This window comes from Schistocerca nitens, chromosome 7 (assembly GCF_023898315.1).
Source record: "Schistocerca nitens isolate TAMUIC-IGC-003100 chromosome 7, iqSchNite1.1, whole genome shotgun sequence".
Lineage (NCBI taxonomy): Eukaryota > Metazoa > Arthropoda > Insecta > Orthoptera > Acrididae > Schistocerca > Schistocerca nitens.
Window position 1 is genome coordinate 359991987 of NC_064620.1, and position 144179 is coordinate 360136165.

Genomic DNA, 144179 nt, shown 5'->3' on the forward strand with positions numbered 1-144179 from the left:
CCTGCCTCGGACATGGATGTGTGTGATGTCCTTATGTTACTTAGGTTTAAGTAGTTCTAAGTCTAGGGGACTGATGACCTCATATGTTAAGTCCCATAGTGCTTAGAGCCATTTTTTTAAAAGCTGAGCGCATTGCACTTATTAGGACCAGTAACTGATCCCACAAGCTATCTCCGGAACTGTGCCTTCAAACAGAAGTACACAGCAACTGCTTTGCTAAAAGAGCGATCCACTCGCGCAACTGATCCAAGGTAGCAGAAGTTGATTGCATACTCACAAGGGGAGGCCGCCAATTGTGAAATTCAGATTCGATTCATACTGCGCATAATAAAAGCTCATGGCCAGAGGTGTAATGTGGCAAAGCACCAAGATGCACTTCTCAGCCGTTGTCGAGAAAATCGGCAGTTAAAAGAAACCGTTGCGGTGAAATACTCTCTACGCTTAACAGTTTTCTGCAGCTTCGTGGCGCAGCGGTATGCGCTCGGGTTCGTAATCCGAAGGTCGCCGGATCGAATCGCGCGCAATGCAACCTTTTTTTATAGTATTTGTTTTTTGTAATTCAAATATATATATATATATATATATATATATATATATATATATATATAATTCCCGGCAATCAGTTGCAACAATTATGCATATAATAAGTTGTTGAAAGTCGTTTGTCATGGAAAAACTGACGACTTCGAACAACATTATGTTTTCCGCAAACAAAGTTGTATTGCACAAATGTTATTAATTGCCTTCATAATGTTAACCACGTATAGTTAACGGAAGACGTAGAAACGATATTCCGAAACGAATACGTATAGCGTAAGTCAAACGTTCGAATTAGAATAGAGACCCCACGAACACAAATTTGCTGTGGCAGGTATGAAATATAAACTCCGTTACTCGCTCGTTACACTTGAAGGACAGATGTTGAATGGGCCGAAACGAGCCGCCGCATAACAGCATAGTTGCCTGCTAACTTCGAAACAAGGTAGATGCGGTCCCTAGCGCAACTTATAACATCGTCGAAAATCAGTGCGGAGAGCTTTAGTACACCCAGTTAAAAAAACGGAAAAATGGAGGCGGTACAATTGGAGAGCGATCCGCCTTCACCAAGATGCATAAGCAATTCATTGATAGTATATATATATATATATATATATATATATATATATATATATATATATATATATATATATTGAATTAAAAAAAAGTAATAATAAAAATTGCATGGAGCGAGATTCGATCCGGCGACCTTCTGATTACGAACCCGAGAGCTTACCGCTGCGCCACGACGCTGTAGAAAATTGTAAGGCGTAGAGAGTATTTCACCACAACGGTTTCTTTTAACTGTCGATATTCTCGACAACGGCTGAGAAGTGCATCTTGGTGCTTTGCCACATTACACCTGTGGCCATAAGCTTTTATTATGTGCAGTATGAATCGAATCTGAATTTCACAATTGGCGGCCTCCCCTTGTCAGTGACGCTACACACTCCACTCAGCTTTACAAGATCCAACCGGCACATATAACCGGACCGTTCACTCGTAGCGAATCTGCTTACAGCTGGTGTTACTTTGCGGCTGCACTCCTTATCCACGTGAGGAAGTACTCACACTGCGGTCTCTCTCTCTCTCTCTCTCTCTCCCCCCCCCCCCCCCCCCCGCTCACTCTTTCTGCCAGTCTGTCCTTGTCTTCTTCCTCTACCTGTCTTCTCTCTAGCGTCACCTTGTGGGCCGGTTTAAGACATACGCACCAGAGTTACTTTAATATCCTAGCTGCGATTTAACGTGAGGTATCGAATCGTGGTCAAGGCTGGAGCAAGGTGGAACGCTCCACGGCTCAATTTCAAACATTTTGAAACTTTTACGTTATCGAACGATTATTCTGGGTCCATAGATCTTGTGAGAGGGTTTTATATTTTTCTGAGTGTTGCTACCATTATCAAGTACAGCATCATAACTGACTCTGATGCCTTTTACGTTCGTAAAAGCAAACATATCATTTTGGAATAGGTTTTCCATTTTCTTTCTCATTCTCCTCTACATTATTCATTTCAGCAACTTGGATGCACTCTAACATTTATTCGTATCATCGGGATATTCGGTTAATATTCTTCCGAAACTTCCACGGTATATCTCCAGTTACATAAATTGTACACAGTAACTCGAATCATTGTTTTATTGCAATTTGCTCCATCATTTTTCAAAAGGACTCGTATCTACCCTTTCGCCTTGTCTGATTGAGACTTTCTAAACTTCGTCAAACAGATACTCAAAAACTGGTTTCCTTTTGTCTTATAAATCGATACCCACTTTCTCTTCTGTCACGTCACCAGATAGTCCTCCTTGTCTTAGGGGGCCTCAGTGCACTCTTTGCACCTAACTGTTAAACAGTGGAATTTATCTTGCAGTAGTATTGTTGATGATGTTTAATTGAACTTGACCGAAAGTTGTTTGCAAGTTATGTTTGTGCCGTATCTGTTTTAAGAACCAGTACGTCTGTGTGTTGTCGAAACAATACGTATTTATCTTTCTATTTACTGTTCCTGCATGTCCTATTGATTTTATTCTTACCATACATGATTAATATTGCAGAACTCGTTTTTTCTTGTTTTTCCTTGCTATTACCTTCTTATTTTGTTTCAGGGAGCAAAATAAAATGAGGTCATAATCGCCTATGTCAGAACCGCAGACCATGAAGGTAAGTGACAGAAGGAAGGGCAGCTAAATACAGGTACTTGGATAAAGAACCATAGAATGCGCCATAGAGAAACGGAGGTGCTGAATTGAAGATTAAATGTCCTTCGCCATATTGTTACGACTGATAAAAAGTAAACCGCGGTCGACAGTCCGCGCGTCGTTCGCTATAACGGCCGATAAGTCAGACGGTAAACATAAATGAGAATGTAAGTGGTTAAAAAAAAGGCATTCCATCAGGAAATGGCGAACCGTCAAATGCTGAGAGGAATGAGCACAAAATGGGCGGGGGTTGAACATCACTTAACAAATCGCGATGGCTAGAAAGACAGTGCCCAATACCCAAACTAGGTGGAATGATTTAGCAGCGAGATGGCCTAGAGGAGGTCGTTAAAGCTGCTGGGGGAAGCTTATTCTCTAGAGATTTTTCTCGTGAAAAAAGGACAAGTGGTGATGTCCAAGTGATACCACCTGATGATAGACTGCAACACGAAGATCATCGGTTGGAATGGACGAACTAGCGGGCCCAGGCACGAGGACTGCAGCCTTGGCATCATCGTCAGCGGCCTCGTTTCCCGTCAGACCGACGTCACCAGCGAGCCTCATAAACGTCATAGTGGCTGCATCAAGAATGAGCACGTGACCGCTTTGCTGGACCAGTTGCACTAAGGGATGGGCAGTGGATAGCATACAGAGGCTTTGAAGGGCACCGAGAGAGTCGTGGCAGATGGCACAATTGCAAAACTTTGGTCACTGATACAGGGCGAAGAGCTCCACTCTCAACACTGAGCAGCGTTCCATAAGCCGATACCGAGAAACGTCGGTGGCAATGATAAAGGCACACCCGACACCACGGTCAGCCCGAGAATCACTGTACACAAAGCTACCGTCGCGAAGTTCCGTGTCAAGGTCGAGAAACCTATGGCGATAGAGCGAGGTGGGAGTAGCGTCCTTAGGAAGCGAATGAAGGCCAAGATGAACACGGGCTGCCACACGAAGCGAAGGTTGTGAAGGTAAACACCCATTGGGAAGGTGGCAGGTAGCGTGAGGTTAAGCTGCTGGAACAATAGTCGAAAGTGAACTCCAGGAGGTAACAGAGAAGAGGTATGCACCAGATACAGCTGATCAAAGCAGTATTCGAAGAAGGAGACATAGGATTGGTGGCCAGATATGGCATACAAACGACATACGTATTTGCTGAGGAGAAAACGTAGGACATTGAGGGACCACGTACAGTAGACAACCAACTAAGACACGTGGGAGGACCAACAAAGTTTCCTATTCAGCATGAGCCCTAGGAATTTCGTAGTTTCCACGAACGGAAGAACAACAGGCCAAAGCTGTAAAGACGGCGGGAAAAACCAACATCGGTGCCAGAAATTCATAGAATGTCCAGCAGAATATAGGCCGCAATAAGGTCAATGGCAAGAGCAAAGAGGACAATGTATACAGTTTTCGCGGATAAAGGTGTCCGACAAGGCTGAATCCACAAGTATGTAGGAAACTCGACCTTATAAAAATTCCTGATGAAAGCTGGACATGCGTCTACGAAAGCTCCACGTGTAGAAATTACGGAAGGTACCAGTCCTCCAGCAGGTGTCACAGGCTTCCTCTAAATTGAAAAACACTGCCACAGTCTGGTACTTCCGCAGAAAGCCATTCATGACATTGGTTTACAAGGTGCCGAAATGGTCAACGTCAGAACAGCGCTCACGAAATCCAGACTGTGCAGCGGCTAGTACATTGCGAGACTCGAGCCACCATATCAGCTAGGCGTGAATCACACATTGCATCATCTGGCAAACACAGCTGGTGAGAGAAATGGGCATTAACTAGAAGTAAGGAGTTTGTCCTTACCGGCCTTAGGTATGGATACGACAGTGGTTTCACGCCAGCATTTGGGAAACATGCCCTCTGCCCCAAGGCGATTGTATGTATGAAGGAGAAAGTACTTGTCCAAAAGAGAAAGGTTCTGCGACATCTGAATATGAACATCGTCTAAACCTGGGCCAGAGGATCGGGATGCAGAGAGAGCATGACCTAGCTCCCGCAGGGTAACGGCGGTATTATAGCACTCACACCTGTGAGAACAGAAGGGTATCGGCCGAGCCTCCTCCACTCGTTTCTGATGAAGAAAAAAGTAGCTTGAAATATGCACAAACAGCGGCCCAAAGCATTGCAGACAATTATGGTGAGGCTGGAAATTAGGAGATGCACGTTGGTCGCAGAGGCCAGGCTAAGACTGGTCCACAAGAAGAGGGAGTGGAACTATGAGAACAACCAGTAAATGAAATACAGCTAGCCTTTTGCTAGCCCGAAGATCGCGGCGACTCTGTGCACCCAACTTTTAATAACGAAAATAGCATGCCGTCGTAGAATGACAGTTAAAAACGCGGAGAGCAAGTGTCTGGGAGCGAATTGCGCCAATTGACCGTGACAAGGCGCGGTAAGGAGGAAGTACGAGGTCTGGAACATTATGTATTCTACCTGACCATCACGACTGGGGAAATGTAGTTCGTTATAGGTCGCCAGGGAGTAGTGAAGCCTTTCGAAAGCTGCCATATGGGTGTGCACATAGGTGGGGTAGGTGTTAGCAAACTGATACCACATGGGAAATGGTTGCTCGAGTATGTGTTAGAGATGATGCTTCAAATGGCTCTGAGCACTGTGGGACTCAACAGCTGAGGTCATCAGTCCCCTAGACGTAGAAATACTTAAACGTACCTAAGCTAAGGAGATCACACACATCCATGCCCGAGGCAGGATTCGAACCTGCGAATGTAGCAGCAGCGCGCTTCCGGACTGAAGATTCTAGAACCGCTCGGCCACAACGGCTAGCAGAGGATGTATGACTCGAGATGACGAACAAGCTGGGCAGTTCAGAAGGAAAGGTCCAAATGTAAATGTGCACTGTATCTGAAAGGAACGTGGGTGCTCCCGTGTTAAGACGGATGAGGTGAAGTTGATTGAGAAGGTGAGCCTCTTGGGCACCTCTCTGGCACGTTCTGGAAGAGCCCCAAAGGGGATGGCCCGCATTAAAGTCACGGAGCAGCAGAAATAAACTGGCAGCAGCCTGCCCTGGTGATACCGTATGACGGAGGCTCCTAAACGGTACAAAGGGAATTGGTGAAGTGAGGAAGAAAACGCAGACCGCCACAGCTTGATGCTGGGTTTGTCAGGGAGATGATTTGACCAAGAATGTCATTCCAGATGAGCAGCATGATTCCCCCATGAGATGGACCTCCATCCTCAGGGGCAAGGTCAAGGCAGACTGGAAAGAAATGTGAGAGCTCAAAGCGGTCATGAGGATGCTATTTTGTTTACTGAAGGAAAAGAATATGTGGATGCTCTGATTACAAGAGCAGGCGTAATTCCTCATCCAGACAGCGAATGTTTCATTGGAGAAGAGTCATGACAAAGAAAGGGGAGTAGGGAAAAATGGAAGTGTGTCGCCTCAGTGGCTGCCAAGTGCCAACCTTGGAAGACTCACAGTACAAGACGCAGAGGATCCTGTTTCATGAGATCTACAGGGGTGTCAGTATTCTACTTCTGTCGATCTACAGAGTTCAGGACAGTAAGGACATAAGAAGTCTTCGCGGAAGTATTCCCTCAGTCCTTTCCAGCGCGCCGGCTGTGTAGCAGGTGATTTCGTCGCATGAGGCGAAAGTTTGGTGGCTTGTTGCATAGCTGTAGGAGGAGATATCAATGCTACCATGACACTGGGCGATTTTACAACTACGACGCAGAATTTGAGGTGGCACTGCTGTGTGTCCATGTCGTTCATGGAGCGAGATGTAGCAAGAAGAGTAATGTAAAACCGAATGGTAGAACACAGTGTTTCCGACTAGCCAACAAATTGCGAACGACTGGGAAAGGCACTTTCTCTTTCACCCTACGATGGTTTTGGGCACTACCTACTGTAATTGAATAGTTTGGCTCGAGCCCCCACGTGGTATGGCACGAAAATATATATATTTGTTATACTCAACACTCAGCGTAATTGAGCGACCCAGGAATGTGGCTGGTCTCAATGTATGGATACGTTTTTCGTCATAGGGTGCCAGCTCACACCTGTCGTAAACTCAGTTTTCAAGTTGAAATATAAAACACAATGCAGGCAGGTATTGCGGTGAAATTTGAGTAATATTGAGTCACTGAGGATGATTTATTATTTGAACAAGTAGTTTAGTTCTATTTTTCCACGAAAGTCTTCAATATATTAACACCTAAAATGCAGTCTGAGGGGCTTTTACGTAAGGGCGGCCGTTAATAACTGATGCAATAACAGTTCACTATAAAATTAATTTGACACGATCACGGCACTCGACAGTCCGTTCACATTTCACAAAAGACATTCTTCTCTCCTGTCCTAATCCACTATGTTGCGCTCAGCTTGGTCGTTTTCTAACGTCGCTACATACATACTTCTTCCCGTATGTGGCTACCAACCCTCAACTACTCCCAGATGTGCGGTTCGTCCGGCTCTGAGCGTCGCTCAAACCTAACTTCCTGTCATCAAAGATGGCCGCCCTATCCACCCTCGAAAGGACGGCCTAACTCAGAACAACGTTTGTCGGGGCAATAACAATTTAAGATCCAATTATCTGTCTCTGAAGCCGTTTTTTCACAAATGATGTTCTTGTGGTGTGATATTGGTTTTCCAGAATTTTTGTTACTAAAAGTAAATAAATAAAGATACATACTTAATTACTAATCTACCTTTTTAAACTTTAGAATCTGCCGCTAGTTTCGTCTCTTTAAATTTATTTATCACCAAAAACAAAATTTCTTTCGGTCGTATCCCATATTCCGACCTCTCATTCTAAAATGCTACACATTCTGCTAAATCGGCTATGATTTCTCGATGCAGCTCTACTAGCCGCAACCGTAGACACTTTGTTTATATTATTCGGCCAAAGCATTGCTGAGATTTTAGCTTTTGAACATTAATAAATGTAGAATTTTTAAGACGACAATAACTTTTAAACTATTTTATATTTATGTTCTGCGTCTAGATAATTTAGCTTTACATATTTTTCTGTCCATGAGTGCCAACTCGCACCTCCGTGTCACTCTTAGTTCTGTTTTTATCAATTTTTCTCTGGCATATAAATTTCTCCAAGCGCGCAAACACGGCCGTATTCGACCCTGCTAAGCGTCCGTTCGGTTTTTTCCAAGGCCGCGTAAACGCTAACCGCTCGCCACGGCTACGTAGCAACCACCAGCCACGTGCTCTGCGGCGCAAAAATTGCCGCTGTAAGGTCCTGTCACAGCTTGTACGCACATAACCCAGATCTCGTGGATGGCCGGCTCGTGGCCATTGCAATTGAAATATCAGGGAGAAGGAGGTGGTCAATCGTCCTCATGAGCATTTTTGTCCATTCTGTATTTTCCACTGAAATTATGTAGGAGTAAAATGTAATTTATATTGTGTGCCTATATTATTTATTAATTCTAATAACCCTTTTACAGTTTAGTTTCCGTGATGATACGTGGCTTCTGCATGCTTTATAAAATAACAGGTGACCCCTAGTAGGCTGTAGTGTAAACGCTTGTTATTTAAATCATATGATCACCTACTTTCGACCATAAATCATTATCAAGCACATGCACGATGTTATATATTACACATTGCAACTATCAGATTCACTTACTTTACGTATTACAAAGCCGGACGTCATAATCCATAATTACATTAGGACTCAAGCCACACCAAAAACGGCCTGATATCATATGTCGTATACCTGTGCTCTTAAAGTACAGTTAGCAATATGTGGCATGTAACGTTCTTAATGTGGATTCAGTCATAAAGCAATTATGGAATATGACGTAGGCTTTGTATCTGTAAAGAAAAGGCTCTAATAATTACAATATGTAACATCACATCTGTGCTTCAGAATGACTTATCGTTGAAATTAGCTAATCGTATGATTTAAATAAAGAGCCTTATATTACAGCCTAGAGCGGATCACGTTTTCTTCTATAAACCCTTTTAGAGGTTACGATACATAGCTTCGGCTGTGATTCTTTATGTTCATCTTTCTTTGCGTGTGTTACATTTCATTTAAACAGTACGTAATGAAGGTGTATTTCTTTTTGGTTAATAGGGACGCACGAGCAGCACAGAATTGAGACTGCAGTTCACCCTCTGCCTCCACTGTACAAACTGCCGCACAACAACCAACTGCTAACTTCAAAGCTTATAACTATCAATTATTAAATCAGTTATTTTTTAATGATACTATGTATCTTTTCAGATATCAGTAGAAAAAGCTGTTGGAGAGGTGTTTAACGGTACAAAATATTCTGAGTTGGATCAATTAGTAACGAAATAACAGCGCCGCAAACTACTGTCCCCTCTTAAGAAGATACGTAACTCGGCAGAAGTACACGCAATATACGTTAGAAAATACTCTGCACTGCTCCTTACAACATACTGGAAACCGCAGCTACAAAAGTGAGACTTGAGTTAAACGTATCATTCGTCAGAAAATATTTCGCATTGCTCTTACAACTTACCTAAAACCGCAGCTAGGCATGTGAAACTTGAGTTTCTGTCCGCTGTTAAATTATTCAAATAACTTACGAGAATGCAACTTGGTGACGTCTTTTACCATCCGCTGATATATTGTCACATGTACAGACTGTTAAATTCAAGGCACATCACAAACACTAGCGCCAAGATAAGATCAAAGACGGTCACTATCAGAAGTTACTGATAGAGAATTCACCGTAAGTAATGGTGCAGTATGTCGTAGTGGCTATCTTCGTTTGCTGGCGTGCTGTGAGTCGCAGCTCAAAGCCGACAATCAGTAACTATTTGTCATTTAGTGATTATCATTTCTGTAAAGTTTGTTTATTCTGAATTTTTTGATGTTTGTATAAGTAGTAGAGCCATGGAATATTCGACATGAAACCTACAATTATGGATAAAGTGACGTAAGGCGAGGGGTTAGGGCCCCATGTTCCGTCCATCAGTCATTTCCTGTTACTACCTTATTGAGATAAATACTTCGGAAACAGGTAGGCCTCTGGCAATCAAAATTTAAGATTAAGTAAGATATCAGGGAACAGGCAGACCTTCAATACTAAACAGCTTGAGTTAAGTAAAATTATCAAATAGACAAAAAGGCAGACCTTCAATGACAACTGCTTCAGTTAAGTAAGATTACAAAATATATAACAGGAAAGCCTTCAGTAATAACAGCTTCAATTAAGTAAAAATACGAAAATAGAAAACACACAGGCCCTCTTTAATAGCAGCTTTAGTTACGAAAAACTACCAAATAGAAAACTGGAAGGCCTTCAATAATAACACATTCAGTTAAGTAAGATTACCAAATAGAAAAAAGCAGGCCTTTAATGAAAACAGGTTCACGTAAGTAAGCCGGCCGCGGTGGCCGAGCGGCTCTAGGCGCTACAGTCTGGAACCACGCGACCGCTGCGGTCGTAGGTTCGAATCCTGTCTCGATCATGGATGTGTGTGATGTCCTTAGGTTAGTTAGGTTTGAGAAGTTCTAAGTTCTAGGGGACTGATGACCTCAGAAGTTAAGTCCCATAGTGCTGAGAGCCATTTTTTTCAGATAAGTACAATTACTAAAATAGAACATTGGTAGGTCTTCTTTAACAACAGTTTCACTTAAGTAAAACCGAGCGAGGTGGCGCAGTGGTTAGACACTGGACTCGCATTCGGGAGGACGACGGTTCAATCCCGCGTCCGGCCATCCTGATTTAGGTTTTCCGTGATTTCCCTAAATCGCTCCAGGCAAATGCCGGGATGGTTCCTTTCAAAGGGTACGGCCGACTTCCTTCCCCATCCTTCCCTAATCCGATGAGACCGATGACCTCGCTGTCTGGTCTCCTTCCCCAAACCAACCAACCAACTTAAGTAAAGTCAGCAAAATGGAAAATAGGCCTTCTTTCATATAAGCTTCATTTAAGTAAATTTACCAAAATAGAACACTGGCAGGCCTTCTGTAATAACAACTTCATTTAAGTAACATTACCACATAGAAAACTGCCAGGCTTTCCTTAATAACAACTTAAGTAAAATTACCAAACAGAAAACACAGGTTTTCAATGTATGTTTTCTTTAATGAGGAAGGCCGATAGCTGCATGTGTAAGTCTTTTCATTGTGCTTGCCTGAAACTCAGTGAGTCATCTTTGTGGTGAGCAGCATTCTATCCTATTCCTCATTTTGTTGTTACTCCAAATAAATATACAGCCACACACTTCATCATTCCAATTAATAGTGTTTGTAAGGCGGGGTGCGAATACCTTCCCCATTGATTCACTGTTTGTCATCAGGATGCAACAACTTTCACCTAAGATGGTTGTTGTTGTTGTGGTCTTCAGTCCTGAGACTGGTTTGATGCAGCTCTCCATGCTACTCTATCCTGTGCAAGCTTCTTCATCTCCCAGTACCTACTGCAGCCTACATCCTTCTGAATCTGCTTAGTGTATTCATCTCTTGGTATCCCTGTACGATTTTTACACTCCACGTTGCCCACCAGTACTAAATTGGTGATCCCTTAATGCCTCATAACATGTCCTACCAACCGATCCCTTCTTCTAGTCAAGTTGTGCCACAAACTCCCCTTCTCCCCAATTCTATTCAATACCTCCTCATTAGTTATGTGATCTACCCATCTAATCTTCAGCATTCTTCTGTAGCGCCACATTTCAAAAGCTTCTATTCTCTTCTTGTCGTCCATGTTTCACTTGCATACATGCCTACACTCCATACAAATACTTTGAGAAACGACTTCTTGACACTTAAATCAATACTCGATGTTAACAGATATATCTTCTTCTGAAACGCTTTCCTTGCTATTGACAGTCTACATTTTTATCGTCTCTACTTCGTCCATCATCAGTTATTTTGCTTCGCAAATAGCAAAACTCCTTCACTACTTTAAGTGTCTCATTTCCGAATCTAATCCCCTCAGAATCACCCGACTTAATTCGTCTACATTCCATTATCCTCGTTTTGCTTTTGTTGATGTTCATCTTATGTCCTCCCTTCAAGACACTGTCCATTCCGTTCAACTGGTCTTACAAGTCCTTTGCTGTCTCTGCCAGAATTACAATGTAATCGGCGAACGTCAAATTTTTTATTTCATCTCCATGGATTTTGATACCTACTCCGAACTTTTCTTTCGTTCCCTTTACTGCTTGCTCAATATACAGATTGAATAGCATCGGGGAAAGGCTACAACACTGTCTCACTCCCTTCCCAACCACTGCTTCCCTTTCATGCCCCTCGACTCTTATAACTGCCATCTGGTTTCTGTACAAACTGTATATAGCCTTTCGCTCCCTATATTTTACCCCTGCCACCTTCAGAATTTGAAAGAGAGTATTCCAGTCAACATTGTCAAAAGCTTTCTCTAAGTCTACAAATGCTAGAAACGTAAGTTTTCCTTTCCTTAATCTTTCTTCTAAGATAAGTCGTAAGGTCAGTATTGCCTCACGTGTTCCAACATTTCTACGAAATCGAAACTGATCTTCCCCGAGGTCGGCTTCTACCAGTTTTTCCATTCGTCTGTAAAGAATTCGCGTTAGTATTTTGCAGCCGTGACTTATTAAACTGAGAGTTTGGTAATTTTCACATCTGTCAACACCTGCTTTCTTTGGGATTGTAATTATTATATTCTTCTTGAAGGCTGACGGAATTCGCCTGTAGTTCTAATGGAATATTGTCTACTCCCGGGACCTTGTTTCGACTTAGGTCTTTCATTGCTCTGTCAAACTCTTCACGCACTATCAATTCTCCCATTTCATCTTCATCTACATCCTCTTCCATTTCCATAATATTGTCCTCAAGAACATCGCGCCTGTATAGACCCTCTATGTACTCCTTCCACCTTTCTGCTTTCCCTTCTTTGCTTAGAACTGGGTTTCCATCTGAGCTCTTGATATTCATACAAGAGGTACTCTTTTCTCCAAAGGTATCTTTAATTTTCCTGTAGGCAGTATCGATCTTACTCCTAGTGAGATAAGCCTCTACATCCTTACATTTGTCCTCTTGCCATCCCTGCTTAGCCATTTTGCACTTCATGTCGATCTCATTTTTGAGACGTTTGTATTCCTATTTGCCTGCTTCAGTTACTGCATTTTTGTATTTTCTCCTTTAATCAATTACATTCAGTATCTCTTCCGTTACCCAAGGATTTCTACTAGCCCTCGTCTTTGTACCTACTTGATCCTCTGCTGCCATCACTAATTCATTCCTCAAAGCTACCCAAGATTCTTGTAATGTATTTCTTTCCCCCATTCCTGTCAATTGTTCCCTTATGCTGTCCCTGAAACTCTGTACAGCCTCTGGTTCTTTAATTTTATCCAGGTCCCATTTTCTTAAATTCCCACCCTTTTGCAGTTTCTTCAGTAAAAATCTACAGTTGATAACCAATAGATTGTGGTCAGAGTCCACATCTGCCCCTGGAAATATCTTACTATTTAAAACCAGGTTCCTAAATCTCTGTCTTATAATTATATAATCTATCTGAAACCTGTCAGTATCTGCAGGCTTCTTCCATGTATACAACCTTCTTTCACGATTCTTGAACCAAGTTTTAACTATGATTAAGTATTGCTCTGTGCAAAATTCTACCAGGCGTCTTCCTCTTTCATTTCTTAGCTCCGATCCATATTCACCTACTACGTTTCCTTCTCTTCCTTTGCCTACTGTCGAATTCCAGTCTCCCATGACTATTAAATTTTCGTCTCCCTTCACTACCTGAATAATTTCTTTTATCTCATCATCCATTTCATCAATTTCTTCATCATCTGCAGAGCTAGTTGGCATATAAACTTGTACTACTGTAGTAGGCGTGGGCTTCGTGTCTATCTTGGCTACAATAATGCGTTCACTATGCTGTTTGTAGTAGCTTACTCGCACTACTATTTTTTTATTCATTATTAAACCTACTCCGGCATTACCCCGATTTGGTTTTGTATTTATAACCCTGTATTCACCTGACCAAAAGTCTTGTTCCTCCTGACACCGAACTTCACTAATTCCCACTATATCTAACTTCAACCTATCCATCTCCCTTTTTAAATGTTCTAGCCTACCTGCCCGATTAAGGGATCTGACATTCCACGCTCCGATCCGTAGAACGCCAGTTTTCTTTCTCCTGATAACGACGTCCTCCTGAGTAGTCCCCGCCCGGAGATCCGAATGGGGGACTATTTTACCTCCGGAATATTTTACCCAAGAGGACGCCATCATCGTACAGTAAAGCTGCATGCCCTCGGGAAAAATTAAGGCTGTAGTTTCCCCTTGCTTTCAGCCGTTCGCAGTACCACAACAGCAAGGCCGTTTTGGTTAGTCTTACAGGGCCAGATGAGTCAATCATCCAGACTGTTGCCCCTGCAACTGCTGAAAAGGCTGCTGCCCCTCTTCAGGAACCACACATTTGACTTCTCAACAGATACCCCTCCGTTGTGGTTGCACCTACGGTACGGCTATCTGTGTCGTTGAGGCACGCAAGCCTCCGCACCGACGGCAAGGTCCATGGTTCATGGGGGGTCAGCTAAGGTGTAGTATGCAAATTGTGACCTCTCGATCGAAAGATGCCGCATCACATGTGGAGCAGCGCTAGCACCCTCCAGTAGGCACCTCCAGTAATCTTTAATTGCGAGAGACTTTGTTACAGCACTATACACATAATTAGCACGCCTCTGGATGACACCTGTACCCTTCCAGTATATCTGCTTTTTCTATCTGATCCATACAAACTCCACAATCTGCGACTCGTTCGCCTCATCATTCATCAGACTGATGACTTTGTTTTGAATGTTATTCAAAAGGATTATCGGCCGCATGTCCACTCGTGTCGAATGTTTCGGGATTGTACGTAATCCGCTCATACAGATCACAACCTGTCATCTACAAGATGAGACTATATGTATGTATTTAAAGAAACATAGGTTTGACGACGTTCAGCTTCACAAAATCATAGTGGAAGCAGCACATGTGCAGTTTGGTGGGGTCCAGAACATACAAATCGATACAAAAAGACAGAACTACTCCGACACCTTAGCCATCTTACCATAACGGACCGCTCACCAGTAAACTTAATTTTTTGGTAATCTCTAAAATGTTAGTGTTTTACGAAAACTGAACTGTTCATTTATTCTGTAAAAAATGTTTTTTTTATCACACTTGGCGAGAGTTCTCAGTTCAGTGTTTATATCAGTGTACTCCTTCGACGAACAATGTTGATCGAATGAGATACCACTCTCTTCATTGCCAGCTTGAGGCACTTCTGGATATTTCTGTTCCTGGCCGTCAGAGAGAAGAGTGTTGTTTGATTTTCTCTTTTGAAATCGAGTCTTAATAGTAAGCATGATGAACTCCAACACTTTTTCATTTTGGAAAAATCTTTCATGCATTTTTCTAATAATATTTGAAAATTGCATCAGAGTGGTTCAGCTAATAAAACCTTAGGAAGTGGATTGTTTGATGAGCTGATAATCGCTCGACACCAGCGCACTGTGAAATGTACACTTGGACGTTCCAACAGTCGAACCTGCTGGCTAATTTTCTGCTGACGAGGTTAGATTTATTATTATTTTGCATTATTATTGATTTTTCCATGTAAATCAATTACTTCATGGCAATTTACTGTAATCATGATTCTGTATTACTAAGCTGCTCTACTCTCTAATGAAGATTTCAGCACCTGACTTTCAGCAAATAGGAGAATTCCGTTAATCATATGTACTCAACGTGGCTGGAAGTTTATTTTAATAATTAAGATCAAGTTAATACTCTGAGTTGTTCCTGTACCATGCCTGCTGCCAGCAAAGTGGTGTGTCCCACCTCTCGGACTGTTAACATTCAAAATTTCACTTATATTGCACGATACATTACATCATGTCCTAATGCATCATTTCAGTAAGTTTCCAAAGGGAGTGCAGGAATTGCAACATAAGTATTTCTGTTGTTATCTTGGAAAAACAAATGTGCTTGTCTGCCATGAGACCCTATCACCCTTTCAGACCGAAATCATGTAAGTCTTGAATTAAAAAAGGAGCATCATACACACTAAAATGGTGAAAGAAGATGTGTGTATGCTGTGACAGTTCATACTTCAAGCTGCAAGCGTTGTGAGCTGCACAGCGGAACTTCCCTCTTAAATGACAATGGTCATCTTGGAGTTTTCACTTCCCTATCCAACGGCAAGCCACAAATGACCATTATCTGCTCGTATATGGCATCATTCTCCTCCGGATCGGTTATTGCAACATTGTTACTATAAATTACAGAAAGTTTCTACGCTAGTTTTTTGGGATCACTGAACTACCATCTCGGCGGATTATCGTTGATATAGCCCGCCTGCTTAGCTGAGTAGTTACGTGCTTGCTTCCTACGAAGCAGGCCCGATTTCGAGTCCCGGCCGTGCTGGAGATTTTCTCCTTCTCGTGGTCTGGGTGTTCTGTTGTCCTCATCATCATTTCATCCTCATCACCGGCGTGCAAGTTGCCAAATGTGGCGTCGACTGAAATAAGACTTGCACTCGGAGGCCGAACTTCCTCGGATGGGGCCTCCTGGCCAACAATGCCAAACGCCAATTTCATTTTATCGTTGATACAAAAATGGAATTTTTTCGAATGGAGTCACATGGATATCGAACTTGATATAATACTATATATGGTAAATCCATTCTGTGAAGGTAGTGTGCGAGGGAGAGGGGTCATCTTCGCAGCGTTCCCAGGAACTACACTCCTGGAAATGGAAAAAAGAACACATTGACACCGGTGTGTCAGACCCACCATACTTGCTCCGGACACTGCGAGAGGGCTGTACAAGCAATGATCACACGCACGGCACAGCGGACACACCAGGAACCGCGGTGTTGGCCGTCGAATGGCGCTAGCTGCGCAGCATTTGTGCACCGCCGCCGTCAGTGTCAGCCAGTTTGCCGTGGCATACGGAGCTCCATCGCAGTCTTTAACACTGGTAGCATGCCGCGACAGCGTGGACGTGAACCGTATGTGCAGTTGACGGACTTTGAGCGAGGGCGTATAGTGGGCATGCGGGAGGCCGGGTGGACGTACCGCCGAATTGCTCAACACGTGGGGCGTGAGGTCTCCACAGTACATCGATGTTGTCGCCAGTGGTCGGCGGAAGGTGCACGTGCCCGTCGACCTGGGACCGGACCGCAGCGACGCACGGATGCACGCCAAGACCGTAGGATCCTACGCAGTGCCGTAGGGGACCGCACCGCCACTTCCCAGCAAATTAGGGACACTGTTGCTCCTGGGGTATCGGCGAGGACCATTCGCAACCGTCTCCATGAAGCTGGGCTACGGTCCCGCACACCGTTAGGCCGTCTTCCGCTCACGCCCCAACATCGTGCAGCCCGCCTCCAGTGGTGTCGCGACAGGCGTGAATGGAGGGACGAATGGAGACGTGTCGTCTTCAGCGATGAGAGTCGCTTCTGCCTTGGTGCCAATGATGGTCGTATGCGTGTTTGGCGCCGTGCAGGTGAGCGCCACAATCAGGACTGCATACGACCGAGGCACACAGGGCCAACACCCGGCATCATGGTGTGGGGAGCGATCTCCTACACTGGCCGTACACCACTGGTGATCGTCGAGGGGACACTGAATAGTGCACGGTACGTCCAAACCGTCATCTAACCCATCGTTCTACCATTCCTAGACCGGCAAGGGAGCTTGCTGTTCCAACAGGACAATGCACGTCCGCATGTATCCCGTGCCACCCAACGTGCTCTAGAAGGTGTAAGTCAACTACCCTGGCCAGCAAGATCTCCGGATCTGTCCCCCATTGAGCATGTTTGGGACTGGATGAAGCGTCGTCTCACGCGGTCTGCACGTCCAGCACGAACGCTGGTCCAACTGAGGCGCCAGGTGGAAATGGCATGGCAAGCCGTTCCACAGGACTACATCCAGCATCTCTACGATCGTCTCCATGGGAGAATAGCAGCCTGCATTGCTGCGAAAGGTGGATATACACTGTACTAGTGCCGACATTGTGCATGCTCTGTTGCCTGTGTCTATGTGCCTGTGGTTCTGTCAGTGTGATCATGTGATGTATCTGACCCCAGGAATGTGTCAATAAAGTTTCCCCTTCCTGGGACAATGAATTCACGGTGTTCTTATTTCAATTTCCAGGAGTGTATAAGGCACTCAAAGTCAGCGTAAATGAGAAAGGAACATCGCTGCTGGTTGTGGGCGTTCTTACACTTCAAGGACGTTTTATCCTCGGTAAGTATTTCCAGGCATACAGGTACCTGGCTCAAGCAGTCAAACAGGTGCCTGTCTAGAAACTCACACATACTCAAAGAGCTGAGGTATCTGCTGTAAAGATACGTTGCACATTTTGTGTTCAGTTGGACAGAAAGTACGCTGGGGCATACTTTGGTTCAACAAGTAATGTTGCTTCGTACCCTCAGAGAATAAGGAGTCAGCATCAGAATGCTGATGGACGTTGACACGTGGCACTTCTTCAAACATGGGATTTGTCGCAGACTTTCCCAGTGCATGCACAAGTACACCAAGGCGAGTAATCCACAACTGAGTGACGAGTACAGGCCATCTGACTATTTAAGCTACATCCTTTACTTGGTTATAAACTATCTCCACAGGTATGCCACACAACGAAGTTCACCATTTGCATGATTCCAGTTGGTGTCCAAAGAGGAAATAGCTAGACTGAGAAACAAACAGTCTGTGATGTGGCTACGGATTCTAGAGAGGTATTTTTTCTGGATATAGAACTGGCATATCTCACACATTTACGTGACGAGCACTGCGACTTATCACTGTGCCAGAGCGCCCGGTCACGTGTAAAGGTTGCACCCCAAGCTATTGACAGTGCTTGGTAACGGGCACCGATATATTCTGCAAACCAGAAATCTCCAGCAATATCTTACTTTGCGGTGTAACATATTAGTATTACCAGCAACGCTGCTTAAAAGAGTAGATTAAGGTAAACGACGACCACACTGTTCTCGAGACGTGTGACACTGAGAAAGATATTTACAAATTAATGTACAGTTCAGTATTCGGAAAAACTATGGAAAACATAACAGAGTACCTCAAAATTCGCGTAGTTTACCGGCAGGATGGGCGTTTTGGCGCAAGAGATTATATTGCCCGACGGAATTTCAAGAAGGTTACCATCTTCAATGGAAAATAATTTTTTGTGGAGTGGCTGATGTTTAAGTGTAGTTTCCAAAGCTTGTCTATACCGGCATACGTGTTCAGGACCTTTCCAAACACAGCGTGCACAAATTTCACTATCAGTTTGCAAAGTAAATTTCACTAATCACACATTACTTTATGTGGATTTCATCTACTGTGTGAAAGGCTGTGATCTATAGAAAGAAATTAGGTACAATTCTGAGACATTCAACATCTCTCGATATGTGACCAATAATCTTATTGGAATAACACCTCAAAACAGGAAGTTTAACAGTGTGATGGAAGGCGAGACAAATGGATTATGGATTGTGGAGTCTATGGGAATGAGTTCGAAAATGTACGCATGCTTAATAGGTGCAGGAGCCCCCCAGAGGCGGACTAAAGGTGTGGATCATGCTGCCTCAGAGGCTCTTACGATGAAACACTGCAACAGTTGCCTGCTCGAGGTCGTTGGTGCTGTTCCAGAAGTGGTGTGTCTGGTAAGCTTTCGATCGAGAGACCATGCGGTACATACTGCATTGCAGCTGAAAGTAGGACTGTTACATCATCAGAACAAATGTTTCATCTGTGGGGATGAGATCGACACCCTAATATACTCACACTGTTCAGCGGAGCGATTGAGGGTGTGGCTGAGTATTTACTTGTAAACAGCTGAGCAATTGTGTATGGATCAGGTGGGTGAACTGCTTGTTGTAGCTGTATGTGAGATGAAGCCTGATTGCACATTACGTATACAGTTACTGTACCGGTATATCATGTATATGACTGCACACATTGTGTCATAAAAAGTACATAAATAGATACAAAAGTTGTAAAAAGTAAGCTTTGCAATAATTTTACAGTAGAAGGAAATATCAGTAAAAAATATGCTATGAGATGTGCCATCAGAATGAGATATTATGTAAATAAGAGATTATAAGTTTTAAAGGAAACAAACTTTATATCAAGAAAGATATTGTTAACAATGAAAAATAACGTTAATTATTACAAACCCATCATTATAGAATTAATGTTTGCAACAAACCTGCACTTCTCCGTGTGATACATTAACCTGCAGATACTTTTACAGCTGAGAAGTTATAAATGATAATAAAAGGGAGATGGATCTGAAATCTTATAGGCCCACTGGGTTTATGTCGTTTTATTGTGGTCACAATGGCTGAAAGAGGTAGAGAAATAGGAGGTGTTTCCCATGGCCTTTACATCACATAAAGACTAGTGACTTGAATATATATTACATAATTTCCTATGTCGCCACATACATTTCTCCTGTGTGACCTTGATCAGTTACGTGTGGTTCTCTGGGGGTGGGGATGGAGCTATGGGGTAGGTGTGGCCTTCAAAATAATTCGACCATGTTAGTAACTAGATACGAGATATGTAATTTGATACCCCCTCATTTTACCAGTGAGAAGAAGGTACCCATCCTCTTCTTGTTATGCTTCTGCTTATTACTTACAGTGTTTTCATATCACCAGAATTGATGCATCGTCCTATGCTCACCTGCGCCTGAACTCATGCTTCATAACTGCATTTATTAACAAACATGCTATCCCTTTTGCAATAATGTATTACCCGATTATGGCTGCCTTTGGGTGAAGCTCTATATTAATGTAGTTCATGCCTCTATACGGCTGCTACAGTCAAACACGTGTGTCCAATATAAATCTACCACTATTGTGCCACAGTGAGAGAACAACTCAATATGGCTGTCATAGTCAAACATGAGTGCCCAATATATTTCAAAAACTATGATGTCAGAGTGTACATAACACAGAAACTTCTAGGTGACTTGATTGTTATAATAATTACTGACGTTTTAGTGCATTATAACATTTTACTGCTGTTAATCATGAAACAGCAGCTTTCCTATATACATACTGCAGGCATTTCGAGCTTGTGCCCTAGCATCAAACAAAATTACGAAGACTAATTTTTCAAAACTGTCATCCAAAGACACATGCAGATTATCATAAATTTCAGTCTTTTAATGTTAAACCATTTACTACTGTATTGTAGGATAGAATGGGACAGAAAAGTTTATTTATTTAATCAAATACTACTCTTAATCAATATCACTTTACTTGCCAAGCGCCTACAGACCACTTTGTGCAGCGTTCAGTACCATCAGTATAAGCTTAGCTACTCAACAACACTTCAAGTGTGCTGTGCAACTACAGGAAACATGGGCCATTCACCACTTCCGCCTGACTCGGAGGTCTGAAGTGAAGTGATTCTAGTAGCACAGATGTTGGCAGCTGATCATTAATCCAACAAGTTGCTCATAATGGATCCCACCCTTGCATCCTATTTCCTATTATGTGAACACATGCACCTCTTGTGCTGAGCCTGGTAGCAGGTACAGGGTCATCGTTGACAGACGCTGTGCAGCTGGTAGCCAAGACACAGCTCTGCACTGTGCTACAATGCTCTGACCCCATGGAGCCCATCCAGTTGTCAACAGACCCTGACCCCACCAGGGATCTGAGATAGAGCTTTCACATGTGCTACGAAGACTTCGCCATTTTGCACTTAAATACGCTCTCATTCAGAATTGGACAGCTGCGATCTCTTAGTAATCGGGGATAATTTTATGATTGAGTTATTAGTATTCCGTGACGCTGACTTACTATCCTTAGCATGGTTCTGCTGTTTAAACCGCCACACATTTTCATCGCAAAATAAGGAAGAAATCCCTGCATAGCAGCAACATAAGAGGGACAATGACCACATACCTTCTTGATCTATAACCGATCTCTGCAATGTACTGAATGTTCCAAGAAACACAGATAAGCTTCAGGAATGGGTTCCATATACAGTAACAAGAAAAAAGTGTCAAGTAAACATGGGCTGTAAAATTCTTACTTTAAGACCTATGAGCACTTGCTCAATAGAAGAGATGTGTTTCATACTAGTGGAGATGAAAAAGTAGTCATAGCACTCAAAGTTTGAATTTTAGACCTCATGTTTGCTGAACTTTCTTTCTTGGTTGAATCCATACTATCTCCTCATAAAAATGGAAAGCAAAGTCCTCGCAGAAGAAGAGATTTCTTTCGTAGTGTCAAAGATGAACAAATGGTTGTACCTCTTACAACTCACGTGCACTAGACATTTCTTTTCTTGGTCTGGTATGAGGAACCTGCCCCTAAATCTTTTTGGTATTTTTTTGCAACCCCTTAATATATTATAACGATACTAGAATGTTTAGTTATTCCTCTATAAAAGTGTAGATATTTAGTGGCATCTCTCTGTTATATTGTAGAGTAATTTTCAAAGAATGTGCTCATAACGTTTATTCGATCCATGTGCAGACAGAGTGTATGCCTCCTGATACTTGGCTAGTGCATACGTGCGGACTTCCTTCTCTTTTATTTTAGATTCTTATGCTGCGCTTTGTCTTCCATTGTGCATAACTCTCTGATAAAAAGTATGTGGATATCTACTAGTGGATGTTAATATGGAGTATTTTTATGCATCGACACAAATGGCCCATTTAAAAAGAAAATTACAAGTATTGCAGACGGTTGTAGTGTATCATTTTGTCATGCATTTGCCATTGTACGTGGACCATATTTCAAGAGGAAAATCATTGCTGGCTATAGAAAATATGTTATTGTGCAAGCGGTTGTATAATATTATGAGTGGTTGATTTTTAGTGACTTGTGGTACAGAGTTGAGAATGTATGAGTACTCTGATCAGAGACTGTCAAGTTGATGAGGAATTTAAGCATTTGTCCCCGTTTGCATTTTGGTTGAAGCAGAAACAGACATAGTTAAGCTGTGTCTTATAATGATACAAAATTTTACCTACTCTGGTTTTAACAGTCCTGCACGATTCTTTGAAGACATGTCATTGAAAAATCAATGCTTAAATAATTCTTACAGCCATGCTGAGTTTATTTGCACTTGTCTCATGAAACTTCCTTCCACTTATATCAAATTATTTTTGCTGGTAGAGTGAAAGGTGACTTGGATGGCTTTCAAACCTTTCTACAAGAATTAGACTGCAACAGGAATGATGAAAATGATCAAGGTAGGAGTAGTAATTCGTTTGTTTATCCGTATCTGAGCCACAACGAAGTAGAATTCATGACTGAGAATGATTCTATTGGCGACATGGCAGTTATGGGAATGACTCGCGATGATATCCGGTTTAAAGGCCTGATCGCAATGAGAACGGTACTTCTAGAAGAGGTAATGAGAATTGTGCTTCCAGAGGAGGCAGAGATCCTTTTGGTAATTACAGAAGGAGCAGAGGTAATGGGCAGAGATGGTCACTGGAATGATGGAGATTAAGTTCTATACATTATGGACGTACCATCAGCTGATCCATAGAATAAAGCACGTGTGGAGGGCTCACCACCACGTGACCCTCTACTGCAGTGTTAAACCAATTCAGGTGCTGGTTATATGAGACAGACAGCTACTACGAAAAGACACATATGTTGATTTTGAAGCTGTAAGTAATTTTAGTTGATGAGAAACAAATGAGTCGTAGTTTACCGAGTGATACTAGTGTGTCTTACATTCCAAGCTTCTAAAAAAAGCCATGTAATCACAAACAGTGCTGTACCAGAAACTCGTTCCTTGCCCCACTATGTGTTGTTGTTGTTGTTGTTGTTGTGGTCTTCAGTCCTGAGACTGGTTTGATGCAGCTCTCCATGCTACTCTATCCTGTGCAAGCTTCTTCATCTCCCAGTACCTACTGCAACCTACATCCTTCTGAATATGCTTGGTGTATTCAGCTCTTGGTCTCCCTGTACGATTTTTACCCTCCACGCTGCCCTCCAATACTAAATTGGTGATCCCTTGATGCCTCAGAATATGTCCTACCAACCGATCCCTTCTCCTAGTCAAGTTGTGCCACAAACTTCTCCACAATCCTATTCAACACCTTCTCATAAGTTATGTGATCTACCCATCTAATCTTCAGCATTCTTCTGTAGCACCACATTTCGGAAGCTTCTATTCTCTTCTTGTCTAAACTATTTATCGTCCATGTTTCACTTCCATACATGGCTACACTCCATACAAATACTTTCAGAAACTACTTCCTGACATTTAAATCTATATTCGATGACAACAAATTTCTCTTCTACAGAAACGCTTTCCTTGCCATTGCCAGTCTACATTTTATATCCTCTCTACTTCGACCATCATCAGTTATTTTGCTCCCCAAACAGCAAAACTCCTTCACTACTTCAAGTGTCTCATTTCCTAATCTAATTCCCTCAGCATCAGCCGACTTAATTCGACTACATTCCATTATCCTCGTTTTGCTTATGTTGATGTTCATCTTATATCCTTCTTTCAAGTCACGATCCATTCCGTTCAACTGCTCTTCCAAGTCCTTTGCTGTCTCTGACAGAATTAATATGTCATCGGCGAACTTCAACGTTTTTATTTCTTCTCCATGGATTTTAATAGCTACTCCGAACTTTTCTTTTCTTTCCTTCACTGCTTGCTCAATATACAGATTGAATAACATTGGGGAGAGGCTACAACCCTGTCTCAGTCCCTTCCCAACCACTGCTTCCCTTTCATGCCCCTCAACTCTTACAACTGCCATTTGGTTTCTGTAGAAATAGTAAATAGCCTTTCGCTCCCTATATTTTACCCCTGCCACCTTCAGAATTTGAAAGAGAGTATTCCAGTCATCATTGTCAAAAGCTTTCTCTAAGTCTACAAATGATAGAAAGGTAGGTTTGCCTTTCCTTTATCTAGCTTCTAAAATAAGTCCTAGGGTCAGTATTGCCTCACGTGTTCCAATATTTCTACGGAATCCAAACTGATCGTCCCCAAGGTCGGCTTCTACTAGTTTTTCCATTCGTCTGTAAAGAATTCGCTTTAGTATTTTGCAGCTGTGACTTATTAAACTGATAGTTCGGTAATTTTTCACATCTGTCAACACCTGCTTTCTTTGGGATTGGAATTATTATGTTCTTCTTGAAGTGTGTGGGTATTTCACCTGTAGAGTTTTGCCAGGACTGGCTCTCCCAAGGCTGTCAGTAGATCTAATGGAATGTTGTCTACTCCCGGGGCCTTGTTTCGACTCAGGTCTTTTAGTGCTCTGTAAAACTCTTCACGCAGTATCATATCTCCCATTTCATCTTCATCTACATCCTCTTCCATTTCCATAATATTGTCCTCAAGTACATCGCCCTTGTATAGACGCTCTATATACTCCTTCCATCTTTCTGCTTTCCCTTCTTTGCTTAGAACTGGGTTTCCATCTGAGCTCTTGATATTCATACATGTGGTTCTCTTTCCTTTAAAGGTCTCTTTAATTTTCCTATAGGCAGTATCTATCTTACTCCTCGTGAGATAAGCCTCTACATCCTTACATTTGTCCTCTTGCCATCCCTGCTTAGCCATTTTGCACTTCATGTCGATCTCATTTCTGAGAGGTTTGTATTCCTTTTTGCCTGCTTCAGTTACTGCATTTTTATATTTTCTCCTTTCTTCAATTAAAATCAATATTTCTTCTGTTACCCAAGGATTTCTACTAGCCCTCGTCTTTTACCTACTTGATCCTCTGCTGCCTTCACTACTTCATCCCTCAAAGCTACCCATTCTTCTTCTACCGTATTTCTTTCCCCCATTCCTGCCATTTGTTCCCTTACGTTCTCCTTGAAACTCTGTACAACCTCTGGATTAGTCAGTTTATCCAGGTCCCATCTCCTTAAATTCCCACCTTTTTGCAGTTTCTTCAGTTTTGATCTACAGTTGATAACCAATAGATTGTGGTCAGAGTCCACATATGCCCCTGGAAATGTCTTACAATTTAAAACCTGGGTCCTAAATCTCTCTTACCATTATACAATCTATCTGAAACCTGTCAGTATCTGCAGGCTTCTTCCATGTATACAGCCTTCTTTTATGATTCTTGAACCAAGTTTCAGCTATGATTAAGTTGTGCTCTGTGCAAAATTCTACCAGGCGTCTTCCTCTTTCATTTCTTAGCCCCGATCCATATTCACCTACTACGCTTCCTTCTCTTCCTTTTCCTACTACCGAATTCCAGTCACCAATGACTATTAAATTTTCGTCTCCCTTCACCATCTGAATAATTTCTTTTATTTCATCACAGATTTCTTCAATTTCTTGGTCATCTGCAGAGCTAGTTGGCATATAAACTTGTACTACTGTAGTAGGCGTGGGCTTCGTGTCTATCTTGGCCACAATAATGCGTTCACTATGCTGTTTGTAGTAACTTACCCGTATTCCTACTTTTTTATTCATTATTAAACCTACTCCGGCATTACCCCTATTTCACTTTGTATATATAATCCTGTATTCGCCTGACCAAAAGTCTTGTTCCTCCTGCCACCGAACTTCACTAATTCCCACTATATCTAACTTTAACCTATCCATTTCCCTTTTTAAATTTTCTAACCTACCTGCCCGATTAAGCGATCTGACATTCCACGCTCCGATCCGTAGAACGCCAGTTTTCTTTCTCCTGATAACGACGTCCTCTTGAGTAGTCCCCGCCCGGAGATGCGAATGGGGGACTATTTTACCTCTGGAGTATTTTACCCAAGAGTACGCCATCATAATTAGCCATACAGTAAAGCTGCATGCCCTCGGGAAAAATTAAGGCTGTAGTTTCCCCTTGCTTTCAACTGTTCGCAGTACCAGCACAGCAAGGCCGTTTTGGTTAGTGTTACAAGGCCAGATCAGTCAATCATCCAGACTGTTGCCCCTGCAACTACTGAAAAGGCTGCTGCCCCTCTTCAGGAAACACGCGTTTGTCTGGCCTCTCAACAGATACCCCTCCGTTGTGGTTGCACCTACGGTACGGCTATCTGTGTCGTTGAGGCACGCAAGCGTCCCTACCAACGGCAAGGTCCGCGGTTCACGGGGGGGGGGGGGGGCGTTTGTGTCGTTACAGAACTATAATGAAACTTTATAGAGAACATGAAAATCAAGATTTACATCCCATCATTGAGTAGACAGTGAGCTAATACTCAGTCGTAATTATTTAACAATATCTCATGTAAACTTTTATTTCTCACACATATTGTCTATGAATAGTCTATCACCTCATGCATAGAATAGCCATACTTTCTACATTTTTCTACATTTTCATTTTACTGATTTTATGTAGATTATTTATGTACTTTGAGGATGTTTACTCTCAGTGCAGAAATCATGGCCACACAGAGCCCATACCTTGAATTTATTTCGTACGTTTCCATTTTAACAGTTTCTGTGTATATTACTCTACATGTTGTGGATATTCACACCCTCTGGCAAAATTATAGCCACAGAGAGGCCCTACTTTGAATTTGTTCCCTGCATATGACTTTTTACGTAAACTATTCCCGGTCTTTGAGCATGTACGCATCCACTTGTGTGATTGCAGGCATGGGAAGCACTAAGTTTGACTTAGTTTTCTATATTTTCGTTTTGAGAATTTGCATCTGTTTTGAATACTACTATTAAATCAGCCCAAACAACACCAGTAGCAGGAAAGAGTTTGACTGCTGTAGTTTCTTGAAGGTATCCATTTCCAAACATGATTATTAAAACCGTGTCTCACAGGGCTTACTGTAACAGATATTGTGGTAACACGATAAGAAAAAATAATTGATATTTATTATACGTTACAAAATGGCGCTAAACTTTGGTACAGCTTCTTCTGTCTTGATGTCCTCTACCCGGTAGAAAGATATCTAAGATAGTTTTCCTGCCTGTTGGCAGTTTGTCATATTGTCATTATAGCTGAATGTAATACAGCAGATATGCTGTTAATGATCGCATTTCTCTGTTAATAGCGACTGCTAAGGTGGAAGGTAGAACTGTCTGAGTTGACTGCAGGCAGTGAAGTGAACGGAGAGTCTATAGATGTGTGAGAGTCTGCTGAGCATCATGTTTTGATGCCTCTCGGTGTAAGGGTTTGTATGTCTGCCAGAAGAAGGCAGTAGCCCATGGTTGGCAGTGCTTCGTATGGCAGCTGCCCAGACTTTTTCGATTCGTTGAAGGATGTACTGAGGAAGCAGGAAGGGCTCTGCTTTTGGGAGTGCCATCTGGTGGCTGCTGTTGGCTATTACACTGAACTGAGAGGTAACAGTAGAGACGTTGTGCCTGTGTGCTGGCCTTTTTTGTGATATTTGTTGTGTACATGTTGCATGTTACATAGTACTGCGTAACTTATTCATACAATTTGAGGATATTCACATTAGTTTGTGACATCACGACCATGTTATTGGGGTATTTTAGATTATGGTCTGCACTTTTCAATTAATTAACTTATGTACGTCTTACTTGTATGACTATTTTCAATTTAACAGTTTGTGCACAACTTTATTTACATTTAATTAAGACCTGTTCTGGGTACGAATTGCATTCCTGCGCGAATATTCAGAGTAATTCTGGCATTATTTTCTGCCTAATGATTCTACATACATTTTATATTAATAAAGCAACATACAGACTACCTTAAGGTAACATATTCGACATAAATGACAGTCTACATTCATTATTTAAAATGTAGTCAACATTTCTAATACGATAGTTCGTGTGGATGTTTTGTACTTGTGTCGACATTCAGACCATGACAGGTCATTGTTCTGTTCCAAGCATTCGAAAGAAATAGCGTACGTAAAAGTTTTGCCTTCTCGAGGTCATATGTTTGTTTGAACATCTGATGAAACTGCAAATATGTCAGTTCTTGTTCTACTTTGTGAATGAAAAGCAGTGCTTAGGTTGATAAGACTGTTTTACTGATCAGCTTGGAATCTGTTCTGCAAATTACTTTGAAGAACAACTTCATGTCTTCTTCCAATTTATGGAAAGTTTAATGAAAATTATCAGTGTATTTGCCAACTTTCAGATAGTCAAACTATTACGATTACGATCACGATTAACTCCTCGAGGGCAATTTTTGCTGTTATCTCTGGACCCATTGGTGGACTGAAATACATCTGCTATAGCCTCTGCTAAGACAGTTTACTTAGGAGATGTTTTTTTCACGCGAGTGCATCATCACCAGATGACGACACAGGGCCACTCAGGTCATAAACATGATTTCCAAGTTTTGATTGAGTATAAAACGCTCATGGTCGTGTTCTACTGCTCATCAAATCAAATCTCTTCAACAGGATTTCCACATGCGTCTGACTTTTTGAAGTTGTAGTATACCTATGCTGTTTCTTTCAGCGGTAGCCGAATTCCACATTAAAGTTGTTCCTTTTTAAAACTGAAAAATACCCAACGAATATAATATTGCACAATATAAATATTCTGGATTACGATTCGTCACAGACACACACATTTAGACGTTACAGATACACCTAACGAGACTGCAACACGAGATTATTTTTTGCGACACCTGTACTCCAGTCTGACAACAACAGTAGACATGATTACTCTGCCGGCACTCATTTTTAGTCGCTTTGGCTGTTACACAGCTGATTTGGTTTGTTTTGCTCTGTTGTATTGCGGGATGTGTTAAGCAGATATGGTTCAACAAATAGTACTTTGTACTCTTACGGATGAAAGTAATAATTTTCATTATTTCGTAGTTTATTTAGGAGATATAGACTCCCAATTAGTTACACCTGTTTTTCCATTTTTCTGCACATTTGACCGAAATATATAGTCTGAGCACAAAAAATTTTGTGAATGTAGATGGGATTAAATGGAACAAAATCTAATGTGCACACTACCTGAGCTGTGTTGCTTCTTAAGTCTTCCTTGTTTCCTAAGTCATCTGCTGTTCGTGGTCCCTAGTTTTGATAAATTTACTGATAATCCCTTTGCCGTTACTGCTCACCACATTGGTTTCTCTTCAGTTCACCCTCATTCCACAGGGTGCACTCATTAGATTTTTCATTCCATTCCACAAGTCCTGCAGTTACTCGTCACTTTCAGTAAGAATAGCATTGTCATCAACAAATCCTGTTCTTCATATCCTTCAACGCTGTTTGAATTCCGCTCCTGAAACTTTCTATCACATCCGTCATTCATTCTTCTATGTACAGGGGTGAAAGGGTCTATTCAGTACTATCAGTTTGTCCTTGGACTGGCATTTGTTCTTTTCCCCTGTTGGCTCATCTATATATTGTATGCTACCCAAGTTTCGTTGCAGAATTTCGCACCATTTTATACAGTCGAACGCTTTTTCTACCTCAACAATATACAGGTGTCTTGAGTTTTCTTAAATATTTCTCTAATTATCAAGGGCGATGTCAGCACTGCCTCTCTGGTGCCTTTAACTCAACTGAAGCCCAAAAGATGGTCACAGCAGTATTTTGTGTTATAGTGAGGTTCGGTATATGCTCTGGGAATAGCCAGAAAGGTGGATACGTAGAAAAAATAGTAATGAACAGTTTGAATGTTGTAAAACGCTCAGTACGTTATACACATCACCATTGTTCATTTCACCCTCGGTTAGGAGAGAGCAGAAACTATGTGTTTTATATTTGATTCGTGAATATGGTTTACTGTACTTGTGGTAGAAAATTTTTTAGCCTGGTTTTTGTACAGCTCTATTTTTGTAATTAATCTACATTTTGTATTTTTCTGTATTTAATTTTAGGTTTTGTTTTCTACTGAATGCTCATTCTGGGGTATTTTAACGATTGATGTCTAAGGTTTATTGTTGTATGAAGATCAGTTTTTATATTCTTTTGGTATATGTGACTACTTTTAAGAGCTTCTTCTATTTAATAGTCCTAGGAGGTGGTTGCTCTGCACTTGCATGGGATTCTAATTTTTTTTTAACTAGAGTTATTAGTAGTAATCTATCTTACGGTACGTACGACGGAGGTTGCGTTTGGTACCACAAAATCTTCCCCTCTTCACTGCTCCATTCACGAATGTCAAAAAGACTGTCGAGATGTATGTGGTAGGAAGTATCATGCTGCCACAGTCTTCTTGGAACATACGCTCACGGTATTTCAATAACAAATCTCTCAGTGATGGAATTTTACCTTTCTTGTAGCTCTGTCTCTCTAGCATCTTAAGTAAGTCCCGAGAACAAATTATACGATCTCGTCAGAAACGTGCGGTATTGCTTTTGATCTTCTCTATCTCTTTCAAATCAATGAAGGTAAGGGTCACAAACTGATGAACACGTGTATCGGAAGCCACTTCGTTCGACATGAATTATGTTTTCTGAAGATTCCCCTGCTGAATCTGAGCCTTAGGTCATCCTCGATGGATACTCCTTGCTATTTTACAGCCGTTTCCATGTTCAATGTTTTGCGCCAAAATAGCGTAATCGAACAGTATTGGATCTCTTCGCCTATTTATGTGTAACTAGCTTATAAACCAGGCATTGCCCAATTATTCATTTTGCCAGTTTTCTTTTACAAACGAAAAAACGAACTGTTTTTGTACCATAATATCGAAAAAATTTCATTTCTATGTTCTCGTGAAAAAGCTTTAGAAATTATGAAACAGTTTCTGTGGGCGAAATTATAAATGTCTGTTTGGCAACGCCCCTTCATAGCTCTATATACAGCTATTGTTTCCGATTAATGCTGTTAACGATTTGCAAATGAAATTTGTTGAAATCGCTGTCAGGTCTCAGAGACTTCCTTAAGTAGACTGTAGGGGTGTCTTAGTAGTAAAGAGCAAATGCATTATAGCTTCATGCATAATGTGGCAATTTGTCAGGTGTCTCGGTGTTTGTGACGTCATATCCCTTAAAATACGTATTGTAGAAAGACATATTGTTGTAGGTACATTCATCGGCACATATGGGTACCGTCTTCGAAAAATTTGGCGAATAGAGCTGGAAACAAAGAAGAAATAAATTTAAATGTCATGCATGATTTGGTAATTTTTCAGGCATTTCAGTATTTGTGATGTCATATGTGCTAATCTATGAGACATAAAACGATTTAATTTTGTAGGTACTTTCAGCAGGCATTTTTCGATACTTTATGCAAAATGTATTGCGAATACACATAATAGCAAAGAAGTAATAAACTTAAATGTCGTGTCCAATGCAGCAGTTTTCCAAGCTTCTCAGTGTTTATGACGTAGTATCCTATGAACAGCGTGTGGTATCACGATATAATTTTGTAGGTGTATTTAGTGGCGTAAGTGAATACTGTCTACGAAATTTGTTACTAATTGAGTCACCAGTACAGAAGTAATAAGTTTGAACATGATGCGTTACGAGGCGTTTTTTACGCATCTCATTGTTTACGACGTTATATCTTCGTAACTATGACAAGTAGGTATTTCTTACCCACTCAGCGATGTTGCCTGGCAATAAAGGGTACGTGTACCTAGTTTGGTTGAAATCGGTCCAATGGCGTAGGAGGAGAGCTGAAAAATACACACTTAAACACATACATACATCCATTTATATAATTGTATGGATACCTTACATACAGTTACATTAGGGATCAACAGCCTCTGCATGTTCTCCTGCCCACTGGCATTGTAAACTTCCTATAGGCAACAGAATTATTGTTGCATTGCTTCTGTTCGTGTGCCTTTGATGAATTTGATAACGCCGCCCGACGTTAAATCGTATTTTCCTGAAAAAAAAAAACAAAAAATCGTCACTCGGTCTCTGTTGAAAGCTAAGAATAACAAGGTTCGATGTTCGTTTTATTTCGCTCGTCATCGGAAGTACTACAAAGTCCTAGCCGTTTCCAAATTAAACAGGTATATTCCAAGTTTGTTACTGAAGATATATTCTCTCTATTCTATCTTAGTTGTGAACTACAACTTGAAATCCTAGAACATCTTCTCAGCACGTCGATCAGAAAAAAATTGTGCTTTATTTCTGGTATAAAGCTGGTGATCAATAAATGAGACGGACATGGTTTCTGTGCCTCATGTCTCAGGTTATTCTTGTATCGAGCCAACTGTCTTCAGTGTGATATTCGTAAGTATATTTACAGATATACTGTACAATGTGGTGACGACAATCAGTTTGGTGCCTGTTGTTTACGCAGTTTTTCTATTCCGTTCTTTGGAAAATTATTTTTGGAACACATCCGAACAAGCCAAAGTTTCTCTAATTTCAGTATAGAGGGAAATGTATAAGTTGAGGTGGTAAAAATAATGTCAATAGCCACATGCGACGTATCCTCTTCAGTCCCGACGTACACATATGTGCACATCAGGTCTTTGTAGTGTCATCCTGCCAAATAACGTTTTCCTGAATTGAGACCTGATGTACACGACTGTGCACATCATGCGGTTTCTGTTTCTGCCGCTAGGTCGTGCGCAAGTCAGTTTTGGCGAGTTTTCTTACATCCTGAAACTTCCGATCTGAAGGATGGCGTCATCTGCGAACGCGAGAAAGGTAAACTCAGTTTCAATAATCCTTTTTGAATTGTATTACTGTTTTTATCGTGTCTTACCCCAAACAAGACATCAAGAAAGTGATATGTGTATGCAATGGAAACAATAGTTTCGTAGTTTTACAAACATAGACTGTGGAATTTGAAGTACACATTTGTGTACATCAGGTCTTAGCTCACAGAATGTAGAGGTACTAACGCTAAGACTGATCTCATTGCGAAATCGTAATTTAAAACGTAATCTAAATTAAAGTCGAAAGTGTTGTGTCTAGACAAGACAGCCTAGACACAATGAGAGGAAGCCGAAAGGCACGTGCTTAAACTCACGCTGGCTGGCGTGAGGTCTGAAACAGGATACGTAATGAATGCTATAAAGAAAAGTACGTAGCTTCTGGAATACTTAACTTTAATCCACATTTGTAGAACATCGCTCTTGATGATACATTAATAGAATCTCAATATCAATTGAATACGGCGCCTTGCTAGGTCGTAGCAAATGTAGCTGAAGGCTATGCTAACTATCGTCTCGGCAAATGAGAGCGTATTTGTCAGTGAACCATTGCTATGAACGTCGGCTGTACAACTGGGGCGAGTGCCAGGACTTCTCCCTAGACCTGCCGTGTGGTGGCGCTCGGTCTGCTATCACTGACAGTGGCGGCACGCGGGTCCGACGTATACTAGCGGACCGCGGCCGATTTAAAGGCTACCACCTAGCAAGTGTGGTGTCTGGCGGTGACACCACACTCCTCCCTCGCAAATCGGCGAACGGTTGTACTATAAGGCTTCCGCCCGCCGTGGGGAGGACCCCATGTTGACGTATGCGACGAGGTGTGGAGCCTAACAACAGGCGAGGCTGTGCCACCCTCACACTGCCATTCGGTACGAGGGGAGCTAGGAAACGCCTGAAAACCTAGTCCAGGGGCACGCCAATATGCGGTGTATGCGCCCGTAAAGAGACAGGAGGGGCCGAAGATTCGACCTCCATCGCGTCGGGGTACCCGACGGGCGAAGACGACATCGGGTCCGGAGCGGGCAAGAGTTCCAAGGCGGAGGACAGCTGGTCACGGGAAGCGATCGGCGGCGCGTGACCCAGTGAGGCGCCCGGCGGCTGCAGCGAAGCCTCCACTGCGGGCGGCGCCGGCGGGAGGACCGGCGGCGGCGGCGGCGGCGGCGCGTCGCCATGGGGCAAAATGGAAGGCAGCGTCGCTAACACCTGGGGATGAGGCGAGCCAGTAGAAGGGTCCCCAGGGCGCTGATCGGACGGCACCGTCGCTGAAAGCAGACGGGGAGCGGCAGAACCCGTGCGACGACAGAGGCGCAGCTGATTGAGATGCTGACGCACCTCACCAGAGGCCCCCAAAACCAGATACATAGCGCGGCCGAGGCAGCGAAGAATGCGCCCTGCGAGCCAACGCCGTGAACCTCGATAGTTGCGATAATATACAACGTCGCCTGGAGCAAAAGCAGGTGGCTGCCGCTGCACAGGAACCTGATGCGGCGGATGCAGCAAAGACATCAAGGTTCGATGAGGACGACCGTGCAACAACTCAGCTGGTGAGTGACCATCTCGGGGCTGAGAGCGATACGAAGACAAAAAGAGCAACAACGCGTCCTCCCGAGAATGCGACTCTTTCAACTTCAACATCTGCGACTTGAAAGTCCGGACCAATCGTTCAGCGGCACCGTTTGACTGAGGCGAAAACGGCGCGGATGTCAGATGTTGAATGCCATTGGCCTTACAGTATGACTGAAATTCTGCGGACATGAATTGTTGGCCATTGTCGGAAACAATAGTCTGTGGAAGACCTTCAATGCAAAAGATAGCAGATAACGCTTGGATGGTGGCAGATGACGTCGTGGAAGACATCCGGACAACAAAAGGAAAATTACTGCAAGAATCGACCACAACCAACCATCGAGCATTCCAGAATGGACCAGCAAAATCGATGTGCAAGCGTTGCCAAGGGGAAGTGGCTTTTGGCCATGCAAAGAATTTCCACAGTGGGGCGGATTGTTGTTCAGCACACGCCATGCAAGAAGAGCACATATTCGTAATCGCAGCATCGATTCTGAACCAAGTACAATGCTGACGAGCAAGTTGTTTCGTTCTCACTATACCCCAATGTCCTTGGTGGAGAAGCCGTAAGACAGAGGACTGTAACGAACTTGGGACCACGACCCTTGACTGATCATTATCAGAACGCAACAGCAAAACAGCACGTCGTACAAAAAGTCTCTCCTTGAGAGCAAAAAATCGGCGAACTAACGGATCCTCGATCCATGATTTCGACAAGGGCCATTGCGTAGCAACAAAACGCAAAACGGTAGCAAGGACAGGGTCAGCAGCAGTGGCGGTAGCTACACGACGAAAATCAATCGGAAACGATTCGACCATGTCATCTGTTTCCGAATCAATGAACATGCAAGCAAGTTCGGAGGAATCGAATGCTCTATCCTCAGCAACAGGTAAACGGGACAACGCATCAGCGTTGCTGTGCTTAGCAGTGGACCGATACAAGATCGTAGTGGTACTGCGAGAGGAAAATAGACCAGCGAATGAATTTCTGCGCTGTACGTGGAGGTACAGGCTTGTTTGGATGAAAAAGCGATGTCAAAGGTTTGTGGTCTGTGATGATGGTAAAGTGACGACCATACAAGAAATCGTGAAACTTAGTAACACCAAAGACGAGAGCCAAAGCTTCTTTCTCTATCTGTGAATAATTTCTTTGCACAGACGAGAGCAATTTGGACGCAAAGGCAATAGGGCGATCATGCGATCCATCTTTGTGCGCAAGCACAGCACCGATCCCGAAATCCGATGCATCTACCATCAACAAAAGGGGTTTCTGGGGATCGAATGGCGTCAGGCAAGTATTTGAAAGCAACGCCGATTTCAACTGGAGAAAGGCGCGTTCGCATTCCGTCGTCCAGACGTACGGAACACCTTTACAGCGTAAGCGATGAAGTGGAGCTGAAATGGAAGAGGCATGCGGGATATATCTATGATAATAGTTAATTTTTCCCAACACACTCTGTAGCTGCTTCAAATTCTGCAGCGAAGGCAAGTTCTGTATGGCACGGAGGTGCTCTGGACTCGGACGTATGCCTTGTGCATTGATTACATGTCCGAAATACGGTAAGTCACGAGCAAAAAACACACATTTGTCCTTCCGCAAGCGAAGACCATTTTGTTGCAAGACCTGAAATAATGTTCTGAGATTGGCTAAATGTTCTTCTTCCGTCTTTCCGGAGATCACAATATCGTCCAGATAGTTTGCTTCAGTAGGGACCGACGCACAAACAGTTTGCAGATATTGCTGAAACAATGCAGGGGCGGATGCACACCCGAATGGCAGTCTTTTGAATCCGTACAAACCAAGATGCGTGTTAACCACCAAAACGCGGTGGGATTCTTCGTCCACTGGTATTTGCAAGTACGCATCTGCTAGGTCCAACTTCGAAAAATATTTACCCGGGCACAGTTTGTCAAAAAGGTCTTCCGGGCGGGGTAAAGGAAAAGTTGCAATCACCAGTTGTTGATTCACTGTTGCCTTGAAGTCCACACAAAGTCTCAATTTTCCGGAAGGTTTTGGCAAAATTACTAAGGGTGAGGCCCAGAGAGAAGCCTGCACACGTTCAATCACACCTTGTGATTCCATATCATTTAATGTTCTTGCGACCTCATCACGCAATGCATGGGGAACATTGCGCGCTCTGAAAAATTTCGGTTGCGCGTTTACTTTCAGTTCCAAATGTGCTTTATAGTGCGTAGCGCAACCAAGGCCCGGTGCAAAAATGTCTGCAAATTCTTCACATAGACCAGAAACACTGGCTGAAGGCACAGTCTGGTTCACTGATAGGACCTGATTGACTATAGACAAGTTAAACAACTGAAATAAATCTAAACCAAACAAGTTCACTGCAGAAGAAGGACGAAGTACGTAAAATGACACAAGTTTTGTTTGTCCCTTGTATGTTGCAAGAAGGCTGCACTGTCCTAACACAGGGATATTCTGACCTGAATAACTATTTAACGTAACATTTGCGGCACGCAACGGAGGAGTGCCCAGTTGTTTGTACATGTCTTTATTGATCAATGAAACTGCACCTCCGGTATCGAGCTGGAATGGGATCACGTTGCCATTAATGTCCAAGTCTACAAAAAGTTTATTGTCCTGCTGACGACAAGAGCGACTGTCTCGTGCAATTTGAACAGACACTGGTACAGAATCACTGGCGACTTGACGGGATTTCCGTCGATGTCGACGCACACTATTTGTGGGACGCACACAGTCACTTTTAGAGAGAGTGGCACTGGGCGGAGTGGAATTAACTACATGAACGTCCATGGGCGAAGGTTCACGAGCCTGAGTATGCTTGGTTCGATTCCGATTCCGGCGTGAAGCAAAGGGCCTGGAATGGTTGTTAGTGTCCGATCTGAGCTTTTTCTGGCAAACACTCTGAACATGTCCTATTTTATTACAGAAAAAGCAAATAGCGTGGCATGACGGGCAATTTTCACGCGAATGTCTAGTAGCACACCGCGGGCATGATTTCACTGCATTTGCTTGCTGCCGCAGGACACTTGGTTGATAGCTGGGCGGCAGCTGCGCGGACGAGCGCGAGGGCTGTTTACAGTTCCGTGCAGCTCGCCCGGCGGGCCGGTTAATGTGACACACAGCTGGCGAAGTTGCAAATGATTCCTGAGCAAAGTCAAGTGTGTCTTGCCTATCCAATATGTCTATCACCTGTTGAAGGGAGGGATTGACTAGTTCCAAAATCTGTTCCCTTATACGTTCTGTGCAATTGCATCACGTACCATAGGATCTGAATAAGGAAGTCCACATTCACATTCAAAAGCACAATCCCTAGTAAGGCCTTGCAAAGTTGCAACCCACTCCCGATTAGTTTGACCGGCCGTACGTTTTGTACGAAAGAAAGTATACCTTTTCGCAACTACATTGACTGATTCCTTGAAATATGCATCTAATGCCGACAAAATTTCTTCGTAGGACAGAGTTGCCACGTCGCGGCGGGGAAATAATTTCACTATCACACGGTACGTCTGCACCCCTACACACGCCAATAAGTGAGGCTGCCGCTCGTTACCTTGAATTCTGTAGGCGGCGAGATGGAATCCAAATTGGCGTGACCACTCCGTCCAGCTTTCCAGTTCCGCGTCAAATGGACGAAAAGGTGGTGTAACTGCGTGTTGTGGCTGCGGTAGCGGTGGAGCGGCGGCTGCCGCATCGGTTTGCATTGCACGTTGACCCAGGACGAGCTGTCCAAGGGCATCCAATAACGCCTGCGTCTGCTGATTCTGCAAGCGATAAAATTCGGACAGTACATCTGGAGATTGCGGCGAAGCCATGACACAAGTAAATTAGTTATATATAAAGGAGACCGTTTGTAATCGAGTCGCCAAATTTGTTGTGTCTAGACAAGACAGCCTAGACACAATGAGAGGAAGCCGAAAGGCACGCGCTTAAACTCACGCGGGCTGGCGTGAGGTCTGAAACAGGATACGTAATGAATGCTATAAAGAAAAGTACGTAGCTTCTGGAATACTTAACTTTAATCCACATTTGTAGAACATCGCTCTTGATGATACATTAATAGAATCTCAATATCAATTGAATACGGCGCCTTGCTAGGTCGTAGCAAACGTAGCTGAAGGCTATGCTAACTATCGTCTCGGCAAATGAGAGCGTATTTGTCAGTGAACCATTGCTATGAACGTCGGCTGTACAACTGGGGCGAGTGCCAGGACGTCTCTCTAGACCTGCCGTGTGGTGGCGCTCGGTCTGCTATCACTGACAGTGGCGACACGCGGGTCCGACGTATACTAGTGGACCGCGGCCGATTTAAAGGCTACCACCTAGCAAGTGTGGTGTCTGGCGGTGACACCACAGAAAGTTTAGCTACTAATACTCTAGAAGAGCATCCAAGTTATTCAGGCTATTGTGGTGTAATGGGTAGCGTGTTGGATTCGGACCACATAGGTACTTGGTTCTAATCGTGGTGAAAACTCAAAAATTCTTAGTTTTGTTATAAGGTTCAGTTTCATTTCTTTATTCCATTACATCAACAGTTACTTTCACTTTATTTCATTTTCGCTTCTCAGCTCTAACAGACAATGAAATTACAAAACTGCTCGAGACGAGTGACTTGAGTTCCTTGTCAGTCGAATATGATCCTGTTGATGAACCTCCAACTCCACCTGAACGAATTGGTGTGCTTGAAGTTGAAGGATGCAATGTGGATGTTACTCTTGAGGCACCTGCATCAGCTTCATCTTCTCACTGTCGTCCACTAAGATGGAGGCAATCTAAGTAAGCAATACATTGGTGTAGTTGTGTGTGTCATCTGACACGATTTAGATCAGTATTTTTCAGTGGTACTATTTGTTTGCAGGATGTGTAATCGACAGCCTTCTGACGACAACTTTGAAGAACAGACTGATGGTGAACTGAGAAACCCTTCACAGTTTTTGTTCGAGTACTTCGACAAAAATTTCTGGAAAAATGTTGCAGGACAAACTAATTTATATCATTGCCAAAAGAACTCAAAAAGTCTGGATACAAATACTTATGAAATTTTGTTCCTTGTTGGAATTGAGATATTGATGGGTACATTGAAATTGCCCCAGGCAAGACTTTACTAGAATATGCAACTGGATATTCCACTTGTATCATCAACCATGACAAGAGATAGATATTACAAATCACGAAATTATCTGCATTTTGTAAATAATTTGGAAGATCATGACGTAAATGACAAACTTTGGAAGGTTAGACCTTTAATTGATGCTTTTAGAAATAAATGTATTAGTTTACCCAGGTTTCAACACCTTTCTGTGGATGAACAGATGATTCCATTCACGGGGAGGTGTAAGATGCGAACATATGTACCTTCCACACCTAATCCACTTGGCCTCAAAAAATTTATTTTAGCATCATCAGATGGACTTGTCTTTGGTTTTTCTATATACACTGTCAAAAGGAACAATTCCTGACAGCGATCATAAAGAACATGGCCTGGGAGCGGGTATACTCAAACTACTGGCTAGAACTATACCCAATGATTACAATCATGTAATTTACAGCGACAGATTTTTCACCAGTTCAAAATCTGTTCAGCTTTTACTAGACAGGAATATATTTCAGACAGGAACTGTGATGGCCAATAGAATAAAAGAAGTAGCTTCGAAGTTCAAGAGAGATCAGGAGCTGCAGCGGGGGCAATGTGATGAGTACGTATGGGAGGACCAGGAAATTTGTGCCCTCAAATGGAAAGACAATAAATCCGTCACTTTATTATCCTCGTGCGTAGGGAGCGAACCAGAGGGTACCTGCAAATGATGGTGTAATACAGAAAAAGCAAAGGTTAGTGTCAAACAACCAGCCATCATCAAAAGCTATAATTGCAATTTGGGTGGCATTGATCTTTGTGGTAGATACATGGCATACTATAGGTCAAACAGAACAAAAAAGTGGACTGTCAGAGAATTCAACCACTTCACTGATTTAGCCACAATTAATTCATGGATTATGTACAAAAGATGTTGTCAAAAAGAAGGGATACCAAAACAAAAGTGGATGTCTCTCATAAACTTCAGAATTCACTTGTCCCACGACTTGGTAAAGTCTTCAAAAATTGTAGACTCACTGGAACTGTCGAAAGAAATTTCTCCGAGTGTGACACAGGAGTATGTCAGCAGTTCTGATGAAGATGAGCAGCATCAGCCCACAAAACGAAGACGAATTGTACCAAAGCCAACTAGAGAAAGCAAATGTGACAGGGTTGACCACCTTCCTGAATATATTGAGAGTAGTTTTGCCTCAAGGTGTCGGTTACCAGGGTGCAAGTCACGTTCTCGCATAATGTGTAAAAAGTGCAAAGTTCATTTGTGCGTATTAAAAACAATTGTTTTGCTAACTTCCATAAACATGAGAAGTAAGGTGTTCATAAAATGTAACGTGTACATAAAAATGAGAAGTAATGTGTACATTTTTCATTGGTAATAAAAATATGAAAATACTATGAGATCGGCATTTTTTTCTCTGTTGAGACCCAATGTACACACATGTGTACATTCAATTACTCAAACATTATATAAAATAAAATTTCAAAATTAGTTTTTTTGTGTTACTTTGACATCAGATGCACCAAAAAAAGCAACTGAAACATTTTTCCATTCTTTGTTTATCTTTGGGACTGAAGAGGGTATAGTCACATAAGTTTAAAATCAGTTCCTACAAGATGGAAATTGTTCCGAAATTCCTTACATTTTATTTGAGAACTCTATTTAATTACTTGTGAATCACTTTCTTTTAAGTGAATGTTGAGACTTCTGAGCAATAAAGAGCAAAAATGTGGTGTTCACAAGTATCACTGTTTTCAAACATTTTAGACAAAACAACGAACAATAACACTGATGTCTGATTACAATTAATCTGAGTACAATTATCTAAGTAGTATCATTTTACAATCTTACTCATTGACCACCAAGAATTAAGAGATAGGAATAGTCTCTGATGGGTTACAGTTCTGTAACCTACATCATTAGTTGAAACGCGTAACACTGATCATTTCATTGTACTGTGACTGCGCGTTATAATCTGTTTGTTCAGAATTCAAATATTACTGCTAATAAGCTCTATGTGTACACTTTTTCGCCATTCTGGATTCTCCAGCGTGGAAATTAGTTTATGTTACGCTTTAGTAAATTGGGAGATCCGCAATTTGGTTTCTGGAAAGGCAGTTTTTTATTTCGGTCTGACCAAATGTTCCTTCCTGGAATGACATTTTGTATGACTCCGATAAGGTGTTTGGATACGTCCACTATGAAGTATTATTAGAATTTTCTATTACTTAAGAAGACTTTTATGTAGACTATGGTATATTATAGCCGACCATATAACAATCTTACTGTATGTAATTCATATAGTTATATTCAATCTTGTCTTGGAATTAGGAATCTAAAGATTCTTTTACACACTGACATTTGGGAATTAACTAATATTCAGTTCCGGTACTGTAATATCAATGTTCAATAGGCTTCCATACTAGGGACGTATTTATTCTGTGCTATGCACTGTATAACATAACTCTGCTAACTGAAAACAGTATAAGCGTTGCGGTTGCTATGTCGCAATTAGTGGTGTGCAAAGAAGTAGATCTTTGTTGACAGCTATAAGACGAGCTTTTCACACCTATGAAATGCAGTAGACCCAGTTTCATACAAACAAAACTGTAGATTTAATTTTGTCGAAAGAATATACTTTCGTTTTATTCTTAGAAACGATTTAATTTTGTAATTTAAGAACATTTATAATCTGTTATGATGAATAAATACACCAAGGAATACATAAATCATGTCACATATGGGACGTCCTTGATGGTTATAAGTTTATTTCTAATATAGTCAACGTGTAACACCCTTGGAAATAACGACGTTGGAATAAAAAATTATATTGTTCAGTGTTACCAGGTATTTTCTCTTTCAAATGAATGAAATTGTAGTACTTCTATGTTTTTCAGTTGGAAAAAGAGTTGATAAACAGAAATTGCTCATCTCACGCATAATCGGTCATTGCTGAATCCATAGTTGTTTGTCACAAAATTGCTCTGCAAAGTAAGCGCTGTATGTTTGCAGCACCAACTGATGGTCATGTTTGTCCTTCGCCACTAGTAGAGGAATTTCGTACATCAATAATGGATGGATCTTCTTTCCTAGACTTCAAAATTACGCTATATCAGTTAAGTAATTACATACCGACTGCCCATTATATAGTTCTGTCGCTGTAGTGTGTTCCTGGTGTGATCTCGGTTACTGGACATGTGTCAGATAACTGGTGGAAGTTATGTGGGCTGACATTCTCTTCTGCATTTGCTCGTTTTTGAAGGAATTCTCAAACACTATTGTGTGGTATACTTACCCCTATTACGTGACGTAGTTCATTGAGGATCTAGTTTTTGTTTCTTCCGAACGCTGTATGATTAATTGATTTTCGTCGTTTTGAGGTGAACTATGTACCAGGATGTTTGGAATCAATTTCTGTATTTTCATCTCCTTATCTTATGTGGACTGACTCAGCATTTTCTATTCCAACAGTGTAACTTAAAGTGGCTCTGAGTGTCAACAATATTGCCTTGATATGTAGATTGAACTTATGGCGGCCTTGATAAGTTTCTGAGAAACATTCTCCTGTACCATCCCACTTTGCCTCGGATGTAGGTCCTGGACAGAGTCAAGTGAGTACTAGCTGGAATAGCACAGAATAATTTTGACTCATGTAGTGAATATTAAAGAATTTTGATTTGAAGGTATCTGATTTCTTCCTGTGGATGATATTTTTGGATCATGAGCACTGAGTCTGTAAGTTGTTCACTCTTGATATTGCGTGTGATACATGCTGGTGCCGGCCGCGGTGGCCGTGCGGTTCTAGGCGCTGCAGTCCGGAACCGCGGGACTGCTACGGTCGCAGGTTCGGATCCTGCCTCGGGCATGGATGTGTGTGATGTCCTTCGGTTAGTTAGGTTTAAGTAGTTCTAAGTCTAGGGGACTGATGACCTAAGATGTTAAATCCCATAGTGCTCAGAGCCATTTGAACCATAAATGCTGGTCAGAATTATAAGGGAAATATACTTAAAGACAACAAATAAATGCTCCAGTACTATGAAATTGTGAAATTATAATTATACATAAAAAAGCACAAATACATGAAACATTGGCTGGCAAAGAGGATCTAACTGCAAGGTCATGTATGCAGTAAGGAAGCGAACAGAGGAATAGAACCAAGGAACCTAGAAGTTGAAAACACTGGTGATGGAAGATATTATGTTGGGAAAACCGGTAGGGGGCGGGGGCATTGGTAATCAAAATTGGAGGAAATGACACAATGCCTAAATTCCAATAGACTGTTTTCGGTGTAGTCCGGAATTTTTATTTAAGGAGTGCAAGATCTGGACTTCCTGCGAAATGATGAGATATTGCTGTTGCCATTGCATGAAATCTTTAAAGTTGTTGTTGGGTAGGAAACAGAGAATCCAGTATCACGTAAATGGGTAACAAGAGCAAATATCCGTAACATTTGGAGGAAGAACAGATCTTGCACTACTTAAAACAGTTTAGTGACCACAAGCTGAACTGTCAGTTGAAAATTAGGCACCATACCTTCGTTTTGCATACTCCCCGCCCCATCTCTACCGACGTTCTCATTACAGTTTCTTTCACCACGGGTATTTTGACTTTTAGATTTCTTGTTTATTCGCTTTCTTTTTGCATTGCATACCGACTCTAGCAATTCTGTTCCCTTCCGGCAGTCAGTATTTCTACATATGTGTACTTCTTATGTCTAATATTATTTTATACTGTTGGACCATTTGTTTGTCCCTTTTCAATATATTTCCCTTATAATGCTGACCAGAATTTTAAATAATTTCTACTATCTATAATGATTTTTTGATAACTGTAACCAAACTTATTTTTAAGCCTTTTTTGGTGTAGACGTTATTTAGCATTTCATTAAAATGATTTTTAAATACCTTTAGCTTAGCAGTTACTACAGTATTACCGTAATATCTTCATTTTATACACAATGGTTTTGTTGCTATATTATCTATGCTCTATTTCTCTACCTACACTTTAATGTTTACGTAATGGCTCAAAACTGTGCTATTAAAAAAGCTACAGTCTTACTTCCTGGGCACTTTCACGCACTCTGTCGACGTGCTCCACCACTTGTCAGTTGCCTTTCCTCGGCACACTGCCCAACATTACTTTTCTTCGACACTTGGTCATGCCCTAACTTTTATTCAGTGATACGACCTTTCTGCTGCCACTATCTGCTACCACTAGGTGTAGCTTTTCTCTGCTTAGAACGGTTTCACTGAACTAATGTGGCACCAGTTCTTTACTTTAGCTTAAGTTAGTTTTCCCGTAGTTTTTCGCGTTTTTTACGCCATGTCCCCTATTCCGTGGCGGCTCTAATATTGGTGGGTTGGCTTTCCACTGGCACCATTAACTGCTTAGCTTGACAATGTGGAGTCCATCGTGTGGGGTTGGCTTTCCACTGGCACCAATAGCTGATAAGCTTGCCAATGTGGAGTCCAACGTGTGTCATCAGCGAAAGTCTTTGGTCGAGGTGTATGATTTGCTGGTTTTATTGGGGCCTGTGGAGGTCAGTTGGCTGAGGGGCATGTGGCAGGCAGGTTGTGGCTTTTCGGAGACTCCGGCTGTCCGGCGCGGATCTCGAGGAATGGCGTAACTGTAAATCCGTCGGCGGCAAGACTGGCCGGCTCGCTTAAGAGCTGGTAGCGGCGGCTCTGCGAGGAGAGATGGACGTAGCACGCAACCTGGTCGGCAAGTTCCTGGCCTATTCCGTAAACTTAAGGTTTACGCCATCCCGCAGTTCGTCTTTCTGGGTTGGAAGCAATAATGCCCTGGCTGGAATGCTGCAAGTTGTGGCTCCTTCTCATCTAAATTGAGATAAGTGTTATTTTCTAGGTTTAACCACCTGATATTGTAAGGCCATCCCTTTGTTCTATCAAATGGGATCTGGAAACGCAACTACCAGTTTCTGAATGCGTGACCCTCGGCCAGCGTTACTAATTGCAGATTCTAGGCCATATTTCGTGCAAATGTAAGAGTAGTGACAGGTTTCGTGAAGGTAATTCTTTGTGACACGATCTGTGTGGGAGGCAAGATTGTATGTGCGTATGCTTCTGGTATTGAATCAGTGGGTGCTGACATGATTGGTAGTAAATATTAGTAGTTTTAAGGACTGTTAACTTTAACCTGTTGGTACCCGCTTGCCATTAATCTATATGTTTCCTTTTTACTGCCCGGTCATTCTTGTGTGAAGTTTTATTCCCAAAGATTACTGTTAACTTTTGATCTGTGTTGGCAGGGCAGCTTTGGCGGCAAACGGCGTGTACCTGTTTAAGGGAACCGTAGCAGAGGCTTGTTTCTTTGTTGGCGCGGTGGCACTCCGATCGTCGCACGGCGTCTGGGTTGACCGGCAGTCGACAGCCCCGACGAGCCGCAGTCAGAGTGGCTCAGGTTAAGTAAAGTCGATCCTTTCATGCGTACCATGGCGGTGTGGCCCCGTTCGTGCGGGCACCAGTAGTGAGAGCTGTTTGGTGAATTTTAAGAGCTCAGGAGGTTGAAGTGCCTTTGCCAAGCCTCAGTTTTTTCCTCATTTTTTCTCCGTGAGTGTTCTTTAAAGTTGGCGCCCTTATCACTACTTCTCTGCGTGTGCAGTTTAAGATCTGTTACTTATCAAGATAAACTGGCCAGCTTTACCTTGATCCACAGACATTAGAGTAATTTGGCTGCTCGTTTCTTGTTTGCTGTCATAACCGTCTGCTGTAGCTCTCAGGTTACTTTGAATTTTGGGCTAATGTTTGGTTATTAAGGATGGCGTCAAAGTTACTGCTGGTCTGTTCCAAGTCCAAGTACATTGCATGTACTTCAACTTTTCTTCATATATGGTCAATTGTATATTTATTAAGCCTTGCTGTTAATGTATGGTTGGTATTAATGTGTGGCCATTTATGTTTAAATTTTATATCTTTCTAGTTGTTCTGTTTGAGGGACTGTGCAGTTTATTGTTTAGGGGATTTTTTACTAAGGGTTATGCATGGCTAAGGGCCTTCCAACAGCTTCAACCAGTGGCGTGTCTTATGAAGAAACCGGGATTTGGATGAATGCTGTTTGTCTGTGTAATGGTCAGCTAGGCCTGAAATTTTGTTAGTAGATTTAATAGCTATTATTGTAAATTATTTTGTTGCAAATTTGTGTGTTAAACCCTCTTACAGCCACGCTTAGTTTATATAACGGTTTTGTTTTCATGAACTCTGTCCTGGTTTTAATGGTATAATTGTTTAAACTATTTTTTAAGATTTACTCAGATTTCTGTTGCCTTTAATAAGTTTTTAGATTGGGATGTTAATATTGTCATTAAGTAATATAGTGTATACAAAAACAACAAATGACAAATGTTTGGGCCCACCTTCGATTTTTTCCCCTTAAGCCATCCCATGCTTAGTTGTCAGGTGTCACCCTTCTTTAGGCTTACAAAACGAGACTTGTGGGTACAGTTAATTCTTGGGTTTCTTTCTCGCGATCACTCAACATCCATTTCAATTGGCAGTGTTAATGACAAGTGCCAAAGTGTAGTACTAAATTAGCTTTTATATTGTTAATTGCCTTTGTACACAATTCACCTGATGATGCCATTATAGTGTTAAGAAGCCAGCCATGAATAACCTTGCAATTAAGTATTATCAACAGCTAAAGCGATTTCTATAAGTTAATATTAATAAGAAATTTTGAAAGAAGTATTTTAACGTGTACCAGCTAAGCTGTGGATGCCCATGTCGTAAAATCTCACGATAAAAGACACTGGATGTATTTCATATTTGTCTCAAACTTTCATTAATTAGTAGAACTTAGAAAGCCTCGTGTAGGTATAAACAGTTTCATGTAGTTTTGTTCATCATTACTGTTACTATCACTTTTATTTGTCTGAGTGCAATAATCAAACGGATTATGGTAAAATCATTTTGTTAAGTAGTTGTACGAGTTCTGTTAGTGTTACAATACTTTTATACACTTATTTATTATTATCCTGGCTTTATCTCTGAAGTTTGAAGTATTACAATGATTCTAGAACCTTTTATTATTACATTATAGTGTCAATACCGTAAGTATGTATGTAGTCCATTGCTACATTCATAGTTCGTTTCAGAATAATACCTAGAAAAATGTTAGCTTCCTTTTTTGTGCTAAGCTATAGAGTACTCGGTCCAGAATGTTTTTCAGTATTCATATAACTTGGGAAGCAGTCTGAAACAAAATTTTACGTTTGCGGACGAATGATATGTTTGTACAGTTGGACTATTCAATACGGAAAAAGTGAGGATGGAATGGTGTGGCACATAGGGAATTAAGAAAGGAAAGTTAAGAATAGGAATATAAGATAAAATAAAAGATATAACAACATAGGGATGGAAGAAGACAGACCAGAAAAACAAATAAACACCTACTGCCAACCAGGTGTGTGTGTGTGTGGGGGGGGGGGGGGGTGGCAAGTTTTACTAGTGGGTTACAGGATAGGGACCTTCGCCAATCGTTCAGAAAGCACATTACCAACTTCACCACCACAGACCCGAAAAGCTAATTCAAATACCCTACTACAGAAAGCCTAAAGAGAGAGTAGCAAGGAAAAGTACTTCTACTAAGAACCAGATGCTTTTACTGAACACTGTAATCTTACAAGATTTTGAGGGGCCCCTTGAGCGATCCATGGTGTCGTTGGCTCCGTGCTGACCTTAATGTTGTGTTAAGACAAATAATGCACGGCAAAAAATATTTCCACCAACACATAACAAAGTATGACGTTTCAAAATACGCACCTGACTACTGTTTAAAAGGATAACATTTCCCATATTCACCGGTCGAGGCGGCCGAGCGGTTCTAGGCGCTACAGTGTGGAACCGCGCGACCGCTACGGTCGCAGGTCCGAATCCTGCCTCGGGCATGGATGTGTGTGATGTCCTTAGATTAGTTAGGTTTAAGTAGTTCTAAGTTCTAGGGGACTGATGACCTCAGAAGTTAAGTCCCGTGGTGCACAGTGCCTTGCCCACATTTACCAACATGTTTGCCAGTTTATGTACGATAAAAGTACTGAAATGTTCGCATTTCTAACTGTGAAATATCCCGAATTTAATGACGCAAGCTGCATGCCAGTATCTGAGTTTTTCTGATTTACTGGTGTGGGGAAGCTGTAGCAAATTCGCTACTGAAATAGGAAGGCACTGTCAACCGTTTACAGATAAACAAATACACTGTTTTCCTGCTGTACGTGATGACATTCTCATCTTATATGACCATTTGAAAACAAGATCATTAATAGAAGTCTTATTTCCAGAAAATTAGAGGCATGATTATTATTGTTATGGTTGAGCAGTATTAATTAGAGGCTATAGCTGAAGGAAATAATAAGCACCGAGTATATTACGATTAAAATATTAGTTTGAAGACAAGAAAACAGCTGAAACTAGAACTACAAATATTCCCTCCTCGCTGAAGTTTTGCGACTGACAGATCAACGATAATTACTGGTTTTAAACTAGCATATAGAGAAGAAATAGTGGACTAAGAGTGTGTTGATGGCAACTATACCGTTCTGATTTGATGGAGACGCTTGTGTGGTTTTGATGAATGATTGCCATGTTGTATGACATTAACGAGAGGAAGTACATGATTTCTTTGTATTCTCCTTCAGAAACGCTCTGGATTGTACTTTGAGTCAAATTATTGACTGTTAATTATATGTGTTCCTGTTTTTCGTAGCATTTTCCCCTCACATTGGCGATGCAGAAGGTACTACGCTTTCTAGCGAATCTGGTTGTAAAATATGTCCGATTGTATTCTCACAATTACATTTGTTTGAACTTTACTATTAATGAAGTGGAAATAGGTAAACGAAAATATGAGAATTTGTATACTTAGGCCAGAGTAATAATACTTTCCATTTATTTTAAGGAGACTTCCTGTGTGTTATGGTTGGAATACCGTGGAGAAAACGTGTTAATTATATGTAATGATCGTATGTCATGACTGGACCACCCACGCCAAGAAAGTGATTTCCATAAACAACCAATTGTATATGGTGCTCCAGAAATACCTAGTATGTGTAGCTAGAGAAGAGTAAAGGTACTGTGAGTGGTGCCTACTCTATGGCCTTAAGGTAAGATGGTATCCTGCAAATGTATCCTAAAGTAAGGCTCAGTTGTCTTCTGTTTTCTTTTTTTTTTTTAATCGGTCTTATGTTAGAAATTTTTATTGTAATTTCAAGAATGCCCGCTGCAAAGCGTCTGTAATAGTTTGCTGTTACATGTTGCCATAATGCATCTGTAGTCTATTAACTTCTTGTACAATGAAGGACTGTTTCACATGCTAGGTATTTAATTTATTTCTTTAGATTGTCTCTGATTTGCATATGGTTGAGAATGAAGAAGGGCCACTCAAGAAACGTAGAGGTAAATGTCACTAAACAGTATGTCGACCACGGAAGGACGGATTTGGGGAAGTGCAGCCACTCCTTACCAAAGTTCATATATACACAAAGAATAGCGCCACAAAAACTGGCTACTGTCGGGGCAACACACCACTGGTCTACCATAAAACTATGCTATTACGACGTAACCTGGTAGAACTGCAACACATATTCAAACGACGGTGGAATAACTAATCTACAGTGAGTGGCGCACTAGCTCACGTGAGTACTGGCGTCAGTTGCCTGGGAGGACAGATTTGTGGAAACTGGCTTCCACTGGTTGGAGGGGGATGATGATTTTCTCCTGATCGACAGGCGAGCACTGCCATTGCAGATCGTCGAATGAGGGCAACAACCCCTCCGTCGCGAGCACCGTCGTATCTGCCATCCTGCTTACGGTTGGACGCTGCTTTGGAGTTTCAGCCGAGCATGATCTCTTCCGGTGACCTACCTGTATTCATGAACAAGTCTCTCAACTGCCCATCGCACACCTTTTTTCCCGATTTCTCACAGTAAACCATCCAGTTTACTCCTTGTTGTTGTTGTCGTTGTTGTTGTTGTTGTTGTTGTTGTGTGTCTGTGTGTGTGTTTGTGTGTGAGTGTGTGTGTGTGCCTGTGGATGAGTTTAAGACTGAAAAAATGCATCCAGCAGAAATTACAAGTGCCTTACGTCTCTGTTTGTGAGCAAAAGATTTCGGTACAGTGCCAATAGTTATTATCCGCTATTTGTATGTAATATTGATTTATGTTAGAAGCATTGAGAGGTGCAAGTGGGTCCAGTTTGTCACCTTCGGAGATAAAAGTGGTTTTTTATACAATTATTTTTCTTATTATTTAGGTTTACAAGAGCTGACAGAAGCAGGTTGCTCCCCTCATCTTCTTTGTAGGCCCTACGTTGTAACACTTCATGCCTACGTTTCTTATCTTAGAAAGAGGATACTTGAAACTGATTTGAGTTTTGTTTGTTTGCCTGGACCTTAGATTACTATTTACATAAAACATGTTTTTCTGTGTGTGGGCTTACAACATACTGCTGGAATGTCATCCATCATGTAAAGACAGAAAACGTTCCGTACAGTTGGTTTAAGACAAGAGAAGATGTTATGAAAAAGTCAGCTATTTGCTATACTCACAACTCTTCTGTAATTTTTTATCCGAAGCATCATATTTTCACCAGGCTGCACTGTAGGCTGGATTCTGCATTAAGCCGTCTCTCTTAGAGTCCCAAGTTTGTCTTGTGAGCGACAGTCGGAAGTTTTAGCGAGAATTTCAGTTAGAGTGACAACAGTCTGCCTGAAGGGACACTGTTCTGCCGTAGGTTTTGGTACTGAACGAATACTGGTTTTCCACTTTCTCATGAGGCTGCATTTACGTGGGTGGGATAGCTACTTGATCTTTGTGTAAAATGCGCTATCCACAGGTATTTCACTTACGTTTCTTACTGGTCCTATTGATCATACTACATATGCTGTAATTTTTGGCGTCGATGATTTATTTAAATTGCAACTATACGCTGTATTCCTCTGTAATCAGATACATGGGCCTACAGCTAGTTATGTTTCGCATAGCCATGACCCCTCGTTCAAGTTAGTCTCTCTCTCTCAGCTATTGGTAAGCATATCACGTTGATCAGGCAAAGTATTTGAATAATAGATAACCTGTAACATAAGTAAACACAGATATTACCGCATATTTTATTAATATGTTGATGAGTACAATTCTTTATATGTAAATGAATATTTAAATTTTCCACTGAAATCAGGCCCTTTATGATGTAGTTTTTGGTTATTAAAGTTCTCTTCTCTACCGATTACGTGAAAAGCACACCTTTTTTTCTTGCTGGAAAACCATACGTGCCGCTCACGTGATCACGAGACCGCAGGTAGAGGCACCTAGCTGAATGGATGCCGCCTTAGTATGAGTTGTTGCAGTGAGAGGACAGAGTTGTGTGTGGATGTCGTGTAAGTGTAAGGGAAGAACTGAAATATTAAAATTTGGGATATGCTGTCGAGGATACAAGAAAAACGCGAGTATTACAAGTCAAATAATGCAACAAGTGGAGAAACTGTCGCAGATATTGCATGTTTATTCTTTCACTCTTTTTACTTTTCAAGTTACAGTAGACCATCTAAAAATAAAACTATTGGGCAAATAAAAAGTAAAAATGGCATTTGTAGGGCCACAAACATTAATAGACAGTTGTTGTAGATAGACCAAACATTCGAAAATGATAAAATTAATTGATCATTCAATTCTGTTGTAACAACTTCACAACTCAGAACTGCCGTCGTTCTATGCAGATGTTAAGTATATGCTTTCCATAGTAGATTGTTTTTAGAAGTATTTTATGATCTGTTGTGACGTATTTTTACCATGAGTTTCGTTTTCGTTTGTTGTGAATTCCTTAGTCTGCTGTTTCGCACTTGTGTAACAGCAGTGCGATTTAACAGTTGTTTCATTCTGTCTGCTTAGTGTACACGTGCGACCTCTAGCAACTAGTTTGCTGCTCGCCGACTGGTGGGTGTCATGTATCCTGGTTCAAGTGCTCTAGTGTACATTTAGCTTTACTTCTTTTTCCCCAACTAAATTTCATCTAATAGCTTGTTTTATATTGTGTATATTTTTTGTCCTGTGTTTGTCATTTAAATGTCAACTAGTTTATGCTGTTACATAATTAACTGTAGTCTTCAGTTCCAACAGTGACAGTACAGCTATGTTTTGAATGTGTGCACATCTCCAGTACTGTATAATTAATGTGTTACAAGGCCACATATTCAAGTATGTAGAGCTGTGTATTTCAAGAGCTTTTGTTCATGGTGTGCGGTGGTAAGGTGTGGGGCCATGAAAGACAGACAGGTGATCGATACTGACAGCCATAATCTAGTTAACTGCACATGTCTTTATACTTTCAGTGATAGATTTAGGCACGAGGTCAAAGCCCTGGTTGTCTACAGAGGCCACGAGAATGACAGTCCACAGTGTGTACCTCACAGCATGTGACACTATAGTCTTAATGAGTGCCAGAAGCTGACTCCGGCAGGGATTGAGTAACTATTTCATACGAGTTTAATAATTCATAACTGTGCCTTTAAATGCATGCAAGCTCTCGACAGCGCATGAAAAAGTTAAGACCGTTAGCGAGTACCTTGCGTGGAGGCGATATTTCACGAAGTAAGGCGAGTGTGATGTCAGAAGCTCGTTGTAGAGTCCGTATTTCTCGAGGGCCTCGATGTCTACCGACAGCCGTCGCAGACGCCACTGGCGGCGGCAACAACACGATGGTCAGCCAGCGCCCTCGCCTGGAGTCAGCTGACACAGCAGTGCGCCGACTGTCCACTCCAAGACGAATCCTCCAAAACCTGCTTCCGCGTGACTCTTGAGGGATTTAAGTTATTTTGGTTTTTAACGTAGTTTCCTGGCGTTTTACTATTCCAGCAAATCATTTCATGAGAATTTAGTAACAAGTCAGAAACGATAACATATCATTTGAGGGACACGAAGCTGACATATGTATAATGATAAATGTGAATATGTTTCATTAATTACGATAAATTTAAAATACACAAATGACCTGTTGATTATCGTGAATAGCACTCAAGGTTTTGACGCAATAGCGGAATACATAAAAGTCGTTCTTGCCGGGATCTTGCTCTCTCTCCCCAACTAACTGCATAGAAGATTGTATCATGTACCTCATGTGCTAGGTCTTACACGATATTAAGCTTACAATTACATTACTTTATTGACATTTTCTCTTCCTTATAAGCAATTCAGAAAACTCGTAGAGTGTTTCGCATATTTCAGATGCCATGAGATACTTGACATATAGCAACTGCCTAAATACGGAAAATGATTAACGTACCTTTATCTACGTAGTTAGTATGATTCAGAGTGTAGATACTAACCTTCCTTGAGGTTAAATTACTCATCGCACTTGAATATCTTGCTTTTAAATTTTCCACTACAGTTGCAGTGACAAGCAAACTGAAAATACCAGCCAACATATGTGCAGGTTTTGCAACTTCCCTAAGAAATCTGGAGACGCGTCCAGTGACAAAATGTGCTACCTTGACGTGTTTCTCACTTGTATAAAAAGTTCAGACACCGTTTTTTTGCATGTCTACTTTCTTAGTAAAAAACATTCACCAAACAAAGTTTTCCTACCTGAATAACTCAGTTTAGCTTCACGGACGTAACAAGTGTTGTATTTAGTGAAACCTCTGTCCTGATTATTGGCTCCTATAAAACAATAATGCAGTGTTGATAGTGATGGTACGCTATGCTCGTTTTCTCGTGTTTTCTTTCATTCCTCTTGAGTAACGCTTCGTCACAGGTACATGTAGCACTCCAGTTACGGCACGGGATTCAAGTTCTAGAGCACTGGTTTCAAATCCCCTTTCGACCACCCACATCTAAATTTAATGTTTCCCTAAGTCCTGTAGCTGGTTGATTGCACTGACAATGACAAGGCTGAGTTCCGTATTCACCACTGCATTAGCTTAGATTGTGCCCTGTCTCAGAATAATCTCTACTCCACGAGACGTTAAACACCAAAGTTTCATTCTTCCTTCCGCCGAAATGTGGACTAATTTCGCATCAATCTAGTGTTATTCCATAAGGTGAAGGTGTGATTTAGTCAAAAAGACAGCACAGAAACTTATTCCAAGCGGGAAACAGTCTGTGCTACAGGTAATATCTCATATCGGGAATGTTTAGGTGCGGCCTCAGTCATTGATAGATTCTGCACGTGAGTTTCTTAGACTACAACATTCCACAGAATATTCGGATGTTTAGTAAGACACTGCGACAAATACCATTCGCAGATTGTATTTCAGTACTTCGGTAATCTCTGGCCAATCCCAGACTGTGCTTAACTTCCTTGATGACTTCTCCTTGGATAGATGGCCTACCCTCTGAGCTTCATCATACGAACTATGTGAAGGAACCTGTCGAGATTCATTCCTACGAAAGCCTCCTCCTGTGAACAGTTTCCTAGAACTGCTACCGAGTGCCGTCGGGGCTGATCAGTAATTTTGGTGCTGTCAACGTTATTTTTGTAATCCATTTGACAATCGCTACACCTGTGTCGTAAAGCACTGTTCCTTTACCTCTGATTCAAATACATACTTCAGGATGGAAAGCTACCGTTTGTACATTTTCAAATATTTATTAGATATCCTTTCCACCTGGGCCTTATAATATTAGAGATTATATTTTGGCCTTACGTGTTTATTTTTAAGAAAGTATGTCGTTTATTTCGATGTGATGTGATGTGATGTGATGTGATGTGTGTGTGTGTGTGTGTGTGTGTGTGTGTGTGTGTGTGTGTGTGTGTGCGCGCGCTTGTTTGAGTGCACGCCTGTTAATCTACAGGGAATGATTAACTTAATCTAATATTATGAAGCATTTCCAGTACCACTTTATTGATCATTTTGGGTAAACAAGGTCGGAATTAGCAAAGCAAACTGAAGTCAGGTATTTCTATTCATCACTGAAATTACGAAGAATAGTGAAGAATGAATACGACACATTCAAAACCTGTAAGAAAATGAGAACGTGTTAGAAACAATGTATTTTGTAATTTAAATTAATTACAAAAAGCTTATCTACTTAACTCTGTATGTAGACCTCAAATGTTAAGCAATTAAACACTGTTGGGTGTAAAAGCAGGAATACCGGACAGCCAGCAAATTGCACAAAGTGGTGGATTTCAAATAAGCTTGACTGCGATTTCGACAGATCTAAACCCGTCTCTTCCAGAAGGACAGACAACTTCATATTAACTATTCACTCAGTGAAAGCTGCTTCCACATTACATTTATCGGCAACGGTCTGTATGTCCATATGTAAAACTTAAGAACCCTAGAATCAAGTGCTTATCACATCAGTAAATAATATACATTAGAAGAAAAATGGCTCTGAGAACTATGGAACTCAACGGCTATGGTCATCAGTCCATTAGAAGAAAAGACCATGTTAGTAGCTACATACTTGAGTCGGCATGTAGCAAAAGCATTGCACTAGGTAGACGTATTTTTGCACGACAGTCGAGGAGCTGCCAGGAATATCGAGAACTACATTGCAAAGGACATGGGCAAAAGAAAAGCCTGTGTGCTGATTGTACCGCACGCACATTTAGGTGATGAAGAACACGGCAGGGTCCAAGACGGCAAAGGACAGGCACGCCCACCCAAAAGTGATACTGTTCTCAAGAAATCATTTCTCGAATTTCACCATAATGCCGAGTGGTAGGTTCCTGGTAGCCCCTCAACGACACTCTAGCCGAGAAGGCAACTATCATGCTCAAGTTTAGCGCCAACAGATGGCTCACAGTCTTGGATCTCCCTCCGTATTTGGGCCCAGCCGACTTCTGGTTTTTCCCCAAATTGAAGTTGGGAGTGAGAGAACATCATTACGAGGCAGTGAAGGACAACTAGAAAAACTGTACTGCAGTAATAAATGCAATATCAAAAAAGGACTACAGCGACTGTTACAGAATACTTTTACAACGATTTCAGCTGCGTATTGATTCAGGGGGAGACTATTTTGAAGAAATACGGTGATATGGTAAACATAATCCATGATTTTTATTTGTCATAGCCACAGTCTGAACAGAAGTGGGACGTATTACATACATTAAATTCCAGTTTTTGTCTGGATAACATTGTCCGAGAAGTAACTGAAAATATTCCAAGTCAACCGGTCTCTAAGAAGTTTTCGGGAGGTCTCCCTTGGTCATGAGGAGAAAATCGTAGCTGTAAGTTCACTGCAAAAACATCCCCAGACTGGCATTCTGTGTGCACCATGCCCAGAATGTTGGGACATTTCAATGGAAAAGCCAACCAATCTTCAATGGACTGGATCTCAAACTGCTAGCTCTCCTCCTTGGAGCAGGGAATAAAAAATAAAATAAAATAAAATGAAATAAAATAAACAAAGAGTGACTGGTCCGCTCTCGGAACGTTGGTACGTAGGGTTTGTGGTGGAAGTCACCTACTTTATTGCGCATACTCCATCTCTGGAGCAAGCTAACCTGCGTTCTGTGCATAATTATGTGCCCAGCAGCTTTTATGAAGAAGCACTTTCCCCTGTCTCCCAATAAGAGTTACTCAACATTAACGTGCGTTGCCAGATTTCAGGCTCTCAAACGCTACAACAAATTTTCCCATCACCTTTAACTTATGCTTCTTGCTCTTTCCGTTTCTCAATCAGTTACGTCACTTTCTTTTCCTCTTTCTTCATAATATTTTGATTTACCAATTTCCTTTTTCTGTCTCTTCCATGCCTTTTCTCATTCTCTCATATTGATATCCATTGCTGCTAGTGCTCACAGCTTAAAATTACCTCCGAGTAACTTGTCTCTGCTGGTTGAGTCATGAGGGAGGGGTAAGCTTGTCTCTTTTCCTCCGACTCCTTTGTGTTTATGTCAGTAGTTATCTTCAGATTATCAATAACACCACACAAAAGAGTGCAAATTCCGAAACTCGCTAGGTAAAATGGAATAGTATTTTCTGCAACTTCCGATGGGAGTCTTAAATCATCGAACTAGAATGAAAACAGACAACACGGCAGCTGGTCTCCTCTGATCAGCCATTGTTTTTTTATTACTCAGACTGGTGTACACATTAAAAAAGACTGAGAGAAATTAGTTTAACTTGTAGGAATGACAAATAATTACAGAAACATCAAAACGATATTTACTCTCTACGCTGAAGAGCTGACAATGGTCCCAAATTATGACATCCTATGCTTGCTTATACCGACTAGAAAGGTGGGTGGGTGGACACTGAGAGTAATAAACATTAATATTAACGTGTTTTGGCGACAATTTGTCAACTGGAATGAAGTTTTCTAAGAAGAAATTCGAGAACGTATACAACAGAATTTGCCGGATATCTCCGCCCTACTGACACACGGTTAAGCATCACGGAAAAGGACTGATATACTAAATTGAGACCGGCCACCCTAGTGTGGAATTCACTACGTTGATCAAAGAGTGCATGCGATTAAAACTAAAATGCAAATGTAATACTTGGCTGTCGAAGTTTATAAAAGCCAGGTGAACAAAATCTTGCAATAATATTATTTATCTGCACAACTAAGAGAAAGTGCAAGTTGACGGCAGTTATAAAATTGATTATCTGTTAAAATGGCGTCCAGAAGCCTCTGCGCACAGCTGAAATTGTGGCAAACAGTTATTTGTAACAGTTTCGAACAAAACTGGTAGGTATTGTTCGAAGAGTGTCACAGACAGCGAAGATTTTTGACTGTGAAAGCTCATCAATCTCGACATTTGTCACATATTCGCCCATGACCAAACTAGATGTCATGCAGTGATGTATCATTAAGTAAAGTACCTGTATCCATCCCCAGTCTTGATCAATTTTCCGATTTCTACACAATTCTTCACAAAAAAGAGCTGTTTCTAACTTCTTACATACAACGTTTCATAGGTTTTTGTATCCCACAACGGAAACTGCACTACGAATTTGTCTTCATAGTTTTAGACTCCTGACTTTCTGGAGCATGGGCCTTATCTGAAATTGATACCTTTGGCTTTCTCTGTCATTCCTGAAAAGTTGATCATTGTCACTGAAACACCTGATACAACCAGTGCTGTTCCCCTGGAAAGGAACTCGGTCCATCACGAAATATCTAAACAATGAGAAACGCCAGACGCGTAGCACTAAAATGCATGATGTGTAAAAAATATAGGCTCAAAAATATATAATCGAAAGGAAAATGCACGTCCCATAGTGAGTGTCCAGAACTGAGATGTCAAATATCGAAATGTTCTTAATACTGTTCATTCCCTATCGCTACCTGCTTATGAGTGTAGAGAGAGGATTTTCACATTCTCTTCGCGCGAAAGACTTTCATCTTCGTTAGTGTTCTATCACAGTAGGGTTGTGAATGTGGCAAGAGGAATCTGAAAAATCGGCATGTCATTTTTATTTAATTCAATAACTTTACTCCCTAACCTTACAGGCAAATGTAAAGCGGGATTTTCGAATAATGACCCACAGCAGTCATTAATGTATTTATGCAATGAGGCGTGCACATACACACACACACACACACACACACACATCCCAGCAAAGACCAAAAATAACCGACTTAGTGGGTGATAAATATGAAACTATTAACCCCAGCAGTAGCAACGCCTTTTAAATAATTTATGCTATTAGTTCCATGCCCACTACTAAAATGATAAAGGATACAAATTTAATTGCTTTTCAGTTTTGTTAACAACATATTTTTAAAGAACTACTGGTGTGTAAGTAGTGGCAGAGATTTAAAGTAGCTTTTGGTATTGCCTTAGCAACACCAACACATTTTCAACAACGTCTGCTACCAATGGGGAGAGAGGGAGGGGGGAGGGAGAGAATGTGTGGTCATCACTAAAAATACTAAAAATGCAGATTTTGTTGTGTTATGTTAACTTTCGTTATCAACATACTTCTTGGATGGATGCTGATGTCTAAGTAGGTTTGAGAACCTGAAAGTATTGAAAATGTCATTCCTTGTGAAAAAGTTACATCTAATGTTAGGCATTAATTAGGCTTCAAGTTTCGGATTAAATGTAACTGAAAAATTAAAACAGTTAAAAGAAGTGGTAGAAGACTTCATTGTGAACAATAAATACGGTCTTCAACATTTTCCAGTATAAAATACAGTACCAAGTTACAATATTTACAAAAGACGGGAATAACGTACCATCCTGTTGCTCTTTCTGGGTTTAATGATGGTGCATGTATTGCAAGAAAATGAAATCGTTGAAGTGACGACTTTGATGAGTCAGATACAAATAATTCAGCAAGATTAATCGCTCTTGCCTTCATAGTCCCTACCAGCTTAGTCAATAATTGTTGACGTCTTTGCGTGTGTAGTGATACAATTTAACATTTCATTATTTCAACAATTCTGAATATTTGTGGCTTGCAGTAGTACTTAGTCTCCAAATTAGTATTTTTGCAATCTCTCATATATCACTGACTATATGAATACGCATGTGAGCTCTTCCCACACAAAATGATACTTAAAACAAAAAGTTATCTCTTGTCTGTACAGAAATTTCATATTTCAATAATTCTAGAAGTTCTAGAAACGTTGTAGCTTGAGAATGTTTTATCAGCGTGTTCAGGCTTGCTGATGCCTAATCTACACGTGTGCGTGTGTCCCTTCCTGGTGTTCGAATACTATTTTAGACCTAGTAGCTGCACATACAGTGCCAGCTCCTGGTTATACTATAATGCCTAAGATTTTGACAGTGGTGGGAGCCATCATACGGCGAGAGTTGATGCACACAGGAGCATTGTTGAACATGGTCAGTTTGGTGATCCAGGTAATATTGAGTGGGGATACATCACGTTCCATGGCTTTACTGATCAAATGCTAGAACACAGTACACACGTTGGCCAATGTTATTGTGACAGAATGCTCCTTCCTCATGTCTGTTTCTTAGGGCTGTAAATGACTCTGAATTCTCTTTGATGGATGAAAATATGTGACCTCATCGAACAGCGCCGGTTGAGGATATCTTGAAGCGAGATATTCGGCGAATAGACTGATCTGCCGATTGCCCCTAGATAAATCCCATCGGGCTCGAGTTTGATGTTTTGGAGAGACGTATTTCAGAACGTCTACTTACACCAACTATAACACTGCAGTTGTAAACAACGCTAGTGGAGAGATGGGACGCCCTACCATAAGAACACTTTCGAACCTCCTGTTCAGAATAGGAGTTTGTCGCACAACATGTTTTGCTTTCCGTCGTGATCACACAACCCATTAAAAACCATCTCCCATAATTTTTGCTGTCCAGGGAACCATCATGGTGGTAATTTCAGTGCAATTACTGTTTTTGAAAGAAAGTGTCATTTCTGTTCGTCTCAGTGCGTATTTGTTTCAGTTACCTGTTGTAGCAGATGTTTCGACGTTTTGTCCAAGTTTCATCGAGCTATGTAACTTGGTGATGACATATGCAAAATTTCCTCTGATCCAAAAGCTTATCAGACCACTGTACATATCCTGTAAATTCTGTGTTGGCTTAGTACTGAAAATTCTTTCAATGGACGAGTCCATAGAAGTGTCACGACCATAGGGCACTTAGCAAACTTAATTTTCACCCTTAATTCTACAGGAGATGGTGATGACTACTTGCAAAGCCTAAGCGTGACTCAGTCACAATAAAGTAATGGCGAAAAATTGTGCTGGGTATGGGGTCGTTCTGCTGTTGGGATGTTTACTGCATCTGTGATAGGCCAATAGACCTTTTTAACTCTCGGAAGCAATCAGCCTGTAGTCAGATTATGACCTGAGATTCAGTTTCAAAGTACAATGTAGAAACTCTACAATTTACATCATGTAGGATGAAGGTTAGTTATTTAGTTACATATTCCATAGATCATTCGAGAGACTCTTACATCGAAATGATGTGAAACGAAACTGTTTAAAGGTTGTATACATGATTAGTGTTAACATTGATGAACACTTTTTCTTTTTATTGCTACCAGTTGTTAAGCAGAAATTCGCCAGTGGAATACAAGAAACTGTCCAGGAGAAATAATTTTAAATTAGATTTAAAACTTGCTTTATTAGCAAGATTTAAAACGGTGTAGTTAGATTGCATGGCTCCTTGAGGAGTTACCTACATGACCTCCATGGGTGAACACCATGTATTATACTTAGTGTTCGCTTTTATGCACTCAGTACTTTGTTTCTAAGTTGTGAGGTACTCAAGAAAGTTATTCTGTAAGATATTTTTAAGTAGAAAAATTCAAAAAGTTTCAGCACGTTGAAACGTTTATACGAAGAGCAAAAGTAGCAGAAATTCATTCTTTGAGAAGCTCAGTAATATACTTCTTCCACTTGAAGTTTTCATCACTATGTACACCTGAGAAGTTGAAGTAGCCCCACCTACTAACTGACACCTGCTCACATGCTAGATCAATTGTTCATATTATTCTATTTTTTGTATACCGTTGAATGTAGTGTATCTTTTCAAAATTTAGGGAGAATCTATTTTCAGAGAACCACTCAATAATTATCAGAAAAATATCGTTTACAAAGTCTTCTCTTGCTTCCTCTCTAATGGGATTTATTATAACACTAATATCATCTGCAAATGTATATAAGAAGTAACAGTGGACACCAAAATTGAACGCTTTATGATTTCACCTCAGCCATTAAAATGTTCTTCTTTTAAAATATTGTCTAAATCATTCAAGACAAACTTTTTCATTATCTTTCTCAAGTATGATTCAAACCAGCTGTGTAAAAAGCCATCAATTTCACGAAATTTGACTTTCTCTAAGAGAGTATCATAATATATACAATTGAAGGCCTTAGACGGATCATAAGGCTTAACAGGTGGAGATAGATTATTATTTAAGACTAGCACTATTCGAAGGGTGAATGGATAAATAGCACTCTCAGTTGAGAAACATTTCAGGGATTCTCTCTGTGATATGCTAAGTACTTTATTTCCACGTAAGTGTGTGACTACTGTCGAGTACATTACCTTTTCAAATATTTCGGGAAAAAATGTCAGTAATGCAATGGGACGATAATTGTTTAAGTCTGTATTGTCACCTTCCTTATGAAGTGGTTTAAGGATTGCACATTTTAACTTGTCTGGAAAAATTCCTTGTGCCAGTAAAGCATTGATTATATAACTAAGGACATTGGTTGTTAACTTGGAATATTTTTCAAAATTCTGCCTGCAGTTGCATCAACCCCACAAGAGCTTTTGTTTCTTACACTTTCTGTAACTGCATTCTGTGAAGGATGTTGATGCTACTTCTATTTGCTTCAAGTTTTTGTTGAATAAGGTCATAATATATTTTCTTGCTTCTTCAGCTGAACCATCTATTCCTGTGCATGCTGCTTCATTTGGAAAGTGTTGTTAAAAGCATTTTCAACTTGTGAACTATCAATCACAACATGGTCATAAAGTTTAATTTTTGTGGAAACTTGTACAGTCTCCTGCCCTATTTCCCATTTGAGAATGTCTCATACGGTTTTAATCTTATTATCTCCATTATTTATTTCAGTTAGGACACGCATACCTCTGGACTGTTTAATGGCTTTACTTAAAATACTACAGTATATGTTGTAGTTTGCAAGTAATGACTGGTCTTCACTTACTGTGGCCCTTACATAAATTTCCGTGTTCCTCCTACATGAGATTTTAATTCAATTGGTTATCTGTGACTGACTTGTCTTTTTACTGGATCATTTAGATAACTCTTTAGGAAAGCAACTCTGAAATAATAACACAAATTTACTTAGGAACGAATTTAATTAGATATTAGCATGTCCTTTTACATATATGTCGTCCCACATCACACATTTTAGTTTAATCTTAAGACACAGAACGTAGCAATAAGGGTAGCAGTGTACTGGACGCTGCATGAAAAGAACATAATATTGCATTAATAAGCCTCACTGCTTGGTAGAAACCTGCCTCTGGGTTGCCAAATTTCAATTAATTTTGGATCACAATCAGATAGTCCATTAGCATTTGCGTAAAAATGAACTGTTTTAGCGTGGTGAAACAGCACTGTTTTAGCGTGGTGAAACAGCAGGTACCTTTTACGTAGAAGAATTACAGATATTCAGTCAACCAGATGTGTTTATCATTGAGCATGTCGGAAAATGGTGGCGGAATAAGGTCTTTGTTAAACGACTTGGCTGCCTTTCATCGCACAGCAGCTGGACTTATAAGGCACTGACACCCTCGAATAGTGCAGGAGCAAAGAGTGTCTTGTGGAAGGCGCAGTTTAGATAATGGCAGTATTCTCGACATGCTACTGGTAAAATTATATGTTTATTCATATCACTATAGTGGGATAGGAGCAAAGCTGGAGAACGAAATAGTATGTAGCGGTAAGGGGAGTAATGTACCGGATGAGGGCAATTCATTGCAGCATTTTCAGCTGATAAAGAAATGCATATCAAACTTAAAATGGTGTAGCGATAAAACTCTGAGAAGTAATAACGAATGGCTACTTGTAGCACATATTGGTAAAGGTCTTAGCGTTTTAGGCAATGATAGCAAACGAGGAGGCATATTAATCCACGGTACTGGTTAACTGAAGTTTAAAAAAAAATTAACAGCTATGTAACCCAGATTTTCATTCAATCAGAAGAAATAACTAAGTTGAAACAAACGAGTGAAGATATGCCTGACTTAAATGTGGACATACATAAGAAGGAGTACATATTTGCAAGCTGAAAGTGCCTTTTCCAATAGAGCCTATTGCAATAGAGACGATGTCAAGGTAACACGACATATACTTAGTGAAACTGATGAGGAAATAGCACTACAGACTTTCCCTTCTTACCCTATTCTTTTGCTGTCTGCATTGGAGTTTTATTTCTTGTATTTTTTGTGTTCTGTTTATGTAAATACTGTGCTATTTAGGCTGTTTTAGATTTCTTTTGAGGCACATGGCAGACAACTATTGTGACAAAAACACACTGGTGTAAAAAATAAAAGTAACAAACGTAAATTCTGCAATGTTGTGTTTGCTCTGCCACAAAACGGTATAAACAGGTGATAGTAAAGTAGAAACAGTGTAAAGAATACATCTGCAATATGCTTCACGGCAGACAAGAATGTTCTTAACAGATTTGCATACACATTCCTACAACTAGTTAGCGTGCTCAGTGTGGAGTGTGGCTACCTGTGGCAGCAATTCAGCCCTGACAGTGATGAGTCATACTGTGGATGATATCGCCAGTCTCATGTTGAGACAACAACGCCCTTTCTTGCTGGAGAGTTGCTCGCAGGTCTTGGAGAGTGCTTGGTGAATGCTGACATGATCCAACCTGTCTCCCTAGTGCGCCCCCGACGTGCTCTATGGGATTCAAATCGGGAGAGCAAACAGGTCACGCCTTGCGTGTAATATCTTCCGTTTCCGTGAAAACATCAATCGCTCTCGCTCTGAGGTTGAACATTGTCATACGAAGTCTGGGCCCGCACGATCTCGCACATGAGGTCCCAAGAATCTGTCACGATACCTGATAGTAGTTAAACCTGGCAGATTCTCCCATACAGTTCCATGAGGAACAGTTCATGTGGTCAACATCGTCCTTGCCAACAACAGAAGGGATTCTCCTCGATACATGTCTCTTTCCATAAAGTTTAAGGTTCCGAAATCATATTCCACGTTCCCTCCAGATCCAAATGCGTCGAGAATCACTCTCGAGACGAAACTAGGATTCATATGAGAAATAAACGTCGGCTCACTGTTCGACCACCCAGGTGGTATGTTCCTTCTGCGAAGACATCAGAAATACACACCCAGCAGGTCACTCTGCCGAAGCCTTCTGTAGACCGATGGTGACAATGCAGCAAGTCCAGTGGATGCTGCGAGGTCAGATGCCTAATACCGTGCAGTACTAAGGCGGTGCTGTCTTGCCCTTACATCCAAATAACGGTCTTCTCTCTCCGATATCACATGGTCTTTGGGGTATTGCTTCGGTCTCTATAAATTGTTGCCACATGCGAGAAACAATAGAACGATTCACGTTAAGCCATCAGGCCTCATCAGTTTGCGGTAGTCCTACTTCCATTCTTATTATCGCCCTCCACCTCAGAGAGTCTGGTCTGTGTCTTCTTTGTTCCATACTGCGCGTTCGATGACTGTATACACTGCGATTGTGCATGTGAAACTACCCGGCAAACACTATCCCATTTGATAGATGCCCAGACGTCGTCATTATGTGGTTACCCGCTGATCGGAGAGCTCACGATTGTACGGAAATCCGTTGACAGTTTGTATGAATATACGGTTAATTAGACACAAGACGGGAAAATAGCGGTTCGTTGCTTTAATTTTGGACACCAGTGTTTGTATTGAGACCACTATAGTGAAAAATGCAGAAACTACGAGAGGACATGTATTCAGTATAGGTGATCTTATGTACAAAATCACATGAGAGCGAGGCACCCCATCCCCCTCAAAATCAAATAATCAGATACGAGTGATCCTGTACGTGCTTGTAGAGGAGAAAGTGGTCTGGAACTAAAGTCAGCCACTAAAAGAGAGAGAAGAAAAAATACAATAAAAATTGAAGTAAACCTATAATTAAGGACTCCCTTTAACAATAAGAAATAGAAGGAGAAAATACAGTAATCTGGACTCCACATATATATGCATTAGGAGTTTGTGTGCGTCTATTTTTGATTAATACGTAGCTATTTAAATAGAGTGCTTAATTAACTGTTATTATAGTCTCTACACATACTCAGACACATTAACATTGTCATTTAATAAAGTGATCTTGAAATCTAAGAAAGTAAAGAGGAAGAGGGATAGGAGACAAAGAAAAATAGGTGCAACGAACAATAAAAGGCTTTTACCTGAAGTGTAAGTAGTAAATGTATTTTTGGCAAGTACAAAACAAAAATGGTTCAAATGACTCTGAGCACTATGGGACTCAACTTCTCAGGTCATTAGTCCCCTAGAACTTAGAACTAGTTAAACCTAACTAACCTAAGGACATCACACACATCCATGCCCGAGACAGGATTCGAACCTGCGACCGTAGCGGTCTCGCGGTTCCAGACTGCAACGCCTAGAACCGCACGGCCACTTCGGCTGGCTGGCAAGTACAGAATGCCAGTTTTGTCACTCTTGTAACAATGAATGACGAGTTGTACCCTTTCACCACAAAAACTTTGATAATCAACATTATTATAAAACAATGTTTTATGAAACAAATATATATATATATATATATATATATATATATATATATATATATATATATATATATATATATATATATACTTCTTTCTCCCCAAGTGGGAAATGTGACCTACAGGAACTCCGTGTGTTAACGCAGGAGAAACTAAGGGGCGAAATAAGAAGCAGTAGTTGACGCTGGGTATATGCAGACAGAGGGTACAGTTTCCTCCTTAGAACTGACTGTGTTTTTCATCCCGCCAGAACCACTGTAGACAGCAGTTACCCTACCTGGGGCACCTCTGATGGTCACCTTTAGGTATATCGTAACATTCCTATCAGGCCTGTTTTAACCACGTTGTTGCTAATTCAACCTCGTGCAGAATCTTAGCTCAGCATGTATCCTATGCATGATTATACCGAAGGAGGGCCGTTGAGCCTAGGGGCACCCCTGCTCCAGCAATTCAGAAGCAGCAACGCTCACCCCAACCCCAGCCAACTACGCAACTACGTGAAGGCGACAACTGTTACTGTTATTTACACCAGAGAAGGCAGAGAAGCCACGCTCGCGACGACACAGGAAGAGAGACGACCACACTTTAGGTACTTCAGCGATACTTCCGCAAGTCTGTCTCGTGGGAGTGGCCAACCGTTCTCACCATCATTGGAGGAGATGGACATCAGATATCCTAGCCAATAAAACCCCATGGTTTCTCGAAGATGTCTCGCCTGTGACGGGCGATCTTCGATGTAGGAGTTTACCTTCTCGCGTCTCGTCTCCCCACTGTTTGTACTGATAGCAACTTTACCTCCAGTATAGCTTGAAACATTTATGCATTTTCTCTGCACTTTCTACGTATTTCTTGTATGGTTGTTAAAGAACAGTAATGGATTCCTTGGATGTATTTTCCCTGAAATTTCCTTAATGGCTGAGACTAATGCACGTGTCCCTGCCATAGGACATTTAGCCATCTCAATTTTCAACGGTAACCTTACATGAGGTAGGTGATGACCACTCTCAATGGGTAAAGGTGATGCACAGTAAATATTTATTCATTCGACTAATTTGCTGATATACTTAACCGCGCAAGATTAGGGACATCAGGCTCTTCCTCACAATTATCCAGGCACTATACATATTCTGATTTATATTAATGATGATAAGGGTAAGTTACGTCAAGAATGCAGCATTATAAAACGTTTCCTAGTAGCTGTAGCGCAGAGAAAGGAAATTTAAGTACACTTTATTATAGTCGTACCTGACTGAACCAACAGAGACAAGTTACAGGGAGGTAGTTTTAAAATATGATGGCCAGCAGCAATGGACGTGAGAGAATCGATGGAAGGGAGAGAAAGATGATAAAACAAAATATTAAGAAGAAAGAAAAAAAGAAAGTGACGTGCCTGGTTGGGAAATGAAGAAAGCATTAAGCATAACTGCGAGAATGCGAGAACATGAGCTATAGCGCCTACAGTATAAAAACTGGGAAAACTGGCCTCACGCGTTATTTTCTGGGGACCGTTATGAGGGTGACAAAGGGTAGTGTTTCAGTTTCTTCTTAAAAGAAACAGATCATTCAACTGTGCGCATAGCTCAGGGTAGCTTTTCGAAAGTTACCCATAGTCCACAATTTTTAGGCTATGGAACACCGAAATCTAAAGGCAGTACTTGTCATCTCACTACATCCAGTGCTTGAAAGACGGCGGCTTTCTCAGATCACGCAGTCGTGCTACGTGACTAGTCATATACCGACTAATAAAAGACAATCCGACTCCAGCCGAGTTTTTGGGCCTCCAAAAGATAGTGAGAATGCGTTATTAACTGGCCATGTTGAGGGTCTGGGTGTGCATTTCAGTGCAGAAAAGAGCTTCAAATCTCATATGAACACTCAACAGTTGTTTCAAGAGAAGTGTATACTTCAACAAGATACTACAGATATATTAACCTGTCACTTAATATTCTGAACACTGATTTCATATCTTATGTACAAAATGAATAAATCAGAAACGCTAAGGCAAGAAATAGATTGGAACGTTCAGGGCCATCTTCTCTCATCATCTGTGCGACGAAATATGAAGCTCATGTTTTATAGGATTATAAGCTACAGTTACTAGTTAAATTATAATTCCATTCAATCCATCGATTTAGAGTTAGTCACTAGACAGTTTTATTTCAAGAAATCTGCATTAAACAGTTACGGGATAAGTTTGCTTTTCGTGGTGGTGGTACCTCAACCATCTAACATAAACAAGACAAAGTGAAGGGGATAAACTAAGCGTAAACTAGCACATCAGAAGTTCGATAGCTGCAATAGCAGCGAAGGATGGACCCAAGACGTATTGCCATCATGGAGTCGTTTCTCCCTGTATCATGTTTATTACTGACGGAATAGGTGTCAGCGGAGGAACCAGCCAGCCGTGCATTTGCTACATCAGTGTACAGTTGGACCGTTGCTCACTTCTGGCCATTCAGCTAACACCTTCAATGATGACTATAAGACCTTATGAAATTACATTGAAATCCAGACGATTAGCGGCTTATATGCGTTGATATACATCAACGCGAGCAGTTGAAAATGTGTTCCCCGACCGGGACTCGAACCTGGTATCTCCTGTTTACATTGCAGACGCTCTGTCCGACTGAGCCATCGAGGACACTGAGGACATTGCGACTGCAGGGACTTATCTCTGGCACGCTCCCCGTGAGATCCACACTTGCAACTTACTGTCTGCACACTACAATTGTAGAGCCCCTGCCCACTATACTCATTACTCGCGGCAGTCAATCTACCGATTCCCGTAAGAGTTTTACCAATGTGAGTGCCTCCGCACTGAAGAAGATGATTGGCCTGTAAGCCTTATCTGTATGAAGATGATTTCTGTCCTTTCGGACATGTCCGAAAGAACAGATGTCATCTTTATATATATTCATGTAAGATCTAATGGCTGCCCCTGAGGAAATACTTACTGATACGAAGGACTCTCTGGAGAGAGAGAAGAAGCCACCAGCAGTGATTCGTAGCGCCCGTTGAGCTCTGAGCATCAGAAGCAACAGCGACCGTTTGGTGGACGTCGGGCATTCCTGCAGTGAAGTCACCGCGTCGTAAGCCGAGAGTGCCACTTTTTCGCTCTGAAAGAAATGAAAAGTAACACCAGTAGATCAACAGATAACACCTTTTTTCCGACACTATAACTTTTTTGCCTGCTACTAATGGCTATGAAATTACTGTTTTAAACAAAATGCTGCTTCTGTATTAAACGACAGGTGAAATTATAGATGAACGATGAAAAGTTCACTGACGACAGTTTAATGTTACCGTCTACCAAAAGGTAACCTATTGCTCCGTTTCAGAACAGCACTTGTTTTAGCATGGTGGACTCCTGAAACAACTTCTCAACAAAATAAGCATTCCGTCCTATTACATTCACAAAGGAAGCGAAGATGGAATGTGTCCCTTGGTATGAACCGTAAATTCTAACTTTCTATTACCCAACATACTATAATGTTTATAAAGTTGCCACGTCGTCATCCTCGAACACATGTTTACTAGGTTTACTCAACAGGATATCAGAAGAACAAAGTTGCCTTTCATTTATCAGAGATTTCCATTGAAGTTCCTTAATGTCTGTGTAATACTTTAGGATAGACTACAGTCATCCATGAATCCTATCATTGGGTCTGTTTCTTCGTTCGAAATCTGTTCTATTTGCTACTTCATTAGTGTTTCAGTGTTGGCGCAGTACTTTAGGCTTGGTCGTGCTAGATGCCTGCGTGCAGTTTGCTTTACAGACAGTCTACACTTTCCTAAATTACTTCTCGTACCTTGTGCTGTTGAACTGTAAATGTAATCATTTCATACATTCCAAATGCACTACTGTGTCAATAAATCTTGTGTCAATTCATATTCCCTAAAAAGGTGTACTAAGTATTTTTTGGCATTGTATATGTTAATTCTTATGATGTTATATAATTCTTCAACCTGTGTACGGGTAAAGGAATCATTATCGATAATTGTCAAACAATTGATGTATCGCCCCAGAAAATAAAAATCAAATTTCGGATAAATTTTCCAAATTGGGAGTCATAATTTCACAGACAAGCAATGCTAATAGTCTTAAATGTGTCAACTAGGATTGGAAAAAAGTGGACTTCGAAAGTCGGCAACAGATTGTCACGAGACAAAGTTGTAGCAAACTGCATGTTGTTGGCTCACTAGCCTATTTCACGACTTAGATGACACCGGTAAACAGCCTTTTTTTTTTTTTTTTTTTTTTGAAACAGCACTGAAATTATTTTTGAGGATCCCCTGTTACCAGTGTAATGTAGAAGTTCCTGGCAGCTAATAAGCCTCACCATCGTTTTCTTTGATTCCTGTTGAGAAGGTGCTTAACAGAAATGTGTTTGTCAATAGAAACATTAAGCCGATTGCCCCACTTGGTGGCGTTCCCCGAAAATGGATCATATGACGATAAAAGGAATCAATTTATCCCTTTTCGTAAAGGTAAACCAACTTCATAGAGTGTATATTTCGCTAGACAAGTACTAGTCTATATCGCCACACATCTGGCCCAATCATCAAAAAGTGGCTGAAGGAATTATGCCAGATTATGAACAAAAACAAAAGTAATGTGTAATACTAAACAGAAAGTATTTCTGCTTCATTAATCCGCTTCCGTCTTTATCACTGATCATAACTTGTACGTACCTCCGAAATGAGATCGTCCCCGTACCAGCAGTATACGAAGAGTACTGAGAGTTCGAAGACCAGGTAGCTGCCGCTCTTACCGACATCTTGCACATCATTAGACCTCTGAAAGAAAGAAAGCTCATCACTAACCGCTCGATTCTATTCATCTACAACAACACAAACACAACCTCACTCTCCACAGGCATTAATCAGTCAACCGTATGACACGTACATACTTGTTTCTTTGGTACAGCTCGGAACATTTTTTAGTGTAGGATCTCTGCAGCAATACCCAATGTCCGTCTCTTGAGTACGGAATCAACAACAATGTCAGATATTAATGTCGTACCATGAGATGAAAATGAGACCTAAAGCTTCGTTACTTTTATTCTTGTAAAGAGCAAACGTCAACAAATACTCTTCTAATGAGTTGTTATTAATGAAAAATCGTTTACTGTTACAGCGCAGGTTGTGCTATCTTAATTAATTGAATCATGAACAGTTGAGCTCAACGAGTTTAAATGTAACAGAGTTGTGTTTCCGGTCACTGTTTTACCTCAGTGTTATTTTATGGTGATTACTTAAAATTTAAGTATGTGAGATTAAAAATATATATTTAGGAGAAAACTGTACAGCATCTGTTGGAGTTGGTGTATTGGAAATGATGGACACTCTGAGAAAAAAATTTGTGAATTTCTTTTAGACATATAAAATTTTGCCGGGAAACAACAATTTATGTCTGGCACAAGTCACAGCTCGTACTAAAAGTGTTTGTGCAGTAAGCAGGAGTAACCTTGCGAAAAGCCTACATATCTCGGAGTAAATATATAAAGAAGAGATTCGCAATGTATGAATCCATAAAAAAATCCCAAACCCCAGCAGATGTCATTTACACTGGTCTATGCAGAAAAGTGAAATTCGGGCTCAGTGGTAGCAGCAGGAAGCAGTAAAGCAGGTTAGCTTATGTTCAGTTGTACAGGTTTCCCCAAGTAAAAAGATGAAGAGGAATATCACATACGCAGTTAAAGATGTATATCTACCACCTCGCCCGTTTCCTTGACACTAGCAGTGTCATCTCTCAAAACTATGTATGTTCATATAGCCTACTAGCGGAAACAACATATGGTACTTACATCATTACGGTACAAAATAAAGTAGAAAAGTTCTCACGTTTATTTTAAGTTTTAATTAAATTTGCAAATATTCTCCTGCAAATTTCTCAAATTACAATCACCAATGTGCTACAACCTCCTACAAACAATTTTTCAATGATTTTGACATCATAATGAAAGGATTTCGATAATCAACTGAACCTTGGGTGATGTAATTCTGGTCCAAAATGTACAATGGCGAATCAAATATTTCGTTCAAATGGACTTAGACGGACTCTGGTTATGTAAGTAAATCAGTTTTTCTCTGTTTCCCGCCTTCCATTCCCTTTTCCAAGGAGGCAGAATAGGTACATGGAGGGTGTAGGATCGTTTCGTGCCTTGTTCTACCTATCCTGAGTCATTTTTTGACCATTTCACACAGCCGTATTTGAAAATGCCATCAACCGCCCAATTGTGTCTTCAGAAATGCAACAAACAAATAATTAAGCTACAAAAATTTAATTCAAAATACAGCACACAAACAATTAAGCTACAAAAATATACATATCAAATTATACGCAATTTGCAGACAAAGACATTCACGAATTTTCTTCCCATATTTGGTATGCAGGTGTAGCAGTGATAACACCACGACTCGGCTAGATACACAAGATAGGGTTAAAGACAGAATAGGTCAGCACGAATTCAATACGGATCCCAAGAAATCATAGTACAGGAGAGCGAAAGAATACGCTCACATGGTACCTTCCATCCATTTTTTCTATATCACTCTACAGTCAAACTCTTAATTTCCTTAAAAATCTAGTACTTTCTATATAATATGCCCGCTAACCTTCTACAAATGTGTAAGATAGTGTATTTAAATTTGAAACTCTTTCCCGACAATGCTTATGCAGTACGTGCTGGGACGCTTCTATACTCTCAACATTGATAGTCTGGATATGTCATAACATTTCTCGTTATCCAGGTGGTTGGGTTATTATGAGCGGTTAAGTATCATTGTATACAAAAGCAGCAACAAAGTCTACAAATATCATATGAGGATCTAGTTCGCCAAAGATGATTGCATGTGAAGTCACAGTATGTGATGCAAATCACCTGCATACAGCCCCGATTCAATGCAAGAAGAAACTCGGTTTCTTCGGCCCCATTCGACCAGTTGAATACGCCATTTGATAAAGGACAGAAGTTCTCGGTCGCGAAAAGGAAGCTTAGGCTCGCTGATCCCTCGATAACGAAATTGTCAAAGTACATAAAAGGCGTTAATGGAAAATGGATGACTCCAGACGATGGAATTCTCTATCAACTGAACTGTTAGGTTCTTAATTTACCTTGGCAGTCTGAAAAAGCTGAAGGCAAAAGCACACCCCGACGGAGAGGCTTTGTCCCAGTAACATCCCGCCTAAACACTGCTCCAGCAGCTCAACGTTCCTGCCAACATATGAAGAACAACGATTCATCCTACAGGCATATTCTCATTAATAAAGACTGTACAAGACATCAACACAAACTTAATCTTTAACAGAAAATGACTAAGAAACCATACGTCGTGTAGGCATTGACAGTGAATAAACATGTTCTAAAGAAACTGATATTCTGGATAAAATACATTTCTTCCATTGAGAGTACAAAATCATAGCTCAAAATCACCACACGAGAACACCGAAAATAAATAAATTGTTCAAAAACCTTGCGAATAAAGACGCCTGTTTCCGCCTTATGCTTTTACACTAAAAAGACAGATGGGACTACTTGTAACAAGACTATTAAACTGATGGACCTCACATAGAACGTCAGGCCGATGAAAGTTCAAAATTTTTTTCCTACGTCGCAGCGTGTCTCCAGTGAATGAAAATCGCTGCTTGCAGACGAATGCGATATACGGCGACAGGCATCTAGCAACAAGTATCTCAAAACAAAGGACCCGATAGTGATAACCAGGGGAAAGTCAAGCACCTACTACGGCATCAGCAAGTGTTGCAGTAGTACATAAGTTCTGTAAAACAGTGTGTGTGTGTGTGTGTGTGTGTGTGTGTGTGTGTGTGCTAGATAGTTAATTGCTTTCTCTTGATACGATGCGGAACAAATCAGTTAGCTTTCGTGAGTACTTTTTAAAGAAAAACTAAACTATTTTTTTTAACATGCGTTTCATGTTTCTCTACATACTCTCTTTCTCTCTCCATCTCCCTCTCTCTTTCTGTATTCTCGCTCTCTCATACATACAAGGAAATTATAGGACCATATAATCAGAAATTACTCAATGCAGCAGAAGGTATTACCAAGTAGGTATAGTTTTGGTTTCTATTTGAACTTCATCGTCCATTAGATTCCTCACATCTCTGAGTCAACGGCTTTTATGATTTATTGCATTGTGTATTTCTGTGTCATGTTAAGGCTGAATTGTGCGCTGTTTAAGTGCAACTTCTTCATGTTTTAATCTCCAAATTCTGATATTTTCCGTAATACAACAGTTGCAGAACTAGAAAGTGTAAGACCACGTATAACGTTTAACATGCATTTCAGTTCCTTATTGAAGCCAACGAGAAAGAATTTATATTTTGTTTCATTCATTCTAGTTCCCTCCTGCGTTATTTCTAATCGTTTGCTCAGACTTTGTGCCGTAAAGATATGCATAGACTGTGTGAGTTTGTTCACTTGCAAAAACTTTTAATAATTTTCAAGGAAACATCATTTACATAAACCAGTTTCAAGATGAAGTGAGCTTGAATTCAACACTTCCATTTTCCTCTTGGCTCTGCGATGGTCGATTATCTATCTATATGCTAAGAACAAGAGAGGAAGCAAATTCACCCCTGAGATACACCTGTAGAGCACATTAGCAGTTCAGATGAAACTTTTTCGTTTACTACATTCCTTGGCTGGCTTAAACTGATACTATATTCTTTTAGTTAGATCAGCTGATAATTAGCGACAAACAAGAGTATCTGATAAAATATCTGAAATTTTGTAGGGAGATACAGTGTACTTCACAGTCATATGCTTCTGACAAGAACTGTCTATCCCACGACGCCAAAAGTGGTCTCAGAGCATGCGGACGATGGGGTAGTGGAAGCCGTGTCGTGCTGAAACCTACAGAGACATTGGTGACTCAGTTACAAAGGTTGGCGCTCAGAGGCGTATCTTTTGTTATTTAGGTTTGCTGTGTAAACAATAATAAGCGTCCGCAAATATGCAGCTAACGTTGCTGCACTGAAAAGTTTAACAATAATTTCGAGAATGGGAAATTCAGAATCAGAAAGCAATGGCAAATTTCAGTTGATACTGATATCACTGGTGGACAGAATCAACCAATGAGAAGTAAGACGTGAGCGGGCAGGCGCCAATCAGTTAAGAGAACTCACTAGGCGTCTACCATTGGTTTCCGAAGCGATAAAGCGTGAATCCGTGTGTGATGTGTAATTTCGCATAAGAAGGAAACACATTATTGAAAGTACAAGTGCGATCATACGTTAATTTTAAGATCGTGTGGAGCATTTTCTGTGACTTTTAAGGGTAATCGAAAAATGTTCGTTAATAGTCGAGAACTTTGCTATGAACATTGTTTCACTGGCTCTAGATATCGATTTGCTCGTTTGGGATTATATGAATCCAAGAAAATCAGGCGACTTACTATTATTCTACGATTCTGATTTTAGTAACCATGAGACTTCCCCATTAGCCATTTCGTTGTGCACTGTTTATTGGATGAACGTTAGAGTCTGCGGAGAAAGAGCGGAAGGAACCATTCGGAACAAAGACAACGCGTCATCTTTACAACAGGTAGTCAAATTGCGTCCAGGTATGCCAGAACTAGGCATGCATATTACATTGAGAATACAGTGTGTATTTTGAATATGGAATCTCTTTTTGGTGGATAGTTTTACATTTAGAAAACCACTGTGTATTACACGAGGTTTACTTTTCGCATCCCTTGTATAAGAACATTACATTTTGCGCCCCTAATTGGGGAAACTGCCAGTAATCTGTGTGTAATCAGTATAGCAGGAAATGTTCTGGAAATGAACATTGCGTAAGGGAAATTACCGGTAAATTCTGAAAGATAGTTATTCGACAGTGATTATTTAAGGTGGGAGGAATCTTTTACAGGTCTCTGAGCCATTTAAATCGATTTATTGTGTTAGACTAAATCAAACAATGCATGATTGGATATATCTGTGAATTTTGTATTTTGTTGTGCACTGCTGTATATTGATACTGATTATAAAGATTCCGACGCGACTACTGTTATTGTTATTTGCAAGTAACAGCGAATATTATGAGGGAAAATTACATTTGAACTGTAGTTCTCAAACCGATTTCATGAAAATGAATATAAGCTATATTTACGAAGGAAAGGTTAAGATAATTTTTTGAGATTGGTGTGACGGTTAGTAAGGAAACAATTCAAAGAAAATATTTGAAGAAACAAAGTGTTATGTCTGTAGAAAGTATATGTGCTCGCACCATATCAATGGAAGATTGAGAGACTTTATGAACCATGAGCTGAATCAAGTTGCCAAGCTGTCGATCTAGTGATGGCATGTGCCGTGAAGCGTGACGTGTGGGGGCGGCTTCTGCATCGGACAACTTACGGGTCCCTACACGTGCAGCGACGGATTAGCGGCTCGTGGAAGTTGTCTGGTCGGCAGATCTACAGTAGATCGGCGGGAGCGGCTCCAACACAGCGGCGGCGTGAGGGCGGCCGTGTGCGAGACTTCATGTGCTGCAGCCGGAGATGGCACTCAATCCACAGCTGTAAAGGGATCCCGCCCGTAAAACGAGTCAGAGCACGTCTCTACACATTCGTGAAAACACGGGGGAAGGAATTTTCTGTGATTAAGATCAAATGAGGCAGAAGGGATAGATAACATTCCATCAGTATGTCTAAAACTATTGGGGAAAGTGGCAACGAAACGACTGTTCAAGTTGCTGTGTAGGATGTATAAGTCTGGCGACATACCATCTGACTTTCGGAAAAGCATCGTCCACACAATTCCGAAGACTGCAAGAGCTAACAAGTGCGAGAATTATCGTACAATCAGCTTAACATCTCATGCATCCAAGTTGCTCACAAGAATAATATACACAACAATGGAAAAGAAAAATGAGGCTGCGCTAGATGATGATCAGTGTAGCTTTAGGAAAGGTAAAGGCACGAGAGAGACAATTCTGACGTTGCGGTTAATAATGCAAGCAAGACTAATGAAAAATGAAGACATGTTCATAGGATTTGTCGATCTTGAAAAAGCTTTCGGAAATGTAAAATGGTGCAAGATGTTTGAAATTCTGAAAAAAAGTAGGGGTAAGCTATAGGGAGAGACGGGTCATATATAATATGGACTACAGCCAAGAGGGAATAATAAGAGCGGACGACTATAGAACGAAGTGCTCGTATTGAAATGGGTGTAAGACAAGGATATAGCCTTTCGCCCTTACTCTTCAATCTGTACATCGAGGACGCAATGATGGAAACAAAAGAAAGGTTCAGAAATTGAATTAAAATTCAAGGTGAAAGGGTATCAGTGATTGCTATCTTGAGTGAACGTGAAGGAGAATTACATGATCTGCTGACCGGAATTAACAGTCTAATGAGTACAGAGTATGGACTGAGAGTAAATCGAAGAAAGACGAAGTTAATGAGAAGTAGTAGAAATGAGAAAAGCGATAAACTTAACATCAGGATTGATGGTCACAAAGTAGATGAATTTGAGGAATTCTACTACCTAGGCAGCAAAATAACCAATGACGGACGAACCAAGGAGGACATCAAAAGCAGACTAGCAATGGCAAGAAGGGCCTTCCTGGCCAAGAGAAATTTACTAATATAAAAAATCGGCCTTAATTTGAGGAAGAAAATTCTGAGAATGTACGTTTGGAGTACAGCATTGTATGGTAGTGAAACATGAGCTGTGGGAAAACGGGAACAGAAGAGAACTGAAGCATTTGATATGTGGTGCTACAGACGGATAATGAAAATTAGGTGGACTGATAAAGTAAGGAATGGAGAGGTTCTGTGCGGAATCGGAGAAGACAGGAACATGTGGAAAACATCAATAAGGAGAAGGAACAGGATGATAGGACGTCTGTTAAGACATGAGGGAATGATTTCCGTGGTACTAGAGGGAGCTGTAAAGGGCAAAAACTGTAGAGCAAGACAGAGACTGCATTCAGCAAATAATTGAGGACGTAGGTTGCAAGTGCTACTCTGAGATGTTAGCACAGGAGACGAATTCGTGGCGGGTCGTACCAAATCAGTCAGAAGACTGATGACCAAAAAATAAAAATAAAAAGTAAGTTGTGATTACATTCTTGTTAGAGGAAACAATTTTTATCGCAATGTTAACTGAAGCCACCTTGCAATTTTATGATATAGAGTGTGTGTGTAAATTCCCAAACAAACATCTGCGACTTGTAGAGGGGAGTGATTAAATATTATTTTCAGTAAGAAACCATGTCCAGAGAAGTACTGTTCCCATCCGATGACGGTTTAAAATCAGAACTTGAACTGATCCACTTCTGCTCGAGGAATTGAATCAGGTGTGACACAGTGCAGTTATTAGGTAACAATTCGAAGGGAAATGTATCGAAATATCGATTGTGTGTTTACTTATTTCAAAACAAACAAAACAAACCAGCGCATTGGTCATAGCGACCACCAACGTTGTTAAAAACGTCATCTTGTGTACGTTATTGCACTCCAGGACAAGCAACTCTTTCCTTCAGCACATGCGAATGCGTTACACATCATGAATTAAACCCTCGTAGAACGGATACAGTATGTTTCCGGGCATGGGTTCCTATTCAAAATATTATGCACTCACAACCCTCTTACAAGTCGTAGAAGTTTGCAACGGGATTTTCCGAACAGCTCGTATAACTATGTTTTGTGCGTTATTGCCATAGCGGACATGGCCTTACGAGTTCTATTAACAACAGAATTGGTAATAAGGTCACCACCCAAGCAGATGTTTGTATTACGAAATCAGTATTAATGATTTAATTTGCAGTGAAGATGGAAATTTATTTCGATGAATTATCGTTTGTGTGTAGAGTATGGCGACTTTGTTTTGGCAAATAACTCTCTGTTATTTTGCACAGGGCAATGCATTTTTGATGGAAGATGTTATGTTCAGAAACCCACAATTTAGTATGTGAGGGGTACATTTCGTACGCCTTGTGTAACGATATCACAAGGATTCAGTAAAATAGTTGAATGGTGTCTCATTTTACACTCGTAATATGTCACGTAACAATCGTCTGCCAAAATATTCACTGCTAGTAGTGTATTAAGCACGTGCACGTAAGGTGACACGTTTCATATATATATATATATATATATATATATATATATATATATATATATATATATATATATAATCTCGATATATTCCCGGGGCGGGCCACGGACGTGACCTTTAAGAGCCGCATGCGGCCCGCGAGCTGTGAATTTGACATTTTCGGTCTAGAGCACCATGCGCAATGCTTATTCGTCGATTACACGCAAAAGAGATCGCAAAAAAGTCGACCCCTTTCTGTGGACTCCCTCTTGTCAGCTGTAATACGTCAAACTCCGAAATCACGTTAACAGAGAGGAAGTTTATTGTTTTTTGCTCGTGTAGCTTAGTGTTTCATCATGGTAATATTATTCAGTGAAAGCAGCGAATGTGATCACTAACGAAATGCCTGAAATTGTGCCTGTGACCACAGTTGCTGCTCCTATTGTTATGAATTGGGACACCAACGAACAGCGATATTGTTCAAGACGTAACATAAAGGATGGACCCCGTATCCACAGACAAATTTTCAGGGGTTGTTCAGGGATACCTTCAGAGTATTTTGGTGTGTGAATACAGTGGAAGAGCCACATAAAAACGCTATTCTTATCTGTCCTCGCAGCGACGGCAACATCATCGCAGTGCAAAGTTTCGTCTGAAGGTTGCTGCGTTACTCTGTGTTATGCGGTGTGTGGTATACATATTGGTTACTGCATATTACACGCTTTTTCTTTTATGTGATCTCATTTTCAAAGAAACCAAGGCGACTGAGGTAAAAAAAATAATTACATTACTACACTGGAATTAGACAGTGGGTCGCTTGTACTGAAATACTCATGAGGTATCCCTTCAACAAGCTCGTACAGACTTCGAGTAGATTTGAAAAACGAAATAGTATCCAACCTGTTTTTGTCTTCAGATACGTGAAGGAGGGAATTAAATTAGGAAATGAGACACTTAAATAAGTAGATGAGTTTTGCTATTTGGGGAGCAAAATAACTTGTGATGGCCGAAGTAGAAAGGATATAAAATGTACACTGCCAACGGAAAGGAAAGCGTTTCTGAAGAAGAGAAACATCAAGTATATATTTAAGTGTCAGAAAGTCGTTTTTGAAAGTTTTTGTATGGAGTGTAGCCATGTACGGATGTGAAACATATACGATAACTAGTTTAGACAAGAAGAGAACAGAAGATTTTAAAACGTGGTTCTACAGAACAATGCTGAAGATTAGATGGGAGGATCACGTAACTAATGAGGAGGTACTGAATAGAACTGGGGAGAAGAGGAATTTCTGGTACAACTTGACTAGAAGAAGGGATCGGTTGGTAGGACATGTTCTGAGGTATCAAGGGATCACCAATTTTGTGTTGGAGGGGGGGGGGGAGGGCAGCGTAGAGGGTAAAAATCGTAGAGGGAGATTGAAGAGATGAATACACTAAGCAGATTCAGAAGGATGTAGGTTGTAGTAGTTACTTGGAGATGAAGAAGCTTGCGCATGATAGGGTAGCATGGAGGGCTGCATCAAACCATTCTCTGGAGTGAAGACCACAATAACAACAGCACCTGAATGCTTCTTAAAGGTAAAGAACCTGCTGTCGAACAAATGTACCAATGGGCGCTAGTCGAAATTTTTAGACGCAATACATTTTAAATATACTAAACCCTTATCTCGGATTACTGACGACTTGACGCATACAAAGTAAGTACTTTGTTAAAACAAAGTAGTTTTACATATTATTGTAGAATGTTCTCAAATTGTTTATCATCGACTGCAAGACACATTTGCAATCGCCGCTGGGGAGATAGAAGAATAGATGAAAGTATATTTGATGGTATTCCGTTGCATGCTGTGGCGTTCGACGGCGCATATCGTCTGCCGTAAATGTGGGCTTCATGATAGATTTCGTATTTTAGAATTCCCCATAAAAAGAAAACAAGACGAGTTAAATCAGGGGATCTGCCTGCCCATTACACTGCAGCATTGCAATGTATCCAACGATCAGTAAACTTTTCGTTCAATATTTGCGCTGCAACATGCAAAGAGTGAGCCGGACAGCCGTCATTCGGGAATCACATACACTGCCGATTATCCAGTTGTACCTCTTCTAGAAGAACAGTTCAATATTCCCATTGAATACTCCTGGGATGAAGTAGACTCAAAATGGGTCTGAGCACTATGGGACTTAACTTCTGAGGTCATCAGTCCCTTAGAACTTAGAACTACTTAAACCTAACTAACCTAAGGACATCACATACACCCATAAGCGAGGCAGGATTCGAACCTGCGACCACAGCGGTCGCGCTGTTCCAGACTGTAGCGCCTAGAACCGCTCGGCCACTCTGGCCGCGATGAATTAGGGACTCTCAATGAAAATTCCTATGGTCCGCGCCATATGTCTACGCACCACCACCGTCGGTGTATTACTTGACGACGCCATTGTGGATTTTCAGCACAGTACTGCCCGTTACATAAATTTACATTACCGTAGTTCGTCAACGGTGCTTCGTACGTTAAGAACAGACGTTCAAAAAACAGTTCAGTCTCCCAGGCGCTAAGTGACAAACAGACGGAACACTATTTGACGTTGAGAATCACGTCATCCGAGTGGCGGGGCAGATGTAAATTTCGAATTTATGTCGACGCAAGATGCGCAAGACACTTATCTGTGTGATCACACATTCCTTGGCAGTACTTCTCATGCTACCGTGTGGATTGAAATGTGTCGTAGTCAGAACAACTTCTTCAGTCTCGATTCTTGTCCGCTTGCGGAAATGGAAAGTGCTCTTCATGTGCGGTTTTCACTGAATGAATTAGAGGCTCCTACTCCCTCCAATAAAGAGATTGTAATAATACAAATTACGTGTATTTTTTGTGCAAACATCCAAATTTAAGTGCCTCAATGTCTGCTGACTCTGACAAACTAAAAGTAGGGTAAATTAGAATGTCATTGTTGTTTGCTGCAGGATTCTAGTGCGAGTCGTTTACAAGATATCGCAATTTGAAAAGTTTCGACACCAACACTTTATTGTGCCACTCATCCTGTGTAGTTCCTAGGTACTATATTGTTATGTTTGCTTACAGATTGCACTGCGACTGCTAATTAGTTAGTGTGTGTGACAGTCCAAGCAGTAGGTCGTGAGTGGATGATGCTATTTATTTTCCAGTGTTGAGAAAACCGACATGCTGATTGTGTATGGCGAATGTAGAAAGAATGCAGTGCGTTCTCGTACGGTATATGCAGCAAGGTATCCCAATAGACATCAACATTGTCTGCACTTATTTATCAGCCTCTTCGTCCAGTGAAGTTAAAGTGGTAGTGTAGCACCTAGACAACGTAACAGAAAAAAGAAGTGACAAGGGGACAGGGAGAAATAATAATGTTCTTGAAACTTCCTGGTAGATTAAAACTGTGTGCCTGCCCGAGACTCGAACTCGGGACCTTTGCCTTTCGCGGGGAAGTGCTCTACAAACTGAGCTACCCAAGCACTACTTACGTCCCGTCCTCACAGCTTTAATTCCGCCAGTACTTCGTCTCCTACCTTCCAAACTTCACAGAAGCTCTCCTGTGAACGTTGCAGAACTAGCACTCCTCGAAGAAAGGATATTGCGGAGACATGGCTTAGCCACAGCCTATAATAATTCTAATAATGTTCTTGCTCCTGGCACAGTTGATCCACACGTTAAATCCCGAGCAATCGTACGAGGAAGTGGTATGAATCAAGCAAGGGTCCTAAGTATTCTTCATTGACATGGGGTACCTCCCTATACATCTCTTTTAAGAGCTGCATGGAAACTATTATGAGACTCGTGTTAACCTATATACGTGGCCATTAAGACAGAATACTCGAGATATATGAGGTATGTTGTTCAGTGATGAGGCCTCATTCACCAGTCATGGGCAGGTAAACCGCCGAAACATGCACTATTGGTCTGCTGACAATGCCCCTTGCCATCGGCAAGTGGAATGTCAGCGTCCATGGAGTGCAAACTCGTGGTATGAGATAGTGATTTATCGGCTCATATTCCCGTTTTTAATAGACGGAACACTGTATGTGCCCAAGTATCGCAGCTTTCTAACAGATCCTCTTCTACAGGTGCTAGAAGACGTTTCTCTGCAGACTTGGAGGAACCTGTGGTACCATCATGGTGGCTGTAAGGCATGTCTTCACGAATTGTTTCCAAATCTCTGGATTGGGTGCAGGGGTCGTGAACCTTGGCCTGGATGTTCCCCAGATTTGACGCCTGTAGGCTTTTTTTCCGCAGGGAAAGCTGAAAGCCACTGTCTACAAGCACATACCAACTACACTCTATGATATGCAACGACGTATTACAGCAGCCTGTACCGAAATCTCCGCTGAAATGCTAACACCTGTGCGGCAGTCGTTCCATACCAGACTGGATGCGTGGACTGCCGCTGCCGGTGGTCATTTTGAACACACCCTGTGATGGTCAATTGTCTCGTTACTGGGCAGAATCCATATAACTACTGTATGCACCTGTGTTGTTCCGTATTGTGTGCTACCACAGGTACTGTACAAGTGTAGGTGTAGCAAATTTTCGTAAAAGACTAGCACCAGAATCCTTCAACAACCACCACCACATCCTAATTTATCCTACTGTTAGTTTGTTAATGCCAATAAGCGTTGTTACACTTAAAACTGTGTATGTTTGCAAAAAAATCTTTCTACGTTTGTTACAATCTGTTCAAAAATGGTTCAAATGGCTCTGAGCACTATGGGACATAACTTCTGCGGTCATCAGTCCTCTAGAACATAGAACTACTTAAACCTAACTAACCTAAGGACATCACAAACATCCATGCCCGAGGCAGGATTCCAACCAGCGACCGTAGCTGTCTGGCGGTTCCAGACTGTAGCTCCTAGAACCGCTCGGCCACTGCGGCCGGCTTACAATCTGTTGATTAGCTACCAATACATTCTGTGAAAACCGCACTTCAATATCACTTTCCATTTCTGCAATATTTGCAATGCAAGTTTTAGGTGATTCACCCTATGCCGTAACAAAAAATCGAACAGTCATGGTAGTAATGACGATACGCCGAAATTGCAGAATAAAAACTATTTGTCAAAAACTAAACCCATAATCTGTATGTGTTCTCAACACACCTTGCGGTTTGCTGTGTTAAATATTTATATATACATACCTTATGATTGCTTGATGATGAAGGACGCTCTTTCGCAACCGATAGTGTATGTCGTGGCTTAAATCTTCTGAACTGTGTGTATTTTGGATAGAGTGTGTTTCGAACGAAGAAGATTTCGTATGTGAGACACTGTCGTTTAGGCTCCGAAGGTTTCTGCTCAGCAAATCGAGTTGGTTGCGCAGCTGAACCATCAGGCTGATGTTGAAGGAGTCGGCAGCCGTGGTCTCGATACACACGCTGAAGGCAATGTAGGCGCAGTAGAGCCACGTGGCCGCGAAGGCGAGCGGCTGCGTCGCATCGTACGGCAGCGCCAGGATATACGGCAGCCCTTCAGCGCTGATGGGTGTAGCGATGTACACGATGGATATGAAGACGCCCGACAACAGGTAGGCGGAAACGACCCGCCGTATGGAGCGGCGTCTAAGGTGAAGCAGCCGCAAGTCGTCGGCGCTGAGGAACTCGCCGAAGTCGCAGCGCTCCTGCAAACGTACACGCTATGGGCGAGATGCTACAGTACTGGTTAATGAAACCTGCTCAGTGTCAATTGAAACTACAGCTTACAATAACAGTCACAATTTATTTCAGTTTGTTCACTGCACCATGTCGTCTTAGTTACAGCTGAGTGTTTACGCTAATACAGCAGAGCACCGTTTCTACGTTTAGCCAACAATGATAGATACATTACTGTGAATAAAACTCTGTTGTGTGTCCTTCACCTCAGTCTATGGCCGCGCCTCGCCTGTTGATGGTAGACAGCGAGAGGCTGCGCTTGGAATCGCAAGAAGTTCGGCTGTGCTCAAAAACCATATCGGATCTGGAACTGTATTCTTCCTGCCGTAGGTCTACTATGTCTACTATGGGGGAAATGAATAGCGATCCGATTTTCATCCACAGTTTTGCTAGTTATGAAGGTAACATAGGATATCATGGTGCTAACTTCATGAAATATGCAAAACAATTTAGCCTTGAGCCGCGCTGGGAAGATGGGCGATCTTGGGCGCCTTGGCATGGGTGGTGTATGTTGTCCTTGGCGTAAGTTGGTAAAAGCTTTAGTATAAGCCATATTAAGTAGTATGTAAGCCTTGGGACCAATGACCTCAGCGTCAAAAGTCTTGAGATGTGGCAATGAGGAGTTAATTTAATTTTTCGACAGATGGAGGCTCATTTGAAACCCTGGTATCATTAGTGGTATGATATGTTACGAAGCTTATTTATTTTTAGTATATTATGTCATTATCATTGTGGTGTCACCGCTAGACACCACACTTGCTAGGTGGTAACTTAAATCGGCCGCGGTCCTGTAGTACATGTCGGACCCGCGTGTCGCCACTGTGTAATCGCAAACCTAGCGCCACCACATGGCAGGTCACAAGACACGGACTAGACCTCGCCCCAGTTGTACGGACGACATAGCTTGCGACTAGAACTACCAAGTCTTCCTCTCATTTGCCGAGAGACAGATAGAATAGCCTTCAGCTTAGGCCATAGCTACGACCTAGCAAGGCGCCATTTGTATCAGTGCTTATAGCTTACTACTATTCAAGAGATGTATTCCAACAAGAGAATAAAAGTTAAGTAACATCTACGTACTTTTCTTCTTATTCGTTAATAAGTCTCATGTTCCAGAACTTCAAGCCCGTCTGCGTTAGTTTAGCGTGCACCTAGCTACCTCATTGTGTCTATGCTGTATGAGCTAGACACAACAATCATTTCTTTCATTTCTGACATCGGTCGGCTAAGAGTTTCATCATACTTCAGTGACCCACTTTCATTCGTATCAATTACACTAATTCCTCTAGAGTGGGGAAATAACTTTTCATTACTTAGTTAAAGAATGTAGCAATGTTGAATAAATGCTTCTCGCTGTTCTGGCCGCATCTGATTCAGATGCAATATCTAGCTTTCAACGCCTTCCCTCTCGGCCTCCGTAGGCGTGGTCAGCATATATGACTGCCCTGTAATGGCCCCCAAGTTCGATTCCCTGCCCCATCTGAGACTTTCTCCGCTCGGGAACTGCGTGCCGTGCTGTCCTAATCTTTTCATCATCATCGACACTCAAGTTGCCGAATGTGGATCAACTAAAGTCATTTCCAACTCGACGGCCGATCTTCCCCGCTATGTTACACTATTTATTGGCTGAAAAGTATCACGGAGACTTCAAGAAGTCACGTAACTACAATTATGGGCCAAAGATTATATCATTATCAATGCTGGAAGAACGTTGGCAGTCATGATGGTTTCCTCAGATGTTCGATGTCTCAGCTTATTTCTCTGTTCCCTTTGAATGTCAAACTACCACTTCGATATTCTACTGAGGCTGGTTAAAGTTGTAGCTATATGTCCTGATCTCAGTTAATGCACGACGTAATATGTCCTCTTCATCAAACGTAATTGTATCTTTATTTCTGAGACCGTGTTCCATAACGGCTTGGTTTTTAGTGTGCTCTCGATATTCGATGTAGGCGCTCCGAAATAGTTTTAGTGGAGTGACCAATGTAGCCTCTTTCACAGTCACAAGGAAATTTACAAATTTCATGAACACTGAGACCAAGGCTGTCTTCTGCTGGACACACCATATCTATAATGCTCTTGGATGATCGGAAAATGTTTTCAGTATTGTTTCTGCCCATGATTGTCTATTTCAATTGTTGCAATTCCGAGAAAGAAAAAAACGCTGTTTGCTGAAAATCGTCTTATGATTGAACATCTCTGTTTTTTTTGTTTCTTAGAGCTGGCTAATGTAATATTTGGTTCACTACGTCTTTCATCGAACAGATGTACACTGATCAACCAAACATTATGACTATTACCCACCGTGACCTGGTGGCGTTGAGGGCACGTGGTGCGGCAAAAAAAAAAGTACATAACCTCAGCAGACAAGGATGGGGATCACCCTAGAGAAGATATGTGCTACAAATGGGGAAGTCCATCGTGGTAAGCGACTTTGACAGAGGGCTGATTGTTATTATACAGAGACTGTGAACGAGCGTCTCGAAAACGGGGAAACTGGTCGAATGTTCATGTGATACTGTAGTGAGCATCTACCGAAAGAGGTAGACGGACAATGAAACTAGCACTAGGCGGTAAATGGTTATAAGTCCGCGACTCTTCACAGAAAGAGCGGTTTCTGTGCTTCTCTGCTCTGTAAAGTAGGATGAATAGTGATGTGTTGCATATCTGCAGAAAGAGCACAACGCTGGTGCACGCACAAGTGTTTTGAGCACACCGTTCATCGTACACTGTTGAACATGGAGCTCCACAGCATACCAACGACATCGTCAGTTACGATTGCTGTGGGTAGGGGATCATGAGGATTGGACCGTCAGTCAATGGAAACGTGTCGGCTCTTCGGCTGAATCAGTTTTGCGCTACACTAGGTCGCTGGTCGTCTCCACAACCGCCGTCAGTGAGTTGAACGGCGCTAGAAACCTGCAGCACGCTGATAGCCGCGAACCGACTGCATCCCTTCATACTAAATGTCATCCCAACAGCGATGTCATCTTTCAGTAGTATAGCTGTCTGTGTCTCATAGGCAGAACCGTGCCATTGCGTTTGAGGATCATTTTATTGAACTCACGTTGATGTTTCGGCGGCCAAACTCTTCTTATGTAAATCCAATGGAAACCATATTTAGTACCATCAGCGCGTACCCTGTTCAGCGGCCGGCTATTTACGCGAATTACATGACATGTGGAAAGATATCTAATGCCGCATACCTCCACAAACTCACCAAGAAACTGTGGGATCCCTGATACATAGCCGGCCGCTGTGACCGAGCGATTCTAGGCGCTTCAGTCCGGAACCTCGCTGCTGCCACGGTCACAGGTTCGAAACCTCTTTCGGTCATGGATTTGTGTGATGTCCTTAAGTTAGTTAGGGTTAAATAGTTCTAAGTCAGGGGATTGATGACCTCAGATGTTAAGTCCCACAGTGCTTAGAGCCGTTTGAATTTGAACCTGATACGCAGAACCAGTGATGTATTTCATTCCAAAGACGGGCGAATATACTATTAAGCAATTGGCAATTATGTTTTGGCTCATTGGCCATGCATCTACCTTCTAAGATTGTGTTATCACAGAAGCCCAACGGAAGCTTAGTTCTGAAAGGCAACTGAAGCGTAAAGTGAATCTTCCACCTTCTGTCGAAAGCAACGTCGCTAATTAAATGAAACAACAATTTAACTGTTATCAGTCAATGTTTATTTATCTCCACGACGCGTTTCAAGGTTTTAAACCTCTATCATCAGGTAGATTTACATTTGTTAATATGACATGTGTGTCTTGTTACGATGTTTAGAAGGAACTTGTGGCACTGTCTCCAGTGGTCACAGGCTCCTTTCACTGTCGTAACACATCACATGTCTACTGTCATATATTGTAAACAAAATGTCAATAACAGTCACGGTAAAGCCTAAACTAAAATGTTAACGTTTAAAGTTAACTTCGCTAACTTTGTTCTTCCATTACAGAGATCTATATCGACTTTTGTAGCATATGGAAATTAGGTGCCTTCTTGAAGTTTCCATTGTCTACTTCAGCCAACTAAATAAGATACCCCATGACCAGCAGATAATTCCTGACAACGACGTTGGAGGAAGTCCTTGAATTGTTGAGACTGCATACAAATCTGAAATGGCAAGCGTTCAGTGAAACGCTGATTCAAGAATTTCATGGCGAAAAAGTGAGTAGGAATATTGTACACCGCAGTCTTTCTGGATATATTTCTATGTATCGAGGCGACTGAAGAGCAGTTGACAAATACGCCCTACCGAAGCTGCTTACCTGCATAACAAGCCTGTGGAAATCTGCCTCCCGTGCTGCTATGTGCCTGAGGCGGATCATTACGATGCTCGCCGTATTCAGGACACTCAGTGAGAGGGTGAACCCCTCGAGGTCTGTCGCTCCGTCGCGCCAAAGGAGAACAGCCTGCGAGCAAATGAAGAGCAGCAGCGCCACCGTCGAGAACGCGTTGATCGTGTAGTGGACGCGGCTGGCCCAGGGACCAGCGTGCGGGTGGCGCATCGTGCCCGACCAGTGCAGAATCTTCAGCAGGTAGTCCAGGTCGCTGACCTCGTCTGCAGCTGCAGCTGACGGCTTCCACGATGAAGTCAGCAGCATCACGACGTCAGTGTTTTCACTCTGTGCATCAGATGTAGTGATTTAGGTGTTCCAAGATACAGTAGAACCCCTCTAATCCGTCACCTTCGGGACTGGGACCATGGTCGGGACGAGAAAAAGGTCGGATTATCCGAAAAATCTAATAGTTACTGCAAAAAATATAAAAAGACATTTAGTACCAAAAATTAAACGATTTAAGAACTAAAAGACGTCTACAGTAATAAGAAAAGATTACAAATAACTTCCGGGAATTCAGCCAGGTTACACTTTCACCGACCGCCGATATTTCGGCGGGAGAACACCCCGCCATTTTCTAGGCAAACTGCAACGGACAGGCGGCGTACATGCAAATTTAATACCTCGGCGGTCGCTGAAAGTGTAACCTGGCTGAATTCCCGGAAGTTATTTGAAACTTGTATACGCCAGGAGAAACTCAGGTCTCACATTGTTTACCTCTACGGGGAGGAAATGTATCGGTGTTTACGTAAGTTGGATAAACTTCGTCGCTGTCGAGTTAGACTGCAATGTGCTTTGTCGTTTTTATTGAGGTGTCGTGATGAAAATCATGTCCCAACAATTGATAAGGTTGTGCACCATATTAATTCTCCTGCCGCCAATCGTATCAAGCAACGTGCTGGCTTGGCTCTTGTTCGCGAAAGGATTCGTTTTACTCGTCGACGTTTGGATTCTGTTTCCAAAGAATTGTATCGTTTTCATTTAATGGTGGCATCTGAAGTGTCTGATTTCACTTGGGATTGGTTGGACGGTGCCTCATGGACCCAAGCTGACTGGGAGTACAACTCCGTTACTGCCCGGCATTTGGCGAAGTTTGAACGTTTTCATCGCGCGGAGTCGGATGTTATATCTCGACGTTCTGTGATAAATCTCACAGAGAAATCTTTTGACGACGCAACCTTATCCGTGCTAGGGAAGGGTTTAAATTTTGCACCCACTCCGAAGAATGTGCCGGTAGTTGATTTTATTAGTTCAATTGAACAGACAGTTTGCAAACAACCTCCCGACGCTGCAGAGGAAGTTAGGAGGGAGGCATGCCGTGTTTTGACTAGGGCTCGTCCACCCAAGAGTAATGTAACAGTAGCAGAGCGGGCTGCTTTACGCTCTCTCAAAGTTGATCCCAGTATTGTTATTTTACCTGCTGACAAGGGCAATGCCACCGTTGTTTTAAATAAACATGATTATGTACAAAAGATGCAACGTTTACTATCTGATTCAGCGTATCGCAGAATCGATGCCGACCCCACGAAAAGTGTTGAGAGAAAGACCAACAGCCTCCTGAAGAAAAGTGGTTTGTCGCAGGACACAATCAAGGGGCTTAACACCTATAGTGCGGTTCCCCCTAGGTTCTATGGCCTTCCAAAGGTTCATATGGAAGGGGTTCCTTTCCGTCCTATAGTGAGTAACATCGGCGCAGCGACGTATCGTGTATCCAAGCATCTTGCTTCTCTGTTGAGTCCACAAGTAGGACGGTGTGAACATCATATCAGGAACTCAGCTGATTTTTTACGTCGTTTGGAGGGACTGAGGCTGAATGACTCTGATACTTTAGTGAGTTTCGATGTGGTCTCTCTCTTCACTCGTGTTCCTCTGTCTGATTCGTTGCGGTTAATTGAAGCCAGGTTTGGTGCTGATTTAACTAATCTCTTTAGGCATGTGTTGACATCCACTTACTTTTTATTTAATGACCAGTATTACGAGCAGACAGGTGGAGTTGCGATGGGTAGTCCGTTGTCTCCCGTGATCGCAAATTTGTTTATGGAAGACTTCGAGGAACGTGCATTGGAGTCGGCGCCTTTAAAACCCGCCTGTTTCTTTAGATACGTTGACGATACCTTCGTTGTTTGGCCTCACGGTAGGGAGAATTTGAATGTCTTTCTAGAGCATCTGAACTCGATCCACCCGAACATTCGTTTTACGATGGAGGTGGAAGAGGATGGTTGCCTTCCCTTTCTCGACGTGTTGGTTAGGAGGAAGGATGATGGATCATTGGGACATGCAGTCTACAGGAAACGTACTCACACCGACTTGTACTTACAAGCTAATAGTTGTCACCATCCGGCTCAGCGTGAAGGGGTACTTCCTACCTTGGTACACAGGGCACATGTCGTTTCTGACGCTGAGACTATGCCAGCTGAGCTGTCCCATCTTGAAGTTACATTTCGTCAAAATGGTTAGAGTGATAGACAGATTGAACGTGCGTTGCGCTATCGAGCAACTGTACATCGGATGATTGATGATAATTCTGAGTCAACACCTAAGTCTACTGCCTTTTTGCCTTACGTAGGAAACACGTCCAATAAGATCGGTCGTATTTTACGGAAATACGACGTGAAATGTGTTTTCCGACCTCCATCTAAAATTAGAGCACTTTTGAGTTCCGTTAAGGATGATCTTGGACTGCGTAAGGCGGCTGTATATCGTATTCCTTGTAGCTGCGGCATGGCATATATTGGTCAAACTATCAGGACCGTGGAGGACAGATGTACTAAGCATAAACGGCACACACGATTACAGCAGCCAAATAGATCAGCTATTGCCGAACATTGCTTGGATACTGGCCACCCCATGTTATATAATAACACCGAGATATTGGCATGCACGTCCAGCTATTGGGACAGTGTCATTAGGGAGGCAGTTGAGATTAAATTAGCGAGTAACCTCGTTAACAGGGATGGAGGTTTCAGTTTAAACTCTGTTTGGAATCCGGCTCTCTCCCTTATCAAAAAACAGAGGAACAGAGTCAAAGCTGCCTCACCTGCGAATTCATAGTCTCACTATCGATAGCTCTGACTTTGGTCATCTTTGGTGGCACTAGTGTTCAGTGTGTGTGTGTGTTATCTTTCCTGCTTCTGTCCGAGAACCGAGGTATTAAATTTGCATGTACGCCGCCTGTCCGTTGCAGTTTGCCTTGAAAATGGCGGGGTGTTCTCCCGCCGAAATATCGGCGGTCGCTGAAAGTGTAACCTGGCTGAATTCCCGGAAGTTATTTGAAAGTTGTATACGCCAGGAGAAACTCAGGTCTCACAATAAGAAAAGATGTTTTTTAGGCAGTGTTAAACAATATGTTAACTAAAAATCTTCTACGCACACTATAATATGTATTTGTTTTAAAAGGAAACAACGTATAAGGAAAGGAAACAACGTATAAACGATGTATACTGTAAACTAAAAAAATATTTATAGCACTGTATATAAAAATAAATTTTTTACAAAGAAATAAACTACTGTATGTATAAACTAAGAAATGATTATACTGTACGCATTGTTTTTACAGTAAAAACGAAAAGAAATTACTTGAAAAGAAGTCAGTGATACATTTTTGTTTAGCAGATGTTATTCTAGATTTAGCTACAGTGTCCCTCCATTTTTCATCCACAAAACGTCCATTGGAGTTGAAGTTGGATTCTGCTCGATGTATTGAAGGGCGATGTCAAAAGCGATTTTTGCATCGTTGTGTGAAATCCGGATGGGGGGTTCGTCTTCGCCGTCCGATTCCTCACATTCACAATTTCCTGGCCAACAGTGGGAACAATCTGGTCGTCATTGAGCTCTTCAAAAGTGTCAGTCTTAGTCACATTCGTTGATCCACTCTTCAACTTCATTGGAAGGGACGTTCGGCTCCAGAGTTTGTAGATCTTTAACGATTTCAGGTGCGTCGTTGTTTTGCTCATCTTCGGTATGCTCATTTTCAGCCATAACTTGTGGCCAAAGCTTACGCCACGATTTCCGCTGTGTGTCAGGTTTCAGTTCATCCCATGCTGCAGCGATTGTGTAGATAGCATCTTTGATGATAAGGGATTCCATTGCCTCAAACAGGTTATGGCTTCCTTCAGATTTTTCCAAGATTGAACTGATATAATTTCTGCGGTATCGCCTTTTTAACCATTCGATAACGCCCTGATCCATTGGTTGGATGAGTGAGGTCACATCAGGTGGCACAAAGAGAGCTTTTATGTCCCTTTTCACCAAATCTTCCTCAGATGGATGTGATGGAGCGTTATCCAACAGCAGTAGAGCACGAACAGGCAGATTTTTTTGCTTCAAGTCTTTTTTCGACCGATGGCACAAACTCGTCGAAAAACCAGGATTTAAAAAGGTTGCAGTCCATCCAAGCAGATTTTTGATTGCGGTAAGAAACCGGTAAGGAAGACAGGTTTATATTTTTGAATGCCATTGGCTTCTTAGATTTGCCAGTGACGAACAAGGAGTGCTTGCTACAAGGAATGACTGTTATTCTATCTTTTATAAGTTTCGTTCCTACCACGGATTCATTTGAAGCTGCGAGCGTTTTTGTTGGAACATTTTAAAGTTCAGCCCTGTCTCGTCGATGTTATACAGTTGGCAGAGTAACAGTTCATTTTCTTCTACAATTTTGTGAAACTTAACAGAAAACCCCTTAGCAGCTGCGGCGTCGGCAGATAGTTTTTCACCGGAAATAGAAACAAATCGGACACAATGACGAGTTTTCCAACGATCAATCGAGTCTTCCCTGGCAGCAAATTTACTTTCGGCTTCCAGTTTTTTGTGCAAAACTTCCGCTATTTCTTTGAGAATTGGCCCGGATATTGGAGTTCCTTTCCTTCTTTCCTGACAAAACCACTTCCACAATGAGTTATCAAGTTTAGGCTTTTTTGATGTTTTGCAACTCTTCAGAGTGTTTTCACCACCAGTTGTAACTGTATAGGATTCAATGTCTTTCCGATTCTTCTTCCAATCCTTCATTGTCGTAACACCTACATTCAATTCCTTTGCAATTTTTTGGAGCGATTCTCCTTCGTCCAGTCTTTGTAGCACTGCTAACTTTCATTTAGTGAAAGAGTTACGTATTTACGTTTGAATCCAGACATGTTGAAAAATAGACAACTGTACACACAATGAATCTACATTAATAAGTACTGTAGAGAACACGGAATAAAGCAAACAACGACGTTTTTTAATCCCAACAAAGGATAAAACTGCACAATAACGTACAGTATAACAATATGCACAGTGATAGACACCTCAACAATGGCCCGACAGGCGTTCAGTCAGTGACAAGTCGGCACAGGCTCGTGAGCCTCAGCATGGTCGGACTAACCGGAGTGACGGACCACCCAAGGTCGGATTAGAGGGGTTCTACGGTATATGAATTTCACATGGTTCCAGTTGGCTGAGTTCTTCGAAATGCAGCGATGTTTTGACGAACTCATCCATCTGGAAACTCGAGAAAATTATAATAGTTCAACGCTCTGATAACAATAATATATCGTATGTTTCCTAGTGTTCGAAGTTTTAATTTTTTCTAATCCCCCAGTGTGAATCAGGTGACGTTGTTTACAACAATGGCACTGCAGAAAAAGGCTTTGGTTTCCTTACATGGTCTACATGATTTGGAGACAATTATAAATCATAATCCAAAAGCCGGCCGCGCTGGTGTAGCGGTTCTAGGCGCTCAGTCCGGAACCGCGCGACTGCTACGGTCGCAGTTTCGAATCCTGCCTCGGGTATGGGTGTGTGTGTGTGATGTCCTTAGGTTAGTTAGGTTTAAGTAGTTCTAAGTTCTAGGGGACTGATGACCACAGATGTCAAGTCCCATAGTGCTCAGAGGCATTTGAACCATTTGAACCGTAACCCGAAAGTGCCATCCTTAAATTTCATAAGCAGCGTCTTACATCAGTTGTGAATTTAATCTATATCTATATCTACTGAAACCGATAATAGTGGCTAACGGGTAAAAATTCTAACAATTAAGGAAGTAAGAAGCCACCAGGATCGGGCGAGGAAGCAGGGCCAAGTGCTGGTAGAAGTAACAACACCTTACTTCTAATGCATTTATTAAAACTAGCTGAAATACAATATACAATCTGTCAAGATAATGAATATAGGGAGAATCAAACCTTAAGAAACTAGTTCATCAACAATAGTACTGCGTACGCCTTAAGGGCTGCAATCGCAAAGAAAGCCTGAAGGGCCAATTTAGCAAGAATACATATAACGTGTTCAGCCTGAAGGGCTGTGCAACTTCCAAGTAAGGGGCCTGAAGGGCAGAATTTACAAGAAAAGAAAATCTTAAAAATATCAACTGGAAAATAAGAGCTTATTACCAACTCGACCTTAAGGGCAAGGTAATAAATGAAATTAGTCACATTCTGCAATAAGTAAGTAATGGCCAGGAATTTATCAGTAAGCCGGCCTTAAGTGCCCCAGTACAATAACAAGGGAGGTTAAGTATTAAAACCGGATTTCAAAGCCTTAAGGGCTGTAGAGCTTCCAAAAGGGGGGCCTGAAGGGCCAATTGATCAAGGTACTTAATAAACAGCTCAGCCTGGAGGGCTGGCCGATGGTTGCGGTTAGGCAATTTCTCAAAAATAGAAGACAAATCAACAAATTTATCAGTAGTCGAACCTTAAGGGCCACAGTACATTTAGAATCCACATTAAGCATTAAGAACTATCATACAGCGAACCAATTCCCTAAAACTTAGCAATCTTAAATAAATCAATTGATACTATCCAGCTTAAATCCTAGGAACAATAATACATGCATATACTTCTAAAAGGTAAACTTGCATAAAATCTCAACTTAAAAATGCAAACAATCGCACACCAACATGGCCAGCAAATTACAAAAGTTTAACCACAGTTGCTGAGTATGAAGTGCAAGCAGCTGCAAGGCTACCAATCAGTCATCGTGCCCCAATATCATGATTTACAATCTTCAGGTAGTACGAAACAGGAAAAATACAAGGCGAGCCCGAAAGAGGAATTAAATGATGTCCTTCAATTACAAATCATTAGACCGCAGCGTAAAGCTGCCACATTTCACAAACTGGCGTAAAAGCCACCAGCTCAATCGACTCGGTTCATATAGGCAAACATAAAAATTAAATTCTGTAATACTGTAAAATTTTCAGTCTAAAAGGGGGCTGATAATAATATACGGTATTAAAACAATCTTTAAGATAAACACATGCACCAACAACTTTTAATGTGTGCACAGCCACGTACTTGGCAAATTTCTTTTCTTTCTCTCACATACATAGAACACGTAGGCTTGGAACTGACAACCAAATTGGTCACAAGAATCAATAGATAGCCACCGATGCATCAGTGCCTAGTTAGACAGTCTCCTAGTGTGACATGACAGAGCAACAGTTCACATTCACACCCTTTGACTCAACATGTTCTACTATTCTGGTTGTACAGCATCGACCATGCCCGGAGTGCCTACTGCAAATTTTAACCAAACAATTCACGCTCACGTCGACGCCTAACCGAGGAACCACCCCAGCAGTACAAGGACAACCTACACACTGAAAGCCAAACTCCGCAAAGGCAGTGCAGAACTAACATTCAACCTTTTCCTTCATATGTTCAGAACCGGCGAGCTAAACCGGAGGACGGAAAACACACAATGTCGGCGGCAGCAGCATAAAGGAAGTCGCAAACCCCACCCTAATACAAGGCAATAGCAAGTGAAACGCACAACGGCAATAGCGGCATATACTCAACTTCAGTCCCGGAGGAAAACCTGCCGCCCTTAGTGCTCAAAACATTCCCGGAGCAATCGTCCTCGGCGACTCCCACTATTCTCCGGAACAGCAACATCACAGCTCCTTATTTCAATTCTCTTCCGACAAGAACAAGAATAATCGGAGCTAAAGGCTTCTCCAAGTCAGGCACGCTATGCCGTAGATCTTCACGATGGAATGAGCCGGCCGACACCACACAAACCACCGCAAGTAATACAAAAAAGCACTACCGGAGTCGATGGCGTACTGCCACGCTTCACGACTCAGTCACTCCACTCCACCGACCTAGAGGGCGGGGCTCGAGACGAGGAGAACAGACGGCGCCGCCACACGGAAAAGCGCCGGCGGGAAGCCAAGGCGTAACTAGGGCGCGTGTTTAGACGAACAGAAGCACGTCTCGTCTACATCAGCTCAACGCCAGCCACATTAAGGTGTATTTCCCCCTCCTCTTTGAGTAGGGAAACGTCTCGTGGAGGAACGATTGCTGGTAAGTCTCCTGTGTGAGGTCGAACCTGGACTTTCCACGAATTGTACGTGGGAGGAAACAATGTACTGCTTAACTCTTCTAGGAACGTGCGCATTTGGAATTTTAACAGTAAACCTCATAGTGAAGCACCATACCTCACTTCTAGCGTGTGCTACTGGAGCTGGGTGAGCATCTCTTTCGCAGTTACTAAACGAATCTGTAAACGCACTGCTCTTTTTTGGATCTTCTCTCTCAGTCCTGTCTAGTAAGGGTCCCAATCAGACGAGACATACTCAGTTGTCAATTTAACGAATATTTCGCAAGACATTTGCTTCTTAGTCGGACTACATTTTCTCATTATTGTTCCAATAAATCACTGTTGTCATCTGTTTTGCCAATAATTGGTTTTTTATGGTTTCTCAGCTTTAAGTCGGTCCATACGCCACTCCCCAGGTATGTCATGCATCTGATTGGTTTCAGCGACCGTTAGCAAATCGTGTAATCATACAATAACAGGTCTATCTACTTATCTATGCGCAGCACATTACATTTGAGCTTACAATCAACAACCAATCGCTGCACCAAATATCGGCAAACCTTCCAGCATTTACTTTCAATTCTCCGAGTTTCTTCTTCCCTATAAACAACAGCATCATCGACGAACAGGCTCATGGGGCTTCCGACGTCATCTATCGGATCATCTATAAATTGAAAAAGTTATAAAATTGTCTGCAATACCTTAAAATTTGTTAACTAGTCTCGGTTATTCATGCTGTCATCTTGAGTACGATATCGCAGTGTGTGTGTTGTTCACAAGTACAATGTAATGTTCCTTTGAACATACGTGCACCTCCGAAGGTATATTGCATCGTACTTCGTTACAACACGGGTATGTATCAGCTGATAGTGTACAAACGAGTTTCAATTAAGACTTTCTCCCCTCTACATAATAGATATAACAGTACAAATTGTAGATACCTGACTGACGACATATGGAAGTTTGGATCTGACAATGAAACGTGCACACTTAGCCTAATGGTAAGGCAATCGCTCGAGACAAGCGAAAAATCTGGTTTCGAGTCCTAATCCGGCACAAATTTTGATTGTCGTCATTCTATTCCGCAGCTGATAGTTTTCCATACTCGGAACTGTGAATACCTTCACGTCTGTTGCACCTATACCTCCTCCTCTTGTGATTCTTGAACAAAATTTCTAGCTGAAATTTATTACGGAACTCAATTAGTCTTTCTCCTGTCGTTCCTATTACCAATACTTCACTCTAAAGTAAACCTTCTTTCCGCTCCTTCCCCTACAACTTTATTCTTATTTTCTATGATTACGAGACTATCATCTCTCATTACCTACTGAATTACACTTTCGTTATCATCTTATGTTCATCTCTTCGATTTATGCTTGCTACATCGGCACGTATATCTGGACTATTGCTGTCGACGTTGGTTTGAAATCGAATCTGATGGCAGCAATTCATCGCTAAACTCTTTAAAATTATTCACTTTCTGACCTAACATCGTAACAGTCATAAGAGCCAAACAAACTGGTAGACCTGCCTAATATAGTGTAGGACCCTCTCAAGAACGCAGAGGTGCCGCAACACGATGTGGCATAGACTCGGCTAATGTCTGAAGTAGTGCTGGAGTGAATTGACACCATGAATCCTGCAAGGCTGTCCATACATCCTGAAGAGTACGAGGGGGTGGAGATCTCTTCTGAACAGCACGTTACAAGGCAGCCCAGATGCGCACAATAATGTTCACGTCTGTTCAATCTGGTGGCCAGCGGAAGTATTTAAAGTAAGAAGACTGTTCCTGGAGACACTGTGTGGCAATTCTTGAGTGTGAGGTGTCGCATTGTCCTGTTGATATTGCCCAAGTCCATGGGAAAGCACGTTGGACATGACTGGATTCAGGTGATCAGAAAGGATGCCTACGTACGTGCCACCTATCAGAGTCGTATCTAGACGTATCAGGGTTCCCATACCACTCCAACTGCACACGCTCTACACCATTACAGAGCCTTCACAGCTTGAACAGTCCCTGCTGACATGCAGGGTCCATGAATTCATGAGGTTGTCTCCATACCCGTACACGTCCTTTCGCTCGATACAATTTCAAACGAGACTCGTCCTGCCAGACACCATGTTTCCAGTCATCAACAACCCAATGTTGGTGTTGGGAGGCCTAGACGAGGCCTAAAGCTTTATGTCATGCAGTCATCAAGGGTACACAATTGGGACTTTGGCTCTGAAAGATCATATCAATGATGTTTTATTGAATGGTTCGCATTCTGAGACTTGTTGATGGCCCAGCATTGAAGTGTGCAGCAGTTTGGGGAAGGGTTGCACTTCTGGCACGTTGAAAGATTCTCTTCAGTCGTCGTTGAACCCGTTCTTGCAGAATCTGTTTCTGGCCGCAGAAATGTCGGAGATTTGATGTTTTACCGGGTTCCTGATTTTCAAGCTACAGTCGTGAAATGATCTTACAGGAAGATCCCGATTTCATCGCTACCTCGGCGATGCAGTGTTCCATGGTTCGCGGGCCGACTATAACAACACGTGCATAATCCCTGAAATCTTGCTAACCCGCCATTGTAGCAATAGTAACAACTGCGCCAGACACTTGTTGTCTTATGCAGGCGTTGCCGACCACAGCGCGGTATTCTGCTTTTCTTTACATATCTCCGTATTTGAATATGCGTGCCTATATCAGTTTGTTTAGCGGTTCAGTGTGCTATAACAAATGCCATTTTCTACTGCTGTTGATATTAGCATATATTTTTCGAATCAGAAATCCTTCTCTGCTTTTGATTTCACTTCACTGACTCCTGCAACGGAGTACCAAACTTCACGCGTTCAGCGTGTGCGAGTCGCTTGTAGGGCAAGGAAGGTCCTCACGCTGGGCATTGCTCGGTGATTCTCGGTGGTACCCGGAACACCGCGGCATTTCATTTAACACTACATTGCCGCATTTTGCTGTCGGCTCAACCCAGTTTAGCAGAATTGTGTTGTCAGCGACTTTTAGCCTGTGCCTTTTGTTAGTGGTATGAAGGATGTTTACAGGTCCAGTGTCTGTTTGCGGAAAAAGAGACAGTCTAGCGATCTATCGTCATAATCCTTTAAAATGAATGGGAACGACAAATGAGAAGAATAAGAATTCTCAATTCGTGTTAGCGATAGGTACCGCTTAGTTGCTACGAAACGACCCTACAGTGCCATGCAGAAGGTAGGGTTGTTTGGGGGTAGAGACCAAGCTGCGAGGTCATGGTCTCGTCGGATTAGGGAAGGACGGGGAAGAAAGCCGGCCGTGCCATTTCAAAGGAACCATCCCGGCATTTGCCTGGAGTGAATTAGGGAAGTTACGGTGAACCTAAACCAGGATGACCGGACGCGGGATTGCACGCAGAAGGAATTTAAACCTTTGGATGACAACGAAAGAGCAGAAAATTACAATGATCGACAGATGGGATTCATTGTACTGCTCATCAAGAAGCACCTTATGCTAAATTTGCAGGTTTGGAGCACTTGAAGATGTTGATGATACGAGTAGCAAAATTTTTGAAGTGTAGCCCCTAATTCCATTATCAGTTGCAGTAGTTTTCGATAGCAATGAACGAAGAGTATGGATATTTCATATATTACTGCAAAGTACGTTCGTTAATTCAAAGTGCTTGCCAGGACCGATTTTTAGATTAACATCTCGCTGTTGTTGAATTTATGAAGGAAAAATGGGTTCAGGAATGAAAATTAGAACAACTAGAATGGATTGTAGACTTGATATTTTTAGTGGACTTGACTGCACACTGCCCACTGGAAGACATTACAAGATGAGTTCTTTCAGATTTGACGGGGTTGTATTTAAAACTAAAATCGCACTTCTGACAAACACAAAACAGATCCCTAAGACCATTGGAATTAAAGAAAGCTTGAGGTCTGAATAATTCATTGTAGGCTTGCAAGAATTACAACAATTGGTTTATAAAGATTTTGAGGACATTGCCAATCTTGCATTTGTTTTCGAGCTATTTTCGGAATGTTTGCCATTTTAGTTGAAAGCGCCCCTGTTCATGTTCAGATGCAACTGATTGACCTGCAAGATAATTCCACTTTTAGTTACAAATCGTTTTACATTAGTACTACACAGGATGTCTACATTGATTTTCTCAGGTAGCTTTTACAAGTATCCATACCATAGATTGAAGTCAGCTGATAGGTATACCTGCTTAAAAGAAGTCCGTTTAACTAAGGGCTCACCATCAGAGGACATGATTCCAAGTAGAGAAGGAATCAGTATATTTCATCAAAATATAAGAGGTGTTAGAGATAAAGTTAGTGAACTACTTATAGAGGTTGATTCTTAAATTATTGGTGTATCAGAATAAGAGTAAGTTACCTGACAATTCATAGGCTTCCTTTACCGGGATACAGATTACATGGCTGTTTTTCATGGAGTTCCTTGCGCGGTGGGGGAGTGGCAATGTACATAAAAAACAGTATTCCCTTTGAGTCCACAGAAGTATCATGCCACTGCACTGAACAGATATTTGAATGTTGTGCAGGGGCAGTTGAATTTAATGAAACTAAACTTCTAATTGTTGTTCTTTATAGACCCCCTAATTCTGACTTCAGAGCATTTCTGCTCAAGCTAGAGAGGATTGTTAATTCGCTTTGTAGGAAGTAGCAGAAATCGATTACATGTGGTGACTTCAATATAAGAAGTTTTTTATATGATGGTGCAAGAAAAAGGATGTTGGTAGATCACCTAAATTCATATGATCTGATGCAGACAGTTTTTTTTTTTAAGTAGGATGCAGTAGCACAGCCATAGACAATATTTTTATTCATTCTTCATTACTTGATGGGCACTCTATTAGTGAAAGGGTGAATGACCTTTCAGATCATGATGCATAAATTTTGACACTAAAAGGCTTTCGTACTTAAAGAAATGTCACATATAATTACAAACTTACTCAATCTCGCAAAGACATTTGCCAAGAGAGTTACATGATTTCCTGTAGAAACTGAATTTTTATTTAATTCACCAACGATCCTCAGAAAATGATAATTAAATACTGTACATATATCTGATTTATCAGTAACAGAAATAATTTACTACGAACTGACTTTATATCGTCGACCTTGTGCTACTGACCAGACACTTCCTTCACAATTGACCATATGATTTTCATTTTATCCTGTGACTTAGCTATTCTGTTTGCATACCACATGCTCTTTGCCTCCTTAATAACATTTTTAAGCACCTTACAGTACTGTTTGTAAAGGGCTACTGTAGCTTGATTATGACTACTTCTAACATTCTGATATAATTCCCAATTTTTTCTGCTTGATATCCTTATCTCACTAGTCAGCCACCCAGGCTGCCTTTTACTGATAGTATCCCGTTTGAGCGTTCTAATGGAAAGCAACTCTCAAAGAGCATAATGGATGTATCAAGGAAAGCACTATATTTTTCATCTATGTTATTGCCACTATAAACGTCCTGCCACTCTTGTTCCTTGACAACGTTTAAAAAAATCTATTGCTGTTAGGTTAACTTTCCCTCATAAACTTACATCAGCCACCCAATAAATTTGAAAAACTGACTGCAATATTACAGAAAGCTCTGTGAGGTCAGTGAGGAGAGCATGGAACTGGCTGCTAGGGAAGCAGTGGAAGAAAATGATCGATGTTCGGATATTGCAGTTGGAGTTGTTGGAAGTTGCCAGAAAAGAGGACATACTTCTCTGAATGGAGTAGTGACTGCCATTAGTGTAGACACCGGTGGAGTGTTAAATGTGGAGATAATGTCTAAATATTGCAAATGTTCTAAAGTTAATGAACAGAAAGAACACAACTATGTGGCTAATTTTAGAGGAACAAGTGGTGGTATGGAATTTCATGGAGTACAACAAATATATCATGGCTCCGTAGAAACAAGAGGCGTCTGGTACAATAAATATTTGGGCGATGGTGACGGTAAGGCATACAGCAATGTGGTGAACTCTAAGCCATATGGAGGTGCCATTATTAACGAAATAGAATGTGTAGGGCATGTTCAAAAACATTTGGGAACAAGGCTGCGAAAACTAACTGTTAATAAGAAGGGAAAAAAGTTATAAGAAGGAAAATTGTTCATCAGACAGGGCAATTAGGAGAAATAAAGAAAATCTAGAGGCAATGAAGGAAGATGTTTTGGCCATATTCTTCCATAAGTCCTCTACTGATGATAAGCCATGTTATGGATTGTGTCCATCACGAGAAAATTCGTGTTGCAAATACAATAGGACTCAGGCAACTGGAAAATATTATTCTCACCAGCATTGTCTGCCTGCTGCTGGAATTACAGCAATTAAAACTATTTTCAGAGGCTTGGCTCATACTGAGCTTCTAAGGAAATGTCTGCATGGGCAGACACAGAACCCAAATGAACATTTCAACAGCATAATTTTGAACCGCCTTCCTAAAACTGTATTCGTAAGCATGCATACAATGAAACTAGGAGTTAATGATGCTATTATTACATTCAATTGTGGTAATATTGGAAAATGTAGGGTACTGAAAAAGCTGGGAATTAATCCTGGTGAAAATATGATCACTGGGCTGCAACATTGCGATGAAATTAAGATAGCCGATGCAGACAGGTCTGCATCTAATATGTCCAAGAAAGCGAGACAAACATCCCAGAAAGTGAAAAAGTAGCTAGAAGACCTGCTAGAGGCCAAAGAAGGCCCTGCATATGCTGCAGTTTAGTTTTAATTAACTGTAAGTAACAAATTCCAAAAGTTTTTTCTTTAAAGTCAATTTCCTGCAAACTAAAATTTTCAGTACATATGCCCCATTATAACAGAAACTATCACAGATAGATAAATGAAATTTTCAGAGACTCTGCATAACATACAAAGCCACCTCTGGTACTACATTAATTAATATTCCCCCATTATAAAGTTCACAAAAAATATTTTCTGCAGAATAAACCTAATATTTTTTGTTAGTAAATTTAAAGAAGTATTTCTTAAAAACTATAAAATGGATAAAGTAGGTTTTAGCACAGCTGACTCTATTAGCATCATGTTACACACAGTAAAAATATTAAGGTCATGAATCAAATAGTTTTCTCCAGAAATGAGTGCCTAATTTAACATGGATTAGATAGGCAGGGTTCGGTCCCCTTAAAGGGGGATTAATGAGGACTCGTTTGCCACTCGAGAGATCATAGTGATACTTTCTCGATTAGAGACCACATGACTTGTGGAAACACCTGATGTGTCATTAATGCGGTAGTTCCCATTGTATACTGCTTCTTCATAATGTTGATCATTGTCTTTCATCCGCCTTTTATGGGTAGCTTCCCACACCAAGATCAAGATAGTACAACGAGCCTTTGTCGGCTCCTCCACTCTGTGTCTTACACCAGGTGTCTTTGGCCGCCACTGCCATGCTTTACAGAGCTGAAGTACTGTTGCCAGTTTGCATCTTTAGTGTTTTCAAATGTTGATAACGCGAAAAGTTAGAGAGAAGAAAGTGAATAATAGGTGTGTTGGTCAGATTTTGGGATCCCTGAAAGCGAGTACAGATATGCAAAACTTGACCACTATGAATTGTGAGAAATAGGTATATGTGTAGCAAACTACTCTAGATCTAAAGACTAACCTGGATGCATTTATAGTGTAGCACGTGGGTACTATGGAAGATATTAGAAGTGAAGTAACTGAGGTTATGACAGGCCTAGAACCAGTCAGTGGAGCGAAGGGATACCAACAAGAAGGTGACGGGGGTGACAGGGAAACAGTTTTTAAGTAACTAAAGAGCCCAATGATCACACTGAAAAATGAAGTAGTGAACTGCATTGAAGTAGTTTAGTAGATCACGCAAAGTATCGAAAGTCCTCTCGGAAATCACTACATAGTGTAAGCCATAATGTGTCGTGGCATGATCAGATACTGAAATAGCGAGATTAAGAGTGAGTACACTCACGAACAGACTGGAGGTCTTGGTGTCACCATGGAACAGTTGTCACTATGAATGAGATGGTCTCAACGCTAACCTGTCTGAAATGGCGACCTGAGCCGAAAATGAGGTCTCCGATTTAAGCAGACTTCAATTGAAATAAATCATAGGAGTCAATGAGCACTAAACTAACACCATAAGATGGCAATTCGCGCCAAAGTAAAGCTGTAGAAGGTTTTAGCCATGAGCTATGGTAACAATATTGAGCATAAACTATGTGAGCGGATTGAGAGGAATTATGAGAATTGGAGAAGAGACTACGACAAATTCGTGATGGTCTCGTGTACAACAAGGCAAATGAGCTTGAATTAATGAGTGAGTTTGAGGATGAAGAAAACAGGAAACTTTTTTTTACAGTACACAAGAATCATCTGTTCCGCCTTTGATCTCCATTCACACATGTGGACGTATCAGTTTCATAATGCGTTACCATTGTCAGGGATCCTGTAACTCAAAACGAATTTTGCGTGTGGCTACTTAAGAACTGTAGTGGCTGCATGTATATTTTAATGTAGTACTGTAACACTTATCACGACTTTAGTAACGCATTCCTAGCAGAATTATGATCCAAAAGTGTACAGGACGAAACTAAGCTTGGTATTCTGCTGATGGAAGCACATAGTATTTATGTCATCGAAATTCCATTCTCTATTTTAAAGAAAATCGGGGCTTTGTCGGACACCCTCTGCGTTGATTATAATTTGTTTGACCCACACCGCGTACAGACTGAAATAATCTTTGTGTTTAGGAAAATTAACGACGTAAGGCCCTTTTAGTCTTTACTGCAAGAATTAGGTTATGATGAAAACAAAATATTTCGTACCTCCATGCAACAGAAGTGGAACTAGTCGATACCCAAATGTCACTTTCTGATCAGAGACATTGGCAACCATGGTATGACAAGTGACAGAGTGCTTCCTGATGGAATTGGAACATGTGGCGAGGCCATTGGTCTCTGTGAAATACATTTAATAATGGACGAGGCTCTTAGGGACCGGAACTGGAGCGAAATTACGAGAATTTGGCAATATTGATAGAGGAACCCCGGTAAAATATGTCGAATGAAGGGTTAACTGACAAGATTTTAAGTGAGTACTTGTTTTGGGACCAGGTGAAGTGGAACCTGTGTCATTGCATACTGAAATTAAGGAGATAAGGGAGGAACTCTTGGAAGACATGGAAAGCTACAATGTTGGTGACTACTCTGTTCTGAATATGAATTTTAGCGGTAAGGCTATACTAAATATTCTAGACAATGGGAGTAGTGATGAGTGGAGAAATTTTTATGCATGTGTGCAAGAAAATGTGTAACCCGTGTTAATTCTGCAGAAGACAAAGGTTGTATATGCTGTAGGCACAAGGAGTATGGAGTTTAATAAAGAAGTACAAACTGACTGTCGATGAGAAACTTCCTGCCAGATTAAAATTGTGTGTTAGCCACAGCCTAGAGGATGTTTGCAGAATGAGATTTTCACTCTGCAGCAGAGTGTGCGCTGATATGAAACTTCCTGGCAGGTTAAAACTGTATGCCGGACCGACACTCGAACTCGGGACCTTTGCCTTTTGCGGGCAAGTGCTCTACCAACTGAGCTACCCAAGCACGATTCACGACCCGTCCTCACAGCTTAAATTCTGCCAGTACCTCGTCCCCCACGTCCCCTAGGCTGTGGCTAAGCTATGTCTCAGCAATATCCTTTCATCCAGGTGTGCTATTTCTGCAAGGTATGTAGAAGAGCTTCTGCGCAGTTTGGACTGTGGGAGACGAGGTACTGGCGGAATTAAAGCTCTGAGGACGGGTCGTGAGTCGTGCTTGGGTAGCTCAGTTGGTAGGGCACTTGTCAGCGAAAGGCAAAGGTCCCGAGTTCGAGTTTCGGTCCGGCACGAAGTTTTAATCTGCCAGGAAGTTTCATATCAGCGCACACACTGCTGCAGAGTGAATATCTCATTCTGACTGTCGATGTGTTTCTGCATCTGGATTTCCTCAATCAATACCGGATGACTATAAACTGGGAGAATAGATTCGGCAAGGCAAAACTGGGGTGAACTATAGTGTGACAAAGATTTGATGAATGTCTAGGCGAACATTCTGTGAAAGGAGATAGTTGCGTAGGATTTATGATCATTTCTGAGATGGAACCTCTACAGCTAGACAGTAGTGGAAATAAAGCTAGCTTTGACGTGGTGACTAACGATAAAAGTCAAATATGCTCAGTCGGTTTTCAGAATCAACTGAGAGATATAATAAATTTATACTGGGTGGTAGTTTGTTAAAATTTTGCCAAGAATTATCAACTTTGTTTACCACTGTAGCTATTTCCTCGGAGAAAGCGTTGGTATAAAGGTTGAATTTCTTTTTTACTACCAGTGCTTGGGAGTTAAGAGTTTGTAAAGCAGTTCCATTAGTAGCTGCAGTCTATGGTAGGCTGTGGTGGAGTGTATTTGTCATGCAGGCACACTGCCACTGTAACGATGCACGACAATCACCTGTTCACTATTGAATATCGGAAATCTGTTCCTCATATTCCAATGAAGCAATGCTGCGTTAAGTTTCTGTGGCAATTAGAGTTCAAAAAATTATGAAATTACAAATGATCAGTCTATACACAGACAGTTTTCAATAAATTACCAACCAAGCGTACTGTAAATTTTAACAGTAAAATAAAAATTGATTGGCTTCAATAAATTTTGTATACGAGAATGACAAATGAAATAAAATTTATCTTATCACTTTCATTTCAGGATGTGTTTTCGTAACTGCCGTTGCAGCGGTTTACTTGATCAGCAATGGTTATTTTCCTATGTCAATGCCGACAGCTATTAGTCCATATTTGTTTTGACGTTTATGCTCATGACATACGGAATTCGTCCAGACACTATGGGGAACATTTTCTAGAGTGGAGTTACACACCTGTAAAATATAATTTATCTTGAAATTCTTGTCCTTCTCTGCTTCTGTGTTCTCGACAAACGCTCAAATGTGTCCGGTAGTGTTTAGTTCGTATGAAATCCCTTCGGGCTGGCCACTTTCGCCACCTCCCAGCACTAGCAGCTCAGGACGAAGAGAGTGTCTTGGATCGCTGGCAGCGTCGAGTGCTAGGAGACGTGGACATGGAGGCGTTATGCACTCTCTGCAAGGGAGGCTTCGCATGCCCTGGACCCAAGTATGGAGGAAAACACCGTTGTCATTAACCTCTGCCCATAACGCAGATACGTGATGTGAAACTTGGTTTCCTGCAGAACAATTCGGCTTGCCTTAGACAATGAGAAACATGCTGATAATTTGTGTATGCCTGCTGGCACAGAGACTAAGTGCAGACAGAAAAGCTCCGAGAATGCACACAGAAATATGGATGAAACTTTGGAATTTTTGAAGGAGAATGCCCTGATAATAAGATTTTCCAGACAGTGAGAAGGATGCTAATGAATCACGAGCAGATTCTAGACAAAGCGCACGTGTAAGGTTGTTCAGATTTCATGCAGCAACATCGGTTATAAAAAGTGTTGTGTGGGAGCTTTCACGCTGACTAAGGAATGCGAAGGGAAAACGTACTGGACTGATTGCGAACAGCACTGGAAACGGATTTTCCGGAAAGCATCTGAGAAAAACACTGGTTCCTGAGTCACAGTCAGCCCATACACAATGTGAAAAGTCCACCGTGCACTGGGAGGCGTGGTCACGAAACAGTCATCAGTCACTGGGGTCGTTGCAAGTTTGGCCAGCCAATGACTACGCTGAGAGGACGAGAAGTCTGGGAGTCTGTGAGATTAGGATTCAGTAGAGGTGTTAAGGAACAGGTGGTCAAACAGCGCGGGAGGTAGAGGAGACGGAGAACCCTGAACCCATCGTCTATTTTGTCTGCTTCGATTCTGAACAGCACTCCGACTGAACGTTCATCGGCACTTTGGACTGATACGTTTGTTGTTCCATATTAAATATACGAATCCTTACGGTCCCAAATGGCTGCTTGTGCAACGCAAAACACTGCGCTCAGCCAACGCAAAAATCATCCCTGGCCTCGCTGCAGAGCTGCAGAACATAAATAAGAGCCGATGACTACCACCTTACCGCCGCTCAGTTGCGAGACTGCGCACCGTTCAGTCCCAGCGTCTTCCACGCCAACACACAAATACCGACGACGAAGAATGGAGAGGTGTTTCATCCATCCCTCCTGCGCCTGCATATGTGCCCCTGCCCAGAGAATTCGGTGGTGAGACTTGACTCTCATTGATCCATTACATCGCTACACCAATCCTTTGAACTCATATCCATTCACTGTTTGATTTCACTGTCGGATCTTTGAATGTACTACATTTGTGAATCCCTGGGTGTAGGCTCTTATTGGTAATTTTCATAATATGACATATCATACAGTGATGGAGCCGGCCGGTGTGGGCGAGCGGTTCTAGGCGCTTCAGTCTGGGACCGCGCGACCGCTACGGTCGCAAGTTCGAATCCTGCCTCGGGGCATGGATGTATGTGATGTCCTTAGGTTAGGTAGGTTTAAGTAGTTCTAAGTTGTAGGGGACTGATGACCTCAAAAGTTAAGTCGCATAGTGCTCAGAGCCCTTTGAACCATTTGAACTCATCTTAGTTCCCAATGTGACACATTATAAAACCTTTTCCAGAACTGCACGGTTTTGGAATTCCTTCCTTCCAGAGATTCCTCTCTTTAACATTTTCTCTATGATTATTTTATACATTATCCTATATTTAAGTCATTTTCTGTTCATGCCATCTTAAGTTTCTGGAATGATTTGCACCACTCATCAGTGTAATAAACAATCCATCCATTGTTTTTCATGTTCCTTATTTCCCACAAGAACTAGTGTCTTTTTTTTTTTTTTTTGCTACTTGGTTATTTTCCTGAGCACAGGTTTTTTGTCTTTGTGTATCTGAAATCACATTAACATGTCAGAGGTTTGATTCACTCAGATGATAACAATCTTGCACTTCAGTCTTCACCTTTTCCAGTACAGCTTCTAGTGTTGGAAACTGTTTTTCTACAACGTAAGTCGTGGACCTTGCTTTCTATGAGTGCTACTTGTCCAACGCAAACGTCTGTCACCTTCCAGAACACAGTTTTGGTGATACAAGACATGAAGTTTCTCTATATTCTCTTGAAACACGATTCACTGTACTTTCACTAATACCAGGAGAATCTTTCCTGGCTGTGATACGGAACTGCTCCTGTACTGTTATTTTTCGCCCTCAAAGTTAGCACATGCGTTGATCGCTACGGATTTTTTACCACAACGTAAATAATGCATTGTTGCACACAAGACAGCTAACCACATGACGAGAACTGTCTGATACAAATACACAACAAAAGGCAGCAAAACAGTTTCCTGTATGGCGGGAAGCTCCGACGGAAACAGTGCAACAATGAACAACGAAATCCAAATAGTGTTCAAAAGTACGACAACATAGAACTCGTGACACAACAACGCAAATAAACACTTGACTCTACCGCACTTTGTAGTGTTATGTGTATAACGACATAGCAGCTCTTAAAGGTAAAAAGCAGACCTGGCTTTCAGATATTTCGTTTTGTTCGCATGTATCGCCAGTAGATGAACTGCAGCAATCTACACCCGCCATTTTTACAACAGAGGACATCGGGCTACAAGTGGAAGTGCTTGTATTTTTAAAGTGTGTAAAGGAAACTGTTATCATAATTTGTGACCCTTCGGTGTTGACACAGGCAAATAAATAACCGAAAGAGCATGCTTTCTCTTCAGTATTACCAAGTATGTTGTCCTCTTTTTAACTAAAAGGAATTAGTCATGTATAAAATAAATGTATACTTTTTCACAATTTCAGTGAGGTACAACACACCAGTCTTTCTCATGCGATGGGACCGAAACAGAAGCAACAAGCTGAAGGGTAAATCATTATCAAACGGATAACGTAAATGTTTACACTACATGTCAATGTGACAGATGTGTTTCGGTCAGGAAAAAGACGGCGCGTCAGGCTCTGGTAACTCTTGAAGGACATTTCACGTATATGATTTGTGGCTACGTCCTTTCGTCGTAATGGAATGCAAATATTAGGGCAGCATTAAACAGAGTCATATCTGAGACTGAAATAACTGAACTGTGTTGTACGCACTCTTGGTGTGTGTGCAAAACTAAGGATAGCAGTTGAAAACCATATCTCTTAATCCAGGTTTAGGGTCTCTTCAGTTTCCTTAGGTCATTGTCACTACGGTTTTCATGAATACACCAGTTTTTTTCTCCATGCTTTTATAATTCTGCTAATGTGATTTAATGTGTAGGAGGATGTGAGCGTTAGTAGTGACACTACGAAGGCGCCAAGTATGGCTGCATCGTTACGGCCAAATAAGGAAACGAAAGAGCTTGATCGGATGGCCTACGTCGGTAGAACTAATTCCGAACCCTATTATAATCCGTGTGGACGCATTACTGACCGTTTTTGACAGTCACGCTGCTTTTCGGAATTCATGACCATAACAATACGCGGACGATAGTGAAAACCGCAATATTTTTCAGTCATAATACTCTGCGTGGAATGGAGACAGGAGTACGTGGACCAGGCTAACATCCGGGAAACGATGTTACTGTGTGTGATGTCGTGAGAGTAAAATTTGATGGATGTGGTGTATTGTTGATGTGGTGTATTGTTCTATTACTTTTAAATCCAGATCTTTGTCGAACACATCTGCGACACGATAATCACTGTGCCACAAAGTCATGTTTCAGTGCCAAATATCCCTTCGCAGCGAAATATCCTACTTTCATCAGCTGATACTCTATTCTGCTATTTTCCTTAGCAGGAATTTCCATGAAAATCTTTCGCTACCGTCTCGACTCCCGTAACTATTTGTGCGTTTATTTTGTTTTCTTGTTTGTTTTTTTTTGTTTTTTTTTTGCTGCCACACTAAACTAGAAATTATTACTTTGTAAAAAAACAAAAGTTTTTTGTTCCAAGATTGCTACATTGCCATTCGCAGCCTCAATACAGCCTTTACCCTACTATGATATTTACAGCTGCAGCTGCCAAACACGTCTAAATTACTAAACAGATTTACCTGAGCGCAGCTGCTGCAACCGCTGCTACACAGACACACGAGCAGTTCCCTGAGGAGACAGTCGTTGCACAGCGCCTCTCCCTGTGACGTTCCGCTATTTAAGAGATCCAGCGACAGACTTAATTTTCGTTCTTAAAGCTAAATTACATTTTAATCAGCTGATCATCAAGTGAAGCGTTATTCTTACATTAAGAGGGCGTTTTTATGATAGTGTCTGAATAATGAGGAGTACTTCTCCGACTCTAATTTGTAGTGAGTACTTCGGCATTGTATGACTTGCAGTTAGCCTCTCCGTAATAATTTCAGAGTTGTCGCTTTTTCTCTTGCAACCGTTAATGAGGGAAGGATCTGTTCAGTAAATATTTCATTCGGTGCCTCCAGCAGCAGTCAATGAAGTTATTTACCGCAAATTTTTTTCCTAGCTGTCCATTACTTTGATTTAGCGTTATCTTCTCAGACGTCGGAAAAAAGAGTGCTTCAAAAGAGTATCCTCACTGACACGCACTTTTGCATGTTAGGTGTAAATTTTCTACCACAGGATAATAATTTTGTTGGTGTGCTTGCTGCTGTAGTCCGTCAACATGTTTTTGTCACTCGTTCTTCCTACTTGTGACCAGAACGGATAGAGTCTCCCGCTGGAACGCCGCTTTCGGGATGCGGGGAGGCACGTCGTCCCCGGATCAAATCCGCCCGTCCGATTGGTACCAAGGCAGTTACGCGCTAGGCAACATTTAGAACAACGTTCCCACACTCTCACGTGGGGTACGCAGACAGCTGGGCTGGACAAAATTCTTACGGGAGAGGGGCTGGCGGGTAAAAGGGCCGAAGGGGAGAAGCGGACGGACTTGCATTATAAAGAGCGTAGGACGGCTGGCCGCTCTCTATCATTAACACTGCAACGTTGCCCTATCCTAAAATTAAAATTCTGACCTTTTGAAGATACGGGACACAGACCAGAAAAAGAGGAGGGTATTTCCCCCCTGCTTGTAATTCCAATGCACTGCCACCCCTTTTACGCAATTTACTCAGTATAGCTAATAAAAGGTATCCCCAGCATAAGAGGGCAAAAGGAATCCACCACACTAGATAAAGTGTATTAGAAAGGTGAAAAAGTGAAAAATACAATTTTATTTCTTATAAAAGATCAGTCTGTATTCAATTTTTGCATTTCTTTCTATGAAGCGAAGAACTGCAACCCGTCTTAAAGTGCTTATGGATATGCACAATATATTTAAATTAACAATTACGAAACTGCTGTAAACCGATAGGTGACATATGTACTTAATGCAGCATGAAATGTCCCTTATTACTCTTAAAAAGGCAATGGGTGTACTTTCCATTTCGACGATACGATAATTTAGAAATCTGAGAATTATGTTGGCGTTTACTTCATACACTATGAATCATATGAGCTTTCTTCCATCGCGAACGAGAGGCTCTAAATGTGAACTGATACTTGTAAAAGCGAAGTAAATTTGCTTACTTTTAAGTTCATAAAGACATGCATTGTCTTTGAAACTATTTTCCTTTTTTAACCTATTCCCTCTTAATTTTGCAATTCGAAATTGCTTTTAGTTACGTGCAGGTATGTGCGAACACTTTAGCTGGATACACTTTGTAAATTATACTCAAAATACTTTATAGTTGCTTTAAACATGTGTGCAATTTGTGTAATAACATTTAATTCCTTTTGCGTGAACTCATCATCACTCATCATTTTAATTTTCTTTAAGTAAACGTTTTCCGATGTGGTTTCATTCGGGCAGCGTAGAGTTCCTCTCCTGTCCCAACTCCTTCTTGCGTGAGTCCCCAATTATTTGTTAGATTTATTACCGTCCATGTCTCCAGCTAAAGTTTTTACCGTCTACTACACCCGTGGGTGCGGTAGAAGTTACTCCTCGATATCATCCTGCCCATTCTCCTCGCGAATATTTTCCAAATATTCCATTCCTCAACTACTCTGTGCCCGACCTCCTAATTTCTTATCAGTCCACATAGTTTTCGACATCCTTCCCTAGCAGCACATCTCAAACATTCTATTATTTTTCTTATTTTTAACAATCTTCAATTCATTCCATGCTATGCTATAATTTCAAGGTTACCATTGGGAGAAGATGGAGAAGCAAGACAGGAAGTAGGTGAGAAATATGTCAAGGTTTTCAATATAAAAGGAGTTAATGGAAAAAGGAGAGTAGAAGGCAGCTGTAAATACATGAGGAGGTATCAGAATCATGATGAAATATGGAAAATGGTAAAGATGGACTTAGATAAGCCAGGTACTAATAATAAATTGGCGAAATATTACAAGATGCACGGTGCGATTTTATTGAGGCGATCTAATGTAAATTCAGAGGACTGGACGATGTGTTGGTCCAGTGAGTACATAGACTATATAACTGACTGTATTAATTTGAGCTTTGGACACATAAGAGCAAAGAAGTGCATACAAAAGTTGAAAGAGTGCATAAGTTTTGAGAACATGGTGAGGAGGGTAAACAACCATTTTAAGACATGTGACAAATGTTAAAGAATTAGTAAAGTCATATGAAAAATCGAAAGAGGTAGATAACGAGATTCAAAAAATTTTTTTGTGTATTAAGGTCCATTTGATGTACTAATTATGCCACATCTGAAGGCATTCTATTTTGTTTAGCCAATGTCAAAGTAGAAATTTTGGTTTTAAGAATATAGTAGACAGGAGACCACATAATACCAGAGTGACAAAACAGTGATTGTGATTGAGATACGAGTTGTTGTTGAGAGTAATATTTGGGATACAGGACCAATGATTTGTGGTAAAATGTATAATTTTGCTTTGAAGGACAAAAAGGTAAATTTGATGAATGGGTAATTGGAGGTAGTATTCATTACCAAGGTGGAGGACTTAATGACAATATTGTTGACTTAATAGAAAGAAATGGTTAAAGAGAAGTACTGTGACTTTAATACTGCTCACATTTCTTGACGAAATATGACGTATACTAAAACACTAACCGCCAATGTGGAAACTGACAGTTTTCGCAGGAACAGTGTTAATGTGAACCATTAATAATTACAGCAGATGGACTGTCTAACTTTGCAATTGGCAATTTATAGCAAACTGAACATTAATTTGTTGTTGTGGTCTTCAGTCCTGAGACTGGTTTGATGCAGCTCTCCATGCTACTCTATCCTGGGTAAGCTTCTTCATCTCCCAGTACCTACTGCAACCTACATCCTTCAGAATCTCCTTGGTGTATTCATGTCTTGGTCTCCCTCTACGATTTTTACTCTCCACGCTGCCCTCCGATGCTAAACTGGTGATCCCTTGATGCCTCAGAACACGTCCTACCAACCGAGCCCTTCTTCTAGTCAAGTTGTGCCACAAACTTCTCTTCCCGCCAATCCTATTCAGTACTTCCTCATTATTTATGTGATCAACCCATCTAATCTTCATCATTCTTCTGTAGCACCACATTTTGAAAGCTTCTATTCTCGTCGTGTCCGAACTATTTATCGTCTATGTTTCACTTCCATACATGGCTAAACTCCATACGAATACTTTCAGAAACGATTTCCTGACACATAAATCTATACTCGGTATTAACAAATTTCTCTTCTTCAAAAATGATTTTCTTGCCATTGCCAGTCTACATTTTATATCCTCTGTACTTAGACCATCATCAGTTATTTTGCTCCCCAGATAGCAAAACTCCTTTACTACTTTAAGTGTCTTATTTCCTAATGTAATTCCCTCAGCATTACCCGACTTAATTCGACTACATTCCATTATCCTCGTTTTGCTTTTGTTGATGTTCATCTTATATTCTCCTTTCAAGACACTATCCATTCCGTTCAACTGCTGTTCCAAGTCCTTTGCTGTCTCTGACAGGATTACAATGTCATCGGCGAACCTCAAAGTTTTTATTTCTTCTCCATGAATTTTAATACCTACTCCGAATTTTTCTTTTGTTTCCTTCACTACTTGCTCAATATAGAGATTGAATAACATCGGGGAGAGGTTACATCCCTGTCTCGCCCCCTTCCCCACCACTACTTACCTCTGATGTCCCTCGACTCTTATAACTGCCATCTGGTTTCTGTACAAATTGTAAATAGCTTTTCGCTCCCTGTATTTTACCCTTGCCACCTTCAGAATTTGAAAGAGAGTATTCCAGTCAACATTGTCAAAAGCTTTCTCTAACTTTACAAATGCTAGAACCGTAAGTTTGCCTTTCCTTAACCTAGCTTCTAAGGTAAGTTGTAGGGTCAGTATTGCCTCACGTGTTCCGATATTTCTACGGAATCCAAACTGATCTTCCCCAAGGTTGGCTTCTACTAGTTTTTCCATTCGTCTGTAAAGATTTCGCGTTAGTATTTTGCAGCTGTGACTTATTAAAATGATAGTTCGGTAATTTTCACATGTGTCAACGCCTGCTTTCTTTCGGATTGGAATTATTATATTCTTCTTGAAGTCTGAGGGTATTTCGCCTGTCTCATACATCTTGCTCACCAGATGATAGAATTTTGTCAGGACTGGCTCTCCCAAGACTATCAGTAGTTCTAATGGAATGTTGTCTACTCCCAGGGCCTTGTTTCGACTCAGGTCTTTCAGTGCTCTGCCAAACTCTTCACGCAATATCATATCTCCCATTTCATCTTCATCTACATCCTCTTCCATTTCCATAATATACTCCTCGAGTACATCGCCCTTGTATAGACCCTCTATATTCTTCTTCCACCTTTCTGTTTCCCTTCTTTACTTAGAACTGGGTTTCCCTCTGAGCTCTTGATATTTTTACAAGTGGTTCTCTTTTCTCCAAAGGTCTCTTTAATTTTCCTGTAGGCAGTATCTATCTTACGCTTAGTGAGATAACCCTCTACATCCTTACATTTGTCCTATAGCCATCCCTGCTTAGCAATTTTGCACTTCCTGTCGATCTCAGTTTGGAGACGTTTGTATTCCTATTTGCCTGCTTCATTTACTGCATTTTTATATTTTCTCCTTTCATCAATTAAATTCAATATTTCTTATGTTACCCAAGGATTTCTACTAGCCCTCGTCTTTATACCCACTTGATCCTGTGCTGCCTTCACTACTTCATCCCTCAAAGCTACCCATTCTTCTTCTACTGTATTTCTTTCCCCCATTCTTGTCAATTGTTCCCTTATGCTCTCCCTGAATGTCTGTACAACCTCTGGTTTAATCAGTTTATCCCGGTGCCATCTCCTTAAATTACCACCTTTTTGAAGTTTCTTCAGTTTTAATCTACAGTTGATAACCAATAGATTGTGGTCAGATTCCACATCTGCCCTGGAAATGTCTTCAATTAAAAACCTGCTTCCTAAATCTCTGTCTTACCATTATATAATCTATCTGAAACCTGCCAGTATCCCCAGGCCTCTTCCATGTATTCAACCTTCTTTTATGATTCTTTAACCAAGTGTTAGCTATGATTAGGTTGTGCTCTGTGCAAAATTCTACCAGGCAGCTTCCTCTTACATTTCTTACTCCCAGTCCATATTCTCCTACTGCGTTTCCTTCTCTCCCTTTTCCTGCTGACGAATCCCAGTCGCCCATGACTATTAAATTTTCGTCTCCCTTCACTATCTGAATAATTTCTTTTATTTCATCATACATTTATTCAATTTCTTCGTCATCTGCAGAGCTAGTTGGTTATAAACTTGTACTTCTGTGGTAGGTGTGGGCTTCGTATCTATCTTTTCCACAATAATACGTTCAATATGCTGTTTGTAGTAGCTTACCCACATTCCTATTTTCCTATTCATTATTAAACCTACTCCTGCATTACCCCTATTTGATTTTATGTTTATAACACTGTAGTCACCAAACCAGAAGTATTGTTCCTCCTGCCACCGAACTTCGCTAATTCCCACTGTATCTAACTTTAACCTAATCATTTCCCTTTTTAAATTTCCTAACCCCCTGCTCGATTAAGGGACCTGACACTCCACGCTCCGATCCGTATATCGCCAGTTTTCTTTCTCCTGATAACGACATCGTCTTGAGTAGTCCCCGCCCGTAGTTCCGAATGGGGGACTAGATTACCTCTGGAATATTTTACCAAAGAGGCCGCCATCATCATTTAACCATACAGTAAAGCTGCATGCCCTCGGGAAAAATTACGGCTGTAGATTCCCGTTGCTTTCAGCTGTTCGCAGTACCAGCACGGCAAGGCCGTTTTCGTTAGTGTTACAAGGCGAGATCAGTCAATCACACAGATTGTTTCCCCTGCAACTACTGAAAAGCCTGCTGCCCTCTTTAGGAACCACACGTTTGAGTGGCCTCTCAACAGAAACCCCTCGGTTGTGGTTGCACCTACGGTATGGCTATCTGTATCACTGAGGCACGCAAGCCTCCCCACCAATGGCAAGGTCCATGGACTGTGCCAAATGGGGATGTGGAAATTGCAGTTGAGCTAATACGACATTCAAATGGTGCATAAACAGTTACTTTGTTCCAGTGTATGACACATGGATGCCATGTAACTTATTACCACTACCAGCCTAAACAGGATGTAAGGAAAGAGGATATTTTAACGCCCAGGACACGACTGGACGACCTTATGATTCATATCGGAAACTTCAAACTGCTTCTACCACCGTCACCACATCAAGCTGAACCAGAACATATAAAACAGAAAGCCATTGTTCTCTTCGAGAAACCCACAATTCTAAACAATGTAATTTCTTTTTGTTTTGTAGTAGACCATCTCTTAATGTTTCTCCCCATAAATAAAAGGATAGTAGTGTACTGTAAATAGTGCTCACCTTCAGTGATTGTTGACCCCACACTAATAGTAGGTGTTACCATCATTTATTTGTTTTATTTTTCAGTGTATTTATACTAGTCATTGCATGTGTTGTGTGTGTTTTTGGAAGGGTGTGCTTTGACGTGTGTATACAGTAGTTGAGACAGGATAATTTATGTGTTGTACTGTGAAATGGGGTCAAATGTGTCAGTTGAGGCGTCCCCCATTTAAGTTAGTTACACCGACTAAGTACAAAAAAGTAGCTGATTAATCATTGGTTCATGTTAGTATATTAGGGGGAACTTTGAATCTAACAGATGCCAAAGTAGCGATCATTGTTTACATGCCACTTAACGTCACAATTTCATTCAGTCATGTTTAGATGCAAATTTATCTGATTTTGTTACTAGTATAGTGTGTCCTTCAGAGTGTTTTACTGTTTTCACTATCAAAGTATTTTAATATCAGAATTTTAACAGGATTGGGGAACTTCTCATACAGAGGTTTCCGGAAGTGAAACGGCTTCATGGGGTTTATGAAATATTAATTTACTTCATGTAGTTTGCCTTAAACATTTTTTGACTGAAAACTCATGGTCATAGTAAATCTCCAGGAACCTATTTCTTCACAAATGGCAAAATCATGGAGAATATTTTTCACACACATCAACATTTTTATAATCATTATCTACAAAACCAACAACAGTATCAACAGTTTGGTGGCAACAACTAGAATTTTCAACAATTTCACCAACAAAACCACCATGTGGGAAATTCTCGAGCACTTTATTCTCAGCAAGGTCAACTCAACTTCAGTGGTTCGTCATGTCATTTCTCCCAATAGCTTAGTGCCCGATCCATAAACACTTAAAGCAACTGAGCTATTACGATTCCTACTACAAAAAAGCAACTTCGCAGCTTCCTAGGACTGATTAAATTTTTGTTATCTGACTCATTATTCTGCACTGAATACATTGAGATTATGTAACTTAACAGGCAAAAATGCTATTTCGACATGAGATGAACAAGCTCTTTCCGAATTCTTGAACCTTGAGCATGTACCCTGGAATGCACCAATACTATCACACCCTGACCCCACTAAGAACTTTTCGAGGGCCACTGACACTTCCAAAACAGCTGTCAGCTTGTACATTTTGCAAGAGCTAGAATAAGATAGCATCATTGTTATTAAAAGCATGGCATTTGCGAGCCGCATTCTGTCTACTGCAGAACGCAACTATTCGATTACAGACTTGGGAACCTTGTCTGCAGTTCGAGCCTTTGCTAATTCAGAAACTTTTTGTATGGAAGACACACCACTGTTTATATTGACCACCATGCTATCAATTTCAGCTTGATGAAAAATCTTCTCACGACCGTCCTGGACAATGAAAGTTATATTTAAAAGAGTCTGACTTTACTGTAATCCATGTTCCGGTTTCTCAAAACATGGTAGCTGATGCTTTATGCTGTTCTCTTACTACCAGACAGGAATACTTTGCATTACATTTTTGACAGACTAATCACATTATTTTGTTGCAGCATTTGAAAAGTTCATTTCTTCATCTCTTACAGATATTTCCAAAAGAACGTGATATAGACAGTAACTGGAAAAATATGCAGCAGCTTTGGCATGAGAAGACCAATTCAGTAATGAGACATCACTACTTAGTATGTTACAATATTCTCTTTCGACCTAGACATTCACACAACGACAACTGGGGCTGATGTATACCTGAAGATTTAGTCAATAAACTATTTTGAGACACGCACTTAAGTTGTGTACATTATTGTTCACGGAAGCATTTCCTCATTCTCAGACAGAATTATTACTTTGCAAACATGGAAAAAGGTATGCGAGGTCTATTAGCAACATCTGAGCTTTGTCAGCAAGGGAAATCATTGATGACTTCTTATCTCGTTCCATTATATCCCATTATACCAATGAAATAACGTCACATAGCCGCCATGGATATCTGTGAACCAATTCCCATTTTTGTAGCAGTAGAAGTAACTTCTAAATTTGTAACATTCACTTGGCTACCTAAAACTACTGCCAAAACTGTTTCAGCAACTTTTCCAAATATTTCTTGCCGAGTGTTTGTCACATACAAACGGTTATATATGATAATGAACCGCAATTCAGATCAGATATAGGGACACACACTCTGAAAGATAGGAAGATTTCACCTGTATATATACCCAGTTACCAAACTTTATCAAACACGTCTAGATGCATTATGAATGAAATTGGTAAGCTTTGTCGTCTCCAGTGTCAGAAGAAACAAACAGATTGGGATAAATTCATCTACACATTTCAAGAAATTATTAACTCCATTGGAAATGATTCTACATTGTTGTCTCCATTTGCGGTATGAAACAATGTTGAATCTCTGAACAAAATTAAGGAATTAGTAGTATTTTCTGCTCCATGGCGACTAAGACACCATGAAATCGTCGACATTGTAGTCAACAATATTAAACATGAAGCTGAACGAAGAAAGAAACAACAGAAACAGGTAACTCATCACCGCAAATTTAAAATCGGCCCAAAAGTACCATCATCTTTCCAATAAAGCCAAAAGTAAGTGCAACATGTTTGAATTGTTGTGGAGTAGTCCGTATAGAATAAGACATATCCCGCATCTAAATATTGTTCATGTAGAAGAAACTTTGCACATCAGTAATGTAACACATTTTATCGAACGGGAAAAAAAATTTTTCCTGATTGAGACGATATTTGATACTACACTGTCACATTGAGACATAATGAATCCCTTTGCATTTTTCTCTAGTTTTAGCACTTTTTCCACTTGTACTATCTATTTGTTATTTGTCTCATAACTTAGTGCCATTTCATGCACTATTATATTTTACAGATAGCCGCCTGTTAGGCAGAGCCAGGATTTCATATGTTTACTGTATATTGTAATTATTGTTTACCTAACATCCTCATTCACTGTTACAGAAAAATTTGTTTCCATGTAAAGTAAAATAAAATGAAGTAAACATATATACCTTTTGAAGCATCGAGGATATGCAACACGTTAATGGAAAAAGAACAAAATGAATACAAGATAGGTCATCCTTTGTTATATATCAAAAAAATTTTCTTCCAGGTTTTACAGGAAATTACAAAGTATAAACCTATGGGCAACATATGCATACTGCAATCTTGTTTATATACTGTCATTAATCAATTTTTTTTCAGCATGCAACATGAGTACTATAGCAATACGAAGAATGATATGTACTAACGACTTTTCTATGTATGCTAGATATAAGTTTCAATTTGATTATGGTTATAGTTTATGAAGTGATAATAAAGAGGAAACAATGATACCTACTAATCATAACGATTACATGTGAATGATAAAGTAAAGAAAAGTGATGGTGCAGAGGTCACACTGTTGTAATGAGAAATGTTTTATGATAACTTGACAGTAATGGAAACATTAATGGTTAATGGAGGTAAAGATACTCTTTTTCACCTATTGTAGAAGAACATGACATTACTTCTTACACACATATATTACTTCTTGAATTACAAAGAAAAGATTTACTTTTGATTGGTAGAGTAGTCATGCATGTTCCACTTCATACACACGTCATTTGTCTAAACTAATGATGCTTTTCCTTGATATGTACACTGACATTTAGCACCTGCTGACATTGCTTTTGTTTGCATTAATTATGCCACTAACAATTCCAGCATAATAATTTCTTCATGCTTTACAGGTACAACAAGCCATTTGTCATCACCCACATTTTTTCTTTTGCATGCATTGCAATCTATAGTTATACTATATGCTTCTAGTTGTTATGTCATTCTGATTTCTTTAATATGTTCATATCAGAGCTTTGAATATTCTTGTCAACACACATTTTTGTCCTAATTACTTTGACTGACCAATTTTATGACTATTGACAATAATGATTTTCTTTTGCAATAAAACTGCACTTTCCTTTGCCTTAGTCCCACTTTTCCCAGTAGTTATGTGCATTCCTTGTATATGCTATTAATATTTTATTCTCTCTTCTCTGTAAGAGTTATATTACTTATGTCTAGTCAATATTTGCATCAAATACCATTTTCAAATCTCAAGTACTATAGAGATATTCTACTATACTGATCATTATTATGAGCTCTGACAGCATATAGATTAATTATAATCTATGTATTTTGTCATTTATTACTACTGATGTTCATGTGCTTTTTTCTAGAATTATTGCCTGTATACATTAAGTTACTTACTAGCACAGCCATTGTTATTGTCTATATAACCACTACTGTTCTGTGGACAGGCACTACCTGTAACGATATTTTTCACGTGGTTACTACTGGAATGGCTCAACTCTGAGTCTAAAATATGCTCTATGTACCATATTGTTAAAGAGTGAACTATTAACACAATTTCTCACTTATTTCTTGTTGGCGCTGCCATAAATAATGCAGCTGTTACCTGCATCGGTTTAGGATATTGTATTAATATTCACTACTGTTATAATTTACCATTTTAAAAGCATTTAATGCCTTTTCAAGTCCCGTTTTCTCTTTATACAATTCTCCTTCTCTTCCTTATGCACAGAGATGGGCATGAAGCATTTAGTTGGTTAGTTGTCTGCAACAGTATAAACATATGCAAGCTTACTGATGTTGACAATAATATATTACAAATGAGAGAGCTCTAATGACACTATTCACTGTGTTCATGTCTGTACTAGGCAGCACTTAATATATAATTTGCTGAGTTGCCATAGGATACTATATCTACTGTTGCCACCAACGGGTCTACTCGATGCCAAAGATCACTACTTTGACATACCTAGTGATACTCATTTTACTAAGGTTTGAAGCTCTTCTTTTCGTTCTTCTGTATTTGCGATTTAAAAACTGGGTTGTTTTGGAAATCAGCCTTATGCAAACACAATTAGTTTATTTTTATATCTATCCAGACATGTTTTGACACCAATGTGTCATCTTCTGTTGGTATAATTTTTATCTCTGTAAAGTACAATATCGCATTTGTAATAATATAGCTGCTGTAGACCTAAGAATATTTGCAGTTTGCTTCGTTTGGTTTAGACACTCGCCTTAAAATTACATTGCTAACTGTATTGTAATATTGTACATCGATTTTAGTGCTCGTTTTCGTCGTTTTCCGACAGCTTGTCATCTCCTACCTAGCCATGAAGAAAATTGTAGCTGTTTCGAGCGTAGAGGTTATGTACGTTTCTATACTTACATTTTTCGACCTGCTTCGTGTACCTGGTTAGCGTTTCTATCAACTGCTATTTAGTGCATTGTTTTCACTCATTTTTTCACAAATTTCCGCTGACTACTTTACCTCACATGCCCTTACACAAAAAATGTGGCAAAATGTGATCTGAGCAGACACTTCTGACAACACACTCATTGAGAGGTGTTATATTAATGTCGTTGCTCACTTGTTCATCGTTGGTCTTGTGTTCGTTATGACGCTGATTTTGAATGTGTGTGTGTGTGTGTGTGTGAGTGAGAGAGAGAGAGAGAGAGAGACAGAGAGAGAGAGAGAGAGAGAGAGAGAGAGAGCGAGTGGGTGGGAGGGAGAGAGAGATGGGGAGGAAACCAATAAAACAGAAGTCTTTTTTACTGTTATGTTTTTAGTGGGGAGTCAACATTGTATAGTTCATTGAGTGTTCCAAACAGCGTTTGGTTGCACAGTGTTGTATTTTTATTCAGGACTCTCTTTCTCTGTATTACTGCTTTTTGTATGTGGTGGCTCTCCTCTATTGCGAGTTTTTGATAGACACTGTTGCTTTCTCTGAGGATCTTAAGATCGGTCTCCATGTTCTTTGGGTGGTGGTTTTCTTGAATTAGATGGTCTGCAGAAGTGGAGTGTGTGATATCTCTTATTAGCGCTCTAAGGTATTTGGAGTATCTCGTTTTGAAAAATCTGCATGTTTGGCCTATGTAGATCGACTGGCATAAACTGCAGGGTAACTGATATATTCCAGCTTTGGAGAATTTGTTTGCAGACGTGTTCCTAGAACTTAGATTCTTCTGTACTCTGTTATTTGTGCGGTATGATATACAGTCTTTGTTTCTTCATTATGTTTCCCACCCTGTGGACGTTTTTTTACTGTATGTTAGTATGTGCCATGCTCTTTGTAGGGTGTTCCTGGTATCCTGCGTTTGTCTGGTTGTGGCTAAGATCTCTGTTGTGGCTAAGATCTAAAATCTAAGAACACCTCTGCAGGCGAATTCTCCAAAGCTGGAATATATCAGTTAACCTGCAGTTCATGCCAGTCGATCTACATAGGCCAAACATGAAGAAATTTCAAAAGGAGGTACTCTGAACATCTCATAACCCTAAGAAGTGATGGTACAGACTGTACTTTTGCAGACCATCTAATACAAGAAAACCACTACCCAAAAAACACGGTGACTCATCTTAAGATCCTCAGAGATAGCAACAGTCCCTATGAGAAACTCATAACAGAACAGAAATAGCATATACTAAAAACAGTAATACAGGAAACGAGAGTCCTGACTGAATATACAACTCTGTGCAACAAAACGCTATTTGGAACACTAAATGAACTATACTCTGGTGACTCCCCACAAAAAGCATAACAGTAAAAAAGACTTCTGTTTTCTTGATTCCCTTCCCACCCCTCCTTCCATCTCACTCACATTCGCTCTCTCTCTCTCTCCCTCACTCTCTCTCTCTCTCTCTCTCTCTCTCTCTCTCTCTCTCACACACACACACACACACGCATACACACACACACACACACACACACACACATCAATCACTTAATTCTTGGGTAATTACTAAATGCACACATGGTGCTTTCCAGCATAGCTTCGTTATCTTTCACTTCTTGCATCCATTATTTTTTTGGCCATGCCGTTTCTCAGTACTCTTAAATCATATGTCTTTCATTGTTAAACATTAAGACAATCGTTTACAAACGATGCTGTGTTAATTATTTGTAAAAGTTTTGAACGATACTTTAATCATGAGTAAACAAACAGAAATTCTGATTGTACAAGTACACGTTACTCGTCTTAGACTTAGTTTAACCTAATCGAGTAAAACATCAGTGTATGTACAAGTTTAACAAAAATTTTATTTACATAATGCTTAGTTCGCGCAGCCATCAATATTTCTCCTATTCCATTCAGTGAACAAATGTAATGTTAGGCCATGAATACATATTTTAAACTCTTCATACCTGATATAAAAAAGCAAGATTTGTTTTGTTTCCTATTTTCCACAAATTAATAACCAAAGTTAACAGAAATGCAAGTCAAATAATGTTTTGATGATTCACTAAAGCATGAATGGAGATCCACATATGTGGAATTCTGATCTTATTTATCATGAAATTGTGCTGACCTTTGGTTTTTATTTTCTTTCACCTGCCTTCAATAAAAACATTTTATTCAGTAGTATATATTCCTTCGAAACAGTAAACTAATGGAAACAGAAACTAAGATTCTTAATGTCAGTATTTTTGAAATACATGATTTACAGTACAAGATTTTGCTGATGCAATTAAATGAACCTAAATTAATATCTGGCAAATAATAGTTTACTACTGCAAGTAAATGAACGTTTCTGGTACGTTTTGTAATAAGCTTCAAAATAATTTTTTTCACAGTACATTATTGCAGTCCACCTTTGATGCGCATGCCCCTTTTCTTGGAATTCCAGCCAGATTGCCTGCATTTTGAGGCAGCCATTCCCTCAACAAATTTTGGAAGTTGGCCGTCATTTTAAAACCTTCCTTCGGAAGTTAGTTGTAACACGGCTCGTTTTGGCTTCTTAGTCAAGTTTTCTATATAATCTACTTTTTCACTTTTACAGGAAATCACTGTGCAACAACGCCCTCCTCGCTACTGGCACGACATCGTAACATCCTTGTTGTTAATTGGTCAGTTTCATCGAGATCAACAGGACAATCTTCAGTCAGAAACGAGAATTGGTCATCTTCCCCGTCAGATAATTTCTGTTTGTTGTTAATATAAAAAGCTTTCAACTCACCGTTAGTCAATATTTCATGCATTGTTGCAGAGTGTAGGAATAACAATTATTTCAGTACATTGAAATTAGCAGACGTGTATTATGACCTAAGATCCAAGTACGAGCATCATCAAGAAATGTGTTATTTCTTATTAACAAAAAAAATTATACAAATCTGACATAATTCTCAACGTCTAGAATAGTAACCGAACCTTAGGAAACAACACAGTTCTCAGTTTAATATTTGGGTGCAATATTCATTTCCATACCTTTCCGAGTTGTAGAAGTAAACAAAAATGTTTAAAATGGCTCTGAGCACTATGGTACTTAACTGCTGAGGTTATCAGTCCCCTAGAACTTAGAACTACTTAAACCTAACTAACCTAAGGGCATCACACACATCCATCCCCGACACAGGATTCGAACCTGCGACCATAGCCGTCGCGCGGTTCCAGACTGAAGCGCCTAGAACCTCTCGAACACTCCGGCAGGCAGAAGTAATCATTTTCTGCATACGACCAGCTGTAAAGTAGCACACGAGTCGCACCTCACAAGATGCTGCGCCCTGGTTTTAAAACTAAGAACTAGAAGGTCCACATTCACAGACCATCGATCCATAAGCAACAGAATACGCCTATATACGGAGAAGAAAAAAATGAATGGGGGTCCACATGTGTGTACAGACGAAACGAAGAGGTTATGAGTGGAAAGCAGATGAAATGTAAATATTTACACGATGACTTGGTATGTATGAGGATATCTACTATACATTATTTCTAAAATTCTTGATGATACAGTCGTTTGAGTTGAAAAGACTCAGTTTATGTGTTCAAATACCACATCTGCTGGGGTATCTTGACTATTTTGTACGGTTCAGTATAACAGTAGCAATGTTTTGTTACTTTTCCGTGGGAGTGAAGGTTTCAAGTGCTTTGCATTTTAATTTGAATTATTATCACTAGTTTGGAATTGATGTATCAGACCTAGCCTTTTTTCATAGGCGGACTTTCGAAGGCAAGCACACATATTCAGTGAGATGTGTGCTTGTCTCTTTCTTTCTGGTTCTGTTGGTTCGGTTGTGGGCATTTGGGGCTTTGGGGTCTACCCTTCCATTTTCTTCTGCGGTTACCAGCATTACCTCGGTGTGCATAATGTGTGGAGATACGTGTTTAAATGGAGACGCAATTTCAACCCACTTATTTTGTTTTTGGGAAGTGATTTCGGATTTGATTCTCCGTGAAAAGACGGTATTAATATCCATCTAAAGATAGCCGTCTGTTTTCTATCTGTACAACTTCGAGGGCTGTCAGAGGGAACTGCCTCTGGTTTCCCAAACCTGGGTATGTAGTCTTTCTTAATGCTTGTTATTGCCGCCTCTGATGTAGATGTTTTCGTAGCGCAAAATCAGACGGAATTTGTGAATAAATCATAAAGTGCTACAAGGTACTTTACACCTCTACCGTGGGTGTGATGTCCAGCGATCTCATTGGCAATGATTTTCCCGTGTTTATTTGTTAGGATACGTTGCAAGGCATGTTGCTCGATACATTCACTAGTTGGCATATTGACCAATAATACACATTCGTGGTAACTGATGCATACATTGATACACATATCATATGTAGCAATAACGAAGAACATTTTGTTTACACTTTTCTACACTAAAGAGCTCCAATTTTAACTGTGTGTAACATATAAGGCGATTCTGTTACGCCGAAGGAATACACAGACAGCATGAATTCGAGCCATTTGTCCGTCTCTGGAATTTAGCCATCTTGTATCAACTTGTGACGTGGTTCTTTTTATTTATGATCTGCTTAACTTTTACCCGCTTTGGATCCCCATACTGCATCATTTCCGTATCTCAGCTGAACTCCAAAGTGTAGCGTCAATGTAGCGCATCTATCTTTAGTAATACTTTGAAGTCAGACATTTGTTCGATGATGTCTGAAAATTCCGTAAGCCCTTGCAGCAGTCTCATGGGAACTCGCCAAGTATTTACTCGTATGCAGATGTAGATACAGAAGTGTGATAGGGACGCTAATGTTTACAATGTATATGAATAGTCTATCAGGAGGCGTCAGAAGCGGTTTAAAACTGTTAGCAGATGATGCGGTTGTCTGTAAGAAATTTGTAAGACCAGAAGACAATACTGATTTGCTAAATTTCCTACAGAGGATTGGTGAATGTTGCGGATTGCGCCAGCTGACCCTGAATGTAAATAAATGTAATATATTGTGCATACACAGGAACAGGAGTCCAGTATTGCACCACTATTGATGACAAATTGCTGGAAACATTAACTACTGTAAAATATCAAACAGAAACTATACAGATAAACCCAGGCTGGAATCACCATATAGAACTATTACCAGGAAAATCAGAGGGCAGATATCTTCACAGGAAGAATCTTAGGGAAATGTAATTCATCCACTACAGGAGTAATATACAAGGTGCTTGTTCTACCAATTCTTTAGTACCGTTTATCAACAGGGATTCGTTAACAGGTGGGACTGATAGAGAATAACCAATTAAGAGTGGCGCGTTTTGTCGCGGGATCATTTAGTGGGCACTAGAGCATTACAATTATGCTCAGCAAACCCCAGTGACAGGCATTACAAGTAAGTCGTGCCTTACTGAGAGGTCTAGTACTGCAATTTCGAAAGAGCACTTTGCGGGAAGATATCACTTCCTCCGTTCTACGAAATGACCTTCACGAGACAAGTCAAGAAATTAAAGCTAATGCAGAGGCTTACCTACATCATTCTTCCCAAGCGCTATTCAGAGGTAGAAGAGGAAGAGGGTATCATCTAGAGAGACGAGAAGCACCCGCTGCAGCACACCGTTAGGTGGCTTCCTGATATATATTGATACTTATCTACCCTAGGCATTCATTATAAGATTTACAGTCTCCTGCAACTAATTTCATTACCACCGTTGCTTCTTCATGGACATGTCTAAACACAAAATTAATACAAGTAACTCTTTGCCAATGAATTTTGCGGGCAAGTAAGCTTAATTGGTTCTCTTATTCCTGTAGTAAGAGTACTACCCAGTTGTTAGTTACTTTCTTGCTTATCACTGTATTCACTGATGGAGCAGAGATTTCTTTATTTATTTAAGGTTATATAATGGTAATATCGGGGTGCACTCAGCCCTTGTGGGGCAAACTGAGAAGCTACTTGATTGAGAAGTAGCGGCTCCGGTCTCGTAAACTGACATGCGGCCGGGAGAGTGGTGTGTTAACCACATGCCCCTCCATATCTGCATCCAGTGACGCTTGTGCTGAGTGTGACACGGCGGCCGGTCGGTGCCGTTGGGCCTTCCAAGGCCGGTTTGGACGGAGTTTAGTTTAGTTTAACGGTAATAAGGTTGTATTTCATACCAGTTTCAAAATTTTCTATTGCTGTTCATCGGCGAATTACAACTGGTAGAGTTAGATGACTTATTGTGTAAAATCTAGAGAATACGCTTCGCTGATGAGAAAAGGAGCTCCGAATGAAAAGAACATGTGGAAAGGGTTCAGAGTGAGAGGGGTAGCCAAACGGTTCCATCAAAGGCTAAAAGTTATTTTCGGTGTGGTGATACCAGTAACTTTCTGCACCACTGTCCCCTGTAGTTTGGGGCGCGTCCGAACAGCTGACACCACAAGCGCGGGCGTCCGAGGGACCTTTACGACCCAAACGGTGTATTCATATCGGAACAGTAACTAGTCAGTTCTTACATTTTGTATGTGCTTATGTGAATCATGAACCTCTCGGCGGCCTCAGATTCAGGAATCAGTGTTTCTCTTGTTGATCATAGTATTTGGAGAGGCTCGCCATTTCTAAGGGCGCTCCATTGCAAGAAACTCAGCAGAGATATCGTACTGCCAATGTGCAGGTGTTGCCTCTAGTGGGTTATCTGCGGGGAAGTATGGCTATACCAAGTTTTTCGTGGCCAGTGGAATTAATATACGTCAAAGAATTATCAGTTAATCTGTTATTGGCCTGTAACTTAATGCAGCGAATGGCCTAAATTCTTAATTATAATGACACGAAGATTTCTTTTAAAACTTTTCCTGGTAAGTATTTTTAGCTGTGTGCGGTACTTGTCAGACGCTCCGATGGGTTAATAGTGTCGCGATGCATGATACTCAGTTCCAGGTCAGTCGTTTGGGGAACGTGAAGCAAAAGCTCTATTGGAAGTACTTTTGCACTTTCCTGATGTAATGACCAATAAACTGAGTCACTAACGGAAGCCAATATAAGATCAGGTTGACGGATGATATTCCGAACCGCAACTTCCATACCGTTGTCGCCAACCGAAATTAAAATTTTGAGGCAGCTGATTGATAACATGTTTCGTGACGGCGTGATACGGTCTTCAACCTCGTCCTATGTGTCGCCCATGTTTCTGGTATCTAAGGAGCTAACTGGTAGATATCGTCCGGTGTTGGGTTGTAGAGTTCTGAACAAAAAAGTCATTTCCGAATCTACACCACTACCGCACTTGCATAAATCTTTTAGCTGGTTTGCTAGGGCACGCTGTTTTAGCGTCTTAGACCTCAACGACGCCTACCACAAAATTCCTCTCACTGAGGATTCTAAGCAAGTGACAGCGTTCTGCACCGACTGGAGCTTATACGAATTCAGTCGTGTTCCGTTTGGCTTGTCCACTGGTGCGGCTGCAATGTCACGTCTGTTCGATCCCGTTTTGCGTGACCTGAAGTTCACGTCAAATTATAATTACTTGGACGATGTAGTTGTGTATAGCGCTACATTTTCTGAATACCACCGGCATATTGAGCGAATTGTCGTTCGTCTGAGGGAAGCGGGTTTGACAATGAAACCGTGAAGGTAAATCTGGCTCAGAGTGAGATATCCTTTCCAGGACATTTGCTAACGAAGGGATTAAGACAGACAGGGAAAGGAGTCGGGATCTTCAGAAATTTCCTTCCTCTAAGAATCGCAATGGAAAATTTTTTCAGAAAAATTGTGCCAAATATTGCCCACTTAGCGGCTCCATTGAATGACAAGAAAGAAAGGGGTGAGTTTCCAGTGGGGGGGATACAGAGTAAGCCTCCTTTGACGTGATTTAAGTAACTTTAACCAATTCACCCGTTTTGGCCATTCCTGATTTTGAACAAGCTTTTAATTGTGCAAATTGACGCCTCCAGTTCTTACGTAGCTGCCATGCATTTCCAAAAACATGATGGAGAGCGTCGTCCCACAGCATATGGTTCCGCTGCCTTGTCGCCAACAGAACTGAAATACTCGGTGTACGAATGGGAGCCACTTGCAGTAATGTTCACTTTGGAGAACTTCAAATTTTATATGGAGTACCAGCATTTCGCCCTCGAAACCGACAGTCAGTTTTTGAGCTGCGTATTGGCTACACCCAGTAAACCATACAACGCTTCGCCAGGCGGAATGTGTGTGTTTCTGTCTTTCGCTTCTCCGTCAAGCATATTCGACGAGAGTCAGGTAGTGCACGCCCTCAGGCATATGTTCCAAAAAAATTAAATTGAGCAGCAGCCGTGTCAGCGGTCCCTGGGCGCTGAAGTGGCTTCTGTCGTTTTAAAGCAGGTACCCGAGCTCTTCGGGACAAGCAGAGCCTGGATCTGTCAACTCAGGGGTCAAGCAAAGGCTTCTTGCTAAGGAACTGGTGCCGGACTATAAATTAGGGAAAGGCATTGTGTGTTATAACACCAAGAGTGACGAATGTTTTAGGATCTGTTTACCAGTGAAATTAGTTCTGGGTATCTTTAAATATGATCATATTTCCCAGTCTTTTGGGGGCATCTGGGCGTGAATAAAAATTTGATGTAAACTATGCAGCAACTGACGTGGGCCAGTATGCGGAAGGACTTGCGTAAATGAATGGGGGAGTGTGGGTATTGTAAGATTGCCAAGACCAATTCCTATCCTAGGCAGAGGTCGCTTCAGTCCACGCGCAAAAGTAATCCCATGGACATAATGTTCGTTGATTACGTCGGATTTCTCCCATATAGAGACATGGGAATCGTTACGTTTTCGTGGCAGTGGGTGCCTTCAGCAGGTTTTTTGTGGTTGATCTTGAGCACTGAAATGACCACGGCCATAACTGTTCGGCGTTTGTCTAGAATTTTTTCTACCTTCGGCTCATCCCGGTCGTTAGATAGTAACAATACTCCTGCATTTTTGTCGAGGCAACTTAAGCGCTTCTGTTTTAACAATGCCATCGCCCATCACACCGCCATACCATACTACCCTCAGCCGTCATTTGCCGAAAGAGTGAACGGCAACTTGAAATCAGCACTGATTACTTTCCACGCTGAGTTGCAGCGCAGGTGGAACGAGTCATCATTGTGGCAGAACATAGACTTTAATTCGGCCCATCACGAAGTTTTGAACGCAACAACTGCCTCGCTGATGTTAAGTTACCCTCTCGATTTCCCGCTCGCAAGTTTGTGCTCTGTAAATGATCTTTTGCCGTACTACGTCGTAAGTCATCCCTGAGGTCATTCAGCTAAACTGGAAGAGAGCCACGAAGGACGCAGAACTTTCACGCCTGGAGCACGCACAGCTATATGATAAGGGCCACCGAGCATGTTAAGAGGAAGTTGGTGATGACGTCTTTACCTTTGTCTTTCGTGGCTAGGAATGGGGCGACGCAACTATATCTGGTATGTTGCTTTCTCGGTTTGTGGTAACCTGAGAGGTCTTCCGATTGCTGAACCCAGTCAGCCTCTCAGTGCACAACCTCATCATAGGAAAGGTTTCCAGGGTCCACGTTTTCCATGTTAAAAGGACAAGTTAGTTTGTTTAAGTAAACTTGTACCCCTTTCTCCATCCTTGGGGGGGGGGGGGGGAGAGGGGGGGAGGAAGTGGTGTTCTAAGTTCAAGTGGGAGTGGTTGAGCTGTGCCGGCTCGCATCGATTTATCGACCCGTCGATCGTAGTAGTGGCTACACCCAGTAAACCATACAACGCTTCGCCAGGCGGAATGTGTGTGTTTCTGTCTTTCGCTTCTCCGTCAAGCATATTCGACGAGAGTCAGGTAGTGCACGCCCTCAGGCATATGTTCCAAAAAAATTAAATTGAGCAGCAGCCGTGTCAGCGGTCTTTGGTGGTTCTCCACATGAGGACGTCTACTGGCATGAACGAGGGTAGTTAGAATTTTGGGACTGAGTTGGAAAGAGCACTTGTTAGGTGCGAGGCCGGCCTACCTTCACTGTCCGGAGCCGATAGTAAACAGCTTTTCCGGAGCACATACCTCCTCCCAGGAAGGCGATGTTTTGGGTTGGCTCTTGTGGCAAAGAAACACCATCTGTGGCTCCTGCGCCTTGTTGTGCTAAAGTAGCGGTGCTGTCACTAGTTTCTTCTTCCCTAAAGGTCTACCGTGTTTGTGTTTATGGGGGTTCACTCCAAAAGAACTGAACTTTACCTTAAGGGATGCAACTCTCTTTCATTACAGATGTTAGTCGCAGCTGTTTGCGAAATGTGTCGAAGTTACGTGATCTGTGTTACTACAATAATCAGAAATGCGTGTTTAAATTTGTCGTATTTCTAGTGGTACATCATATATCATGTTGAGGGCTCAACTATGAGTTTTCCTTTTTAAATGTAGGGAAGTGTAACTTAATCTGAGTGCCTTTTAACTGCAGTCATTTTAATTAAGTATTTGTAAAACAGCCTGGTGAAAAAAGTTCAAATGGCTCTGAGCAATATGGGACTCAACATCTGAGGTCATCACATTGATGCTTACTAAATCTGCTAAATCTGTGCTTGTTTCTTTCCTCCTTCCCTTGTTTTCATCTACCAATGCCTTAAACTTTTTATTAAACTCCTCTGCTTTTTACTTGATTTTCTGTGGCAGGTTCTCTTGGAGTTGAATACCCAGACTTAATACTTTTTCCTCAAGTTTAATTTGCAACTGAAACCTTTAATCGATTTTCGCGGACAGTTTCTGATTTTTCGTACTTAAATTTTTATCTCTTCATCATTCTCTTGGACCAATCATCAGCTTTCTCATTGAAACTGCTCGTGACTCTGTTTATACTGATAGTTAATCTCTGTGTCGATGTGTATTAAAAGTACCAGAAGAACGGAAGATGAAACGCAGGAGGGGCATATGGATCAGTTCCACAAACCATTTCTGTGCATGCTACTTTCTCATTCGCGATGACTGCTGTCCAATCCTCGCCATAGGTGTTCTTTCTTTTGGGACCAGGTACTGAGCTGCCTTCAGCATATCGTGATCCATATGTGATGATTTGATCACTCTCTGCATTTCACTAACGAAACCCTGCAAATTGAAGCGGTCGGAGAGATATAGTCATAAGCCACATCGAATTAGTTTTGAGATACAGCGACTTTAAAGCTCCACGGAGGTCTGAAAATGTTTAATACAAAATAGAAACTTTATTTCTACTGCAAACACTTGCTTAATACTTGCAAAGCATGTTGTTAAATAGTCAACTCTCTGCATGCTATAAAATATTAATTTTAGAATTATTCTAATTAAGATGTAGTCAGTGGTAGCTTATGACTATATCTCCCAAAAAATTGTTTAAAACATAAAGTATGAATTTGTAAGGATTTATTTTAACTAATCTTACACGGCAAGCAGAATATACAATTTTTACACAATAATATATACATATCAGGTATCTGAGATGTATACTTTTTCATTGATACAGTTACATCTAGGAAGTTCCTCTACCTCATCATTGTACATGTTATTTCCATTACATGACCGAAAGAAATCTTGATTTGCTGCAGGTATGTATGGCATAAGAGACAGTACATCATCAATTTTTTCTGGTTAATTGGTAGTGGCTTTCTGTACTTTATTCGCAGCTGATATGGATTTGGTTCGACTAGCCTGCCTTTCTTTTTGACACGAATATCCACTGACATGAAAGCTCCTATATCAGAATAAGAATGCTTTACACTTAGCTTGAAGGGATCTTCAGACTCAAACTTAAATTGAGTAGCTTCACTGAAGTAGAGGGGATCTCCAGACGTGGATTCTGTACGTTTTGAGATCAATGTCTTCAGGCTTTCCAAACTTCTAAAGTCTTCTCTTTCCATTTTAGTTACAATGAAATGTTTCGGACTCGCAGATTTTATTACTTCTGCCCATTCATCTGAAGTGTACACTATTGGACGTCTGTTTCTTGCATACAGTTCAATGCGACCAAAATCACGATCGCCAGGTAGCATGGTGTGACCTACCACAGGGAAGTAATACTGGACAGAATCAAATGTTTTGGTAGCAACAAGTGACCTTTCCAAAGCAATAATAGTCCAGTTCTTTGCCTGACCCTTGCAGTTGTCTGTGATTATGTGGAGATGTTTTGTATGAGGATTTGTTGTCTCCAAGTACTTCAATATGCAGCTCCCAACCTCATCCTCCATCTTTCTCGCTCCACAGAAACATATAACCCTTATTTGATCCACAGTCATGGATACCATATTTGTATGTCCATATTTTTCTCTTGTAAAATGCCGGACCAACTGTTAGTTTAGGTGTGGAGAACGTTTGCTGCATATCCATTGCTATCACATGATGCTCTTTCGAACTTTTTTTAGCCAGAGCAGTTAAAGACGCAATCATATTTTGTCCACTGTCAACCTTCTTGAGATGCAGTTCATATTGTTGTTTCTTTTCTGTGACTTCTTCTGCACATAATTCTGGGTTATTTATTGCAATTAGAAATCCATCACATTTTGAACAGGTGTCACGTTTGGTAGTTTGAAGCCTATGTTAAATTCAGATACGAAAATTTCTCTGAATTTACTTTCAGATACTGCAGGAACCTGCTTTTCCTTGCAGTATTCTGAGTATTTATCTCGAAATAAGGAAGCAGTTGTGAGATCACAATCCAAATACACTCTATTGGGGTTCTGTTGCCTACTGTAATGACTGTTATATTTCGGTATGGCGTTGAGAAATTCTCTAACACTTCGTACAGCTTCGTCTTGAAATTTATGTGGTTGGTTTCCATCTTTTCCTTAAAGGAAAAAAAAAAGATTAGCTTATATCCCCTTCCTAATAGATATATTTGTATAGTACTCAGTTTGATTACATCCCTAACTTATAGCACAGAGTAACAAAGCTTCCTTGCAAATCATGACTTCTATTCCGCATACCATCACATTATAAGAAAATGTAACATCCCTGGATGATATTTTCTTGGAAGTCTTTTTTGGATAGCTTTGAAAGAAATTATGACAAATGTAACAAAATGAAATACATATACAAAATATTAAACCATTTTTATTTAAATAGTGAACAAACCTCCGCTTTTTCGGTTCCATTTTCATACAGTTTATCAGGCAAGTATTCTGGGCATTAAAGTTTCCTATGTCCCTAAATGAATGAAAAATGTTTTCTTCCTCTCCAAGCAGTTTTGTGAAGCATTTATTTAAACAAGTACAGGGACTTCCTATAGTAGCAGCCTGAACAGTCTTGTGGGTTTTTAAAGACTTATACTACTGACCAGCATTTGGTCGACATTTTGCTTTATTTTTCTTCCACTGATCAATATTTCGCTTTCTTTTCGGTGAAGGCTTTGGAATTTTCGGGTGATTCTTCATTTATTCTGCTTATTTCAAACTATAATATGAGGAGCAAAATAGTCTAAGAATTTGCGTGAGATATAGTCATAAGCCACACAAGACATAAAATTTCGCTAACACCACATTAATGAGAAAATATTTGTTACACATCTTTTACCTTTGAAACTACATTATTACGCCATTAAGCAGTAATATAAATGTGCCCATCAAGTTTCATCATTAACACACAGGATGGCTGTCAAATGCGTTGGCAATGTTGAGAGAAACAAAGTCACAAGCCACAGGAGGTTAATAACCAGAAATAAACCGTTTTATATACTTACCGAAACATCATCTGAGCTGGAACTGCTGGTCGATGGATGCCAAGATTCATCACTGTCAGGATCCAAAGGGTCAAACTCTTCACTTCCACTACTGTCTGTGTCAAATATGCGTTGAAGACCCGAAGACGCTTCAGACGTCCCTGACCCACCTGCCACTTGGCCGTGGCTTGTGACTATGTATCTTCTGAAACTACCACCAGATGGCACAGCATAGAACTGCACTCCATCATATCCCGCCATCTATTGCAGTAACATGGAACTTTTTCAACACATTGTGAAGAAGATATTGTTAAGAATGCCGCAACATGAAAAACTCAATTTCGTGAAAGTTGTGGCTTATGACTATATCTCTGCGAGCCCTTCAATTGATCTCCGACTAATTCTCCATATACTACACTCTCTATGGATAGTCTCCAAATTACAGACATCCTGTTCCCTTACATTCATTCTAATTAAACTCCTTTCCCTGGACCTGGTCAATCAGGGCATTACTTAATTAGATCCAAACACACATTTACAATTACCACTTGAACAACGAAAAGCCGACACAGGAAACTATAACACAATTCTACATACTGTCACAAAAAATAAAATTCCACTCCAAAATAGGACAATACTGAGAAACTACATGAACAATGCTAACCAGTTAATTAAGAGGAACACTGCAAAAGAAGCATATTTGCTAATTCTTCTTGGAAGCAAATTAATTTCTTTTTTTTTCAATTTCAACTGCGGATTAGAGATCCAATGTAGGTAGAATCGTGGCAGGGTCACCAAATATGCATGTGACTGTTTTATTTGCGTGCTTACGTAGGCTCAAGTACTTCAGTTAAAACTGTGTGCAACAGTTTGAATTAATTATAAAGGTGTATCTCTGCCGAAGCATGAGTCATGTTACAACCATACTGCCAAATACAATTAGTGAAAGAATATAATCAGACTGCGACATGAAATAGGGCTTCCTAAACAATCCAAATTATTGCAACAGGCCTGCTGTTAAATATAAGCATATGAAATTGCTCGCAAGATCTAAATTAATTTCCAGAACACTGAGAAAATAGAATGAATTATCGTTTGACTTGAGAGATTCAAATGGCATGCAAAGATCAGAAAGTGATGGCAACCTGTGAGGTTGTCATCAAAGAACAGTTGTGATAGTAGAAACTTTCGGTTCTTAGTTGTTGCATGATTACACTGAAAGAATGGTTAACTTAATCTTTCAGTGTTTGCAACAGTTACTCTCACTTATTATCGTGCGTGCAAACAATATCTAAGCCCCATTACCCATTTACTAAGACTGAATAATATCATGAAATTCTGCAAGTCAATGAACAGAAGATTGCATGTGGCTTAATCTGCTGTTGATTGCGGCTGGCAGAGAGGAAGTCCTTCCGCGTTAGTCAGTGAGCTAATAGTCTTTATGCACTGCATACTGCGGAAGAAGCCCTTCATCGTTGTCCACAGAGAAGAAAGTGATTCTTATTCTCTCCCTAGAGTAACTCTTGCCGCAATCTGCTGATGATTGCAGATGGCAGAGAGGAAGTCCCTCCACATTGCCCAATGGTGGAAAAGTATACACACACGGCCTACCAAGGAAGAAGACTTTCGTCGCCGCCCATCGAGAAAGAGATGAATGTTGTCCGCAATTTCGGTTAAGCCTGGCTTTTGATCCTGCACAACTTTTTGTGCACAATTGAAATGGCTTTTCAGTATTCAGTATTGTAGTAAGAAAAACACCAAAATTCAGAGTTAGTAACAGTTTTGCAATATTAACGTAGAGAGGGATGCAGTTCTTAACAGTTCTTTTGACTTCCCCTGTCCACAGTTGAGTTTACTATCCTGTGCTCTGGGCTCCACGTTAGGACTTTCCGGAAGCTAGCATTCGGGACCCGTCCCCCCTCAACTAAATAATAATATCTATTAACCAATAAGAAGTTTCATTTCAGAATTTAAACAACTGTCTTCTATCAAGAGGTAGACAAAATTCTTGACAAAGACAGCTCCCTCGGTTTTTATGGTACTGCAACTATACTCCCACACCTCACTTTTTTCTGCGTAAGGTATTCCTTTATCAAAAGCTACCGTCAGCTGTCCAACTTGTAAAGACTGTGAGTGAGCCCAAACTCGAGTATTTAGTCTGCTACCTTATCAGATTTTCTCAAAAAGGCAACTGCACTACACATGCACATAGCGGGCTGCTATGCAGTAACAAGTAATTAAGGAAAATATAGATTTTATTAGTACTGCATATTACATAGAAACTCACACACATACATCCACACACACACACCCACCCACCCACCCACCCACCCACCCACACACACACACACACACCCACCCACCCACCCACCCACCCACACACACACACACACACACACACACACACACCCACACACACACACACACACACACACACACATATATATATATATATATATATATATATATATATACTCCTGGAAATGGAAAAAAGATTGGCCGGCCGAAGTGGCCGTGCGGTTAAAGGCGCTGCAGTCTGGAACCGCAAGACCGCTACGGTCGCAGGTTCGAATCCTGCCTCGGGCATGGATTTTTGTGATGTCCTTAGGTTAGTTAGGTTTAACTAGTTATAAGTTCTAGGGGACTAACGACCTCAGCAGTTGAGTACCATAGTGCTCAGAGCCATTTGAACCAATTTGGAAAAAAGAACACATTGACACCGGTGTGTCAGACCCACCATACTTGCTCCGGACACTGCGAGAGGGCTGTACAAGCAATGATCACACGCACGGCACAGCGGACACACCAGGAACCGCGGTGTTGGCCGTCGAATGGCGCTAGCTGCGCAGCATTTGTGCACCGCCGCCGTCAGTGTCAGCCAGTTTGCCGTGGCATACGGAGCTCCATCGCAGTCTTTAACACTGGTAGCATGCCGCGACAGCGTGGACGTGAACCGTATGTGCAGTTGACGGACTTTGAGCGAGGGCGTATAGTGGGCATGCGGGAGGCCGGGTGGACGTACCGCCGAATTGCTCAACACGTGGGGCGTGAGGTCTCCACAGTACATCGATGTTGTCGCCAGTGGTCGGCGGAAGGTGCACGTGCCCGTCGACCTGGGACCGGACCGCAGCGACGCACGGATGCACGCCAAGACCGTAGGATCCTACGCAGTGCCGTAGGGGACCGCACCGCCACTTCCCAGCAAATTAGGGACAATGTTGCTCCTGGGGTATCGGCGAGGACCATTCGCAACCATCTCCATGAAGCTGGGCTACAGTCCCGCACACCGTTAGGCCGTCTTCCGCTCACGCCCCAACATCGTGCAGCCCGCCTCCAGTGGTGTCGCGACAGGCGTGAATGGAGGGACGAATGGAGACGTGTCGTCTTCAGCGATGAGAGTCGCTTCTGCCTTGGTGCCAATGATGGTCGTATGCGTGTTTGGCGCCGTGCAGGCGAGCGCCACAATCAGGACTGCATACGACCAAGGCACACAGGGCCAACACCCGGCATCATGGTGTGGGGAGCTATCTCCTACACTGGCCGTACACCACTGGTGATCGTCGAGGGGACACTGAATAGTGCACGGTACATCCAAACCGTCATCGAACCCATCGTTCTACCATTCCTAGACCGGCAAGGGAACTTGCTGTTCCAACAGGACAATGCACGTCCGCATGTATCCCGTGCCACCCAACGTGCTCTAGAAGGTGTAAGTCAACTACCCTGGCCAGCAAGATCTCCGGATCTGTCCCCCATTGAGCATGTTTGGGACTGGATGAAGCGTCGTCTCACGCGGTCTGCACGTCCAGCACGAACGCTGGTCCAACTGACGCGCCAGGTGGAAATGGCATGGCAAGCCGTTCCACAGGACTACATCCAGCATCTCTACGATCGTCTCCATGGGAGAATAGCAGCCTGCATTGCTGCGAAAGGTGGATATACACTGTACTAGTGCCGACATTGTGCATGCTCTGTTGCCTGTGTCAATGTGCCTGTGGTTCTGTCAGTGTGATCATGTGATGTATCTGACCTCAGGAATGTGTCAATAAAGTTTCCCCTTCCTGGGACAATGAATTCACGGTGTTCTTATTTCAATTTCCAGGAGTATATATATATATATATATATATATATATATATATATATATATATATATATATATATATATATCATAATAACAAACCCATGCTACTGTTTGTCCTCTGATAGGTGCCAAAATGTGATTCACATCGTCCTTGTTTGTCACAAACACTACAGTTTGAGACAGACGTGCTGGCAATGTTCAGAGAGGAACCAACCACCAGCTCTTGGCAGGTGGCACTGAAAATGGGTAAAAGTGCCATATGGCATGCTGTCTGTTAACACCAGTTCCATCCATGCCATCTGCATTAAGTCCAGGCAGTATGAGAGGGAGACTATCCATGCAGTGTACAGCTTGTGCAGTGGTATTTACAAAAATGAGTACTCCAGCCATATTTGCCGAGCTTCGTTCTATTCAGAAATGAGTGCATGTTTATTAGCGATGGCGTATTAAACATATGCAACATGTATATTTTGGCGGACGAAAATCCGCGTGCACAGGTGATTCAAAATCTGCAACACAATGTCGTTATTAACATATGGGCAAGGTAACTGGTGACCATGTATACTGCCAAAGAAACAGAACCAACTTACCTCTCATTTATTAGAGATGGTTTGCCTACCCTGTTGCATGTGGTGCCACCGAAATTTCGGATAGAAATGGGGCTGCAAAACGACGGAACTTCAGCACACTTTGATGTTGATGTGCAGAACTACCTCAAAGTTGCTTATCCGAATCGATGGACTGGCAGAGGTGGACCAGTTACATAGCATATTCACCAACTTTGACGTCTCTCGATTATTTTCTGTGGGGTCAAAGGAAGTTTATGGAGTACTGGCACACCCGTAATGTCAGTGGAGTACTCTGTTGCTAGTGTCCACAGGAAAACTGAAATACTTCAAAGACTACCACACGAAATGGCTCACGGATGTGAGGCTCAGCGGTTATGCATTGACGTAGAAGGTACACAGTTCGATGTCCGTTTCTAATGTAGAGAGCGTGATGTGCCACCCATGTTGGGTTCATTAGTGTAATGTAGAATGCACATCCATTTGAAACTTCGATGCTCTCCAGTGCCCAGGGGTGCATTTTTAAATATGCGTCCCTTCTTGAAAATTGATCATGGTATCTTCCAATACAACTTACTAAGCAT

The 144179-nt window shown here is 41.2% G+C and overlaps 1 protein-coding gene across 1 annotated transcript; it reads right to left on the bottom strand.

Moving 5' to 3' along the window:
- Positions 1–51817: 51817 nt before the first annotated feature.
- LOC126195630 (uncharacterized) lies at positions 51818–113393 on the bottom strand. The gene is made up of 4 exons (XM_049934255.1): positions 113337–113393; positions 89935–90291; positions 85342–85632; positions 51818–51874 (listed from the first exon to the last, which is right to left on the bottom strand). The coding sequence occupies exons 2-4, from the start codon at positions 90268–90270 to the stop codon at positions 51818–51820; spliced, it is 684 nt and encodes a 227-aa protein (XP_049790212.1). The 5' UTR covers positions 90271–90291; positions 113337–113393.
- Positions 113394–144179: the final 30786 nt, after the last annotated feature.

Excerpts from the sequence above, each read along its gene's own strand:
- LOC126195630 (XM_049934255.1), bottom strand. The coding sequence starts at position 90,270 with ATGCTGCTGACTTCATCGTGGAAGCCGTCAGCTGCAGCTGCAGACGAG. Across the intron at positions 85,633-89,934 it reads TCCACAGGCTTGTTATGCAG|GAGCGCTGCGACTTCGGCGA; the intron begins GTAAGCAGCTTC and ends GTACGTTTGCAG. Across the intron at positions 51,875-85,341 it reads CCTTCAACATCAGCCTGATG|GTTATCTATTATTCAAATAC; the intron begins GTTCAGCTGCGC and ends CTTATGTTACAG.